Here is a 131,135-nt window from a genome sequence, read left to right on the forward strand (position 1 = left end):
ACCAGCAGTGACTGGCAATAGTGCCTGAATAAGGAGCCAAGCACAGACTGAATGTGGACTCACAGGTCTATAAAGAGCCCAGCAAAGAAGCTACTTTATGCCTGAGGGAACTTCTTGAGCAGCCCATAAAGGAAAGAAAAGAGCATTTTTTTATTTTTAGCACTTAGGAGATCCAAGTTTCTCCTTTTCATTAGATTATGAGCTTTTTGAGGGCATGGGCTGTCTTTTTCTTATTTGTATCCCCGGCACTTAGCACAGCACAGTGCTTGGTACAAAGTAGGCACTGAAGTCTGACTGACTAAAGTGATTCTCATTTGATAACAAGGCAAGAAGCATACCAAGGCAAGCCACTCATAAGCTTTGGTACTAGAAAACCCCCAACCTCTCAGGGCTACCACTAGCTACCTGACAGGACAGAGTAGCTACGATCCGGGAACCTAACTCATCAGTGTGAGTGTGAGTCAAACAGAGATGAGGAAAATGAGGACAAGAAAAGTTAACTCATTTGCCCAAGGTCAAATGGACAACAAATAATCAAGTTAGGTTTTGAACTGGGTCCTTTAACTATAAAACTACTACCCTTTAGATTGAATCAGAAAACTAAAGCACTAATCTCAGATCTGTCACTAAATCAAGCTATTTGTCAACAGAAAATCACTTCAGTTCTCCGGGCCTGTTTCCTGTACAAAATGAGGGCAGATTGAATGAGCTGGGGCCCTCTCCAGATCTAAAATGCTATGACTTGTTAAATTTACTCACCTTAACTTCCTAGCTCTATACTGGCCAGACTGTGTGCTTTGCATTTTACAGTTGAGAAAACTGAGGCAGAGGTAAAGTGACGGGTCCAAGATCACATATCTAATGAGTGCCTGAGGCCACATTTGAACTCAGGTCTTCATGATTCCAGGTTCAGCACTCTATCCACTTAGCCTCCAGGTATTCAGCTTTTAGAAACTGCAAGAATGGTTGTTTCAGACACATCTCTCAAAAACACTGGAGTTGCATTTTCCTCTTAAACACATAAGGTCCCTGGGGACAATGAGTTTAAATATGAAGAACACATCCGTCAAAGGGTAAATTTGCAGGTCCTAGTTACTGAAAATCCTTTTGTCATGGAGTCCTCGGGAAGTTCCCTTTAGGAGTGAGCTGTCTGCTGAGCTCTGAGGGCCAGTGCCTCGTACAGTTCTGAAGCTACCTTTGCTCACTGTGTATATCTTAGTGCCCATTGTAGACACTGCTGTAAGTTGCTGCTTTTCTGGGGACAGTGCTCCCAATGCCATCGGGCATTCTTTTATCTTCCAATTTTTCCAAGTTGACAGGTTTGTCATCTGGTCACAGGAGAAGGCAGGGACGGTTTGGGAAATGGGAGTAGCGTGTAATCAGCCTGGATAAATAAATCGCAGCCAGGTTGGAAAGGACTTTAAATGCCACATAGAGGAGTTTGTATTTGATGCTGGAAGCAACAGGAAGCTACTAGTGTTTACTGAGGATGAGTAACAAGGTCAGGTCTTTGGCAGGCAACTTAAAATTGCTACTGTCCTGTATACCTATGTAGTTTTAATTGTTTTTTTTTTGGGGGGGAGAAAATCATTGAGAAAGTCCTAATGATTTTTTTTTAAGTATCAATAAAACAACAAAAAAGAATGGAAATTCGGTATTAATATTAGATAGACTGAGCCAAGAACTTCTGTACCAAGTTTATTTTACATTATTTACAAAAATCTCCAGTTGATTATCAAATTGTTGAGTTTTGCAATGAAAATTATCCCTGACAACAGTATAGGGATTGGGGGGACAATTTCCCATTCATGATAATAGTGATAATCTTTCCATTTTTGAAGAAATTTCACAACAATTCTCTTGTTACCTACACTGACACACACTGGAGCAACCTTCATCATTCCTTCTACCTCACAAAAAGATCCTGGTTTTTATATTCAGCCAAATAAAGTGCTTACGAGTACTTAAAAAAACAATCCAGGGGTAACATATATACTTATATTTACCTTAAAAGAGAAACTTTTTTATTTACACAATTTCTTCCAAAAAATGGAAATAATTATTATGTAAGCATATTTGTTTTATGTGAATTCTTTTTCTTTTCATATATTTTATGAGTCCATCCTAAGTTGTTTGCTATGATATATCTTATTTCAGTCTACTGTTTTTAATGATGTCTGGTAACATTTGCACGTCAAACACATAGTGGATATAGTGATAGACCTCCTCAGCTTTCTGATGACTTACTTGTGCATTCAGAGAGATTTCTTCAAGAGAGCTGAAAAATAAATTATACAAAAAGCAATGTTTACAAAAGAACTTTTTTGGGGACAGTATTCAATATGCTTACTTCTCCCATAAAAAATAATAAAACCACAAAAGCCTCTAAAGAAATTATATGTTCTAAAGTATTTATTTGTAAATTATATACATGTAGTACTGTAGTAATATTTTTTACTTATAAAACATGCACATAAAGAAATTTTAAATGATGAGATACAAATGGAACAAGCAATGTTTTAAAAATAAGTACTAATTATTTTTAGTGAGGACAATGTGATTGAATATATACCATTTTAAAAAGAATCTCGATTTAACATTTTGTGATACAGCTTTAGTTCGGTTCAGCTTATTTTAAGACTTGGTTTTAATGGCTATCACAGCTAAACAAGCTCACAAAACTAAGTAGATCCAAATGGAGTATTTCCTTGACTGCATTTACAAAATTATGATATCTATTTTGAAATATGATCCAAATTATTCAAAGGGTTTTTTGCCGAAATTTAGCTAGTCTATTTCTGTCTTCTCTGACGATGCATTAGTGGTTGCATTTTTACATTTTTAGCAAATACATTCAAAACACACTGAATCCTTTTGTTGAGTGCATGGGACAAGTAAAAGTTTCTCATATGAAATGGAAGCTATGCCCCAAAATTTAGTTAGTGTTAGCTGGGCCTAAGTTTCGTTTTCCTGTAAGTCATGTGATCGGGTCATACACCTGTTGCCCACCCCCTCCCTTGTTTTGTAACCACCACCCCAGCCTTATCTTTACCAAATAAGGCAATCTTCTAGCTCCCAAGCTTGTTTCGGGTAAAATATATCTCTTAGTTTCTGGGTAGAATGTAAGGTCTCCTGCCTCAACCAATGAGAATAAAGAGATTGAGGTAAACAAGTGGGGGGAGGGGGTTTCTTAGAGTTGTTTGTCTAGGGGTATATAACTGCTTACTTGCTGCTTGTATCCTGCCTCCCTACTCCAGTCCACCCTAGGTAGGTGATGCCCAATTCTCGAGTGAGACTTGCTAGAATAAAACTTCTGTTTCTACTGAGAGAAACCTCTGAATTTTTATTTGGGTAGGTGGTCTCAATCCCACTCATTGAGGTTTTTAAAAACAGGTTAGAAAATTCTGTTTCCATGTTTTAAATTGAAGATATGAGAATACTTATAAATATTAGGTAGACAGACCAAAAAAAAGCTTAGTTTTTAATTGTCTTGTTAGTCACAAAGCCTTCATACTATCATTAGCTGGTACCTCAAAACATAATATGTAATTGGAACAAAGTTCATCATTAACAAAACTGAGTGTAAATATACATTTTAAATAATATTCTTGATAATTTTTAACGCTTTTGGCCAACTTTTTGTCAGATTTCATGATAACATTATTGTTTTTAACCTGACAATGTGGCTGAAAAAGAGTAAAAGTGTCAGCTCTGCCATTTTCTTATTGTTCTCTTATACCAGGGGTAGGGAACCTGCAGCCTCGAGGACACATGTGGCCCTCTAGGTCCTCAAGTGCAGCCCTTTGACTAAATCCAGACTCCACAGAATAAATCCCCTTAATAAAAGGATTTGTTCTGTAAAACTTGGACTCAGTCAAAAGGCCACACCCAAGGACCTAGAGGGCTACATGTGGCCTGGATCTTAACAGTATTATCTTCAACATTCATGGATTCTATGAAGGAAACTTTTTAAGCCAGTTGTCCATTTAATGAAGGGTTATTTTAATTAAAACTAGGTAATTTGTATACTCACTTAATTAGGAACACATAAACTACAATATGTCACAACATGCTGAAAGTAAATAGCTAGTGAAAGAGTGATTCTCAAACCCCCAAGTCTGTAAAACTCTCTCTTCACTCAGGATACCCTGTATACTCTACGTGACACATCATCTGACATACAGATGCCAGTGTTAATGCTCTGGATTTTTTAGTGGGACCTGTGATTTCAATGATATCAATAGATTGGCACCTGCTATGCAACTTACAGTCTCAGAGAGTTGCTGAGGACTAAGAGGTTAAGTGACTTGCTCTGGCTCACAAAGTCAGGAAAGTATTGCCAGAGGCAACACTAGAACCCAAGTCTTTCTGACTGCACAGTCAATTCTCTATTCACTTCACCATGCTGCTGCTTATGTACTAAATAATATTAAAAATTAATATATTTCTTGTTTTACATAAAAATATTAGTGTAATATCTTCCTGCCCCCCATAAATCATCCTGTGCACCCTGCTCTGGAGGACACTATAAACATTTTACATCATTTGATGAGTTAAGAAAAAATAGGGAGTGTGCCTCTCCATTGCCCCTTTAAATGAAATCATATCTAAGCAAATTCATTTCAACATTTTAAATGGTCTGTTTTAAATTAATCAGGCTCTGCCCCTTCCTCATTCTGTGAAGAGGGTGACAACAGGTGACAACAGCAATATCCATGCGTGATTAGTAAGTTTAGGAGGTAAAGCCATCTAACCCCAAAGAAACAGTATCACTTTAAATGTCCTTCTGACACCTATGTAATTGGTAGGCTCATAAAAGCAGAGTAATTTCTGCACCTCAGACTCTTTGTCACCATAAACAATTACTGGGCCCAGCCACCTTGCGTGTCTAGCCACTGAATCAGTCTACCATTCCAGGTTTGCCTGATTTGCTGGACTAAGGTTATGTGTGGCTTTATTTCCAAGAACAAAAACAAGTCTGAAAGCCAAGGGGGCAGCAGTGAGTTAGACTCTTATGTCTCTCTTTTTATCAGTGAGGAAGCTCACTCTACCAATACAAATACTTGTTCTGCATCTTAAAGTCTTGAAGTTCCCTTAAGTCCTAAGATACTGTCTTGCCCAGGATCAACAGTCAGGACATGAACCTAGTTCTTCCTGATTCCTAGGCCACCGCTCTAATCGATAACACGGCAAGCCGCTCCGTGTCTCCTTAGGTCTCGTGTGTGTGGCCCCGGCAAACTAGGCAGACTAGGTGCTATTAACAATCCAATATTCAGAACACAGATGGGTGTGGCTACATCCCTGCTCCCTGTAATCCCAGAATGAATTGCCAGATTGATTAATCAGAGTTAAGCATCTGAGAGCTTTACTGTTTTTCTAGTAAAAAGATAAAAAATTAATATTACCTTTAGTTTCTATTGTATGGATTTCTACTGTATTGATTCTACAATGTAACTGATTTTATGCTGTACTGATATTTGTGAATGAGTCTATATCTGCCTAAAGCTACCTTTCTACGTCCCCAAGTTGAGCTGAGGGATTTATCTTTCCCTCTGAGCTAGTTTAAAGTTATAATTAATGGGGAAAACTGGTAACTACTATTTGGTGGAAAACAGTTAACTACCTTCAACTTCTGGGAAAATACCAAGACGTTTGGTGTTCTCTTGAAGTCCTAAAGCTAGCTCTAAGAGACAGCTGTCCCCGAACTGTCCTTGCACCAGTAAAGAAAGTCGTGTCTCCCTAACAAACCCTCTTTTTTGGTGCCAGGGAGTCCGTTAACTCAGGCCTACTAACAAGATGTTCGATGTGCAGATGGGTCCCATAAATCAATTAAACCTTCTTCTGTGACAAAGAGGAGTGGTCACTAGCCCCAGAGGGCCCTAGCCTGCTCTACTTGAAATAACCAATCACGTTATCCTTACCCCCTTGACACTGCCACTCCTGTAACCAAGTGCATTGGTTTTCCCACCTAACTTGGTTCTTTGTCCTCTTGTACTTCCCCAAACAATATGAAGGCTAGAAAGCCCCACCTCAAACACAGACTAACTGTGTGACCCTGGGCAAGTCACTTAATCCTGTTTGCCTCAGTTCCTTATCTGTAAAATGAGCTAGAAAAGGAAAAGCCCTACCTTGTGGCTTTTGGCAATTGAGAGAGAGGCCACTGACCCAAATTATTGGTCACTGCTAGCCTAACAAATTGATCATGCTCAGACCACTGTCTCTCAGTTTACCTTACTTTTCAAACTTAATATTAGCAAGTACTAACAATTTGGAATCACGGACATTTTGAACTGAAAGGAAGCTTGATGATCACCTAATCCAACCCTTTCACTTTTACCAAATGATACAACGGAGAAGTAAACCAGTTGAATGATCTCAAACATGGGAGTGGTATTGCTAGAATTAAAATTGGAAGAAATCTTCCCATTCCTGGTCCAGTGTTCTTTCTACAGAATCACAGCGACTGCCAAACTATTTCATATGCCATAATTTCTGTGTTGGGAAGTAATAGGAATATTACAGTGCAAAGTAAGAGATATTTGAAACTTTTACCGACTAATAATTTCTTAGAGAACGCTTTAAATGATCACTGAACAATAAAAAGTCAAAGTAAGATAGCAAACATACCTGTTAGTCATCTTTTTCACAGATGAAAAATGGTGACACATATTTAGAGCTGTTACATAGCTTATGTTGGGAATACTCAGATAGAACTGGAACATGTCACGCTTATTTTCTTTCACAGCTATGGGAACATGAATACCAGCATTCTTTCTCTGTTCTACTAAAGTCAACTCTTTAATCAATTCTGCGGTTTCTTTCTGGCAGGAGCTGAAAAGAATTCGAATTCCAGCACCAATTAAGGCAGACAAAAGGCTATCATAGCTCTTGGTCCTTTGAAATACTTTCAAAGCAGCTCCTAATTTAAAAAAATATATATTAAAACATTAATAACAAAATAAAAGAACAATACACTATTAATATGACTAAAAGTATTAATAGAACACTAATTTATGCCTCAGCATTGAAAGTAGACTAACCTGAGAACGACTGGAAGTTTTAGAAAAATTCCACTTCTAATTTAAAGAGCAAAAAAAGGGAAGAGGTAACGAGGTAGTCATTCAAGAAAACCTAAAAAAAGGTAAGAAATCGACAAGAAGTTGAAAAGAGGGATGATGCCAACAAGGCAGAGCAAAGGCAGGGACTCACCTGAGCTCTCCAAAATTCCCCTCCAAACAACTTTAAAATAATGCCTCAAAACAAACGCTGGAGTGGCAAAACCAACAAAAGGTCGGGGTAAAACTATTTTCCAGCCCAAGAAAACTTAGAAGGTCAGCAGGAAAGTCTGTCTCACTGGGGTTAGAGTGGAGTGCAGTGCAGCACAGGCCACACCCTGATAAGTGAGCAGCTGGCACTGGGGGTATGTGTATCAGCTGCTACTTTGCTATCAGCCCAAAGATGGTAAGGGGGTCAGACAACTGGACAGAAGGAGATTACAGGGGACCTTTTTCTGGCACTGAGTGCAGGACTCTTTTGTAGGAGTCTGGAGTGCAGTTCTAGGGCAAAAAGGAGCGGGAGCAGGGAGCAGGGACCTTGTTCACATTTCCAGGGTTGAAAAGAGTGCTTGTGGTCGCTCACAAACCAGAGCGTAGGTCAGGAGAACAGTAACCACCACACTCTCCTTAGACCATATCACCTGAGAAGAACTGAAAACTTACAAATCTCCAGGACTACTTTTGAAAACAGGAGCACAAAAACCCCTGAAACTGAAGACAGTATTCCTTCCACCCCAGCAGCAGAGCCTAACTTTAATATAAAGTTAAAAGTCAAGAAATAGGCTGGGAAAATAAGAACCTGACCATAGAAAGTTACTATAGTAACAGAGAAGTTCAAGACACAAACCTACAAGAAGAAAACTAAATCAAAACACTTATATGCAAATTCTCAAAGAAAAATGTGAACTGGTCAAAGGTCCAAAAAGAATTCTTGGAAGTGCTCAAAAAGATTTTTAAAAATCAAATAAGAGAAGAAGGATAAAAATTAGAAAAAGAAGCAGAACCAGCCAAATGGAAAGAGGTATAAAAAGTACACCTAAAAGAACTCTTTAAAAAGTAAAATTGGCCAATTGAAAAAGGAGGTAAAAAAGCTCACTGAAGAAAATAATTCGGGGCAGCTAGGTGGCACAGTGGATAAAGCAATGGCCCTGAAGTCAGGAGGACCTGAGTTCAAATCCAGCCTCAGACCAAACACTTGACACTTACTAGCTGTGTGACCCTGGCCAAGTCACTTAACCCCCACTGCCTTAAAAAAAAAATCCAAAAAAAAAATAATAATTCCTTGAAAATTAGAATTGGGAAAATGGAAGCTAATGACTCCATGAGACATCAAAAAACAATAAAATCAAAAGAATGAAAAAGCCATGAAATTATCAAGGAAAATTGTTCTGATGTCTTAGAACTGGAGGGTAAAATAGAAACTGAAAGAACCTACTGATCACCTCTTAAAAGAGATCCCAAAACGAAAACTCCCAGGAATATTACAGCCATATTCTAGAGCTCTCAGGTCAAGGAGAAAATACTGCAGGCAGCCAGAAACAATTCAAGTATCATGGCATCACAATCAGGATAACACAGTGGCATACAGGTGATAGACTAGAGAGAGGTATAAAATGAGGCATAGCTATTTAGACACCACAAATGTGTGCATTTATTTTGTTTGTCTATACTTGCTATGAGAGATTTTATTTGTAATGCCAAAAAAAAAGTATTAATAAAACATTTAAATGTTTTTTGTTTTTTGGCATGGAAATTATATTTGTAAAGTTCATATAACAATTAAAAATTTTAAAAAATAAAAATAAGTAAATCCTATGACTCTTCCCTCCCTCTAAATGAGTTTAAGAGTATCAGGAAGACTGACTGAGGTTGGCAGAGGCCCAGCAAATGTACCACATCAGAGAAAAAAAAGCAAGGAACTTTTAAACTCTTGTTTCTTCATTAATCTCTCTAGACAATTTTTTCACCAGGCATTATCTATCCCAATGAAATAAAAGGTCCAGAACCAGGCAAATGAAAAGCCCCAAACTCATGCCTCTATTTTACTAGATGATGGGTTAATATAGGTCTCACAGCACCAGGACAAAAAAAGTGAACAATGGATAAAGTTAAGTGAAAAAAAATCTCCTGGAGGACAAGTAATTGTATTATTTAATTTTTCTCATCAGGAAAGGAAGACAAAGGGAAGTAGAGCTAAAACTTGTTTTGGTAGAGTTAGATGATCTACAGAAGAGATTCGCAGAAGTGAAGATACTGGGCAAATGCAGATGCAGGTCTTACCTATACCAAAATATTCAAAACACCTCTTTTTGTGGCAGTAAGGATTTGTAAGTAAAGTAGATGCCTAGGGGAATAACTAAACAGACTCTGACACATAAAAATAACGGATTACTCTGCTATAAGAAACAACATGAAGAGTATAGAACTATACTACAAGAGTTCCATGAACTGATACAGAATAAAGGATGCAGAACCAGGAAAAGAATATATACAATGATTACAAGGTAAACACAAATAACAATAAAACAAAACTAAATGCTTCCTATAGTGACCAAAAGAAGAAAAGAAAATAAATGCACCTCCCTTGCCATGTTGCAGTGGTAGGGAATTACGGAAGTAGAATATGACATATACTGTCTGATGTGAATGATTTGTTCATTCTTTTTTTTCTTTTTTAATCTTTGTTACATAGGACAGACTGATGGAGTAGGGAAGAATATATTCAGAAATGTTCATGTGATAACAACAAAAGGCTTCAATAAAAATAAAATTACTCCCCTTCCAAAAAAAAATGGGGAAAGACTTTCCCACCTATCAAGCTTGTAGATATCCTGAGCATGTCTGTATGGTAGCTAGGAAGGAGAACTGTGAGGAAGATCTAAAAGTTCTGAACATCCTCAGACTTGGGGTCAAATCATAGAGACTTTTAATGGCAATTTAGCAATCTTGGTTCATTTGCTCCTACCCAGAAAAATGGAAAGTTGGGAAATTAATTCGGGTTCACCATGCTAAGAGATTCTGGCAATTAGGTGGTACAATGGCGGAATTAGAATCAGGAAGATCTGAGCTCAAAATCTCAGATACTTACTAGCTGTGTGACCCTGGGCAATCTATTCTGTTTGCCTCAATTTCTTCATCTCAATCTTCTCGATCTCAATCATCTCAATCAATCTTCATCCAGGGTTATTGAAGATACAATGAGGTAACATTTGTAAATCATATATACTTTTAAAAAAATATACTCTATTTTTTCCTCAATTACATGTAAAAACAATTTTTAACATTTTTTAAAAGTTCTGATTTCCCAATTCTATCCCTCCCTCCCTGAGACAGTATGCAATCTGATATAGGTTATACATGTACCATAATGTAAAATATATTTACATATTAGTCATCTTGTGGAAGGAAGGAAGGAAGGAAGGAAGGAAGGAAGGAAGGAAGGAAGGAAGGAAGGAAGGAAGGAAGAGTATGCTTCAGTCTACATTCTAATGCCAACAGATCCTTCTCTGGAAGTAGGGAGCATTTTTCATCGTGAGTCCTTTGGGATTGTCTTGGATAACTGCATTGCTCAAAATAGCTTAAGTCATTCATAGCTGATCATCATACAATATTACTGTTGCTGTGTACAATGTTCTCTTGGTTCTGTTCACTTCACCTTGTATTAGTTCATGTAAGTCTTTCCAGGTTTTTATGAAATCATCCTGCTCATCATTTCTTTTTTTTAAAGGCAATTGGGATTAAGTGATTTGCCCAGGGTCACACAGCTAGTAAGTGGCAAGTGTTTGGTCTGAGGCTGGATTTGAACTCAAGTCCTCCTGACTTCAGGGCCAGTGCTCCATCCACTGCGCCACCTAGCTGCCCCGTTCATTATTTCTTATACCACAATAATATTCCATCACAACCTGTTCAGCCATTCCCCAACTGATAGTCACACCTCAATTTCTGATTCTTTGCAACCACAAAAAGAGCTGCTATAAATATTTTTGCACAAATAGGTCATCTTCCCTTGTTTTAATCTCTTTCGGATACAGACCTAGTAGTAAGTAGTGATACTGTTGGGTCAGAGGGTATGCACAGTTGTATTGCCCTTTAGACATACTTCCAAATTGCTCTCCAGAATGGCTGGATCAGTTCACAACTCCACAAACAGTGCATTAATGTCCCAGCTTTCCCACATTCTGTCCAACGTTAATTATTTTCCTTTTCTGTCATATCAGCCAATCGGATAAGCATGAGGTAGTACCTTAGAGATGTTTTAATTTGCATTTTTCTAATCAATTAAATCATATAAACCTTAAAGGTTTATGTTAGCTATCATTAAATAGCATTGAAACAATGAAATTTAGTAGAGACATAAATTAATATTAATGCAATGAAAATAACAACCACAGTCCTGAAGAAGTACAGTGTCCTTCCATTCTCTGCCTAACTATACCATCACTCCATATACATGCGCAAACACCCTCTCCACATCTCTAACACATGGGAGAAGGAGTAAAGAGGGAGTTGTGAGGAGCCACGAGCTGCGAATATGTATGGAGTTAATTTATAAGTCTGGTTAACTTGAGAACTTGATATACATATATTCACACATACAAACACACACAAAATGTGTGTATGTGTGTGTATGCATGTATATATAATCTGTATGTATATATGCATGTGTATATATATATATGTGTATGTATATATGTATGTGTATATATGTATGTGTATATAGATACAGATATGAGGGCAGGGAGGCAATTAGGTGATTTGTGATTTGCCCAGATTCACACAGCTATTAAGCGCCTGAGGCCAGATTTAAACCCAGATCCTCCTGACTCCAGGACCAGTGCCCTCTCCAGTGCACCACTTAGCAGCCCCAGACTGGCTATATTCTGAAGGCAAAGGAATGGTTTTGCCTTTTTTTTTTAAGGTAAGCATGGAAAAACATCATTTAAATACAAACCTGTTTTTTCTCTGTCTTTTTCCACAATCACACATATTCTTTCAAACATATTCTGTAAATACTGAATCTTCTCAACAAGTTTACATCTATTCATATTGTTCAACATCTCTGATTGAGACTTCCTTTCCACTGCCATTCGGTTGCTAACAATGTAATCACAGCCACTGAGTGGGCAAACTTCTACTTCTAATCCATGAATGGTTCTCAAAGAGGAAATTACTTCTGAACCAGAGGAGATTTCCCGGCTATCCACAAGAATACAGGCTCTTTGCCTTTTCTCTGGAAGTCCAAGTGAAGTAGGTGTCAGATCCAAATTTTCAGTTGAACTGGAACCACATAACACTAAAGGTTTTGAATTAACATCCTTCAGATCACAATTAAGCTGGGGGGAAAAAAAGAAAACATGCATAAAGAACATTCAGGTAGAAAAATCCACAATTCTCTTCCTACATATATAAGCTTTTTAAAGCTATCAATTAAAATGGAAAATGGTTAGAGAATAGCTACAAAGATAGAAACTCACAAAACGAAAGCAATTTAGGATTATGACTAGAAAGATACAAATGGTGTCATACAAATGTAATGGAATATTATTGTTCCATAAGAAATTATTAAATGGACAATTTCAGAGGTGATAAACTTAAAAATAAAGGAGAGTTGTTTTTTTTTAATTTTTTATCTTACAAATTTTGTAGTATACTTTATGTTCTCTTTTAGTTGCAATCACCTGTTTTTACATGATTTGGTATTAAGTTAGCAAGATTTTAATATATAATTTTTAATTCATCATGAAACTACACTTGTATTACATTGGCTATTAAGCATATATTCAGTGAATAGTCTGTTTTTTTCCTCCAAGTTTAGCCTTGAACATAGTTCATAGCATTTCAGGCACGGGTGACATATCTTGTCAAAAGCTTTTTCTGAAATCTGTTGATACAGTCATATAGTTTTTGTTGTTTTTGTTATTAATAGGTAGATGAAAAATTAATGGTTAATAATATATTGATAGTTTTCCTAATTGCATTCCTAATGTAAATCTAATCTGGTTATCATGTATAATCTTTGTTATACATGGCTGTGGTCCCCTTACTAATATTTTATCTAACTTTTTTGCATCAATGTTCATTAGGTATACAGTCTATAGTTTTCTGTTTTGCTTCTCTTTGGTTTAGGTATCAAGTAGAAATACACCGCGGGAAATTATCTCATTTAATCTGAGTGTACAAGCAGAAGACAAGTGAGGGATAAGGGAAGAGGTGATACCTGGAGCATCACTCTCATCTGAACTGTTCAAAAGAGGGAAGAATACTAAAACATACACACATGGTTGGGTACAAAAATACACGTTACTAAATGAAAAATAAAGCAGGAGAGAAAGTGGAGGAGGGAGAGGAAGGAGCAAGAAGAAAGACAGATCAAGGGAAGATCAATAGTAAGCAAAACAAACTAACTGGGAAGATGAATCTCAAAATGCTCCTCTTACCACCCACCCACCTCTCCATAGAGGGGTAAGTGGGGAAGCAAAGGCAAGGAAAAGTATGAGAGAACAGGACAGGGGAAATTACACAATTATCTATTATAACTGTGAATGTGAATGGGATGAATTCACTCAAAACAGAAGAGGATAACAGAATGGGTTAGAAAGCAGAATACACTAACATGCTGTTTACAAGAAATACCCTTGAAAAAAATAGAAAGAATTAAAGTAAGAAGTGGTGACCATACCAGGAATGCAGCGTTGTTTGATATTAGTAAAACCATAATCATAACTGACCATACTAATAACAACAAAAATAATTATACTAAAAGATGCAAAAGAGAGTCTGAACAAGATTTAATACCCATTCCTCTGAAAAAAAAACCAAACCCAGAAAGCAAAGGAATTGATTGTTCCTTAATATGACAATTAATATCCATCTAAAACTAAGAGCCAGCATTATTTATAATTAGGATTAACTAGAAGCCTTTCCAAAAAGATCAAGAATAAAGCAAAGATATCCATCATCACCACTATTATCTGAAATAGTATTGGACTGTTAGCTATAGAAATAAGACACAAAGAAATTGAGATAATAATTATAGGCAAAGAAGAGACAACATTATCACCTTTTGGAGATGCTATGATAATTTACAAAGATTCAACTTAAAAACTAATGAAATAATTAACAACTTCATCAAAGTTGCAAGATATAAAATAAATCCACACAATTCATCAGTACTTCTGTACATTAACAACAAAACAAAGCAGAAAAAAATAAAAAGACAAATTCCATTTAAAATTTAAGTCTTTTGCCACATAATAGCCTGTAAACTTTTTTGCAGTTCAAAAAATTTTCACGGCAACTCCCCATCTTATTGTAAAGTACAGTAAAGATTCTACTACTTGCACATCTTGTTTTTATAAAATTAACCACATCGAGAACATTCTATAAGAACAATCATTTTAATAAGTTTCTGTTACGTGACTGGCATTGTGATAAATATGAAAGATACAAGGAAAAGCAAAAAAACAGTACTTGCTTTCAAGGAGCTCATACAGAACTAAATATAGAGAATATAGTCTAATAGAGAATTAAATTCAATTAATATTTATTGTCTACTATGTGCAGGTTCTGTGTTAAACACTGGGGACACAAAAGAGAGAAAAACAGTTCCTCAAGGAGCTTACAATCTAATGTCTAAAGACAACATGCTAATAAATATATACAAAGAAAACTATATATGCAAGATAAATAGGAAATAATTAAAAGAGGGGAAGAACTGGAATTAAAAATATAGTTGGGATATAAAGGAAGCCAGGGAGATCAGCAGTCCCAGTGAAGGAGGGACAGCTTTCCAGGTGTGGAAGACAGGCAGAGAAAATGCCCATAGCCGAGAGATGGAGTGTACTGTTTCTGGAGAAGACAACTTGCAAACAGCTATGCAGAAACAAGTAATATACAGGACAAATTGGAGATGATATCAGAGAGAAGGCATTATACATTAAGGCAGACAAGGCAAGACTTCTTGCAGAAGTTGGGATTTTATCTGAGAACTGAAGAAAGTCAGGAAAGCAGGAACTGGAGACAAGGAGGGAGAACACTCCAAGCATAGGGGAGGGCCAGTGAAAATGCACAGTAAGAAGATGGAGTGGCTCATGTCAGGGACAGCAAAGAGACTAGTGTCACTAGAGTGTAGAATAAGGAGTACAAAGTATAACTGGAAAGGGACAGGTGAGAAAGGGGACAAGTTATGAAGGACTATAAAAGTCAGAGGAAGGAAGGAAGCCTAGGATAGAGTCTGGGGGACCAGGTATCTCAAGACCTTATTCTTCTCAGAAGCACTAAAATTGGCATAGAAATATATTAAATTCAACATGGAATCAGGAACTAGGAAACAGATTGGGGGGAGGGCTAGAAAAAAATGTAAAAGAGGCAGAGGAGAGTTATGGAGGGAACTTTCGTAACAAAACATGATTCAAATTTGGAGGAGTGACAATTAGAAGAACAGAAAGTGTTGGGGATTGGCACTGATAAAGAGAGAAGGGGCAGAGGAATAGGAACAGACCCCTTTAATTATAAATTTGATTCCTTCTCTTTCTCTTTCTTTTATACAAAGAAGGGTAGACCCCCTTTCTTGTATAAAGTATAATGGTGAATTATACACATTATATATGAGTCATACAAATATTATAAGTGTAAGAGGGGGATGGAATGCCTCACAAAACGGAGGAGGGCAACCGAAAGAAGCAAAATCCAACAATGTTGTTCACAAGGTGCACACCTGGAACATAGAGCTAAACATCCCATATTAATGACTGCTATAGTTCAATATAACACTTGCAAGTTCCACACGCATGTCTGAAGAGTTGTGTTAATTTTCACTTGGACTTAAAGAATTCCTGTGACATATAACAAAAACATGCTAAAATTTATGAGAACATGATGGATTTTTATTGGTTCATACCTTGGGCCGGGCTGTCAAATTTTTGCAGTCTTTCAGCAAACCAGCATTCAACAAAGATCTAGTTTTATAATTACACTGGGGTTTTGTGTCTAGAGCTTTAGAAACTGTGCACGGGATATTAAGTGGCTCCTTCTGTCCCTCCTTGACTGAGTTATTAACCATTTCTGGTTCAGCAAGTACTTCGTCTCTCTTGAAAGACCTAGAAAGTAATGGTTTTTGGAGACAATCATCTTGTTCTTCTGTTTTGCTATGAATGCTTATGTCACCAATTACATTATCAAATTCTGTTTTATCATTAACATTAACAATGTTTTCTTCTTCACTTGAATCATCAGGTATAATAATTCTGGATACTTTCGTTTTTTTAAATGCAAAATTATTCTGCGCCCTAATCCGCTTTAATTTTGCTGAACGTCGTGTATGGTATTTCTTCCTTCCATCAGCAAAGCCGTCTTCATTTAATAAGTTGAAATCAACACATACTTCTTCACTTGAATCACTGACAGGATGTTCTTCCTCATCACCAACACAGAAACTGTCTCCAAAATAAGTTTCATCTTGTTCAGGAATCTAAGGAAAAAAATTTCAAAATAAACAGAACAGAATTTGAAATTTCTTACTGTAGTCCAAGTATTTGCTTATCATCTACTATATTTATTGCATGACTATTATTAGACAACTCATAAAACTACACAGCTAGGTGGCACAGTGGATAGAGCACCGGCCTTGGATTCAGGAGGACCTGAGTTCAAATCTGGCCTCAGACATATAATACTGACTAGCTGTGTGACCCTGGGCAAGTCACTTAACCCTGACTGCCTCAGCCAAAAAAAAAAAAAGTATCATGCATGTACACACACACACACACACACACACACACACACAAATACATAAATGTATATATTTCTATGTAACATATAATATGTATAATACATATAACATATGTATATGTGTGTATATAAATATATATGTAAAAAATGCTCTCACATATTTACATATATGTGAAATTTGATCTAATGAAGGTATAAGGTAATTGATAAAAATTTTGAAGAGTATCACTTCATATATTGACTTAGTTAATACAGAAGAGTTAGTACCTAGACTAATTTCACCTCATTTGCATATTTAAATGATACTGTGTTTTTTTTTTAAGAAGAGAAATTTTTTACAAAGTAACCTATAAATATCAACCATAATACAGGTATTTTTTGTCATTTTAAAGGTAAGAAAAAATTAATACTTTCACAAAGTGGGTAATAAACCACAGTATTTCACAACACACCATGGAATAACATGGTCCCAAAATTATTGATGATGAATACCAAAGTATTAGTCATTTTTAATTACGAAGTGGGCTTTGGGTAAGCACTAGTATACAAGAAGTTACCTATCACCAGCTTAACACCAAGTGTCAAGAGAGTAAGCCTTACTCTTTTCATTATGAAAGAAAATTAAACTATAACTAATATAGTTATATTTTATCCTACCCTGCATATTGGATTTGGAGTTAAGGAGTGTGGTTTCTAATTCCGGCTTAGCTACTTACTACCTGTACAATTCTATTTCACTATGACACCCTGGGCCTAAGCTTTCTTAAATCTTTAAAACAAGGTGGTGAAGTAAATGATCTCTAGCATCCCTTCCAGCTGTAATCCTATAATCCTAACGACATCAGTATAGATGTAATATGGCACTTTAAGAATGCTTATTTAAGTATCTGGAAAGAAAAAGTATTGGATGATTCTTACCAATAATCACTAATTATTCCCAGGAAATAGTTTGGTCCTTCAGTAAACAAACATGTATTACAGTATGCTTAGCCCTATGAAAAATGCTACTTTTAACTTAGTGTATGGTCCTATGGAAAGGTTATATGTAAGCAAGAGATATTTTCAAAACAAAAATTCAGACAAGATAGGAAAGTCTTAAAAACCATAAGTAAAAATTATAGTTAAGTACATGTCACATGGCTATAGTCAATAACAATTTGGGGTTAAAAGGGTCCATGAAAATTCATCTAGCTAATTCCCCATCCTCTAGATATCACAGCTAAGGGGCAGCTAGGCGGTGTAGTGGATAGAGCACCGACCCTGCAGTCAGGAGGACCTGAGTTCAAATCAGGTCTCAGACACATAACACTTACTAGGTGTGGGACCCTGGGCAAGTCACTTAACCCCATTGCCTAGCCAAAAAAAAAATAGATATCACAGCTAAAATTTACCAGATTTTATTTTAAATAGCTACCAAAGAGACTGCAAAACCTTTTTCAGTAACCATTCAACCACATTAACAGGAAAATCCTTACATGTTGAAAATTCATACCTGTGAGAAAATATTCATGGAATCATATTTCTTGTGCACCATTTTATACATATTGCCTACCAATGGACTGCGAACAGATTGCAGATAAACACTTTTCATCTCAGAATCTACATGAAGAGAATTTAATTTTTAAAATATACATTAAAATAATAACCACAAAGATTAGTTAACTATAAACTAATCTAAGTTTAAATAAATCGTGTTCCTTGGGAAATGTTAACCACCTATTTTGAAGGACCAGGAAGTACCCTTGAAAAGCAATCTTTTAAAAGCTTAAAGGCTAAAATATGAATGAACTGACATCTGAGTTGATTAAATAAATATTTCTAAATGCTTACTACATGCAAGGCATTTTACAAAATCCATAAAGATATAATTAGGAGAATGATAAAAAGTAGAATGTAAGAAGATAAGGGGAACAGATATAAAAGATGAGTAAAGTAATTTAATTTCAGCTTAAAGGTGAGAGAATGATCCAAAACAATTTCAGGGAGGAGGCAGCACATCAGGAAGACCTTCTAAGAAAAAGAAGCTTTTTAAAATATACATGAAGAGGGGAATGTTTTCCAGGCATAAGAGAAAGTTTCTGAAAATTATTAATTTATGGAGAGTCAGGAAAGGATAGGAAGGATTTAAGACCCAGACAATAATTCAGTCTGTCTTTTACATGTCTGAAAAGAGTAAAGATAGGATGGAACCAGACTACAGAGGGTCTTAAATTCTAAGCTTTGTCAAGTGAAGAGAACAGATGAATTACTAGGCTGTGAATTCTGCTTCTGAGGAGTCAGACTGTCCTTAGTTCCTGATTCCTTCCTGAATTGTACTTTGGGGAAGACTATCATGGGAGGATGTTACCTTGAGGTACTGATTAAACTCCAAGGAAGTGTCAGAGATTTCCTTGGGAGATCAGGTCTAAGAAAACTAACTTTTAATTCTTTACTGAGCCCCAAGAGGTTATATAAAATCCTCTCTGCCACAGAGGGCTTTGGGTCCATTTAGCACCAGGGCACCATCCTGCATGTTGCCTTGTACTTTCGATAATGGGTAGGTTGTATAAACTACAGCAGGTCAAACGAAGCCAGGGCTATTTGTGCCACATAATTTTTAGAAGGAATAGACCACACAAGGGCTGTAGATTTCCCTCTTATCTGAGTTATTCTTCACCTCATAACTGTATCTCTCCCACTGGGTCATTTTCAGCACCCAGTAATTTGAACCCAAGGACTGATCCACTTATCCATTACATTGACACACCAAGAGAAGGAGCTTGTACTTTATCCTAATAGCAAAGGGGAGAAAGTGAAGTTTTTTGACCGGGGAAGTGATATGGTCAGATCTATGCTTTGGGAAGATTATTTTTGTGACTGGATAAAGTAAGAGATGGAGAAGGCAAAAAAAAAAAAAGGAGGCAGGGAAGCCAGTAAAGATCCTACTACAATTGACAACACAGAGGTAATTAGACTTTTATTAGAGTGGTGGCAGTTGAGAAGAAGGCATGAATGCAAGAGACAGATTAGACAAAACTGTTCATGAATTCAATGTACAATGCAGAATTCAACCCCTTTGAGTGACGTTAGTTTAATAAGAATCGAAAAAATGATTTAACACTATACTAATTTATAATAATCTTTCCATAACCGTTGCCTATATAGCATAGCTTCTAATGCAAACCAAATAAAAACTAAAGCATAAGCAAAGGCAAAAGGATTTTTAAAACAAGAAGAATAACAATGACAATGGCATTTACCATTCAGAACCTGTGAGAGTTGAGTCTCATCATTTAGGAAGCCAACTAGTAAGGAATCTTGTTCATTTTCTGATTTTTCACTTTCATCAGATGAAATACTTTCTGCATCTTGTGAAATCTCTGCCTCTTCATCTAAAAACTGCCTGCCTTCATGCTAAGAAAAATAAAGGGACAGCTTAAAATAAACATTCATTTTTGTTGAAGACCTGGAAGAAACCAGTACCAAAGCAATGACAACAGTCTACAAGAAAAAACAACAATAAAAACCCAGGAAATGACACTGAGAAATACATCTAGAATACCTAATTTAATCTGGCCTTCTTAAAGAATCACATTCAAATCATCTGAGTTGGTTCACACCAGTAAATTGTATATTTCTAATTAATCCTTGAACATCTTGAAATTTCCAATCATTTTATGGTGGGAGATAAAACAGTTCTATAAAGTGGGACAGCAAAGAATACTGATAGAGGAAACTCCCAGCTAGTAATTGGTCAGCTAAAGAGAGTTCTTTCCTGATGTTCTGAACCATACCAGTAATTATGAAATATTAATATACATTGTTTTAATGCCATGCACACAAACTATAACTTAGGAAATTTTTTATTTCCATGCAGAACGTGTCTTACTTTGACAATTTCTCATGCAGTATTACAAAACAGCACAAAACCAAAGAAGAGTATTTCAGTCCCAAGAAACAGCCATTACCATTGAAACACAAATTTAGTATCTTTAGCTTTTTATAAAATCTGAAACTTTGGCTGAAATAACTTTTTAAATGTTTTGAAGGTTTTTTTTCCTTCTAGATACAATTTAATGAGGTTGTTTCATGTTGTTTTACTAAAATAAATTTGAAAGCGGGAAAATCTTTCATGAAAATGGCAGTCTCAAAGTGAATTAATATGGATATAAATCCTATTATAGGAAAATACAGGTCTTAACTAGAAATTTACTTCATTAAAAACAGGGAAAATCCATTCCTAATTATAGTTCTACGTTTCAAGGATACATGCAGATAAAGATCATCGTGAAGAGGCAGGAGAACAAGGGCCACAACTACAGTGTATGGAACTGAGAATGTTTTCCACAATGTAAAATAAATATTTATCGTATTTCGAAATGTAAAAGCCATTCTTAGCTCCCTGGTCACTTCATGGTGGGAGGCTAGATTTTGCCTCTGGGCTGCAGTCTGCCAACCCCTGCTCTATACACTAAGTTTCCACATCTGTAAAATTGAGACAATAATATTTCCATTACCTATCTCACAATGTTCCTTATAATCTTTAGAACATTAAATAAACATGTTACTATTATTAATATCCCAACCTCTCTACAACTTTGTCTTCAAGCATTACTGTAGTTTAAAAAAATATGCAAACACACTGGAGCCACCCTAGCACCGAGCTACTCTAAAATCAATTAAATTGATTCATGAATGACAGACATATGCTTTGACTCCTCAAAGCCAGACCAGCATGGCAGAACAAAAGCCTTGCAGAACCCAGAGTCAACTAGAACCATAATGAGGCATCCGAGGAAGCCTTTAGCAGAGAAGTTGCTGATTATTTTTTTGAAGTCCATAAACAAACAAACAAAAAAGAATTATCAGGAAGGAATTAGAAAACTTACCTTTAGGGTTCTATAACTTTTGGGGGCTCTCATACTTGTTGGAGGATTCCTGTTATTGCTCTGGAAATCATCTTGAGTTAGAACTGGTTTATGAAAATCTGTACTTTCATCACTAGATGATTCTGACTAAAATAAATAGAAAAAACTGTATAAGAGAAACTAAAAGATGATGATGGTTATTATTATAGCATAAAATACCATCCTTCAAAGAAAAAATGTAAACTGGACAGAAGGCCAGCAAGAATTCCTAGACGAGTTAAAGAAGGCGCTAAAAAGGATTTAGAAAACCAAGTGAGAGCTAGAGAAGAAAGACATGAGAAGAGAATTAACAGCATGGTAAAAAAAAAAAGGTACAAAATCTAATAGAAGAAAATAACTCCTTGAAAATTAGAATTGTCCAAATGAAAGCTAATGAATCCATAAGACATCAATAAATAATAAAACAAAGTCAAAAACTGGAAAAAAAAATAGAAGAAAATGTAAAATGTCTCATAGGAAAAAAAACTGACCTGGAAAATAGATTGAGGTGAAGTAATTTGAGAATCACTGGATTTCTTGAAACTTGTAAGCAAAAAAAGAGCCTACACATTGTATTTCAAGAAATTATAAAGGAAAATTACCCAGATATTTTAGAACAAGATGGCAAGGTAGAAATGGAAAAAAAAAACCACACAGGTCACCTCCTGAAAGAAATTGTAAACTGAAACCTCTCATGAATATTATAGCAAAAATCCAGAGCTCCCAGATCAAGGACAAAATACTACAGTTAGGCTAAAAGAAAGAATTCAATGGAGCCACCACAGTCAGGATCACATTTAGCAGACACCATTATAAGGAAACCAAGGCTTTAGAAGACAATATTCTGGAAGACAAAGGATCTATTTGAATGCGATGGAATATTTTTATGCTGCAAGAATTAATGACGGGGAGTTTTGGAAAAATCCGGGAAGACTAGTATGAACAGATGCAAAGTAAAGTGAGCAGAATCAAGAGAAAAATCTATACAGTAATAGCAATGTTATAAAAAAAAAATCAACTCTGAAAGACTCAGCAACTGATCAACACAATGACCAACCAGAATACAAAACCACTCATGGTGAAACACACCATTCACCTCCATGGACTCAAGGGGGGCAGACTGAAGCATTTCTTCCATTTCTTTCTTTCTCTTGCTTTTTTTCCCCTTAGGACATGGCTACTGTGAAAATTTATTTTGTTTACATACACATATCAATAATGGTTTCTTTTTCTTTCCTTCTCAGTGGTTGGGGGAAGAAATGAGAAGAGGAATTTAGAACTAAAAATAAAATCAGACAGACAGGAAAACCAGCAGAAAGTCACGTTACAAAAACCCAGAAAGGAGAAAATATCAAGGAGAGGGTGGTCACTAGTGTCAGATTGTAGGGAGAGGAAAAAGAAGGAACAAGACCGAGAAAAAGAATCATATTTGGCAATGAAGAGATCACTGGTAACTTTGGAGAGAGCAGTTTCAGTGAAATAAGCAGAACAAGAAAAACAAAATACAGAATAACAACAATTTCAAGGGGAACAATAACAACAATAACAAAACCAAAACTGAATATGGCGTAATTATACTAACCAAGCTGCTTACAGAAAAAAGTTGAGAAAATGTACCTAACTTCACAACTCCGTGAAAGTTGGAGTAGGTGGGAATGAAATGTCACGCTGGGCAGGTTTTCTGAAATGCTTCCTTCCCTCCTTTTAAAATCTTTGTTATAGAGAATGAATTTCTAGGGGAACTTGGGAGAAGATAAGGAGTGATATAATCAGAAACAACCAGAATAATTTAGTATTAGCAAATGAAGATGATACACAAATGAAATTAATAAAAATAGATTTTTTTTTTTAGTGAGGGTTAAGTTTCTTGCCCAGAGTCACACAGCTAGTGAGTGTTATCTGTCTGAGGCTGAATTTGAACTCAGGTCTTCCTGACTTCAGAGCAGGTGCTCTATCCACTGTGCCACCTAGCTGCCCCTAAAAATAGATTTTTTAAAAAGAATTCAGGTCACCTTCAAGCCACAATGAGGCACCACAGTTCAGATTTTTGTGGAAGACAGTTTGGACAATTAGAGCAATGAAAATATGTAAAATGTTTCCTGAGGTATGATGGACGAGAAAGAGGACAGGGAAAGTGCTAGGTCTGAAAAATGAATGACTTGATTTGACTGATCAGAAATAGTAATGCTAAATAAAGTACAATACAAGGTTTTTAAAACGTTATTTAAACACTCATAAATATACTGCAAATTTATAGCATGATTTAAAAATAATCAGTTATTTTGGTATTTTATAACAATAACTTCATTAACATTATTTACATAATTATTTTATATGTTAATATACCTTATTTATATTACAAAAGACCTCACAGGGTAAGGACTAAATAAGGTAGTATATAAAAATATTATTTTGCTACTCCCAGTTAGGAGATAACATGATGAAATAAAAGTGATATGTTTATTCATCTTGGAATTATTCTGCTTTTTCTCAGTAACAAATAAAGCTATCTATTTGAAAAGGTAATATTCTTTAGTACACAACCTGCACATTACGAGAGATTTAATCAATGTTGATCTGGATTGTTGTTAAGTTATTTAAAATTTTGAGGTAACACTCCAAGCACTTTCATCGGCTGCCCGTCTCCCCTGCCTGGAAATGCTTTTCTTCCTAATCTGTGCCTGCTAGCTTCCTTCAAGTCCCAGTTAAAATCTCGCCTTCTATGGGAAGCCTTTATCCTTTTAATCATTTACTTTTTAGGCTATATAGTTTGTTTGCACATAGTTGTTTACAGGTCATGTCTTCCACAAGAGTGTAATCTCCTGGAGGGCAGACTCTCTTTTGCCTCTTTTTAAAATCCCCAACACTTCATATAGCTCCAGGCACACAGTAAGCATAGTTGGTGATTGATTGCTATTAAGATAAAAATAGGGGGCGGAGCCAAGACAGCAGAGTGAAAGCAGTGACTTGCTTGAGCTCTCCCCCAACCCCTCCAAATACTCACAAAAAATGGCTCTAAACAAATTCTGAAGCAGCAGAACCTACAAAAAGACAGAGTGAAACAAATTTCCAGCCCAAGACAACCTGGACGATTGATCAGAAAGGTGTATTGCGGCCGGGCTGGGAGCGCAGAGCAGCGCCCCATGGGCGCACAGGCTGCAGCAAACCTGGAGCAGGCCTCAGAGGACTGAATCTCGGGCAGCTGTGGTGGTTTCCAGACTCCTCAATCCACCAATGCCAAAGACAAATTAGAAGGTCAGTGAGAAAAGTCTGTTTCTGCGGTGCTCAGAGAGGAAGGTGGGGTTTCAGCTCCATTCCCCAAGAGCGTGGCCCTGGGGGAGGGGGTGCAGCTGCTTCCCGAGCTTCCAGCCCACAGACTGAGGGGGAAGCCAGTGGCTGATCAGAGAGGGATTGCAGGGATCTGTTTGCCAGTGCTGAGGCAGGAATCTTTTGCTTTGCCTGTGTTTGGATCTGGGTCACAGTTCTGGGTGGCGGTGCTGGGGTGAGGAGGAGCGCTGGTGTGGAGGAGCTCGTAGTGGCTGTAGAGAAGAATCCCTCCTCACAGTTACAGGACCAAAAGGAGTACTTGTGGTCACAGGCCAAGAAAGGAGTAACCACCTCACCCCTTATCACACCACCTTGCAAGAACTGAAAATTTACAGGTCCCAACAAGTATCTCTGAAAACAGCTGTACAAACCCCCGAAGCCTGAGACAGTACACTCTCCACATTGGAAGCAGACTCCTACATTAACAAAGAGTTTAAAACTCAAGTAATTGGCTGGGATCATGAGCAAGCAGCGCAAAAAGAGTCAGACTATATTATCTTACTTTGGTGAAAGAAGATCAAAATATACAACCAGAAGAAGACAACAAAGTCAAAGCTCCTACATCCAAAGCCTCCAAGAAAAATATGAATCAGTCCCAGGCCTTGGAAGAGCTCAAAAGGGATTTGAGAAGCAAGTAAGGAAGTAGAGGAAAAACTGGGAAGAGAAATGAGAGTGATGCAAGAAAATCATGAAAAACAAGTCAACAGCTTGCTAAAGGAGACCCAAAAAATACTGAAGAAAATAACACCTTAAAAAATAGCCTAACCCAAATGGCAAAAGAGGTCCAAAAAGCCAATGAGGAGAAAAATGCCCTAAAAAGAAAAATTGGCCAAATGGAAAAGGAAGTCCAAAAGATTACTGAAGAAAATACTTCCTTAAAAATTAGAATAGAGCAATTGGAAGACAGTGACTTTATGAGAAATCAAGACACTGTAAAACAAATCCAAAAGAATGAAAAATTAGAAAACAATGTGAAATATCTCATTGGAAAAACAACTGACCTGGAAAATAGATCCAGGAGAGAGAATTTAAAAATTATTGGACTATCTGAAAGCCATGATCAAAAAAAGAGCCTAGACATCATCTTTCAAGAAATTATCAAGGAAAACTGCCCTGATATATTAGAACCAGAGGGCAAAATAGAAATTGAAAGAATCCACAGATCTCCTCCTGAAAGAGATCCCCAAAGGAAAACTCCTAGGAATATTATAGCCAAATTCCAGAGTTCCCAGGTCAAGGAGAAAATATTACAAGCTGCCAGAAGGAAACAATTCAAGTACTGTGGAAACACAATCAGGATAACACAAGATTTAGCAGCTTCTACATTAAAGGACCACAGGGCATGGAATATAATATTCCAGAGGGCAAAGGAGATAGGATTACAACCAAGAATCACCTACCCAGCAAAACTGAGTATAATCCTTCAGGGGAAAAAATGGTCATTCAGTGAAATAGAGGACTTTCAAGCATTCCTGATGAAAAGACCAGAGCTGAATAGAAAATTTGACTTTCAAATACAGGACTCAAGTGGAACATGAAGAGGTAAACAGGAAAGAGAAATCATAAGAGACTTATTAAGATTGAACTGTTTACATTCCTGCATGGAAAGATGATATTTATAACTCATGAGACCTTTGTCAGTATTAGGGTAGTTAAGGAAAAAAATTATATGTATGTATATATAGATAGATAGATAGAGGCACAGGGTGAGTTGAAGATTAAGGGGTCATATCTGGAGAATAAAATTAAGGGATGAGAGAGGATGATACTCAGAGAAGAAGAAAGGGAGAGGTAGAATGGGGTAAATTATCTCACAAAAAAAAAACAGAAAAGAAAAGTCTCTTACAGTGGAGGGGAAACGGGAAGGTGAGAGGGAATGAGTGAATCTTATTCTCATAGGATTTGGCTTAAGGAGGGAATAACATACACATTCAATTGGGTATGGAAATCTGTCTTACCCTACAGGAAAATAGGGGGAGAAGGGGACAAGAGAGCAGGGGGATGATAGAGAGGAGGGCAGATTGGGAAAGAGGGTAATCAGAAGGAAATACTTCTGAGGAGGGACAGGGTCAAAAGAAAGAATAGAATAAATGGGAGGGCAGGATAGGATTAAGGGAAATAGAGTTAGTTTTTCACAACATGTCTACTATGGAAGTGTTTTGCATAACTGCACATGTATAACCTATATTGAGTTGTTTACCTTTTCAATGAGGGTGGATGGGGAGGAAGAGAAAATTTGAAAACTAAAGTTTTAAAAACATATGTTTAAAAAAAATGTTTTCACATGCTACTGGGAAATAAGAAATACAGGAAATGGGGTAAAGAAGTCTATCCTGCATACAGGAAAACAGAAGGGGAAGCGGATAAGAGAAGGGGGGAGAGATAGAGGAGAGGACAGACTAGAGGAAGGGATATTCAGAATGCATGCCATGTTGGGGTAGGGAGAGGGGTGAGATGGGGCAAAAATGTGGAACTCAAAAACTTGTGGAAGTGAATGTTGAAAACTAAAAATAAATTTATATTTAAAATTTTTTAAAAAGATAGAAATGAACTTCTCTTTCTTTAAAACAATATTCCTTGAAAGATACTGGAAAGAGTTAGGAGCAAATTTCATTTTAAAAGAACCTTTGTTAAGAAATTCCATTTCAAGTAACTGTACACAATATAAAATATTTGGAAGTCTACCTGCCAAGACAAACCCAGGAACTATATGAACACAGTTACAAAATACTTTTCACACAAATAAAATCAGATCTAAATAACTGGAAAAATATCAGTTGTTCATAGGTAGGCTGAGTTAATATAACAAAAATGACAATGCCACCTAGATTAATTACTTATTAATTTAACCAAACTACCAAAACATTATTCTACAGAGCTAGAAAAAAATAATAACAAAATTCATCTGGAAGAACAAAAGGTTCATAATATCAAGGGAATTAACAAAAAGAAATGCAAGGGAAAGTGTCCTAGCCACATCAGATCTAAAACTGTATTATAAAGCAGCAATCATCAAAACTACTTAGTACTGGCTAAGAAATAGAGTGGTGGGATCAGCGGAATAAGTTAGGTACACAAGGCATGGTAGTCAATGACTATAGTAATCTACTGTTTGATAAACCAAGACTCCAGCTTCTGGGATAAGGAATCACTATTTGAAAAAACCACTGGTAAAACTGGAAAAGAGTATGGCAAAAACCAGGCATCTTACACCACATATCAAGATAAGGTCAAAATGGATACACAATTGAGACATAAAGGCTGATACTATAAGCAAACTAGGAGAGCAAGGAATAGTTTACCTGTCAGATCTATAGAGAAAGGAAGAATTTATGACCAAACAAGAGATAGAGAACATTATGAAATGCAAAATGGATCATTTTGATTACATTAATTAAAAAGCTTTTTAACAGACTGAGGAGTTCCAGGAGCCAAGATGGCAGAGTAAGCAGTAAGTTGCTCTCCTCACTCTCCTGTATTGACTTTTTTTTTACTTTTTTTGGGGGGCGGGTTGGGCAATGGGGGTTAAGTGACTTGCTCAGGGTCACACAACTAGTAAGTGTTATGTGTATGAGGCCAGATTTGAACTCAGGTCTTCCTGAATCCAGGGCTGGTGCTCTATTCACTGGGCCACCTAGCTGCCCTCTGTATTGACTTCTAAGGAAAAATCCTAGAACAGCGAAGCCAACAGAAAGATAGGGTGCAGCAGTCTTTTAGCCCAGGAGTCTTGAGAGATTAAGATAGAAGGGGAACAGTATAGGATGCGAAGTGTCCCAGCAAGCCTCACTTCAGCAAACAAGTACGAGATCCTGAGAGTCAGGGTGGTGGAACAGACAAGCATCAACACCAGGAGGCCCCGCATGCCTTGGTACAGCCAGGGGAACCGACAAACTGCAGCTCGGGGAACCATAATCTCCCAAAAGAGACCCCAAAATGAAAATGCTAAGGAGTATTGTTGCCAAATTCCAGAATTATCAGGTCAAGAGAAAATACTGCAAGCAGCCAGAAAGAAACAATTCAAATATCATGAAACCACACTCAAAATTATGTAGGACCTTGCAGCTTCTCAATTAAAAGACTGGAGGGCTTGGAATATGATATTTCACAAGGCAAAGGAGCTTGGATTACAACCAAGGATCAACTACTCAGCAAAATTGAGCATAATCTTTCAGAGGAGGAGATGGATATGCAATGAAATAGGGGACTTCCAAACCTTCCTGATGAAAAGACCAGAGCTCAACAGAAAATCTGATCTTCAAATATAAGACTCAAGAGAGGCATAAAAATGTAAACAGGAAAAAAAAATATCATTCAATAAGGGGAAACTGTTTACATCCCTACCTGGGAAGATGATAGTTGTAAATCTTGAGAACTCTATTACAACATTTAGAAGGGATATACATAGACAGAGTGTGTGGGTATAAGCAGACTTTAACGTGATGATAAAAAATCGAATTAAGAAGTGAAAAGGGATTGTAATGGGAGAAGAGGAAAAGAAGAGGCAGAAAAGGGTAAATTATATCACATGAAGAGGCACAACGACTGAAAAGAATGGACAGAGATGAGCATTGTTTGAACCTTATTCACCAGATTTGACTCAAAGAGGGAATAACATACTCAGTTAGGTACAGAAATCCAACTTACCCTATAGGAAGTAGGAGGGGAGAGGGGAAAGAAAAGGGAGGGGGTTGATACAAGGGACAGAAGATTGTGCGAGGTGGCGGTCAGAAGCACAACACTAGTGGGCAGGGAAAGGGAGAAAGGAGAGAGAAAAATAAGCGGGGAAATAGGATGGAGAAAAAGATAACAGTACTCATCACAACTGTGAATGTGAATGGAATGAACTCTTCCATAAAATGGAAGTGGATGGCAGAGTGGATTAAAACCATAATTCTAAAAAAACAAAAAACAAAAACCCACAACCCTACAATATGTTGTTTACAAGAAACACCTTCGAAGCACAGGGATACACAGAGAGTAAAGGTAAAAGGCTAGAGCAGAATATATTATGCTTCAGCTGCAGTAACAAAAGCAGAAGTAGCAATCCTGATCTCAGACAAAGCTAAAGCAAAAATAGATCTCATTAAAAAAAATAAGGAAGGAAACTACATCCTGCTAAATAAAAGGCACCATAGACAGTGAAGTAATATCATTACTAAACATATATGCACCAAATGGTATCATATCCGAATTCTTACAGAAGTTCAGAGAGTTACGGGAAGAAATAGACAGCAAAACTATACTAGTGGGGGGACCTGAACCTCCCCCTCTCTGAACTAGATAAATCTAGCCACAAAATAAACAAGAAGTTAAGGAGGTGAACAGAATTTAGAAAATTTAGGTATGGTAGACCTCTGCAGAAAACTGAATGTGGTTAGAAAGGTATATACTTTTTTCTTGGTGGTACATGGCACCTACACAAAAACTGACCATGTGCTAGGGCATAAAAACCTTACAATCCAATGCAGAAAGGCAGAAATATTAAATGCATCTTTTTCAGATCATGATGCAATACAAATTATATGTAATAAAGGGCCATGGAAAGATAGACTAGAAAATAATTGGAAACTAAATAATCTAATCCTAAAAAATGATTGGGTCAAACAACTAATAGAAACAATCAATAACTTCATTCAAGAGAATGACAATAACGAGACAACATACCAAAACTTATGGAATAATGCGAAAGCAATTCTTAGGGGAAATTTTATATCTCTAAATGCTTACATGAGTAAAATAGACAAAGAAGAGATCAATGAATTGGGCATACAACTAAAAAAACTAGAAAAAGAAAAAATTAAAAATCCTCAATTAAACACCAAATCAGAAATACTGAAAACCAAAGGAGAAATTAATAAAATTGATACTAAGAAAACCATTGAACTAATAAATAAAACTAAGAGCTGGTTTTATGAAAAAAAAAACACACAATAAAATAGATAAACCTTTGGTTAATTTAATTTAAAAAAGGAAGAAGAAAACCAAATTATCAGTATTAAGTGCTACCTAAGTGCCAAACATCATGATAATGTGATACAGAAAGCAAAACAATCTATCTCATATCTTCTTTACTCACAGGAACAAAAACAAATGCCAACAGTCCATTTTGCTGACTGCCTAGAATTTGTTTTCAGTTATTCAACTGTGTCTGACTCTTCATGTCCCCATATGGGGTTTTCTTGGCAAAGATAATGGAGTGGTTTGCCGTTTCGTTTTCCAATAGACTAAGGCAGAGGTTAAGTGACTTGCCAAAGGTCACAAAACCAGTGAGTGTCTGAGGCTGGATTTGAACTCAGGTCTTCCTAACTATAGGCCCAGTGCTCTATCCACTGAGCTACGTAGCAGTCTAGAATACAACCATCAAAAAAAAAAAGTAGAACTTCAGGATTTGTAACATTTGTAATTTGTGATAAAAACCAGACTAAGGAATTAGTCTAGGAGTTAGATGGAGCTCTGTGAACAAGCATTTCAATGAGGTTCTTTCAGTCTGACAATTTTGGATGACTTTGGCACATGTTCAGCATGAAAAAGAAAGAGAGGGACCAAGCATTTATTAAGTGCCTACTATGTACGTGCCAGGCTCTGAGGTAATTACTTTAGTGCTCACACTCTAATTAGTCAGTGGGGAGTCACATGTTATTGTGTATGATATTTTAATATAGGTCTACTCTAAACCGAGAGATACAATGTCACATGAATCTCACTACACAACTGGCCTTTTCAAGGATGGTAAGAGTCAAACGCAAATAAAACTACTAACAAGGTCCAAAAGTCCTTGAGAAAATAAAAATTTCAAGAATTATATACATATTTTCCTAAGCAAAATGGTTTCCAAGGTGGTAAATCTTTGAAGGAATAAGAGGAGACAAAAGTAAAAAGGCATTTGTTCTACTCAACGTCTCAGTTATGCAAATAATTTTAAATAAGACAAATGAGATAAACCCAGAAAGAAAATAAAAGTAATTGGTAGTCACTATAACTAGATTTGGTCAATTTCGCTGAATAGCAACTTACTGTACTTAGTAGGCGTCTGCATTTCTTAACAGCACAAAGAGGAGATTCAACATCACTGCTCTTCCCAACCTATCCAAACAAATTAAAAGATAACATTCTTTAGAAAGAAATGGAACTTTCCAACTGATTACACTGTTGCTTTTGTTAAATAACTCACTTTGGGGGATTTCAGATGATCCTTTTTCACCTTTTTACTCTTTCTTTGGAAAACCACATCCTCTTCACTTCCAATGCTATTTCCTGCAGAAAAAAAAATACTAAAATGGTTAACAATCACGGGGAAAATACATACTTTTTATTTATGAAATAAGCATATAGCAGCACAAAATTTAGGGCTGGAAAAAGCCCTTGAAGACTACCTAATTAAAATCCTCTCACTGCAGAGATGAAGGTGCGCTAAGATATTACACCAAGGTCACAGAGAAAAGGAGGCGGAGCTGGAATTTAAACCCAGATCTAGTGTTCTTTCCATACATTGTATTGGGGGGCAAGGGGAGATAGCGGGGGAGACTGGGTCTTCTGATTGCCCAGGCTAGAAGTGCTAGAAGTCCAGGCTATAAAAGGCCATTTTAATAGGCACATCACTGCTTATCTTCATGGAAGCCTTGACCTACTCCTGGATCCATTAGCTCTTCCTCAATCAATATGAAGGTTCCCCAATACCAGAAACTCAATATATTGGCACCTCACTTTGTATTCAATCAACAGGCATAGGCCCTACTACAGCTTATAACTCCCTCTCAAGTGATTCCCTACCCCTCTCAGCCTCCTCAGTAGCAGGGTCTACAGGTGAGCAGTACTATGTCCAGGTACCACACACTGTATTCTTTTTTTTTTTTAAGGCAATTGGGATTAAGTGACTTGCCCAGGGTCACACAGCTAGTAAGTGTCAAGTTTTTGGTCTGAGGTCGCATTTGAACTCAGGTCCTCCTGCCTTCAGGGCTGGTGCTCTATCCATTGCACCACCTATCTGCCCCAACACACTGTATTCTTAAAAGGAAGAAATAGAAAAATAGAGTCTAGCGGCACAGAATGAGAAGTAACTTCTACAACTGTGAGAAAGAATTCCTAACCAAAAAAGAAATAGGGATAGGGAATGAATGAACATCATTTTTGACTACCTAAAAAGATCCTTTCAACTACATAACATTTAAAAATCTTTGCATGAAAAATATTAATGCAGCTAGGATAAAAAGGCAAACTGTCAATTGGGAAAAATATCGTTGCATCAAATATCTGACAAAATATAAAAGATGTATAATGACATATAAGATATATATGTATATACACACACAAAATATATAAGGAAATATATAATATGTAAGGAAACAGTAGACAAGAAGTCAAAGTATATGAATGATTTTCAAAAAAAATTTGTAAACTATGAACAACGATATAAAAGACTGCTTCAAAGCATTCAAGAAATTAAAATTTTAAAAACTCTGAGGTTTTGCCTCACATGCAACAAAATGGCAAAAAATGGCAAAATGGCACAAAAAACTGAAGGTATTGCAGGAATGCAAGCAATTACCATTCTAGTACTGGAGGTATGAAAGGTTTTTAGAAATTTTGGAAAATTTTTGGAAAAAAATTGTAATTCTATATGAAAACTCACTAAGCTGTTCATACCATTTGACTCTTCACTGCTGAGAATATACTCAAAGGAAGTTAAAAAAGGAGGGGGGAGGGAAGAAATGCCCAAAATATGACAAAAGTCATAGCAGCACTATTTACAGTAGAGCGAGACTAGAAAAAGGTGGGTACCCATTGATTGATAAATGGCTAAACACTACATTAAGAGAGTTAGCTGTGTTTCTGGTAAAGGAGGAAACATGACAGGTTGTAGCTTAGCCAAGGTTCCCCAAGAAACTCCGTGGAAAAAAGGAAAGGTGAAAGATGAAGCAGTGATCAATAACACAAAAAGGAAAAACAAGAGGCTCCTCCATTCAGTCCAGAACAGCATAAAAAGATGCCACAAGCACTTTGCTCAGGGGCAAAATAAAAAAAACTTGCAGCAATGTGATTTCTAGTAAATGAGGCCTGAAGCCAATGGGATTTTAACCATGGCCAGCTAGGGCCCTAAGAGGAAAAGAAATAAAGATCCTAGTAGGTCAGTGAACAAGGAGAGATGGAACAGAAATGGACAGTGTGTGCATGTCTCGTGGCCCTCCAGGAAGCCCCAAACCGGCAAGAAATATAGACAGCTCCCATGAAGTGTCTGCCCAGGGAAAGTACAACAGTGCAACAACTGGGCAGTCCACATCAGAGATGCTCCAAGAAGCATAAAACACACATGACCTCCAATACTGAATGGGTACACGAAGGAATCAAGGAGACAGAAGTACCCTGGGGTACTGCAGTGACCCCAAAGCTTCTAATATCTAGCCAGGGCCTGTGACAATTGCAGGAGACAAAAGTCAATTCTCTGTCAGTGACTATGCAAGAAGGAGAAGAGACTAAGGAAGGCCAGCACCTGTATTGGGATACCGTAAGATGGAAGGAGAAACCAGGAACTGAGGCAGAGGATGGGACCAACTCCCTGTCCCAGGCAAGAATCGTGGAATGGGGGGGTGGGGAACCCTAGGTCTCAGCCACCCCATCTGAGAGTGAAGGAAGGAATGTAATCTTGATGTGGGACAAAGTTCCAAACTAGAAACTGAGGCTGGTGACATGAGTCAACAGAAGAAAACTCCTAATACAATGAAAAAATACTATGGGTTAAGAGAAGCCCACAAGGCAAACTCCCAAACCCCACAAGTAAAAGCAAAATCTCAGAAAACATAGAAATAAGGAACTCAAAGAGTGGACAGAAAAAAATGAAACAAAATCTATAGAAGTACATTAGAGATTTTGAGGGGAAAATGGAAAAAAAGAGCTTAGAACAGAAGACAGAAAATATTACCTATATAGTAAACTCCCCAAAATATACAAGAAAGCCAACAAATCTCAATAATTCACTGAGAAACCAATATTAGAACAAAGTGAAGATTGCTATAGCCACCATCCAAGGTTAGGATTCAAATGAGGCCAGCCACCCTAGGCCACACACTGCTCCCCTGACCTCAACCCCAAGCATGGCCTGATGCAAGATAAGCATATTGGGCACTGGTTAAGGTCAGCTGGGTAGTAGACCAGCAGAGTGGCAAAACCATTTTCACCTACTTCATGGAGTCCAAAGACTCCAAGGATCACAGATGGTGCCTGGACTATATGCGGTATAAGCCAGTTAGCCACAAGGCCCCAAAGTATATTTGTGAGAACTCTGCTAAGTTAGGGAGAAGAAAAAGGCCTACGACTAAATATAACTTACTCTTCAAAACTGCGTATTATGCTGAAGGGGAGAAAAAAGCAATCTTAAATAATAAAGATTACTTCCAAGCATTCCTGATGAAAAGACCAGAGCTACTTAAAATTTATGAAACACAAATGTGGGAGACAAGAGAAATCTAGAAAGAGAAATAAAGATGTAAACTGGGCCTGGGTGTGATTTTCTTCTATTTTGTTGGTTTTCAAAAGGGAAAGTGAGAGAAAAAGGAATAGACTAGGGGAAAAATGAAGAAGAGAAGGAACTTAAAATATCTCCTAAGTGGTGACAAATATAGAAGAGAGGATAGGTAACGCAAGAAATGTCATGAAATTCAGTTTTATCCAAACCAGAAAAAGGGAAGTTAAAACACACTCTCTCTCTCTCTCTCTCTCTCTCTCTCTCTCTCTCACACACCACACACACACACACACACACACTCCCCCTACAAATACTATAAGAAAATAGTCTACAAATGAGGTTACAAATTCTACTGTTAAAATTTTATTACCAAACATTAGTCAATTTATTTTTCTATTTCAAACTATAAACAGATTAATACAATACTCCTAAGATCAATCCCCTTATATACTGAAGTGTACACATTTACAAATCTTACACAGAAGCTCAGTTAAACTAGTCTGTTTACTGTTCCTCAACTCACTTTTAATTTTCGTAATCTTTCCCTTCTGTGACTATGTCAACCCTCTGTTTAACTGACTGTCTATGTCCTTTTAAAGGCACACTTGACATTTCTAAACTCATTGTTTTGACCATTTATTCTACCTTTATAGTTTACTGCCTTGTACCAATAATTCACATTTTCATATGGATAACCTAATTTAGTTATTTAGATGAACTTCTTGAGAACAGGGATCCATATTTCTTTGTACTTCCACCAATACAAAGAATAATGTCCTCCTTGTACATGTTAGGCACAAAATAAATTATCTATTGATTGATATGGTTCTAGAAAATATCATTGTTTCAAAGAACCAAGTATGATGAAGCACCAAATTTATAATTAAATTTAATTTCAATACATTATTATTAAGACTCTACAATGTGAAAGGCATTATACTAGGTACTACGGACAGAAATGTAAAAGTAAAATGGTTTCTTACCACAAGGAACTGAGAGTCTACTGGTAGGCTACAGTACTTAAGGATAAAACATTAGCAACCAATAGCAATAGAGGATATAGAATGGAAGTAGAGTTTTGAAGTATAATAAAGATTCTGAAAGGTGGCAATAAGAGGAGTACATTTCAGAAATTAGAAATGGCTTGTATAAATGCATGGAGGTGGAAGATGGAATACTCAATTCAGGAAATAGTTAGTAGTTCAGTTTGGCTAAAACACAAAAAACACAAAGAAGAAAAATGTGAAGTATGTCTGGAAAAGTAAGCTGAAACCAGAGTGTAGCAGGCCACACGTGCCAGATTGAAGAGCATGTTTTCAATCCCATAAGCAACACAGAGACAATGAAATTTAGTGAGCAAGGGAATGATGTACTAAGACTATTTTGACAGTTATGGAAAATGGATTGGAGAAGACAAAGACTAGGAGACGATTATAGTCCAAAGCAGGAGGTAATGAGGGACAGCATATGTGACTCAGGTGTACAAATTTCTAAAAGTTATAAAATTTTCCTGGATTTATTATTTCTAATAAAGTACTCATTCCTTAAAGGTATAACCTTACCTTCATCAGAATAATGGCAAGATTCAAACAAGTTAATCTGTTCATTGCTTTCAGTCTTTTCTATCGTAATTCCCACTTTTTCAAAAGTGGAATTCAAGATTTTTTTAATGCCTCTTAGATTTACTTTTTTCTTGGTAGTTGATAACTCATGTATGTCTTGTGTCATAGTAGAGAATGAATTCATTGGATTTAATTTACAGAGTGGAGTGCTCATAACATTTTCTCCTACTGGTGAAGAAATTGAGGAAGCAGAAAAATTACCAGGAGACTCAAATTCTTTTTCTTTTGTCGTGCTCAGTGGAGAAAACATGCAATTTGAATACTGATTTTGTGGCATCAATGTTGTAGAAATGCTTCTTCTAATATCACTTTTATTGTAAGTCCTTGGGGTACATTCTTTCCTTGGGCCGTAATCTGTAGCTTCCTGTGTGGTATTGGTAGGGCCATTTTTGTTTACATCTTTTGCCAGCTCTGATTGCTCCTCATCAGAATCTGGACTACAAAATCCCAAATCAAAATTAATAGAGAATAACTCTTTAGAACAGTCAAAAATGCCATCATCATTCTGGGTTTTTTCCTTGCCTACTCCTTCCAAATTTTCAAGAGAAGTTCCAATCTTGGTACTGTGATCCAACGGAGTTTTGGTTTCTGAATCAGAGTCTAGCAAACACGCACCAGAAACGTGAAATGGAGATACGTGTACCACTTCACTTGTAATAGCACCATCTGATAAAGATAAACATCGAGAGGTATTTTCCACATAAAGAGGGCTCATCGGATTAAGTTCAGAATCAGTATCTTCAGAAAACTGTCTTTCCTGACCTTGCTCAATACTTAATTTTTTCATGAGTGTCTTACAAACCCCACTGTGTTTTTTCTGAACTACACACTTTTCAGGAGATGCATTGACTTGAGCATGATCGACAGCTGCTACTTTGCCATTTTTTACATGTCTGTATATTTCACTCTCATGTTCATCACAATTTGGTCCATCAAGCATCATAGCAGAATAACTGGATATATCATCTTGTAAATTTTTAAATGATGATGTCCTTAGGACTTCATCTTTCAAAGATAAAGTGCATCTAGAGGAGGAGGAGACTGAGATAAAAATCTTTCTACATTGTTAAGTGTTTCTTTAGTCAGTAAGGGACAGTTGTCACACAACTGAGCAGCTGTTTTAAGTAAATAAGGATTTTCTTCTGAAAGATAAAACGTGCCCGCTGAAATAACTTTTTTTTCATCAGTAAAATCATCATAACCAGATTCCACATGGTTTCTATCAAATGAACTTTCAGATTTATCTACTGACGCGCACTCTACTAACAGTCCACATAGTTGACCATGAACACTGTCTATATCTAATGACACTTTATCAACTGGTGGTGCTTCCTGAAAGTTACAACTAACAGTGGAATGTACTTCAGACATTAAGGAATTGCTAATGTTGTCATTATTGCTTGCTTTAAGCTGATCTTTTGTCATTTCCTTAAGGACTTTGGTTTTTAAATAAAAGTTTTTATCAGATTTAAATTCTTGGGCACATTCTTCATCAAAATCTATTAATGAAGATGAACAATTTTGTTTCATATTCCTTTTGACTGAAGGTTTTTGTAGAGTAGCAGTGTTGGCAGAGGCAGAAGAAGAATGTTTATTCCTCAGAACACTTGATGTTGAATTAGTATCTCCTATTTGTAAGTAGGGTCTAAGTTCCAATTCATAGCTGCATTCATCCTGTTAAGAAAAGACAGAAAGTCATGAGAAACCATTCTGTAACAACTTTTAAAGAATGAGGGTGGGGCAGCTAGGTGGCGCAGTGGATAGAGCTCTGGCCTTGGAGTCAGGAGTACATGAGTTCAAATCCAGTCTCAGACACATGTCACTTACTAGCTGTGACCCTGGGCAACTCACTTAACCCCGACTGCCTCACCAAAAAAAAAAAAAGAATGAGGAACAATTTTTATTGTTTTTAAACATACCCAAATGACTGTTTTTTTCCTATATTGCCAAATCCAAAGATGGCAGAGTGAGGCAGGAACTCACCTGAGCTCTCCAAAATCCCCCTTCAAACAACTCTGGAATAACACCTGGAAACAAATTTTGTTGTGGTGAAGCCAAGGACAACTTAGAAGGTCAGCAGGAAAGGTCTATCTCAGCAGGGTGGGAGGAAGCACAGTCCAGTACCAGCAATGCCCAACCAAGTCAGCAGCAGACCACCCCCAGTGGGCCAGCAGCCAGACCCAGAGCCCCGAAGAAAGACAGCAGGGAGGTCACACGCCCTCAACCCTGGTGCGAGGCAGCAGCGAGGCTCTACGCCCAGTGCCGGCCAGCAGCAAGACCATCAAGTCCCAGCATAAGATACTCGGGCCGCTGCCCTCTGCACTACCGGAGCAGAGCCCAACTTCAACATAAAGTTACAAGTCGCAAAAGAGGCTGGAAAAAGTAAGCAAACAACAACAACAAAAAGACATGACCATGGAAAGATACTATGAGGACACGGAGAATCAAGGCACAGACTTGGAAGAGGACAACATGCTACATGCTGAGCCTCAAAGAAAAACATGAACTGGTGTCAGGACCAAAAAAGAACTGAAAGGGCTCAAAAAGTATTTTTTAAAATCAAATAAGAGAAGAAGAAAAGCTATGAAAGAAATGAGAGTACTACAATAGAATCACGGAAAAAAAGTCAATGAAGGGTAAAGGAAGCACAAAAAATGAGGAAAGCTGTACAAAAATTCACTGAAGAAAACAACTCCTTAGAATTGGGAGGGCGGAGCCAAGATGGTGGGGTGAAAGCAGTGACTTGCTTGAGCTCTCCCCCAAACCCCTCCAAACGTTCATAAAAAAATGGCTCTAAACAAATTCTGAAGCAGCAGAACCCACAAAAAGACAGAGTGAAATTAATTTCCAGCCCAAAACAACCTGGATGATTGATCAGAAAGTTGTATCGTGCCGGGCTGAGCGCAGCGCGGTGTGGGTGCACAGGCCGCAGTGTGGGCACGCAGGCTGCAGCAACCCTGGAGCAGGCCTCAGAGGAATGAATCTCGGGCAGCTATAGTGGTTTCCATACTCCTCAATCCACCAATGCCAAAGACAAATTAGAAGGTCAGTGGGAAAAGTCTGTTTCTGTCAGTGCTGAGAAAGGAAGGCAGGGTCTCAGCTCCATTCCCCAAGAGCGTGGCCTGGGGCGGGGGCGGTGTGGCAGCTGCTTCCCAAGCTTCGGCCCCACAGACTGAGGAGGAATCCAGTGGCTGATCAGAGAGGGATGGCAGGGATCTCTTTGCCAGTGCTGAGCCAGGAATCTTTTGCTTTGCCCGTGTTTGGATCTGGGTCACAGTTCTGGGCGGCAGTGGTGGGGTAAGGAGGAGCACTGGCGTGGTAGAGCTTGGAGTGGCTGTGGACAGGAACCCCTCCTCACAGTTACAGGAGAGAAAGGAATACTTGTGGTCACAAGCCAGGAAAGGAGTAAACACCTTGCCCCTTATCATACCACCTTGTAAAAACTGAAAATTTACAGATCCCAACAAGTATCTCTGAAAACAGCTGTACAAACCCCCAAAGCTTGGGAAGTACACTCTCCACATTGGAAGCAGATTCGTACCATAACAAAGAGTTTAAAACTCAAGTAATTGGCTGGGATCATGAGCAAGCAGGGAAAAGAGAGTCAGACCATATTATCTTACTTTGGTGAAAAAGAAGATCAAAACATACAACCAGAAGAAGACAACAAAGTCAAAGCTCCTACATCCAAAGCCTCCAAGAAAAATATGAATCAGTCTCAGGCCTTGGAAGAGCTCAGAAGGGATCTTGAGAAGCAAGTAAGAGAAGTAGAGGAAAAACTGAGAGTGATGCAAGAAAATCATGAAAAACAAGTCAACAGCTTGCTAAAGGAGACCCAAAAAAATACTGAACAAAATAACACCTTAAAAAAGAGCCTAACCCAAATGGCAAAAGAGGTCCAAAAAGCCAATGAGGAGAAAAATGTCCTAAAAAGCAAAATTGGCCAAATGGAAAAGGAAGTCCAAAAGATTACTGAAGAAAATACTTCCTTAAAAATTAGAATAGAGCAATTGGAAGAGAGTGACTTTATGAGAAATCACGACACAGTAGAACATATCCAAAAGAATGAAAAATTAGAAAACGATGTGAAATACCTCATTGGAAAAACAACTAACCTGGAAAATAGATCCAGGAGAGAGAATTTTAAAATTATTGGACTATCTGAAAGCCTGGATCAAAAAAAAGAGCCTAGACATCATCTTTCAAGAAATTATCAAGGTAGGGGCAGCTAGGTGGCACAGTGGATAGAGCACCGGCCCTGAAGTCAGGAGTACCTGAGTTCAAATCCGGCCTCAGACCAAAAACTTGACACTTACTAGCTGTGTGACCCTGGGCAAGTCACTTAACCCCAACTGCCTAAAAAAAAAAAAGAAATTATCAAGGAAAACTGCCCTGATATAGTAGAACCAGAGGGCAAAATAGAAATGGAAAGAATCCACAGATCTCCTCCTGAAAGAGATCCCCAAAGGAAAACTCCTGGGAATATTATAGTCAAATTCCAGAGTTCCCAGGTCAAGGAGAAAATATTACAAGCTGCCAGAAGGAAACAGTTCAAGTACTGTGGAAACACAATCAGGATAACACAAGATTTAGCAGCTTCTACATTAAAGGACCACAGGACATGGAATATAATATTCTGGAGGGCAAAGGAGACAGGATTACAACCAAGAGTCACCTACCCAGCAAAACTGAGTGTAATCTTTCAGGGGAAAAAATGGTCATTCAGTGAAATAGAGGACTTTCAAGCATTCCTGATGAAAAGACCAGAGCTGAATAGAAAATTTGACTTTCAAATACAGGACTCAAGTGGAACATGAAGAGGTAAACAGGAAAGAGAAATCATAAGAGACTTATTAAGGTTGAACTGTTTACATTCCTGCATGGAAAGATGATATTTATAACTCATGAGAACTTTGTCAGTATTAGGGTAGTTGGAGGAAAAAAAATTGTACGTATGTGTATGTAGATACACAGATAGAGGGCACAGGGTGAGTTGAAGATTAAGGGGTCATATCTGGAGAATAAAATTAAGGGATGAGAAAGGATGATACTCAGAGAAGAAGAAAGGGAGAGGTAGAATGGGGTAAATTATCTCACAAAAAAAAAACAGAAAAGAAAAGTCTCTTAGAGTGGAGGGGAAACAGGGGAAGGTGAGAGGGAATGAGTGAATCTTATCCTCAGAGGATTTGGCTTAAGGAGGGAATAACATAGACATTCAATTGGGTATGGAAATCTGTCTTAGCCTACAGGAAAATAGGGGGAGAAGGGGACAAGAGAGCAGGGGGATGATAGAGAGGAGGGCAGATTGGGAAAGAGGGTAATCAGAAGGAAATACTTCTGAGGAGGGACAGGGTCAAAAGAAAGAATAGAATAAATGGGAGGGCAGGATAGGATTAAGGGAAATAGAGTTAGTTTTTTACAACATGTCTACTATGGAAATGTTTTGCATAACTGCACATGTATAACCTATATTTAGTTGCTTGCCTTTTCAATGAGGGTGGGTGGGGAGGGAGGAAGAGAGAAAATTTGAAACCTAAAGTTTTAAAAACATGTTTAAAAAAATGTTTTCACATGCTACTGAGAAATAAGAAATACAGGAAATGGGGCACAGAAGTCTATCCTGCCCTACAGGAAAATAGAAGGGGAAGGGGGATAAGAGAAGGGTGGAAGAGATAGAAGAGAGGACAGACTAGGGGAAGGGATATTCAGAATGCATGCCATCTTGGGGTGGGGGGAGGGGGTAGATGGGGGTGAAAATTTGGAACTCAAAAACTTGTGGAAGTGAAAACTAAAAATAAATAAATTTATATTAAAAAAAAAAGTAGAATTGGCCAGATGGAAAAAGAGGTACAAAAGTGCAATGAAGAAAATAATTCCTTAAAAATTAGAACTAGGCAAGTGGGAAGCTAATGATTCTATGAGACATCAAGAATATGTCAAACAAAACCAGAAGAATGAAAAAATAGAAGAAAACCCTCACTGGAAAAACAACTGATCTGGAAAATAGATCCAGGAGAGATAATTTAAGAATTATTGGATTAGCTGAGAATCTCAGGCCCAAAAGGCTGAGAACCTCTCATGCCCACCTGTCCTTACGGGCATCACCTGGCCTCTGTGATTTATCACTAATAAACTTTTCCTCTGGCTGAAGAAGATTTGAGTTGAATTCATTCATCAGGGCCCAGTACTGCAATCTTGGGCACCCCAAAACCACTAGAGCTCTTCATATGGTTCCCTGACCGGGAAGCACTGCTAAATCTCAAACTCTTCTTCAGCCACGACTGACCTCTACTTTCGACGGGGCCCCTCCTCAGGCTCCAGACAAGGGTATCGCAGTAGCATCTTCTCCCCTGATCCCTCCCCCTCCTCCGGTGTCAGGTAATCTTCCCCCTTGCCAGCCAGATTCCTCGGCCTTACCAGTCCAGCCGGCACTTTCCAGTCCCTCACTCATGAGAAGTAGCACTTCCTACCTCCCTTCCCCACAAGCCCTTGCTCCCGCAGGGCCTTCAGGGCTTTTTCCTTTAAGGGAAGTACCTGCCTCTTCTAATGGGACACTTAGGGTACATGTTCCATTCTCCATTTCAGACCTCACCCAGATTAAGGAAAGACTGGGTCAATACTCTGAAGATCCCACTAAATTTACTGAGGGCTTCAGGGATGTGTCCCTACAATTCGAACTTTCTTGGGGTGATTTGCATGTCCTCTTCTCTACCTGTTGTACCCCTGAGGAGAGGAAGAGAATCTAGGAAAAGCCCAAAATTTGGGGGATCGTTTGGCTAGCAATGACCCCGCAAAATACTCCCCAGGAATAGCTGCTGTTCCTGCTAGTGATCCGGAGTGGGATTATCAGAAGAGGGAGGATAGGGGAAAGAGAGACTACATGATAATTTGCCTGTTAGAAGGCATGAAAACAGCATTTCAAAAGCAGGTAAATTTTCAAAAGATTAAGGGAATTACTCAGGAAGAAAAGGAAAACCCTGCCCTTTTCCAAGATAGGCTAGTAGAAGGCATTAAAAAGTATACGAAATTAGATCCTGACTCTACAGAAGGGGCAGCAATCCTTAGCATGTATTTCATTAACCAATCTGCCCCAGATATTAGGAGGAAAGTACAGAAATTGGCAATGGGACCCCAAATGCCTCAGACTCAGTTATTGGAGATTGCCTTTGGAGTCTTTAACAACAGGGACCTAGTTGCAGCAGAGGAGAAAGAACGCAGGCAGAGGGCTAGAGACAGAGAACATGCTCGATTCCTGGCTGCTGCCATGGTCAGGGAAAGACCCAAGGGTGTTCCTGGCAACTTGGGCAGTGGGAAAACTTGCCTTCGATGCCACCATGAGGGTCACTGATCCAAGGAGTTTAACTCCAGGGCACCCTCTCGGAGGAAGCCCAGCAATTTGGGCAGAGGAGGCCACTGGGAGGTTCACTGGTCCAAGGAGTGCCCCTCCAGAGCACCCTCTTGGAGGAAGCCCCCAAGATGGACACCTCCAGGACCTTGCCCAAGATGTGACCAGGAGGGACATTGGTAGAAGAACTGTCCCTGAGGTAGGAGAAGTGATAGAGCAGCCCCCCAGTACCCTGTCTCCTCCAGTCTTCTCAAGACTGAGGAGGACAAAGGAACCTGGATCCGGGCAACACTCCCACTTTCTCTATCTCCCTCGCCAAGCCCTGGGCAGAAACTGAGGCTGAAGGTAAGGTTACCCACTTTTTCATGGCTATGTTCTTTGCTTTAACCAATTACTCTGGCCCTATTCGCTCCTTGACCCATCCGGTCATGGGCATTCCAGAGGCAACTGAGGGATGTCTCCACACATACCCCTCCCCCTGCCTATTTGAGAATCTGTTGTTTAAACACTCCTCCCTTATGCTCTACCTAATGGTGAAGTTGGGGAGCCAATTTTCTCTAGTTAAGGCTCCCATCTCCCTTTTCCCTCTGTGTGCCAGACCTCCCCACGTTCCTCTGGAAGTGTGGGAGACAATTTGGGATACTTTTGCCACCCCAGCCATTGTTCACCTCCAAGACCCTAAAGTATTTTCCTATCGCTGTATTTGTAGCCCCACCCAGGAGGTTTCTTTGCCCATTGCCTCAGGAGTGCTTAATTTCTTGGGAACTCAAGGCTATAGGGTCTCTTTGAACAAAGTTCAGATAGCATCTGTAAAGTTTCTGGGCCAGGAATTCGCTGTCCCAGCCACTAAGAAACAATTTCAAACTTTTCTAGGCATGGATAGATTTTGTAGACTCTGGATCTCTGATAATAGTTTGATTGTTAAGCCCCTTTATGACTGTCCTCTGGGCCCTGACTCGTGCCCTCAAGAGTGTGGCCCAGACCAGACTAAATCTTTTTGTGATTTTAAAATCTAAATTGACCTCCACGCCCCTAACTCGGTCCTTAGGAGCTGCTGGAAGGCTTGCAAGCTTCCTGGCAGTGGCTGCTCATCTCCACAAAGCCCCCCCTTCCCAATATGACTTTCTCAGAAGTTTATGCCACTCCATTTATGCTTGCCATTTCTCTATGGGCCACTCTGTCTGTATCAACACCTTGCTTTTCAACAGGGGAATATTCCCATACTTGGGAGACAAGCTGCAAGACCACTAGACAAGTTAACACCCCTGTGGAGAAGGGCTTGAAAGAGTTTCTGCTAATCTTTTGACCTGCACCACAGTCTGTGCAGATACCACTAGTGACAAGAATTTTGGGGAAAAGGTGAAACGAAGTGCCAACACATGGCAAGACCCCAGAACTACTGTTTTGGTCACTCAATGTTTGACATCCTACAAGGACTTTGGGGTGTGTATCCTCGGATTTTCAGCACTGCCCTTCTCCATTTTCAATGCCAAACAGCCCACAGTCTCTAACTTAAAGGTAAAACATCGATTTTGGGGAAATGTCCTCTGGTCTCTTAAAAAGGGAGCACACTGTCTTATGTCCTGGTATAACTTACAGCATGAACATACTTCTCTTTAACCTTTCAGAGACTATTCACCAGTTGGCAAATGTGACAGCTTATGGTCTCCAGGAAATCCAGCAATCTTTGGATTCCTTAGCAAAAGTAGTTCTAGATAACAGAATAGCCCTAGACTACTTGCTTGCCTCCAGTGGAGCCACAGCTAAGCTTGCACAGGATTTAGCAGCTTCTACATTAAAGGATCAGAGGGCTTAGAATGATATTCTGGAAGGCAAGGGACCTAGGATTACAACAAAGAATAACCTACCCAGCAAAACTGAGTAAAATTCTTCAGGGGGAAAAATGGGCATTTAATGAAATAAAGGCCTTTCAAGCATTATGAAAAGAACAGAGCTGAGCAGAAAATTTGATCTTCAAATACAAGACTGAAGTGAAGCATAAAAAGGTAGACATGAAAGAGAAAATATAAGGAATTCAATAAAGTAAAACTTTATATTCCAACACAAAAATATTGTACTTGTAATTCTAAACAACTTTATCACTGTTGACTTTGACTGGATGATATAAAAAAAATTAAGGGGTAAGAAAGAAAATTGCACTGAGAGAAGAGGGAAGGGATACACAGAATGGGGTAAACAAACTCACAGAAAAGGGGAATGCTACTTACATACAGCTATTACAGTAGAGGGGAAGATGGAGGTGGTGGGCAAGGCTTGAACCTTACTTTCATCAGAATTGGCTCAAAGAGGGAATAAGATGCACACAAAGTTGAGTATAGAAATCTCTGTTATCTTATAGAGAAGTAGGAAGTGATGGGGATAAAAGAAGGGAGGGAGGGACACTGCTATGAGGGAGAGAGGATTGGAGGAGGCAATGGTCAAAAGTAAAAATACCTCTAAGGAGGGACAGGGTGAAAGGTGAGAGAGAGACAGAAGGAAAAATAGGATGGAGGGAAATACTTAGCTATTATAATTATAAATATGAATGGGATGAACTTCGATAAAATGAAAGCTGATTGCAGAGAGGATTAAAAACCAGAATCCTACAATATGCTGTTTACAAGAAACATATCTGAAGCACAGAGACACACACAGATTAAAGGTAAGGGACTCAATCACAATCTACTTATGCTTCAGCTGGAGTAAAAAAAAAGCAGGGGCAGCAATCATGATCTCAGACAAAGCAAAGGAGATCTAATTAGAAGAGAGAAGGAAGGAAATTATATCTCGACAAAAGGCACCACAGACAATGAAGTAATATCAATACAGTGCACCAAATGGCATAGTTTCCAAATTTTTAAGGGAGAAGTTAAATGACTTACAGGAGGAAATAGCCAGTAAAACTGTACTTGTTGGAAACCTCAACTTTCTCCTCTCAGAACCAGATAAATCTAACCAAAAAATGAATAAGAAAGAAGCTAAGGAGGTGAACAGAATTTTAGAAAAGTTGGATAAGATAGCTCTCTGGAGAAAACTGAATGGGAACAGAAAGCAATACACCATTTTTTCAGTGGTACATGGCACCTATACAAAAACTGACGATGTATTAGGGCATAAAAGCTTTACAACCAAATGCAGAAGAGATATTAAATGCATCCTTTCCAGATCATAATGCAATAAAAGTTACATTCAATGTGGAATGACAGATTAAAAATTAATTGGAAACTAAATAATCTAATCTAAAGAGTGAGTCAAATAACAAATCACAGAAAATAATAATTTCATTAAAGAGTATGACAATAATGAGACAACATAACCAAAAATACCAGTACTTAGGGCAAAATTTACATCTCTAAACACATATCAATAAAATATAGAAAGAGTAGATCAATGAATTGGATATGCAACTAAAAAATACTAAAAAAAAAAATTTTAAATCCCCAATTGAGAACCAAATTAGAAATCTTGAAAATCAAAGGAGAAATTAATAAAATTTAAAGTAAGAAAACCATTGAACTAGTAAATAAAACACTGTTTTACAGGGGGAAAAAACAGATAAACCTTTGGTTAATCTGATTTTAAAAAGTAAAGAAGAAAATCAAATTACAGTTATCCCTTCCATATTGCAAAGGTTAGGGGCTCAGTGCCCCTACAATCTGAGAAAATCGCATAAAATTTTTTGACCCTCCTTTCATACCAGAGAGTAAGCCTGAATTTTTTCTTTTTCTTTCATGGGATGTTTATAATACTTTACTGTAAGATTTGTGTTGATATTATACATGCTTTATGCATTTCTGAGTTTCCAAACTTTTTCTGTTTTGTCTGCTGATCTCTGCATGTCACCTTCAGCTTCCACAAAACTCTAGTCTAATTTCTTATACTGAGCCACGAAACTGCGATGGGAAAAGTCATGATGTGGAAGAGATAACCATATTAGTATCAAAAATGAAAAAAGTGAATTCACCACCAATGAAAAGGAAATTAAAGGAATTATCAGGAGATATTTTGCCCAATTATATGCCAATAAATCTGACAATCCAAGCAAAATGGATATTTACAAAAATATAAATTGCCTGAATTAACAAAAGATGAAATAGAATACTTAAATAACCTCATCTTAGAAAAAACAAATTGAACAAGCCATCAATGAACTCTCTAAGAAAAAAATCTTCAGGGCCGGATGGATTCACAAGTGAATTCCACCAAACATTTAAAGAACAACTAATCTCAATACAGTATAAACTATTTGGAAAAATAGTCAAAGAAAGAGTCCTACCAAATTCCTTTTACAACACAAATATGGTGCTGATACCTAAACAAGGAAAAGCAAAAGCAGAGAAAGAAACTATAGATCAATTTCCCTAATGAAGACTCATGCAAAAATTCTAAATAAAATACTAGCAAACTACAATACAAAATTGTACATACAGCAATACATCACAAAGATCAAACACTACAACCGGAGGGGATTTATACCAAGAATACAGGGCTGGTTCAATATTAGGAAAACCAACAGAAATATGATTATCTCAACAGATACAGAAAAGGCTTTTGTCAAAATACAACACCCATTCCTAGTAAAAACACTAGAAAGCACAGGAATAAATGGAGCTTTCCTTAAAATGATACATAATATCTATCTAAAACCATCAGCAAACACTATCTGCAATAAGGATAAGCTAGGAGCCTTCCCAATAAGATCACAGGTGAAGCAAAGATGCCCTTTATTACCATTATTATTTAATATTGTACTGGAAATGTTAGCTAACGCAATAGGAGAAGAAAAAGAAATGGAATTACAATAGGCAATGAGGAGATAAAGCATCACTTTTTGCACATGATATGATGGTATAATTAGAATCCTAGAGAATCAACTCAAAAAAACTACCTGAAATAATTAAAAACTTCAGCAAAGTTATAGGATATTTAAAAAAAAATCAGCATTTCTATACACTGCCAACAAAGCCCTCAAGCAAGAGAAATTCTGTTTAAAGTAAGTAGGCAAGGGGTAGCTAGGTGGCACAATGGATAGAGCACCAGCCCTGGAGTCAGGAGGACCTGAGTTCAAATCTGGCCTCAAGACACATGAAACTCACTAGCTGTGTGACCCTGGGCAAGTCACTTAACCCTGACTGCCTCATAAATCAATAAATCAATAAATAGGTGATATAAAATACCTGGGACTCTAGTTGCCAGGACAACCCCAGGAATTATATGAATATAATTACAAAACATTTTTCACACAAAGTCAGATCTCAATTAGAAATACTAATTGCTCATGGCTAAGCCAAACCAATATAATAAAAAAGACACTTCTACATAAGTTAATTAACTTATTCAGTGCCATACCAAATAAACTACCAAAAAATTATTTTATAGAGCTAGAAAAATTAATAGCAAAATCACCTAAGAGAACAAACGGTCAAGAATATCAAGGGAATCAACAAAAAAAAAAAATGAAGGAAAGTGGCCGTGCCATTCTAGATCTCAAACTGTATTATAAAGTGGTAATCATCAAAACAGTCTGGTACTGGCTAAGAAATAGAGTGGTGGATGAGTGGAATAGAATAGGTATACAATACATTGTGGTAAATGATCACAGTAATTCAATGTTTGATAAATCCAAAAATCTAAGCTTTTGGGACAAGAACTCACTATTTGACAAAAATTGCTGGGAAATCTGGAAAACAATTTGGCAGAAACTAGATATAGACCAACATCTCACACTATATACCAAGATAAGGTCAAAACAAGTTCATGATTTAGGTATAAAGATTAAAACCATAAATACATTATGAGAGCAAGGAATAGTTTACTTGTCAGATCTATGGATAATGGAAGAATTTAGGACCAAATAAGAGATAAAGAATATTAAGGAAGATAAAATGGATTATTTTCATTACATCAAATTAAAAAAGATTTTGCACAAGTAAAACCAATGCAACCAAGATTTCAAAGAAAGCAGAAAGCTGGAGAAAAAATTTTATAGCAAATTATCTCCTGATAAAAGGACACATTTCTCAAATACATAAAGAATGGAATCAAATTTATAAGACTACAAGTCATTTCCCAATTGATAAATGGTCAAAGGATATGAAAGGGTATGAAGTTTTCAGACAAAGAAATCAAAGCTATCTATAGTCACATGAAAAAATGCTCTAAATCACTATTTCTTAAAGAAATGCAAATTAAAACAAACCTGAAGTACTTACTCACACCTATCAAATTGGCTAATATGACAGAAAAGGAAAATGATAAATGTTGGAGGGGATGTGGGAAAATTGGAACACTAATGCATCATTAGTGGAGTTGTGAACTGATCCAACCATTCTAGAGAACAATCTGGAACTATGCCCAAAGGGCTATAAAACTGTACATACCTTTTGATCCTGCAATACCAGTACTAGGTCTTTATCCTACCGAAATTAAAAAGGGGAGTGGGTGGAGAAGTACCTATTTGTACAAAAGTATTTATATCATCTCCTTCCATGGTGGCAAAAAATTAGAAATTGAGTGGATGCCCATCAGTTGGGGAATGGCTGAACAAGTTGTGGTATGTGATTGGAATGGAATACTACTGTTCCATAAGAAATGACGAGCAGGCAGATTTCAGAAAAACCTGGAATGGCTTACATGAACTGACACAAAGTGAAGGAAGCAGAATCAGGAGAACGTTGTCCACAGTAATAGCAATACTGTACAATGAATAGCTGTGAAAGTCTCAGCTATTCTCAGCAATACAATGATCCAAGAGAATCCCAAAGGACTTATGATAAAAAATGCTATCCCTCTCCAGAGAAAGAACTGATGGAGTCTGAATGCAGACTAAAGCATACTATTTATCACTTGCTTAATTTTTTTTGGCTCAAGTTTTCTTCCACTAATATGGAAATACATTCTACATGATTGCACAAGTATAACCTATATCAGACTGCTTGCCATCTCACAGGTAGCAGGGAAGAGCAGGGAGAGAGAGAATTTGGAATTCAAAAAATTTTTTAAAAACAAATGTCAAAATACTTTTTTTACACGTAATTAAGGAAAAAATAAAGCATTATTAAAAAAACAAATAAATTGCCAAACATAATGGCCTTTTCTGCATTCTTATCCTTCTTGACCTCTCTGCAGCAGTTAACACTGCTGACCAACCTCTTCTCTGGCATGCTCTCTCCTCTCTGAGTTTCCAAGACACTGATCTCTCTTGGTTCTTCTCCTATCTCAGGGTCATTCTTTGACTATTCCTCAGTATCCTCTGCTGTGACTGTATCCCAAAGTTCCATCCTGGTAACTGTTCTTTACTTTCCGTTTAGTAAACACAACCACTTCTACGAATTTACCATCTCTATACTGAAGATTCCCATAAGTATATATTCCAGCCTTACTCTCTCTACTGAATTCCAGTTCTACATCTTTACCCAGTATCAGTGGGACGTTGCCGGGCTGCTAGATGCATAGTGGATAAAGTGCTAGGCCTAGAGTCAAGAAGATTCATCTTCATGAGTTCAAATATGACTTCACACACATACTACCTATGTGACCCTGGGCAAGTCACTTAACTGCCTCAGTTTCTTCATCTGTAAAATGAGCTTAAGAAGGAAATGGTGAAACCACTCCAGTATCTTTGCCAAGAAAACCCCAAATGGGACCATGAAGAGTCAGACACAAGTGAAAAACAACTGAACAACAACACGGGACATTTAAACTGGATGTCCCATAGATATCTAAAAATCAACATGTCCCAACAGAACTTTCTATCTCTGCCCATCTCCCTCACCCTTAAATCCATCCTTCTTCCAAACCTATTATTGCCAAGAGCATAAACATCCTCCTTGTCACTCAGATCTGCAATTTCAAATTCATCTTTGATTCATTACTCTCATTCACCCTGCATAGCCAATCAGTTGCCAAAACCTATCATTGCTACCAACATACCAACTCTCATAGTCATCCTCTTCTCTACCCTTACACAGCCACCATTCTAATTCAAGCCCTCATTATCTCTTCCCTGGACTACTGAAAGAGCCTTGAGGTTTGTCTTCTTGCTTCCAGTCTTTCCCTGTACCAATCCATTCTCTACACAGCTGCCAAAATGATTTTCCTTCAACATAGGTCTCAACATGTCATTCCCCTACTCAGCAAACCTAGAGACTGACGACAGCATCTAGAATCAAATATAAAAGTCTATTTAATGCTTTTCACACCCTGCCCTTGTGCTACCTTTCCAGTCTTATTACACAATATTTCCTTCTTTATGCATACCACAGTCCAACCAAACCATTCTTCTGACAATTCTTTTTTTTTAATTGGGTGGGTGGGGGGCAGGGCAAGGCAATTGGGGTTAAGTGACTTGCCCAGGGTCATACAGCTAGGAAGTATTATGTGTCTGAGGCCAGATTTGAACTCAGGTTCTCATGACTCCAGGGTTAGTGCTCTATCCACTGTGCCACCTAGCTGTCCCGACAATTTTTTATATGGGATACAGCATCTTCTATTTCCTTGCCTTTGCTCTCCCTTGGGCTTGAAATGTACTCTCCCATCACTTCTGTCAGAATCCCTAGTTTCCTTCAAGGTTCAACTCAAGTTCATAAAGCCTATCCTAATGTCATCTGCTATTGCCATCCCCTCAAATTATCTTGGTACTATTTTGTGTATGTCTATATATGTATATACAGTGTTTGCTGGCTAGACTATATGTTCCTAAAGGGCAAGTAATGTTTCACTTTTGTCTTTGTATCCAACACCTACTATTTGGGGGCGGGGGGGCGGTGGTTAGGCAATGGAGTTCAGTGACTTGCTAGTAAGTGTTATGTGTCTGAGGCTGGATTTGAATTCAGGTCCTTCTGAATCCAGGGCCAGTGCTCTATCCACTGAGCTACCTAGTTGCCCCCTCCAATACCTACTATTGTCCCTGGCGTATAATGAGTGATTGTTAAATAACCATTGATTGATTTTAAACTATTTAAATTTTAATCATTTTTAATGATCCTCAAGGACAAGAAAATTACAAAGAACACTTTTTGTTATTTAATGAATACATAAAAGTATGATTAAATTCCACACAACCAACATTTATTACATTTTTACTATAAAATCGAGATTTATTGCACTGTTTAAGTTTGAAGTGACCCTTAAGCGACTGTCCTTGACTCGGCAACTATTTCTTCTTTTCTCTTTATTAGTGCAACCACAAGACTTCTGCAGTCAAGTAGCCTGACTCTTAGACATCTTGAGATGCCTCTTCCCCATTTGGCTGGTGTGCAAAAATATACAAAGTATTAACGCTCTTTGCACAGATCAAGTCTGAACAAGTCATCGTCTAATTAAAAGCTCTAAGCAATACCAGAGAGTGCTATTCATTTTATATTTCTAATGTTTACCAGCTCTGTGTTCTAAATAACAGGTGATCAGCCTTCTTAACATCCCCATCCCCACAATGGCTGGTTTTGAAGGTAAGGAGACGCTTAAAAAAAAAAAACAGTTCTCAAATGAGGCCTGAGAAAGCAGAGAAATTGCTTTTCTAAGGAATATTTCTCTGAGCTACAAGATTACACAAGATCAATAAAATTGAATATATCCATGATCTCATAAGCACACTAGGGAAAATAAAGTGTCCTACCTTTATTAAGCTGTTGAAAGGTATTTTAGATATATTTTTATCTTTCTGAAATTTGGTTTCATTTGGGAGCCTTGATTTCTCCATTATAAAATACTCACACTATTTGTATTCCTTACAAGTTATGTTGATTCCACAATGCTGTCTTCTCCCCACAAGAAAAAAAAATGAGGCACCTGATTTTTTAAGTTTTAAAACACATTACCATTATTTTAACTCTATACCATCTGTAACATTCTTAACATTAAAAATACCCATTTAGAGACTCTAGATGATTGTCTGAGAAATACAATCAGTCTCCTATTTGCTCATGCCTAACTTAACCATGTGACCAAACAGTAGATAAGTGAATCTTTGGAAAATAGCTAGGTAATAAGTGAGTATTTATTTCTGATTAGTGGAGACTTAGATTTTATTCTCCTTATGATACAACATAAATGGTAGACTGATTACTGTACTCCAGAGTGCCTTGCCTTCCCCAACTTACTCATATAAATAAGGTAAAATAATGAAACAATAGATATTTATACATTTTTGTAAACATTTTTTTTCTTGCCTGATTACTATAGGGCACTGATGTGTGTTAAAAAAACAAAGTTTACTCCAGACCATGAAAGAGAAAGACCACTCAGAAACTCGTAGGGAAAAAGACTCCACCAGCTACCACAGACCACCAACACTGCCGTTAAATGTCAGGACCTTTAACCTCGAATCTATAGATCCCACTTTAAAGTCTCTTTTCCCTCTAGGGTTTAACATAACAAAAAGGCAGTGAGCTTATTCTGACAACCACTTTGCTATCCAAGAACGGAGGGAAAACTGCAGGTCTTATAACCTTAAAGACATTCAACTTTTCTTATCTTAACCAGTGCTTTTCTGGTTTTACCTAAGACCTATCTGTGAAAAATCTCACATTTCCAGTTTAGTCATTTAAGTAAGGTTTACTCTGAATTTTGAATGTTATATTGCATATACTATTATTACAAAGTAGTGCTAGTAGCACTGAAGGAAGTCATAATTATTTAAGTAACTTTATAGGAGCCCAGTGGACAACAAAGGATGTTTTCAGTGTTTTATTAAAACATTACAATTGCAATACAGTCCCAATACCTCACGTCATCAATGCTAACAAATGTAATAACTACTACCATCACTCTAAATTTTAAGCAGAGAACACTGCTATATGAAGTAACATTTCTTCAACTATAAATCTGGCCTTTGTCAGGGTTTACTTTGATCCAAGTTAAAGTGTTCCTTCTGCTTGTGGCCAAGGATCCAGTGTACTGGAGGCCTTCCTTGGGGCTTCCTGAGAGCGCCAGAGGAACACTCTGGTGGTCTGTCAACCTAGGGCCCATGACCACGCCATCTTCTCTTCCTAGCACAAACTTCCTTAATAACGCCTTACATTCTTGTTCTCCTCTGAAGTTCTTCATTGGTTATACATGGCAGCCTGCTTCACACGTACCGTGTACTTCTCCACTGCCTTCTTTGTGACATTGTTTTTAAAATTCTTTGAAAAGTGCTGTATATTCCATGTCTCATTGATAAATAGAAACAGTAGTAGAATACTGGTATTAAAAAATGAAACTTTACTTCTGTAATACAAATTTACTCATTCCCAAAGAGTATCTACTGACCAAAATCTTTATTAGGAAGAATCTGCTTGGGTTAATGAATTAAAATTAAAACATTTGTTCAGCCAATACAAAATCAGAGAACAGTATCTGAAAGAGTCACAAAGACTCTCTCCCTCAAATTATGTTAAAACTTTATGAATCACTCATAAAAAACATAAAAGATATAGACAGACAAATACGTGTCTTTCTATCTATCTATTCATACACACACACACACACACACACACACACACACACACACAGGCAACAGAAGCAGCAGCATAAACTAAGACAGAACAGACCATGGAAATCAGATTATTGGGAGAGAGAGAGGGTAACCTGATTTTCTTTCAGAATTCAGAAACAACAGCTGTGAGGAGCTTAAGTTTCCAATGGTGCCTTGGTCAGAACCTGCTTAATTTTCATCAAAGGCAACTACACAACCTGGGTCTGCCAACAAAATGGAAATGGTGAGAAGACCACAATAAATAAATACTGTCTTCCTCAAGAACTGAAAGAAGAGGAATGCCAAACAGGAAGCCAATATGGCAGTTATGAGAAATACCACCAAGAGAAACAGATTCCAGGAAACATGGAGGGCAAAAGCAATTGTGCAGCAAATGCCCTGAAGAGACTGTCAAATGTTTTATTGGTGGGGTTTTTTTTCCTGCCATTGCCAAGTAATAGCTAAATTTGCACCAATACAGGGTGGTCTCTTTCCTTAAGGAGGTGAAAGGGGGAAGGACACCTCTACACCCTACAGAGGATTCAGAACTCTTTTCCTTTATGGAAGTAAAGAATCAATTAAGTATTTATTAAGCACCTATTATGTTCTAGGCACTGTTTGGCATGAGAAGACAAACACAAAAACAGAAGAGCTGTTGCTTTCAAGGAGCTTATACTCTTAAAGGGGTAGAAAAATATGTATGTACATAGGTATATACAAAAGTCACATAAGATAACCTGATAGGTATATAGGTATATACAAAACATATACAACGTAAGCTCAAAGGAGAAGGCACCAGTAGCCAGAGGGACTAGGAAAGTCTTCGTGCAGAATGTGAGTCATGGGCTGAGTCTGAAGAAAACTGGAGATTTCAAGAGATAAAAATGAAAAGGGAAAACATATCAGGGATGGTGGACAGCTAATGCAAAAGCAAGAAGACGAGATGGAGCACTGTTAGTAAGGAATGGCAAAAAATTGGACTATACAGTACACGGAAGGTAGTAAAGTGTAAGAAGGTTGGAAAGGTAGGAAAGAAACAGCTTCTGAAAAGCTTTAATGCCAACAAAGATTTTATATTTGATCCTAGAGGTAATGAGGAGCCCCTAGACTTAACTGAGTGGGGGTGGGAGTGGGGGCAGAGGAAAGGATATAACACGGCCAGACCTGTGCTCAGGAAAATCACGGATTAAGTGGGGAGAGAGTGAAAGGGAGACTAATTAGGAGGTTACTCCAATAGTGTAGGAGAGTGGTGATAAGGTCCTGAACTAGGGTAGTGGTTGTATGAGTCAGCTTCCCTATGTGTAAAATGAAGGGGTTGGAAGAGATGTCCTATGAGATACATTCTAGGGCTCTCTGAAACCCAAGAGTTGGGGATGGAGCCAAGATGGAGGAGTGAAAGCAGCAACTTGCTTGAGCTCTCCCCCAAACCACTCCAAATACCTATAAAAAATGGCTCTAAACAAATTCTAAGGCAGCAGAACCCACAAAAAGACAGAGTGAAGCAAACTTCCAGCCCAAGACAACCTGGATGATTGATCAGAAAGGCATATCGCACCAGGCTAGGAGTGCAGTGCAGGGCAGTGTGGGCACATAGGAGCAGGTTTCAGAGGACTGAATCGGGGGCAGCTGTGGCAGTTTCCAGACTCCTCAATCCAGGAATGCCAAAGACAACTTAGAAGGTCACAGTTGTGGCTGGGGATCCTGGGGTGAGGAGAAGCACTGGCACAGTGGAGTTGGTAGTGGCTGTGGACAGGAAACCTTCTTCACAGTTCCAGGACAGAAAGGGGTGCTTGTGGTCACTTATAAACCACAACACAGGCCAGGAAAGGAGTAAACACCTCACCCCTTATCATACCACCTTGCAAGAACTGAAAATTTACAGGTCCCTACAAGTATCTCTGAAAACAGCTACATAAACCCCTGAAGCTTGGGATAGTACATTCTCCACATTGGAAGCAGATTCGTACCTTAACAAAGAGTTTAAAACTCAAGTAACTGGCCAGGATATTGAGCAAGCAGCGCAAAAAGAGTCAGACTATATTATCTTACTTTGGTGAAAAAGAAGATCAAAACATACAACCAGAAGAAGACAACAAAGTCAAAGCTCCTACATCCAAAGCCTCCAAGAAAAATATGAATCAGTCCCAGGCCCTGGAAGAGCTCAAAAGGGATTTTGAGAAGCAAGTAAGGGAAGCAGAGGAAAAACTGGGAAGAGAAATGAGAGTGATGCAAGAAAATCATGAAAAACAAGTCAACAGCTTGCTAAAGGAGACCCCCAAAAATACTGAAGAATATAACACCTTAAAAAAGAGCCTAACCCAAATGGCAAAAGAGGTCCAAAAAGCCAATGAGGAGAAAATGCCCTAAAAAGAAAAATTGGAAAAGGAAGTCCAAAAGATTACTGAAGAAAATACTTCCTTAAAAATTAGAATAGAGCAATTGGAAGATAGTGACTTTACGAGAAATCAAGATACTGTAAAACAAATCCAAAAGAATGAAAAATTAGAAAACAATGTGAATATCTCACTGGAAAAACAACTGACCTGGAAAATAGATCCAGGAGAGAGAATTTAAAAATTATTGGACTATCTGAAAGCCTGGATCAAAAAAAGAGCCTAGACATCATCTTTCAAGAAATTATCAAGGAAAACTGCCCTGATATAGTAGAACCAGAGGGCAAAACAGAAATTGAAAGAATCCACAGATCTCCTCCTGAAAGAGATCCCCAAAGGAAAACTCCTAGGAATATTGTAGCCAAATTCCAGAGTTCCCAGGTCAAGGAGAAAATATTACAAGCTGCCAGAAAGAAACAATTCAAGTACTGTGGAAACACAATCAGGATAACACAAGATTTAGCAGCTTCTATATTAAAGGACTACAGGGCATGGAACATAATATTCCGGAGGTCAAAGGAGATAGGATTACAAGAATCACCTACCCAGCAAAACTGAGTATAATCCTTATGGGGGAAAAATGGTCATTCAGTGAAATAGAGGACTTTCAAGCATTCTTGATGAAAAGACCAGAGCTGAATAGAAAATTTGACTTTCAAATACAAGACTCAAGTGGAACATGAAGAGGGAAACAGGAAAGAGAAATTATAAGAGACTTATTAAGGTTGAACTGTTTACACATTCCTGCATAGAAAGATAATATTTATAACTCATGAGACCTTTGTCAGTATTAGGGTTGTTGGAGGAAAAAAATTATATGCATGTATAGGTAGATAGACTGATAGATTGATAGAAAGACAGATAGATAGATAGATAGATAGATAGATAGATAGATAGATAGACAGACAGACAGACAGACAGACAGACAGACAGACAGATAGATAGATAGATAGATAGATAGATAGATAGATAGTAGAGGGTACAGGGCGAGTTGAAGATTAAGGGGTCATATGTGGAGAATAAAATTAAGGGATGAGAGAGGATTATATTCAGAGAAGAAGAAAGGGAGAGGTAGAATGGGGTAAATTATCTCACAAAAAAAAACAGAAAAGAAAATGAATGCTCTTACAGTGGAGGGGAAATGGGGGAAGGTGAGAGGGAATGAGTGAATCTTATTCTCATAGGATTTGGCTTAAGGAGGGAATAACATACACATTCAATTGGGTATGGAAATCTGTCTTACCCTACAGGAAAATAGGGGGAGAAGGGGACAAGAGAGCAGGGGGGTGATACAGAGGAGGGCAGATTGGGAAAGGGGGTAATCAGAAGGAAATACTTCTGAGGAGGGACAGGGTCAAAAGAAAGAATAGAATAAATGGGAGGGCAGGATAGGATTAAGGGAAATAGAGTTAGTTTTTTACAACATGTCTACTATGGAAATGTTTTGCATAACTGCACATGTATAACCTATATTTAGTTGCTTGCCTTTTCAATGAGAGTGGTTGGGGAGGGAGGAAGGGAGAAGAATTGAAACCTAAAGTTTTAAAAACATATGCATAAAAAAAATGTTTTCACATGCTACTGGGAAATAAGAAATACAGGAAATGGGGTACAGAAGTCTGTCCTGCCCTACAGGAAAATAGAAGGGGAAGGGGATAAGAGAAGGGGGGAAAAGATAGAAGAGAGGACAGACTAGGAGAAGGGATATTCAGAATGCATGCCATCTTGGGGTGGGGGAAGGGGGGAGATGGGGTGAAAATTTGGAACTCAAAATCTGGTGGAAGTAAATATTGAAAACTGAAAATAAATATATATCAAATATTTTTTAAAAAGATACATTCTAGGGCAAAACAAAATAAAGAAAAGAAGATTTAAGTTTACATTTTAAAAGATTTCAAAAGACTAAAATACAAGCCTCTAACCAGACAGATTAAAAACAATTAATAAAATCAATAAAATAAAAAATGAACAAAGGGATATTACCTTAGGATTGTAAGTTGGAACTATGTTCAAAAAGCTACTGAACAATGTATACCTTTTGATCACTATCACTACTATGCCTATAGCCAAAGAAATCAAAAAAAGAAGAAAAGGACCAATATATACAATACTATTTGTAGCAGGTTTTTTTGTGGTGGCAAAGGACTAGAAACTAAGGGGATACCAATCTGTTGAGTAATATCTAAATAAATTAGTCTGTGAATTTAAAGGAATACTAGAGAGGTATAAGAAATCTGGGAAGATTTAATTTTTACATTATAAAAATGTTAAAAAAAAACTTTGGGACCTACATGTACAAAAATATTTATAGCAGCACTTTCTGTGGTGACAAAAAATTGGAAATTGAGGGGATGCCCATCAACTGGGGAATAGCTGAACAAGTTGTGGTATGTAATTGTGATGGAATACTATGGTTCCACAAGAAATGATGAGGAGACTACTTTAGAAAAACCTGGAAAGACTTGTATGGACTTATGCTGAGTGAAGTAAGCAGAGCCACAACAGCGTACACAGTAACAGTCATATTATAAGATGACTGACTTTGATAGACTTGGCTCTTCTCAGCAATACAAGGATCTAAGACAACTCCAAAAGCCTCATGAAGGAAAATGCTATCCACATCCAGAGAAAGAACTATGGAGCGTGAACGCCGATCGAAGCATACTGTTTGCTCTTTTTTCTTCTTCTGTTTTGTTTTGTTTCTTCTTTCTTGTGGTTCCTCCTATTGGTTCTAACTCTTCTTTACAACATTACTAATGTGAAAATATGTTTAACAGAAATGTATATGTAAAGCCTATATCAGATTACATGCTGTCTTGGGGAGGGAGAGAAAATTTAAAACTCAAAAGCTTATGGAAGTGATTGCTGAAAACTAAAAATAAATAAATTAATTTTTTAAAAAATCAAGACATTTTTAAAGGATTTCCCAAAAGTCTTAGTGCAGTTTTAAACCTTAGCATTAAATTAAAACTTAAACTGTACCCCTAAAAAACATATAAAACAAACAAACAAACAAACAAACTTTGAAAGCCTTAATTAAAAAGTCTACCCAAAGGGCAGCTAGGTGGAGCAGTGGACAGAACACTGGCCCTGAAGTCAGAAGGACCTGAGTTCAAATCTTGCCTCAGACCAAACACCTGATACTTACTGGCTGTGTGACCCTGGGCAAGTCATTTAACCCCAGTTGCCTTAAAAAAAAAAAGTCTAGCCAATAACCAATCATGACTCCAGAAAACTGATGATAAAGAATGATATCCAACTCTTGACAGAGAGGTGATGGACTAACTAAGCAGTAATAGCTATACATTGTTATTTTAACATGTCCAATTTGGACATTTGTTTGACTATGGACATTTGTTATAACAGTTTTATTTTTATTTTCTTCTCCAATATGCAGAGAATATGAAGAGAAAAAAAAATTCTTGCTAATCTAAAAAATAAAATAAAATTTAATTTTAAAAATTTAATGCATAAAAATGTAAATCAAAACACTAAGCAACAGAAGGTAACATTTGCTTTACACAGTGAACATGTTCTAGAGAAGATGAATGTAAATAAATTTTTTGTAAACAAACTATTTTAAATGCATAAGGGGGATTTATTTGTTCTAAAGAAAGTTAAGGCTTTATAAAAGAAGAATCAGGAAATCAAACTTATATGCTATATTTGCTTAAAATATATTAATTTGAAAAGTAAAAGATATCCTAGGTAAGACAAAATGGCAAGGGACTATGAAAGACAATACATAGAATACGCAAAAACTACAGCTCAATCATGAAACTGAACAAGGAGGCAAAAATTCTGAAGACTGATATTACAAGATGTTAGTATATTTAAGTGAATTCTAAACTGCTTCAGAGTTCAATTAGCCTTGTAAATTTAATAACTTAATACACTAAAATCAGTGTTACTAGCAAATATAGCGTTGTGCTGTATATTCTGTGCTGTACGTATATATGTATGTATGTATATATCTACCCACATTTTCAAATAACTATCTTTATTTCCCCTCCTACCCACACCTACCTTTCTCTACACTTTATCTAGTATAGAGGCCACAGGGTAGAAAGAAAAAAAATCTAATTCTATAATCCATAAATTATCTATTTACTGCAGCTTAAAATGTATGAAGATTAATTATATCCATTTTAACATGCCCTAAGGTATGAGGAAGAGGAAGAAGAAAAAAAATTATATTCAAACCCATACCTCTTCATTTCTCATCCTATCTATCATTTTCATAATGCTTATAAAGTGGTAGCAGCGATCAGAATGGTCAACTTGATAGGTAGGAAAAGGACGATTTTGCCAAATTCTCCACTCAGACAAAGACAGTTGATGACTTCCAGGTCTTGATTCACAATTCTAGATTAAGAATGAAACACACAAAGATTGCAGATTAGATCTTGGGTTTTTTAGGTCATTGACAAAATCTCAAAGCAAAGCTACCCAAGCATATAGACTACAATGAATCCTTTATTAACTTTTTCTTTTGGAGGTCGCAAAAGTAGAGAGAATCAGGTTTCAAGTTTAACTATCACATTTTCTGAAAAATGGCAAAAACTTTAGGTGCATATTTAGTTGCTCTTTGTACCATCTACTACTTTATGGATAGAAGTTATCACATTAGCCAAGTGATAAAGTGGGAATTCGGGAAGAATACCAAAAAAAACCCACCAAACATTAGGAGACATCCTGATTAACTAAGAATGACCTTCGGATTATAAGTAAATGGTAATTTTGAGTCCAGATTTTTGGTCTAGAACCACAATATGGAATTCAAGGGTCTTCACTTATATTTGGGGGCCATAAAGGAACAGCATAATGGACTTCCTGGCCAAGAGAACCACAGGCCAAGTTTAATGAATTTCAGCTAACAGTTAGAAGAATGGACTTAGGTACCATTCAATCTATACTGACTCTATTCTCTTTTAAATGTACTTTCAATTACCATCAATCTTATTTTAATAATTCTGTAACTCTTATATCCCTTGTTTAAACAAAAAACCAGGAACATGAAGTACCCTTGCGTAGTGCATGGGATTTATGACAAAAGGAATAAATGGTAAAGAGAGGAAGTGCATTCTTGCTCCAAATAAATATATCAAGGCAGCAACAGAAAAGAAAAACCAGCACAGTCCATCTCTGAATACAGGGAGCCAAAAAGAATCAGAGACCCAGAGGATCAGAAGGTTTTGTAAGTTAAGATGTGGCTTAATCTCAGGAAAGGTTAGAAAATAGTAAGAGCCAATTTTAATTCAAAAAGAAAGTACCTCCTGGAAGGATTCTCAGTCAGACCTAATGTATTAGAACACTACCTCAGCAAAGCTGACAGACATGAACAGACATTTTTATACAGCCTAAAATAGGGCAGGGAATGGACCTCGGATTTCACTGGAATACGGAACTCCTGGTTGAGAAAATTCTGTCTACCAATGTAGATTGAAATCCCTCCAACTTAAGTGTGAGTAGCCTAGAGTAATGAGAGGTTAAGTGACTTGCCAAGGTCACACAAATGAAACAACAATTTCACAAAAACATAAACACAAGTAAGTTTCTTTATACAGTTCAGAATTTCACAAAAACCTGACCAGAAACCACTGATGCTAGGAGACAGAATATATCAGGGAACCTAGAAAAAGCATCAATAAGTGGGCCTGAACACTAAAGGAGCCATCCCAGGGAGAATATGAATACAAAGAAAACAGCAAACTCGATGAAGAAATACTATGGATTAAGAAAAAGCTCAAGGCAGCGAAGTGGCGCAGTGGATAGAGCACTGGCCCTGGAATCAGGAGGACCTGAGTTCAAATCCGGCCTCAGACACATAACACTCACTAGCTGTGTGACTCTGGGCAAGTCACTTAACCCCAATTGTCTCACCCCCCCAAAAAAAAAGTTCAAGAGGTAAATAAAGAAGAAAAGTGCATCTCCTCGAAGCATACTATTTCCTCTCCTTTTTTTGTTTGTTTCTTCTTTCTTGTGGTTCCTCCCATTGGTTCTAATTCTTCTTTACAACATGACTAATGTGAAAAGAAAAAAAGAAAAGTGCATCTCCACAACAAACAGAAGCAGAACCTCAGAGAAAAAAAAATGGACTGCGGCGGCAGCTAGGTGGCGCAGTGGATGGAGCTCCAGCCTTGGAGTCAGAAGGACTTGAGTTCAAATTTGGCCTCAGACACTTGACACTTAACTAGCTGTGTGACCCTGGGCAAATCACTGAAACCCCATTGCCTCGTGCAAAAAAAAAGAAAGAGAGAGAGAGAGAGAGAGAGAGAGAGAGAGAGAAAATGCCCACAAAAATGAGAGAGAGAGAGAGAGAGAGAGAGAGAGAGAAAGAGAGAGACTGAGAAAGAAAATGCCCACAAAAATGACCAGAATGATTAATAGCGAAGCAAGAATTTTTAAAAAAGAAACTAGAACTGAAATAAAAGCTCTGGAGGAAAAAACCGGAAGGAAAATAAATAGCTTAGAACACAAGGTGGAAAATTTGACCCAAGCACCAGACACCCTGAAAACAGAATAGAGCAACCAAAACTCAATGACATTAGACAACAAAAAATACTAGAAGAAAACTGAAAGATTGAAAAAGAAGAAAATATTAGTTATCTATTTATCAGAAACAGACCTGGAAAACAAGTCAAAAGGAAATAATTTAAGAACCACTGAACTCTGAAAATGATGAGCAAACAAAAAACCTGGACACCAAAGAAATCATAAAAACTGCCCAGTCCACTTACCTCACTACTTGAAAGAAATCCCAAACTAAAAATTCCAAGGATTTTTTAGCCAATATCACAGAGCTTCCAAGTGAAAAAAATATGACAATCAGACAGAAAGGAAGAATATAAGCATCAAAGAATTCCAGTAAGGAGCATACAAGGCTCCACCAAAACTAATATTAAGGAAAGGAAATCACTGGGCACGATACTCCAAATGGTACAAGACAAAGGTTTATAACCGAAAATAACTTGTGTGTGTCCCATACACAATCAAAAGACCAGATATGAGTTAAAGCTTACTAGCTGTGTGACCCTAGAACAGCAATTACTTTGAGCAACTGGAAGGGGCAGTCTGTGGGACAACTGAAAGTTTGTAATGTGAAATGGAAGCTATGCCCCAAAATTTAGTTAAGGCTTTATCATTAGCCGGCCTAAGTTTCGTTTTCCTGTAAATCATGTGATCAGGTCATACATCTGTTGCCCACCCCCTCCCTTGTTTTGTAACCTCCACCCCAGCCTTATCTTTGTCAAATAAGGCAATCTTCTAGCTCCCAAGCTTGTTTTGGGTAAAAAGTATCTCTTAGTTTCTGGGTAGAATGTAAGGTCTCTTACCTCAACCAATGAGTATAAAGAGATTGAGGTAAACAAGTGTGTGTGGGGGGTGGGTTTCTTAGAGTTGTTTGTCTAAGGGTATATAACTGCTTGTTTGCTGCCTGTATGTGGCCTCCCTACACCAGTCCACCCTGGGTAGGTGATGCCCAATTCTCAAGTGAGACTTGCTAGAATAAAACTTCTGTTTTCTACCTGGAGAAATCTCTGAATTTTTATTTGGGTAAGTGGTCTTAAATTCCACTCAGTGGGAGCTCGTCTAGGATTTTCTTTGATTAGGGAAGGGGCTTCCCTGCCAAGGTCAAGACCGAGCACACATCCGAGATTTCTCGGAGGTCTTGAGCTCCTAAGGGAGGTTGCTACCCAGTCATTGAAATAAACCCGAAGAGAGGGACTCGGAGAAACAGAAGGCTTGTTAGGGCTCCGACAATTAGAGACAAAACTGAAAAATTCCGGCCAGCCAGTGAGTGAGAGCAGTCACATAAGTTGTATGCCTGCAACTCAGAGGTAAGCACTCAGGGGTCTGGAGGTAATTGGCATAGGGTGAGGGCCCTTTAGGGCGGACTCTAGTTTAGGCAGAGTCCGGGCCTAACCAAATTGTGGAATAGATACCTCATCGAAAGGACGCCGCTGAGAAAGCTTCATGGGTGACTGGTGAGGATGGGCGACCTCCCTCGGTGACTCGACTGAGCCTTTAGACTTGGGGAGTTCGGTGACAGCTCCCGTAAATTCCCTAGGTGAGGGCCTAGGAATGGGAAAGGTACAATCTAAATCTGCACAGTTGGAGCGCAAAAATGTGACGTACCTATAGACAGTCCTTTAGGCAATCGATTGCAGAATTGGAATGAACTACCAAAATACAGAGGAAAGGATAGGAAGAAAATGATTAAATATGATTTGATGATTTGAGGATTCTACAGGGCGGAGGGTTGTTGTATATCTATTTTTTTTGTGTTTGTGTCTGTGCGTGGTATGAGTGAGTGTCAGTGTGTGTATCTTTTGCAGCCAGAGAGCAAAAGGCTGCAGCTGGACTCTGGAAAGTCTCTTTCTTTCTCTCCCCTTCTTTCTCCCTGGTAACAGCAGCCTCAGAAGAACGGGTGGATGAAAGAGAGAAAGAGAGAAAAATACTTTATTATTTAGGTTATATGACTGATAAAAACAAGTTGAGAAGGATTTTCAAAGTGTCAGGTCAGAATTAGAAAGATATAAGTTATGTGCAATTTTAAAGGGACTTTAACCAAAGTCCATTAGAAAGAAAGGCAAGAAAGTTTAAGCATGTAGGAGAGAGGAGTATGTGGAGAAAGCTTAAGGAAGGTATAATTTATTTGCACAATGTGAATAGAGGTTTTGAAAGTAAGACAGTTTTGAAACTTTTGGAAAAAAAAATAATTTCTCTCTCTCTCTGCATTCTAGTTCTGGCCAAATTTGAGTGTGGAGACAAAGAAAGAAAAAGGGAACCTTTTCCCCTCAGATCAAAAAGAGAGGTAGCATTTAATCTTTTCTGCCTCTCATAAAAAAGAAAAGTTTTTGTGTACCGGAACACAACCAAAAGGTAATTTAATTCATACTGGTAATATTTCAATGAAATGTGATGCTCTTAATTTAATGCTTAAGTCAGAATTTATTATACCGTTTGGTACTAAAGTAAATTGAAAGAAACTAAAGAACAATGGAAAAATAGCGTAAGATGAGTGAATTGTTTAGAGTGCATAGTAAAGTTGTAAAGGCAATTTGGGAAGAAAGAAGGGGAGGGAGAGCAATTATCTCCCTTCAGAAATGCAAAAAGAAAGCTGTGTAGTACTCTTGGTGAGTGTAATTTGGATGGGGAGTCTTAAGTTCCCCACCCTTGGACCAGGATATCCTCTGAATAGCTTTAGACAGTTTAAGTAAGTTGAGAAGGTGTGAAGAAGTGGTACGTTTTAAAGTAGAAGGATGGAAAAATAAAATTCTTTTTTTTGCCTAATTTAAAAACCAATAGATAAAGTTATGGAGAGATGGAAGGAATTATGTCCACCCACCTTTCAGGCTATATCCGTGGGTGGGTTCTATTAAATCTAATATGGATACTGGCTATGATAAAGATATTGGTTATTGTGAGTTATGATTATTACTGTTCAATTCATTAGGCTCCAGAGGTGCCTACCTGAAGGGGAAGCAAAAAGAAGTAGTTAGAATACTGGCCCAGTACATTTTAAACTGACCTAATTACAACAAGTGATTCGAAATGTTAAACTTTCGCAAGAAAATGTGGACATGAATGGGGAACTGAAATATTAAAGAAATATATGAATTTGTGGATAATATCCCTTTATAAAGGGGCAAGGGTATTGAACTTAGAAATGTGTATTTGTATAATTTTAAGAGCACATATTGTTATTTGGCAGTAAGAAATTTATTCACTATGTGGCCGCAGGAGACTGTTGAATCTGGTGAAAGGGTCTAGAAAGAAAGAAATTTTTTTATTGAGTCTGTTTTCAATTGTATTAGTTATGTTGCTGGAAGGGCAGTTTCTTTTATAATCTGGAATGTTAAATTAATTGTGCCTTCAGAGAAAAGAGAAAAAGGAATGAATTTGGCTGCTGGGGCACTCTACATGATCCTGTTTTGTATCATTTCCCTCTAAGTATTGTAATTTAAGAAAGCATAGAATTTCCAAATTTTGTCTATATTTAAAGGGAATTTTCAGTTAAAATTCTTTTGTTATCATTTATGAAATTTCTGAGATTTTTTAATTAAGTTGTTTGGGATTACTGTTTTAATACTAAAACCTAAAAAGTATAATTAATTACTGTATGTGGAAAGAAAGGGATTGTGTAAGCTTGCCAAGATCCCTGGAAACCATTTGTGTGAACAAGGTCATCTGCCCTGGGAAAAGGACTTGTTAGGATAATGCAGTTCCTAGACAATGAATTTAGTTTGCTGAGAAGTTGAAAGTTTATGTTCAGTAGATAGAAATAATTTCTGATGATTGGCTTTTACACCAGGGCAAGTTTAAATTTGAGAAGGAAAGATGTAAAGTGAGATCTCCTATGTATGTGAGTCCTGGTAAATCTATATTGCTTATTGCAACTCCATGAGAGTAAAAGTAACTATATCTGGCTTTAAGCTGTGATTAGTGAGACTTGCTGTTTGAGGTAAAAGGCTCTTGGGACTATACCTATTTTTGTTTTGAGTCTGAATTTGGGTACTGTCTGCATTAAATTAGTATCTGAGAGAAATGCCACAAGAACAGGTGGAGGTCTATTAGAGGAAATGTGATTTATTTGGGAAAAAGGCCGAGGGGACAATCTTAGCCTCAGTCTAGGATGGGATCCTTCTGGCTCAGTTTCCCCATTGTGTTCCTCTGGAAAGGAATGTTTCCACCTGACTATTACTGCGTTTGGCTGTGAGGAGAAACAGATACTGCACGATTGGAGAACTGCAACTCTAGGAATTTAAACAAATCTAAGGATCTTTTATCTTGTCATTATTTGATACATCACCTGTCCCTGCTCCTTTTGCCTTCTATACTAAGTTTCTATGATCAGAGCAAGTAGTCAGCATGAGACATAAGAAAAGGATTGGATTACAGTCATATCTTAAACTGATTGTTGGAACTTGCTGGGACTAATGACTGAGTGTTTCTGAGTTTAACTCTAGGTGTCCTTAACTGAAACCTGGCGCACTTTAAGTCTGGCTCAATGCAGTTTGCAGTTTGATATAACACTCTGTCTGGAGGTGACAGGAAGCTGAGGGAAATATTGTTCCCTTATTCTAATCTCTTAGTGGCTAGTTTCTATCATCAGAAGGTTTTATAAGTACAGTAACAGATTTACTAAAATAATTGATTATGGAACATCTTGGGTTATTATAGAGCTGGGACTAGTGTTCCTGTAAGAGTTAGGATCCTTTAGTTCTTGATAATGGTATGGAGACAATCAGGGGCTTGTGAGAATGGCATTTTGGTTATTTGGATAATATCACACTCATCTAAAGTTTTGTTACCATTGATTAATAATGTTAAAAGAAGAATGGCTTGTGGTTTATGTTGTAAATTTCATCAAAGAAACAAGGCATGACTAAACTTTTAAGATTCTATATGTACTGTGTTAAAAACTGATATGTATATACTGAAGCCTGTGATTAATCCCTTAGTGAAATCTCATCCCTCTGGTGAGGAAATTAATAATGGATTAATGTAAAGTATAAGACACTGGGTTCTGATGTGAATTTCTTAAACATGACAATTGACCATGATTCCAATTTCGAGTTCGTAAAAATGATCACGGTCATAAGACTAGAAATAGTGATTTATTCAACTGGGTATGGAAATCTGTCTTACCCTACAGGAAAATAGGAGGAAGGGGGACAAGAGAGCCAGGGGATGATAGAGAGAAGAGCAGACTGGGAAAGGGGTAATCAGAAGGAGGTACTTCTGAGGAGGACAGGGTCAAAAGAAAGAATAGAATAAATGGGGGGGCAGGATAGGATTAAGGAAAATAGAGTTAGTTTTTCACAACATGTCTGCTATGGAAGTGTTTTGCATAACTGCACGTGTATGGCCTGTATTGAGTTGCTTGCCTTTTCAATGAGGGTGGGTGGGGTGGGAGGAAGGGAGAAAGTTTGGAACCCCAGAGTTTTAGAAACACATGTTTAAAAAAACAATGTTTCCACATGCAGCTGGGAAATAAGAAATACAGGAAATGAGGTACAGAAATCTAGCCTGCCCTGCAGGAAAGGGGAAGGGGATAAGAGATGGGGCGCGGGGCGGGGAGAGATAGAAGGGAGCGCAGACTGGGGAAAGGGGTATTCAGAATACATGCCATCTTGGGGTGGGGGAGGGGCAAGATGGGGTGAAAATTTGGAATTCAAAGTAACCGTTGAAAACTAAAAATGAATTTATACATGAGTAGGAAAAAAATTAAAAAAAAAAAGAATATGAACTGACACACCCAAAGGACGGAGACAGCAGCCTTTTTTTTAAACACAGGACCCATGAAGTGGGCGGAGTTAAAAAAAAAACATGGACAAACATGCAATGGGCTGTCCAGGAAGGGTGTAACTCAGATGAAGTAAATCAATAGTAGCCCTGATGGGTGGAGTATGGATCTTCCTAATGGTTTAAAAGTAGTTTCTACCACTGAACCAGCGCCCACGTGCTACTAAATACATTGTGCCAGCTTCTCTCCAGAGAAGTTTAATAAACAATTCTTCACTCAAAAAAAAAAAGAAATAGTGATTTGAGGTTGTGCCAAGATCACTTCTGTAGGAGACTGGACAGAAAGCTGGTTCCTACAAGAAGAAGAAGATGCTGAGATGCTGCGCTGGAGATGGCTGGAGCAAATACCAAGGACCAGAGGACTTCATCGATGACGTTCCCTGCCAGACAGCTGTAGAAGAAAAGACTCTTTGATTCTTAAAGGGATGATTACACTATTGTTTTCTTTTGGGTCTCTGTATCTGCATTTATGAAGGGGCTGCCCCTTTGATTTGTCAGTGCTTAGATTAATCCTTCCTACATTTACTTACAGGAGCAGTCCTGGTTTGGGGGGAACTTGGTGGAAGCAGGTTTTATGGTTCTTATTAATAGCAGTGAGTGGAGTCATACTACTCCCAGTGTGTGTCCACTGCATGGTGCAGTTAATTACTACTACTGTACAAAGGACACTCTCTAGGATGATTACATTAAAAAGCCTGTTAGTGAGTCCATAAGACTAATGACATCGGGGAATCAAGGATGGATGCCAGTCAGTCAGGAAGAAGAGGGAAGGTCAAACCCTGATGAAATAGCAAACAGGGAGGCTGAAGAAACTTACCAGTTTTGGCGTGAGAAACTTTCAACTATGTTTTTGGTTTTGGTTTTTTGGTGGGTTTTTTTGGCTAGGCAATGGGGTTAAGTGACTTGCCCAGGGTCACACAGTTAGTAAGTGTTATGTGGCTGGATTTGAACTCAGGTCCTCCTGAATCCAGGGCCGGTGCTCCTAGCTGCCCCGAAATTTTCAACCATGAAATGAGAGGGGGGAATGTGTGGGACAACTGAAAGTTTCTCATGTGAAATGGAAGCTGTACTCCAAAATTTAGTTAAGGCTTCAGCATTAGCTGGGCCTAAGTTTCATTTTCCTGTAAATCATGTGATCAGGTCATACATCTGTTGCCCACCCCCTCCCTTGTTTTGTAACCTCCACCCCAGCCTTATCTTTGTCAAATAAGGCAATCTTCTAGCTCCCAAGCTTGTTTTGGGTAAAATATATCTCTTAGTTTCTGGGTAGAATGTAAGGTTTCCTGCCTCAACCAATGAGGATAAAGAGATTGAGGTAAACAAGTGTGTGTGGGGGGGTGGGTTTCTTAGAGTTGTTTGTCTAAGGGTATATAACTGCTTGCTTGCTGCCTGTATGTGGCCTCCCTACTCCACTCCGCCCAGGGTAGATGATGCCCAATTCTGGAGTGAGACTTGCTAAATAAAACTTCTGTTCCTACCTAGAGAAGCCTCTGAATTTTATTTTGGGTAAGTGGTCTCTATCCCACTCAGTAGCAATGATGATGTGCTTTTTTTTTTTTTAATGCTAGGCAATGGGGTTAAGTGACCTGCCCAGGGGCACACAGCTAGTAAGTGTCAAGTGTCTGAGGCTGGATTTGAATTCAGGTCCTCCTGACTCCAGGGCCAGTGCTCCATCCACTGCATAACCTAGCTGCCCCTGTGCTTAACATTCTAATGGAAGAGGAGAGACAACATCCCTTTAGAATCACAATTTTCCAGATTACAAAGGAAATTATGTAACACACCAGCCTGCGGTTAAGTATGTTTTTATTCTATTTTATTGGTTTTAAGATGAGAAAAGAATGAAAAGAGGAATACACTAAAGAAGAATGAGAAGAAACATTTCTTGTAACTAGGGCATACAAAAAGAAGCACATAAAAATATGGAAAAAGGGGAAAGTGGAGTAGTCATCACATTATAGTGACTATTTTCTGAACCAGACAATGGAATGTTGAAAACATACATATTCACACAGTTTGTTGTAGACACACATTAAACTAAAAACAACAAACGAACAAAAAAACCAGGAAGGAAGAAGGAGAGTTGGGAGAGGGATTAAGAGAGAGAGCAGATGTGGTGAAGGAAGAGTCAGTTACTAGGAAAACAAACCTCATATTCAGAAGGTGGGTCATAAAGGGAATTGAAAAGAGAAAAAGGAACTTTAAGAACCACTGGAATTTTAAGAACCAGAGATCAGGATCTAGGTTGGTAAAGAAAGAAAGGGGCTCAGGCATAGGATCAGACCATTTCAATTATATGTTGTTAATGTCAATCAGATTCTTTTTCTTTCAATCATTCAACAAGCATTTATGAATTGCACCCCAAATCACAACAGTAGCTGTATGAATGGAGAGAAGTGGTCAGATATGAAGATATCATAGAGGAAGAAATGCTAAGATTAGGAAACTAATTAGATGCGTGCAACAAGAGAGAGCAAATAGTCCAAGATAATGCTGAGGAGTGTTAGAAATGTGGGAGAATGAAAGGATGCTGTTACCTTTCACAGAAATGAGGGAGTTTGGAAGAGGGGAGGATTTGAGGGGAAAGATAACGAATGCCGGTTTTGCACATGTTAAGATCTCCTGGACACATGCAAATGTCATCTCCGAAGAAGTGATAGTTAAACCCACTGACGAGTTTGCCAAAAGAAAAAAATGCCAAGAACAAAACCTTGGCAATTGTGAGCTGTTAGGAGGTATGATAAGAATGATGAGCCAAAAAAGGACACTGAGAAGCAGTTAGACATGTAAGAAAACCAGGAGAGAGCACTGTCATGAAACCCTGGAAAAGAGAAAGTATCCAGGAGGAGACAGTGATCAACAGTACCACATGCAACAGATAGGTTAAGAAGTAAGAGGAGTTAGAAAATATCATCAGATTGGACATTACTGATATTTATGGAGAAATCAATTTTAGTTGAGTAATGAGGTCAGAAGCCAAACTACAAAGGGATGAGAAGAAAATCAAGAGGACAAGAAATAAAGGCAACAAATATAGACAGCTTTTTCAAGAAGTTTGGATGATATATCAGATTTCAGGCTGTCTTGGGAAGGGAGGAGGAAAAAATTTTAAACTCAAAAGCTTATGGAAGTAACTGTTAATAAATCAAAATAAATTAATAAAAAATTTTTTTTAAAGTTTGGATGAGAAAGGGAGGAGAAATATAGGACAACAAGTAGGAAGGTCCAATGAAGGATTTTTAAGGATAAGGGTAACAGCATTTCTCCTATTCTTTCTCTAAGAAAATGTTCATGTTTATAAAGTTCATAAAGAGAAAAAAAATTTAAATTCCACAATGTGTAAAAATTTCTAAGTTAATACTAGAACAAAAGCACATGCAAGAGGATCAAGCCACAGCATACTTCTATTTTCAAAGTCCCATTTGCACAAATATTTGAAACCAAATTGTGGTAGAAAAAAAGTCTGTGCTTAGTAAATACTTGTTGAATAAACCAACCTGCAAAAAACCTACTTGAGGCTATTCTTGATCTCTCCAATTGAGGGTGCCCTTCCCACCCACTACCTTGTATTTATTTTGTATACCTTTTGTGTGTGTGTGTATGTGTGTATATGTGTGCACATGTGTATACGTATGCATCTATGTGTGTATATGTATTTATATATACGCATGCACGCATACACACGCACACACACAAGCACACACAGGGTCTCCCTGAACAGAATGTTAAGTTCCTTAGAAGTAGCAATTGTTCATTCTGGAGAACAATATGGAACTATGCTCAAAGGGCTATAAAACGGTGTATGCCCTTTGACCCAGCAATACCACTTCTAGAGCTGTATCCCAAAGAGATCATACAAATGGGAAAAGGATCCACATGTACAAAAATATTCATAGCAGCTCTTTTTGTGGTGGCCAAGAATTGGAAATTAAGAGGATGCCCATCAACTGAGGAATGGCTGAAGAAGGTGTGGCATATGAATGTAATGGAATATTATTATGCTATAAGAAATGATGAGCAGGAGGACTTCAGAAAAACCTGGAAAGACTTACATGAACTGATGCCGAGTGAAGTGAGCAGAACCAGGAGAACACTGTACACAGTAACAGCAACACTGTCTGATGACCAACCTTGACAGACTTAGCTCTTCTCAGACATCTCCAAAAGTCTCAGGATGGAAAATGCTGTCCACATCCACAGAAAGAACTATGCAGAGTGCATACTGAATGCAGATCTAAGCGTACTATTTTCTCTTTTTTTCCCCTTTCATTCTAATTCTTCTTTACAACATGACTAATGTGGAAATCTGTTTAATATGACTGTACATGTATAGCCGATATCAGACTGCACACCAGCTTGGGGAGGGGAAGGGGGAAGGAGAGGGAGAAAATTTAAAACTCAAAATCTTATAAAAGTGAATGCTGAAAACTAAAACTAAATATTTTTTTAAAAAGAAGAAATAGGGGTTCTTTCATTTGTTTCCATTGAAAAAAAGACAAATTTACCAATAGATGAGCTGTCAAAGGAAAGAAACAGTTTCCAAAAGAATAACTGCAAACTATCAGCAACCGCGCGGATGATTGCTCCAGATCATTAAGGCCAGTAAGAAAACTAAATCAAAACAAAGCCAAGGTTTTATCAATTTCATGGCCTTTGCCGACAAGCAGACAAAGATGAAAAAGACAGAATATGTTGGCACTGCAGAGAGACGGGTGCCTTCCTCACGGAGCAGTGAGAAGTTTCAACCCTTCTGGAAAAAACTCAGGATTATGAGAGAAAAGTCATACTTTTTGACCCAGAGTGTACAGTCCAAAGAGATCAAAGGTGGAAAGAAAGGTCCTACACGCACCGAAATATTCATGGCAATATTTTTTGGTGTTAGGAAAGAATGGGAAATAAAGAATTCCAGGTTCATAGATTTAGAACTGGAAGGGCATCTCAAAGACCATCTAGGACAACTCTCTCATCCACAGATTAAGAAACTGAGGCTTAGGGAAGTTAAGTGACTTGCCCAAGGTAATAAAATTCAAGACTCCTATCAACTGAGGAATGGCTAACCAGATTACAGTACACGAACTTAACAAAATACTAGTGCACTGTCGGAAACAATGAATATGAAGAATTCAGAAAAACACGAGAAGCTTTATATGAACTGAAACAAAGTGAAATAAGCAGAAGCAGAAAAATATTATATACAATGGGTACAATTTAAAGGGAACAAAAAAAAATGAAATTTAATGACCAAGCCTGACCCAGGCAGAGAAGGAGTTAAGAAAACATATTTCCCCCTTTTCCTCTGTGAAAAACATTACCTACGCTATCATCAGATACAGCTGCTATGTTGGTTAGTTTTGCTTTGACTGTTTTTTCTTGTTACAAGCGAAGTTTCCCTGGGTCGTGAAGTAGGGTACTATATATTTGGAAATGATTGTGATGTTAAAAAAAAAAACTGCTTCCAAAGAGTTAAGAATTATTATAGTTCACAGGGAAATGTAAAGTTGCATGGTGAATGGGAGGAAGCTCTAACATGTAACCAATGCGGAAGTCCAAAGAAGAACAGAAATAAAAGATGGTCATCAAAAAACACAAGGAATGACAGGTTGACCACCAGAGTGCTCCAGTGGTACTTTCACCATTTCCAGAGAAAGTGAACAATACCAACAGAACAATGGATGGACTACCAGGGGCAAATTTATGAGAGGACATAGGCAAGAGTCAGAAAAGGCAAGCAAACATGGATGGTGATGTGGTGGTGGTGGTGTGCATCACTGGAAGAACACCCAAATCAACGAGATCATAATTCCATTTCAGTATAAAAATAAACAGCATCAGCAAAAGGTTAGTTTTTTAAAATGAAAATGAACTAATTATTTTAGGGTTTTTCTCATTTTTTAAAAGTTTAACAGGCCACAAGAGAAATAAAAGCTAATCTTTACAAAGACATTCACAAGAGCAGAATCTACAACGTTAAAAAACTAAACCGAACACCCACTAGTACAAAACAACTGGACAACCCATGGAATGCTAGTACCATATAATACAATATAGGTGTTTAAAACAACTAATATGAAAACCTTATGAATAATATTGAAATATTTGTATGACAGAATTCCAACCTACAGCCTGCAGACCCCTGAGAGGTCAAGAGAGACGTTTTGTTAAAAAAACAAATCATCAAATAAGCAAATATACCTTCTGCAGATCAAAAAATAATATTCCCACATATGCACATTTTTTTAATGTATGCAGATTTTTCTTTTAACAGACCAGTGATTTCATCAATATATATAGGGAATTCTTGGGGAAAATCCCTCTACCAATAGCCTGGCAGCTTCTCTGGCACTTAACAGTTTGAGAAAGATGTCTGGCACACTGAGATAGTGAGCGATCAGACAGGCAGCATGTTGGAGGCTGTATACAGGCACAGGTTTACATGACTCTGAGGCCAGCTCTCTAACCATTATAACACACTGCTGTATGAGTAAAACACAATAAAACATAAATTCATTCTAAAAGGATGAACTACTCCTTGCACTTTTTCATCATTATGTATTTTCTCAATAAATTCTAACAAGTACAAAAATCACTATGTGAGAGGCAGGAAAATTGTTGTTTAAAGAGTTTCCTCATATTTTAAAAAGCTGAGGGTGCAGCTAGGTGGCACAGTGGGTACAGCATTGGCCCTGGATTCAGGAGGACCTGAGTTCAAATCCGGCCTCAAACACATAACACTTACTAGCTGTGTGACCCTGGGCAAGTCACTTAACTCCATTGCCTAGCCAAAAAAAAAAAAGCAAAAGCAAAAGCTGAGAATCATTTATAGGAAATAATGTTAACCAAATACAACAGAGTAAAACATGCACACACACTGTTACTGAAGATCAAAAAAGAACCTGGCACAATATAAACATGCAAAGATTTTGTAGTATGATTGATGACTTCTTTTCACATCAGTCAATTCGCAATATGCCTTCTATTCAGTACCCTCCCTCATAACAAAGGAAAACAATGAAACAAAACTTAACCAAAAACAAAAATAAACCAAACAATACAGTCTCGGCCTCCATCAGACCAGGCAGCATTCGTCATCCACATTCACCCTTCCAACTCCCAAGGAAATAAGGAAGGTGCACTTGATCATTGCATGGAATGCAAACTGAGCTGACTTCTAGTGCTTTTGAACTTACAACAATAATGATGATAATACCGAGCATTTCTATAGTACTTTAAGGTTGGCAAAGCACTTCACAAACACTATCACATTTGATCCTCACAAAGCTCTAGGAAGTAGGTGATATTGTTATCCCCATTTTACAGATGAAGAAATTGAAGCAGACAGAGGTTAAGTGACTTGCCCAGGGTCACACAGCTGGTATATGTCTGAGGCCAGATTTAAATTCAGGTCTTCCTGATTCCAGGTCCAGCACTCTATTCATCATGCCACCTAGCAGCCTCTTAATGATTAAGTTATTTTTTGTTTCTGTTTTAGTTAGGTATTAATCATGTGATTTTCTATTCATTTGCAAAGAATCAGTGAAAAAGTACAAAATCACCAAATTTCAGAACTGGAAGCAACCTTGAAAGTTCCTTAATATAAACTCTTCATTTTACAGGAGTGATTACAGGTTGACAAAGTATTCATTTGGATGCTGGCAGAGTTGGGGCTTCAATCCACAGCTCCTGCCTTCTAGTTAAGTGCACCTTCCACATACAGGATTACATGTGAAAGTTCTACTTACTGATACATCTTCCCCATCTTGTAAAGATTCAAACTTAGCTTTGGGCAGTATTACTTCTTTAACTTCATCACTTTCTCTTAATCTGTATAGTCTGTTCCATAACCTAAATTCTTCTTCTGTTAAGGACCAAGGTTCTCTTGAGTTGCGTTGTTTCATTCCTACAAGTTGAAAAAATAATAAAAACATAAAATTATAGACAAATAGAAATTATCAAGTAAATACAAAAAAGTATAACGCTGTATCGAAAAAGAAATCAAGAAACTCAGATATCCCACTACAAGATATATAACCCAAGGAGGGAGTCCCATATACACCAAAATCTTTAGAGCAGAGCATTTTGTGGTTATAAGGAACTAAAAACTAAAACTAAAAAAGCCAGTGACTGGGGATGTGGTAAATAAATTATGGCAGAAGAATGCAATGGAATATTAATGTGGCATAAGAAACAGATATGGAAAGGGAAGGAGCCAAGATGGTAGCATGATAGGAAACAATAAGTGAACTCTCCTCTACAAATTCTTCCTAATATATCTAGAAAATGAACCAGAGAGAATCCTAATGGAAAAACCCAGAAAAAAAAGTCAGTGAGCCCTTGTCACAGACCAGCTCACTATATGGAGACAGAGAGGTCTTTGGACACTAGAGATGGGATCAAGTTAGCACTATGCTGCCCATCGGGCACTCCAGCACCCACAGAGAGAGGCTAAGCACTAGGGCAAAAGGAGATCCATACCAAGGCACGGCCACACCCATAACAGGACGCTACAATGGAGATAGGTGCCAACTAGTAGCTTTGTTGCCCACTACTCAGTCCCAGGTCACAGGTGCAGGGCTAAGTGAGAAAGGACCTGCTCATGTTCCCTAGTAAGGAAGCCCTGAATGGTGTACAAAAAAGGGAGTAAGTTCAGAAGCCAGCATCAGTGGTGTGGCTCAAGTGGTGGGGCACAAAGCAGGGTCTCACTTCCAACATCTAGCCCAGCTTGCAAAGGAATAGCCGGGGCAAGAATGCCAGACCAAAGTGGAAACTACAATTCTGCAGCTCTGAGCTAACAGAGCTGGGGGTGAGGGGGACTAGCAATTAAACTTAGCCCTGGATCAGACCACTCTGAGAGCACTAAAAAGCCTGCAGGTCCCCAGCCTGAGATCCATGCAATACCCCAAGAAATCAGCAACAGGACCAGCCCAGGTCTTCCTTCCAGAAGTGCCATAGAACCCAGCTGTAACATCAACTCTGAAGTTGAAGAATCAGTAAACAAAAAAAAAAGAACTCCATCATAGTAAGCTATTATGATGACAGGGAATCTCAAGACACAAATGTAGAAGAGAATGACTCTAAAACATCTACAATTGTGAAGCACCTAGGTGGTGCAATAGATAGAGCACCAGGCCTGGAATCAGGAAGAACTGAATTCAAATCCAGCCTTAGACACTTACTAGCTGTGTGACCCTGGACAAGTCATTTAACCTGTTTGCCTTAGTTTTCCTCTCTCTGTAAAATGGGGATAGTAATAGGATCTACCTCCCAGGCTTATTATGAGGATTAAATGAGATAACTTTAAAATGCTTAGCACAATGCATGGCACCTAGTGGACACTACATAAATGTTAGCTATTGCTATTGCTGTTATTATTGCTATTATTATCACAAGCATTGCCTCAGAGAAAAACAGCTTAGGTACAAACTCAACTCGAATTCCTGGAAGAGATGAAGTAAGATGTTTTTGTAAATGAAATTACAGTGCTTGACATAAAAACTGGAAAATGCAATGGAAGACGGAATTGAAAAGGGAATTAAAAGCTTGGCACAAGAAGTACAAAACCTTGCCTGAGTAACAAACTCCCTGAAAATTCAAATGGAACAAATAAAAGCCAACTGACTCCATGTCACAACAAGAAATGTTAAAATGAAGTCCAAAAAAAAGGCTGAAAAAGTAGAAGAAAATATAAGGGATCTCATAGCAAAAACAACTGACCTGGGAAACAGATCAAAGAGAAAAAAAAATAAAAATCATTGGACTATCTGAACTCCATGAAAAAAAGAAAAAAAAGAGCCTAGACATCATTTTCAAAAATCCTTTAGAGAAAAAAAAAAGTGCCCAGATCTCTTTAGAACCAGAGGGTAAAGTAGAAGCAGAAAGAATCTACTAGTCACCTCCTGAAATAAACCACAGAAAGTAAACTCCCAAAAATCTAACAGCCAAAATCCTGGTCAAAGCAAAACTACCTCTTCCAGGTCAAAGAAAAAATACTGCAAACAACCAGAAAGAAAGCATTGAAGTACTGAGGAGCCACGGTCAAGACAATACACAATTTAGCAGCCACTATTATAAAGAACAGAGAACTGGAATACGATATTCCAGAAGGCAAAGGATATATAGGCTTACAGCCAAGAACAACTTACTCAGCAAAACTGAACATAATGGGTAAAAAGGGTAAAAAGTAGACTTTAATAAAGAGGACCTCCAGCATTCCTGATGAGCACACCAGAGGTGCAGAGAAGTACAAACACAGGAGTAGAGAGAAACATAAAAAAAGTAAACTCCTATGAACAATGAATGATAAAAGGACTAAAGAAGGATAAAGTGCTTACATCCAAATATGGACACGTATCCATTCAGAACCTCAACGTCATCAAGGTTCACACAGGGAGTCCAACTAGAGATGGCCTGGGAGTGGTTCTGTTACGTCTTGAAGATCTTGAGAAAAGAATGGAAAAGAGAGGGGAAGAGGAATGCTCTGAGAGGGTGGGGGTAAGGAAAGGAAGACTAGGAAATTACCTCACATAACCAAGGTATATACACAAGTCAACATCTATGAAAATAAGGAGGTAGGAGTGAGGGGGGAGAAGCTGATAACCTGAACCTCACTCTCATCTGAACTGGTTTTCAAAAGAAGTATATGTACACACACACACACACACACACACACACACACACACATACACACACAGAGCACTGAATACAGAAATACTTTCACTCAACAGGAAGAAGAGAGGAGGAATTAAAGAGGATTGATTAAGGAAGAGATTCCTCCTATGCAAAACAAAATCTAAGGATGTATAAAAATATCTATAGCTCTTTTGGGAATGGCAAAGAATGAGAATCTGAGGGGGTACCCACAAATTGGGGAGTGGACAAGCAAGTTATGGTATATAAATGTGACAAGATACTATTGTGCCAAACTCTTATCAGTGTAATGACCAACCAGAATTCCAGAGGAATAATGATGAAACAAGCTATTCACCTCCTGATAAAGAGAGGAAAGACTCAGAATGCAGAATGCAACAAGTATTTTTAGAATATGGTCAATGTAGAAATTTGTTTTGATTACATGGTAATGGGTTTTATTTTTCCTATGTTCTCAATGGGAAGGAGGGGGAGGGGAAGGAGGGGGAGAGGCGGGAGTGGGGAGGTATAGAGTGGGAGAGTGAGAAAGGTTGGCTGCTTAATATCAATCCTTGAGGGGAATGATCCAGGAAGGAACTGAGTAGTGCTATTCTGGAATGTTAACTCCAAACTGTGTTGACATATCATTTCCTTATTCAAGATCCCTAAAAATATTACCTCACTTGGTAGAGAGATACATCTGAGAGCATGGCCACCTTGCTGGTTTGGACAGCTCTCTCTCTACCCTAGAAATGGCTTGAAGCCCTTCATAATCTGACCCCCACCTGCCTCTCCAGCCTTCTTACACTTCATTCCCCTCTACATAATCTTTGATCTAGTGACACTGGCCTCATCTACATTCCTCAAGGAAGAAAACACTCCGTCTCCAACTTTATACACTTTCATTGGCTGTCTCCTCCATGCCTGGAATGTTTTCTCTCCACATCTCCTCCTGAATTCCTTGGCTTCCTTTGAGTCTTAGCTCAAATGCTAGCTTCTATACGAAGTCTTTTCCAGTGCCCCAAAATACTAATGTGTTCCCAATCCCCTACATATCTCCAGAATATAGTGGTTAACATTAGAATGTGCTCTCCTCAAGGGCTTTGCCTTTCTTTGTAACGTAGTGCCCGGAGCATCACAGGTGCTAAATGAGTGCTAGTGGAGGTGTTCTTTGGCTTAGCTACAGAACAATGTGAAAAGTAATAAAACATTTTCTGGCTAGAAGAAAAAAAAAGCCATGAATAACTGAAAGAAGCATGGGGAGAGTCACAGGAACTAATGCAAAGTGAAGTAAACAGAATCAAGAAAACAACATACACAATGACAATGATGTAAATGGAGGTAGAGGGCAGCTGAATGATCTGAAATTACAATGGCCAAACTGGTCCCTAAGAAACAAAAAAATGCACCTTCCTCCCTTATTTGCAAAGGGTGGAGGTGCCCCGAGGGTAGGGAATCATGAATATACAGTCAAACTCAGGGGACAAGGTTATTAGTTTTACTTAACTGTTTTTTTTTCCTCTTTAGTCTTTATTCTTTACAACAAAGGTATGGGTCTGGGGAGGGACACTTTTGAGAATGAAAGTAATGTAAAAACAAAGGCCATACATAGTGTGATGACTGACTTTGATGGACTCAGCTCTTCTCAGCAATACGAGGATCTAAGACAACTCCAAAAGACCCATGATGGAGAGCGCTCTCCACATCCAGAGAAAGAACTGGGGCGTCTGAATGCAGATGGAAGCAGACTGTTTGCTCTGTCACTTTTTTGTTTTGTTTTGTTTCTCCTTTCTCGTGATTCCTCCCATTCATTCTAATTCTTCTTTATAACATCACTAATGTGAGAATATGTTTAATAAGAATGTACATGTAGAGCCTGTATCAGATTGCACACTGTCTTGGGGAGGGGAGAGGAGAGGGAGGCAGAGAAAATTTAAAACTCAAAAGCTCGTAGAAGTGAATGTTGAAAACTAAAAGTAAATTCATTTAAAAAAATGTTTTAAAGGCAGTAACAAAAAAAAACTTTTTAAAAATTCTGTATCTGTAGTATCAGGGCTTAGCAGAGGCAGAAAACAATGTACAGATAATGAACTACAAAAACTAGGTAAGCCAGATTTCAATGTCTACAAGTTCATATGCATTAAAGTGAAATAGCAAAAGAAGCAAGTAATTAAAATTTTTAAAATAATTTATTTTTTGGAGGCAGTTAGGTGGCACAGTGGATACAGCACTGGCCTTAGAGTCGGGAGGACCTGAGTTCAAGTCCAGTCTCAGACCAGACACTTAACACTTACTACCTGTGTGACCCTGGGCAAATTACTTAACCCCAATTGCCTCACCCCAACCCCCCCAAAAAATATTATTTTTTGCTTCATCTCTTTAAAAAAAATTATCTTTTGTTTTTATATCACCTTCGTGTTCAAGTATCTTTCCTCCCTTACCCAGCAACTAATCCCTTGTATCCAAGAGTTATTTTTTAAAGGGAAATATAAATATAAAATAGTTTCGCAAAACGAACCGTCACCTGTCATGACAGTTTACACATAGTTCCAAGATCACAGCCCTCTATCCCTTTAGAGAAGAGAGGAAAGTATAATTTTTTAATCTCTTCTTCAGGGCCAAGCTTGGCTACTATAATTACATAGCATTCAGTTTCAGGGGTTTGGGGTTCTTTCCATTTACATTCTTGAAGTCAATATGCATACTGATTTCTTGATTCTCCTTACTTCATTCTGTATGCATTCATATAAATCTTCATATGCTTCTCTGGATTCTTCACATGCAACTTTTCTTATGAGACCTCTGGGTCAAAGGGCATCAACCACTTCTGTCACTGTCTTTCCATAATACAAATTGTTTTCAAAATGGCTGAACCAGGGAACAGCTGTATTAATGTATTTGTTTATGTGCACCACTGATGTCCCACTGCAACACTGACTATTCCCATCTTAAATTACCTTTATCAATTCCAAAAAAGCAGAATTGAGTCTAACTCATTAGAAACTATTCTTATCTATCTGCTCAAGTGTAGGATTTCCTGGAATTCATGCTGCTCTCTATCTGAATATTAGTCTCCTACACTACTCCCTAGCTAAAATCTATTAACCATAAAGACACTCAAAATTAGCAAGATTTCTCCTCTTCAGACAGATTGGTGGTTCTTTGCTATTCTGATGCCAGTCCATGACCCAAAATGATTGCAAGGTACAAAAATAATTACATATTTTCAAACATCCTAACCATGAACCTATGTACTGATAAGTATCAGAAAAGCACAAAACCAGGTGAGGCTTGAAATAAAAAGTCAAAAGCAATTAAAAAGTGCTTATTAAGCTATAACTAAAAGAGGAAAACCAATCATGAAGAAAGTGACCAACTGCCTGGAGAAGACAGTAGAATATTAAGATGTCACTGAGGGGGAAAAAAGCAATCACTCAGGTATTATTTCACTTCCGTTTTCTTAGAACAAATGCCAATTTATTTATTGACGAACAACGTAAAACGAAAAATGAGACACAAGAGGAGATATGATAACTAGCCACAAGACCACATGAAATGCATCCCAGGATTTACCTTGCAAAGGTAATCTTAAAGCTACTGTTGGTAAATTTTTAGAAATTATGGAGAATGGGGAAAGTATCAGAAGGCTAGAAATGAGCAATTACCAAAATATTCAAAAAGAGAAAAATGGGATTTTTTTGAAATATAGTGAGTAAGGTCAATATCAAGACCCTGTAAAATTCCAGAAGTGTTTATTAAACAGATACTTTGTAAACATTTAGAAAAGAAGGTAATGTCTTCAGCTGAGAACACTGCCTTGGTTGGTATGTTAGAGGAAAGACGAGGTTTGGAAGAGTGGAAAAGAATTAATTAAGGAGGAATAAAAGAACTGCCTTGCTACAATGAGGGCCCACTTGAGATTAGACAACATAAATCTGTAGGAGACCCAGTAAGGGCAATTTCATGATTTCTTCTAAATCCACCCAGTAGCACACTAAGCAGGAAAGTAGGAGAATAGTGACGGTAATCCACAGGCAGAGTTTGGGAAGCTGTGCTCAGCAACAGGCCGAAAGAACTAAGAGCTGAGCGCAGAGAACAATGTTGGGTTGGCCTGGTTCATCAAAGGGTTGAGACTGCGGAGGAGAGAGAGCGCAGCCAGAACAAGTAAAGTTCTGAAGGGTAGAAGGGAGGAGGTTACCGTAAAGATGAAGAGCACATTCAGACACAGTACGACACCGGAAGAAACAGAACTGTAAAAGATAAAGACTGGATAAAGGAACTTAATGTTCCTAAACATGGAAACAGAAAAACTTAAGGGTGACAACAGAATGAAGGATAGGACCATCCCAGGGTACAGCTAAGGAGAAGTGGAAGAGTTTAAAAAAAAAAAAGAATGCAGTGATCACAAACAAGTTATATCCTTTTCTGATAAGATTACTACATTCAAGAGAAGACCAAAGACACACAGTATCTTTGTGAATGACATGGTGTACTAAGTTAATATAAAATAGACCTCATTCCACTTTTGCAGTATGGGGGCAGAATGGCAAAAAAAGGGAGGCCCAAGAAGGGTGTAAGACTCAGGGGTGGGCAACCTGGGGCCAGGTTGCCCACCCCTGTTATAAGTATTAAGCCTCACAAAAGGCTTTAGATTTATAAATATTAACATAATTACTGACATTCTAAATATAAGATCATTGTTCAATAATCTAATTACTACTAGAGGAAATGAATAATATCAATATTGACATTCTCACTATAAATGAAACCACAAGATACACAGAAACTTTATCTAAATAGAACAATGGCTAATTGGTTAACCCCGAAGAAGCCAATAATGGAACGCCTGGAGTCACTTCCATCGCGTGCCTAAAGGCAACAAGAATCATTTGCATAAGGCACCTGCTCCTTTTACCCTACAGTGCTCATGAAGACCACTATGAAAAAATGAATCCTTACATGCCAACATCTGTTATAGAGGATTGGGAAATAAAGAAATTCTAGTAAGAACTTAATAAGATTCTTCAAACCATAGTAAGTAAATGAATACAAAAGGAGACGGGTCCAGAACTGATTCAGTTGTCAAGGAAAAATGTTTCAGAAACAGAATATGTCCACAGATTTGTTTCTCAACCTCATATTTTACCAATGAAATTGCATCCATCTCTCTGCCCATTGTCCCTATTATCCTTGTCCTGCCTGTCCCTGCTGAAAGTACACTTATCCCATCATGACACTACAAGCAAATCGTGCTTCAGTAACTATCAACACAGATATCTTGGATACTATAACATATGTCAACGGCACAGATGCAGATTATGAAGAAATCAGGTTTCAAAGGGGGAAATTCAGAGCTCAGGTTTAGTATTTCAAAGGGCACAGTTAACCCATACAGTGCAGATGACTCAAGTATTTTCATTACAAAAATAACTGCAAAAAAAAGAAGCTACACAGGATGGAAAGACTATGGTATGTTTACTCTCCATGAAGTCCTGAATCCAGCTCTACTTTTGTAATGCAAGAAACCACATCTAATTTTATGTTCCCATTTTTCTTAAAGCAAATCTGGTAAGGTGCAATTAGGAAAAAACTTAAAATTAAGAAGGGCTATTAACACAAAAAGTTGGCTCTTTTTCTCTTTCTTTGTAGTGAATATAATTTAAATTGTAACTAGGTTCTAAGTCAGTGAGCCTATGAATCACACAGGACAAAACAAGAAGATGAAGAATAACCACTATACAAATGGACACATGAAGTCAGAAGCCTTTCCTTTGCACACTGCTGGTATCTGTAGGCCTTTCACTTTCTTGACAGCAGTAATATCTTTGTACCATTTTTTTCTCAATATTAAAACCAGTATTTATGTCTAGCTATCAAATAACTTTTATTTTGTTATGCTGTAGTTAAGGTCTCTGTCAGTATCTTTACAGGATCAATCAGTATCACCTTTCCTTTAGCAATGGATAACATCCCTCAAGGGAAAAATGTTATTGTACCTTAAAATATGTGATGAGTTTTTCAAACTATAGTTGTTTTAATTACAAGTTGTAATTTAGTTACAATAGAGAGGGGGGCAGAGCCAAGATGGCAGAGTGAAAGTAGTGACTTGCTTGCGCTCTCCCCCAAACACCTCTAAATACTCATAAAAAATGGCTCTAAACAAATTCTGAAGCAGCAGAACCCACAAAAAGACACAGTGAAACAAATTTCCAGCCCAAGACAACCTAGATGATTGGTCAGATAGGTGTATCATGCAGGGCTGGGAATGCAGCGAGGCGTGGGCGCTCAGGCCACAGAGAACCTGGAGCAGGCCTCAGAGGACCGAATCGCAGGCAGCTGTGGAGGTTTTCAGACTCCTCAATCCACCAATGCCAAAGACAACTTAGAAGGTCAGTGAGAAAAGTCTGTTTCTGTCGGTGCTGAGAAAGGAAGGTGGGGTCTCAGCTCCATTTCCCAAGCGCGTGGCCCTGGAGGGGGGCAGCTGCTTCCTGAGCTTCCGCCCCACAGACTGAGGCAGAATCCAATGGCTGATCAGAGAGGGATTGCATGGATCTCTTTGCCAGTGCTAAGGCAGGAATCTCTTGCTTTGCCCGTATTTCGATCTGGGCCACAGTTCTGGGTGGCAGTGCTGGGGTGAGGAGAAGCACTGGTGTGGAGGAGTTTGCAGTGGCTGTGGACAGGAACCCCTCCTCACAGTTACAGGACAGAAAGGAGTACCTGTAGTCACAGGCCAGGAAAGGAGTAACCACCTCACCCCTTATCATACCGCCTTGCAAGAACTGAAAATTTACAGGTCCTTACAAGGATCTCTGAAAACAGATGTACAAACCCCCCAAAGCTTGGGACAGTACATTCTCCACATGGGAAGCAGATTCATACCTTAACAAAGAGTTTAAAACTCAAGTAATTGGCTGGGATCATGAGCAAGCAGCGCAAAAAGAGTCAGACTATATTATCTTACTTTGGTGAAAAAGATCAAAATGTACAACCAGAAGAAGACAACAAAGTCAGAGCTCCTACATCCAAAGCCTCCAAGAAAAATATGAATCAGTCCCAGGCCCTGGAAGAACTCAAAAGGGATTCTGAGAAGCAAGTAAGAGAAGTAGAGGAAAAACTGGGAAGAGAAATGAGAGTGATGCAAGAAAATCATGAAAAACAAGTCAACAGCTTGCTAAAGGAGACCCAAAAAAATACTGAAGAAAATAACACCTTAAAAAAAAGCCTAACCCAAATGGCAAAAGAGGTCCAAAAAGCCAATGAGGAGAAAAATGCCCTAAAAAGAAAAATTGGCCAAATGGAAAAGGAAGTCCAAAAGATTACTGAAGAAAATACTTCCTTAAAAATTAGAATAGAGCAATTGGAAGATAGTGACTTTATAAGAAATCAAGACACTGTAAAACAAATCCAAAAGAATGAAAAATTAGAAAACAATGTGAAATATCTCATTGGAAAAACAACTGACCTGGAAAATAGATCCAGGAGAGAGAATTTAAAAATTATTGGACTATCTGAAAGCCATGATCAAAAAAAGAGCCTAGACATCATCTTTCAAGAAATTATCAAGGAAAACTGCCCTGATATAGTAGAACCAGAGGGCAAAATAGAAATTGAAAGAATCCACAGATCTCCTCCTGAAAGAGATCCCCAAAGGAAAACTCCTAGGAATATTGTAGCCAAATTCCAGAGTTCCCAGGTCAAGGAGAAAATATTACAAGCTGCCAGAAGGAAACAGTTCAAGTACTGTGGAAACACAATCAGGATAACACAAGATTTAGCAGCTTCTACATTAAAGGAGAGCAGGGCATGGAATATAATATTCCGGAGGGCAAAGGAGATAGGATTACAACCAAGAATCACCTACCCAGCAAAACTGAGTATAATCCTTCAGGGAAAAAATGGTCATTCAGTGAAATAGAGGACTTTCAAGCATTCTTGATGAAAAGACCAGAGCTGAATAGAAAATTTGACTTTCAAATACAGGACTCAAGTGGAACATGAAGAGGTAAACAGGAAAGAGAAATCATAAGAGACTTATTAAGATTGAACTGTTTACATTCCTGCATGGAAAGATGATATTTATAACTCATGAGACTTTGTCAGTATTAGGGTAGTTGAAGGAAAAAAATTATGTATGTATATATAGATAGATAGATAGAGGGCACAGGGTGAGTTGAAGATTAAGGGGTCATATCTGGAGAATAAAATTAAGGGATGAGAGAGGATTATACTCAGAGAAGAAGAAAGGGAGAGGTAGAATGGGGTAAATTATCTCACAAAAAAAAACAGAAAAGAAAAGTCTCTTACAGTGGAGGGGAAACAGGGGAAGGTGAGAGGGAATGATGAATCTTATTCTCATAGGATTTGGCTTAAGGAGGGAATAACATAGACATTCAATTGGGTATGGAAATCTGTCTTAGCCTACAGAAAAATAGGGGGAGAAGGGGACAAGAGAGCAGGGGGATGACAGAGAGGAGGGCAGATTGGGAAAGGGGTAATCAGAAGGAAATACTTCTGAGGAGGGACAGGGTCAAAAGAAAGAATAGAATAAATGGGAGGGCAGGATAGGATTAAGGGAAATAGAGTTAGTTTTTCACAGCATGTCTACTATGGACGTGTTTTGCATAACTGCACATGTACAACCTATATTGAGTTGCTTGCCTTTTCAATGAGGGTGGGTGGGGAGGAAGAGAGAAAATTTGAAACCTAAAGTTTTAAAAACATATGTTTAAAAAAAATGTTTTCACATGCTACTGGGAAATAAGAAATGGGGTACAGAAGTCTATCCTGCCCTACAGGAAAATAGAAGGGGAAGGGAATAAGAGAAGCGGGGAGAGATAGAAGAGAGGACAGACTAGAGGAAGGGATATTCAGAATGCATGCCATCTTGGGGTGGGGGGAGGGGTGAGATGGGGAGAAAATTTGGAACTCAAAAACTTGTGGAAGTGAATGTTGAAAACTAAAAATAAATTTATATTTAAAAAAATTACAATAGATACAGTTAATAATGGAAAATATTCAATTATTGAAAAATTACAACTTACCATCCCCAAATGAAAAGATTGATGATTTTTTATGTATTTTAGATTGCTTTGCTCGTTCATAAACTTCCTCAGCAATGAACATTTTGTGTAATTTTGGATGAATTCCATCAGGAATCATACGTGGACTTCCTTGGTAAAAATGAAAGGTCCTCCTGTTACCAGAAATAGCTTTATAAATACTTCTTTTGCAAGACTGACTTCGATTATAAGCCTGTTTTTAAAAAAAAGTTAATCTTAGAAATTATTTTGTAATTACCATTTTGTAATAATTGAAGTTGTTATTCTTACTAGTAAGGCTTTATTCTAGATAAAATAATAAAAAAATACAATCTTAACAACTGTTCTGGTCAAGCAAATTTATTCATTAGCTAAAGAGCAACAAGAAAATAATGATGATAGATGACATTTATATAAACCATTAAGACCTACAAAGGTCACTATCACACCTGATCCCCTTTTCAATTACCATCAAAAATATTTAACATATGAATACATTTCTCTATCTCAGTATATCAACTATACTGCATATAATTTAATCTATCTTTAATTCATAAGATTTTTGTGATAGCCTCATCCTTATTAACATAAATAATCAGTATACAGTACTGCAGATTTCGTGTAGAAATAAGAGAACCTGAACAACTTGGGGTTCTGGTTGTTTAATTTTCATTATGAAAAATTTAACAGCACAGTGGATTACTTTATAGCATGAATGCTGAAAGACAGATGAATACCTATCTGACACACTGTGGTATCAGATTTTTATTCTATATGGTTATACTTCAAGGAAAACAATATGAATTACAGTACAGCTGCATCTACCTAACAACAATCTAGAATGAGTACTATATCTCTTTTGAAGTTGATTTAATATAGTTAATGAAACAAAGCAGTATAACAGAAAGAGTGCTGGTCTTTTGACCTGGGCTCTCATCTCAGATCTATCACTTACTATAAGACTTTCAGCAAATCACTTCCCTTTGTTGGATTTCAGTTGCCTCATTTGTTTGATGGCAGGGGGCCTCTTGTAACACATGGGCTAAGGCCCCTTTGCAGTTCTTAATCTATGATTTAGAACAATTCATAAATCACTACAACTACCTGTTCTATTAGAGCAGTAAAATTCCTTTCAGATGAATGAACAGGCAATCTCTTTTCCATAATCAAAAATAATGAATACTGATTAAAAGAACTTTAGCAATATCTCCACTATTAATCTAATTGAGCTAATAGCAATAATAAACATAGTAAAAATATTTTACATTTATACTGAGTTATATTTTTCAAAGTACGAGCCTATCTTTCTCAGACCAACCCAGATTTATTATCCCCATTTTACAGAGAGAGAAAGTAACAGAATTACAGACTAGTTAGGCACACAGTCAAGAATAGAGCCCAGGTATTCCAACCCCTAATCTAATACTTTCCTGCTACATCAGGATAAATGACTTATTGTGGCTACTAAGAGCACCCTATGACTAAATTTGAGCTAACAATAAAATGTGCTAGAACTTTATAAATAGTTGTGAAGGAAATAAAAGTTTTACAAAAAGTATTACAAAGACTACATTATTATCCATAAAGAACAACTGATCCCATTACCCAAATGAAAAATTAAAGAGTCCAAGCAGAGAAAGTGACTAATTTTAAAATTCTTAACAAAAGTAAAAAAAAATTTGCTATCTCAAATACAATTTATGTTCACCTTTATGCTTATGAAGGAAAAATAAGAAAATGGATTTATAGCTCAGGTTTACAAAAAATTATGAATATTGTTCTTTACTTAGTATTTAGGCTTCTTTCAATTAACATCAAATGGGGATACTAAGATATCATTGTAAGTATATAAAAGAGAAATATTTTATGTGAATTTGGCTTAAAACTCCTTGAAAAGCAAAGGGAAACTGTTAGAAATTAATCAATGCTCTCCCAGATTTCTTAAACTTTGTCAAAGTTTCATTTTGTCTACTGCATATAACTTTCAAACTTCAAACATTAAATTACACATCTATGGATATACATACACATTCTTCTTTTCCTTCTGTAAGAATAACAACTATCCGGCCTTGACGTTTGCGGCCAGTTCTACCCATTCGTTGTACAAGACGAACTGGACTCTTCTGAGCATCAAAACAGATTATTAGATCAACTTCTCCTATATCTAAACCTTCTTCACCAACGCATGTAGAGACCAATGTGTTATAACCACCATCACGAAATCGTTTCACCACCTAAAATAAAGATCATTAAAATGAAAATCAAAATAATGATAAAATAATAGCAGAATTCCTACAGTACTTTATCTAGATCTCTCCTTTGTCCCTAACACATTCAACCCCACAACATACTTCTTAGTATACACGTCATGACCCTCTCCTCTACAGAATGGAAGCTTCTTGAGGCAAGAACTGCATCATTTTTTTTTATCTATCACCAGTATCTATAGGAGGCACTTCATGTTTATTGAATTAGATCTTTTTTTTCCCTTTATATCCATAGACATTCCTAGACAAGGTTCCTAGGTGGGGAAAAAAATCACTCCCTGTTAGTAGAATCAGGCCAAAATGAATACAAAATAAGAGAAATAACAAAAGGCAAACATAGGCAGGAGAAAGGGAAGAAATGGCTAAGAAGGGCATTCTCTTTTTGATTTGCCTTGGTGAAAGGAGAACTACAAGCTGATTTTATGTCCACCCCAGATGAGGCTCCTGCTCTTTTAAAACTTTCTCAGTCACTGCTCAGATTTAAGGGTGGGATGTCCCAAAGAACAAGACTCAAGACAACCAATTCATTTTGACTTGAGAAACAGTATGAATGGATTATTGAAAATATATCTTCATTCTGAAAACGTAATCCCTATACTATGTTTAATAATCAGGGTAATTTGGATTTCCATTCTCAGTATGTCTCAGAGCAGGCATAACTGCTGGAGAAAACACCGAGAGGTGGAAGGATTGGAGGTCTTGATGAGGGTGAAGAACAAGGACGGGAGAAATAAAATTTAGCGAGAGGTGGAATCATGGGAGGTTGCAGCTGGACAGTGGAATGTTAGTTTCTAATTAGAAAAGTGGCATGCTTGTTGGGTAACAGCAAGATCTAGTGTGCGATCATCCCTCTATATGTATGAAGTGGAATAAAGGAATAGGGCATATTAGGACTTTAGGAGGCTAAGGAATTTGGAAGAGTGTGAGGAAGCATCGACATCCATATTAAAGCACTAGAGCAAAAGAGAGGAAGATGGGGAGCCAAGTGCTGAACCCTTTAGAGAGGTGGAAGAAGGACCTGGGGGCTCAGTCTACCATAATTTTGATGGGACAGAAAATTTTAAGTGTATAGACTTCAACAGAGGAAAGGTTACTGAGTGAAGGATGCAAAGGATGAATGTGGAAGTGACAATGGGGAGCAAAGAGTATTCTGACTCTCCCTCAAGGACCAGTAAGGGTGATGGGCTGAGCAAAGGAACAGCCAGTTCTGGAGAGGATAGCCAGGCCTGCTGTATTGTTAGAAGACTTAGGTCTCAGTGAGGGCCAATAGACAGAAAGAGTATGAGAGAAAGAGGTCCAGGATGAAGGGGAGTTTGTTCACTACAGAAGAGGAATTCCAGAAGGTACAGTAGAAGGGATGGGAAGATATGGAGTAGGATATGGTTGGGGTCAGATGGAGTGGGACAGGGACAAGAAAACATGAGGATGAGAAAAGGATTAGCTTCCTCCTAAATGTTCACTGTTTATTTATTATAGGCATAAGGAAAAAAACAGGAGAAACCACAGGGGCAATAGTGGGAGAACTCACAAACTCCAAAGAGTACTACAGAGAGAGCTGGGCTGGTTCTATGTCTGTTCCATCACCTGGAAAGCTGGTAGAAGGAGGCCTACCACTGGTGGGGAAGCGATAAGAAGCTGGTAGTGGTTCTATTTTCAGCATCCCTCTACCCCTTCCCACAGTCAACAGAGAGTGCTGATAGGAGGCCAGATCCAAGTCCAGGTTCAGACTGGGACCTGCATGGTATAAGTGGTCTTGCTCTACTCCTTAGTGTGGTTGGCAGATGGGAAAGATGGAGAGCGAAATGCAGATATCTTTGTGGATTACAAAGAATAGTTGTTTTAGGTCTCATTCTTTACGCATTATATATTGTATGGAAAAGAGACATAAGTTATACAGCATTTCTCCCAGAAACAAACAGGCATGTTAAATTTGGGAACCATTCCGATCTGCCAGCATTTGATATGGGTCAGTATCTGTCCAGATCCTAGCTGCGATATTCTCCTTCTTCTCTATGGGAGGGGCACTATATTAACAACTTCTAATTTCAGAGTACAAGACTGCTTAGAAATTACCAAGAGAAATATAACTTTTATCAGAATTGCTTCTTACTGTACTTTTTAGATATAAGTTAATTTAATTAAATAAAAAAACCTTTAAAACATTTTCTATTTCTTAAAAGTACATTTTTGTAAAATTTCACTTGGAAAAATAATAAAATAATTTTAAAGACACTTCAAAACCCACATTTCAAATACAGTTCTAGCTTTACTTACATGTCTAATATCAAAGAAAATTCCTCTAAGATTTAAAAAGGCATTAATATGAAATTTGCTAACGATTTTTAAAGGGCATAAATGAAAAATATTCAAAATACTCCTACTTCTGTCACATCAGAAACTCCCAGTTACCTCAAGTTGTTCCTTCTGTGTTAAACCTTTTGTGCTCTTCCCTGAAGCATGGCCAACAAAAGTCATAACTCTAACAGTTGGCTGATATTGGAGCATTTCTGCAATTTCTTGAACACTGTCTCGAAATGATGAAAAAATCATAACCCTGGTATCACTTTTTTTTTCAGATGTATTTTGATCTATTTAACAGAAAATATGTTTTAAAGTTAGACCACAAAAAAAAAACCACACGCAACTAAATATGTTGGTTAGTTCAAAAGGCAAAAAGGTATGGCATTAATCCAAAATATTTCTTTCAAAAACACAATTATGGGGCAGCTAGGTGGCACAGTGGATAGAGCACCAGCCCTGAAGTCAGGAGGACTTAAATTCAAGTCCAGCTTCAGACACTTGATACTTACTAGCTGTGTGACCCTGGGCAAGTCACTTAACCCCAACTGCTTTGAAAGAAAAAAAAAAGCAACAATTGATATTGCCTAAACCTTTGTTGTTAGGCCTCCTCTCTTCTTGAAATATCACTGGAGATTCAGCTTCTTCATCATATGCCAACCTCTCTAGCTGCAAGGTTTCCCTTTATCTTCTTACTAGCTAAAAAAAAAATTAGACCATACAATCTCTTCTCTGCTTCTTCTCAAATAAAAATGCCCACATCTTCCCAATCTGGAAATTAAAAAAAAAAACCTTCCCTTTATCCTTTTATCTCACACACTCTATCTCCTCCCTTTCACCAAACTTCTTGAAAAAAATGTTTAAGCCCAAAGCCTCCACCTATTTACCATCACATATTCATTCACTCATTGCCTTTCATTGCAGCTTCCATCCCCATCACTACACTGAAACTGCATTCTCAAAAGTAGTATCCTAACCACTAATCCAATGGCCTTTTTTCATTTCTAATACTCCTTGACCTAGCTTACAGTATCTAGTACAACAATGACCATGTCCTTTCTTCTGAATATTCACTTCTCTCTTAGCTTCTGAGTTAACCTTTTACTTTTCCTCTTTAGACCTTTATGACCATTTCATTTCTGTACTTCCACTGAAAGAAGGCATGATATGTCTTTCTTATACGGTTTAGAAGCTAGAAAGAATTTTGGAAGGGACCTTTGCATATCATATGAAATGTTGGTCTATAACTAGTTTCTGCCAGACTGTTTTCCGGTTTTGGTCAAACAGAATTCTTACCTCAATAGCTGGGATCTTTGGGTATATAAAAAATTAGGTCACTGTGCTCATTTGCTTATGTATACTAAATCCATTCTACTGATCAATGTGCTTCTTAACCAGGACCAAATTATTTTGAAAATTACAGCTTTGAAATATAGTTTGAGATCAGGTAGATCAGGTACTGATAGCATTCTATTTATTTAGTCCCTTACCTTCTTTTCTTTTTTTTAATTCAGATTTAACCAGGTCTGAGAGGAGTAAATTGAGGTCCTTCACTTATAATTTTATTGTCTATTTCCTCCTGTAATTCTTTCAACTTTTCCTTTGAGAATTTAGATGTTATATTTCTTGGTGTACATGTTTAGCCCTGATATTGTCTAAGGCACTTTTAGGAAAATGCAGTTTTTCTATTGATCTCTTAATTAGATCTATTTGTACTGCTGCTTTGTCTGAGATCATGACTGCTACCTTTGCCTTTTTTACTTCAACTGAAGCATAACAGATTCTGCTTCAGCCCTTGTTTTAACTCTGCGTCTATCATTCTGTTTCAAGTATGTTTCTTGTATTTGGTGGATTCTGGTTTCTAATCAATTCTACCATTCTCTTCCTTTTTATGGAGAGTTCATCCCGTTCAGATTCAAAGTTATGACTATATTTCTCTCCATCCTATTCTCATTACTCTTCCTTCTCTTTTTCCCCCTTTTTCCTCTTTAAGAGTGTGTCTGGGGGGCAGCTAGGTGGCGCGGTGGACAGAGCACCGGCCCTGGATTCAGGAGGACCTGAGTTCAAATTCGACCTCAGACACATAACACTTACTAGCTGTGTGACCTTGGGCAAGTCACTTAACCCCATTGCCTGGCCAAAAACCAAAAAAAAATAAAAATTAAAAAAAAGTCTGTTTGGCTCCTGACTACTGCCTCTCTTAATTTGTCCTTCCACTTATCCATCCCTAACCCATTTCTCTTAACAACTTTCTCTTTTTATCCCTGTTGGATAAGATGCATTTCTGTATCCAATTGTGTATGTGTATTCTTTCTTTTAACCAGTTCAGATTTACTGAGGTTCAAGTGCAAGTGGGGGAGAGAAAGAGAAGGAGGGAGAGAATTTGGAACTCAAATTTTTTAAAAATGAATGTTAAAAATAGTTTTTACATGTTATTGAGAAAATAAAATATTCAAAAAATTAAATATTTATTAAATTAGATTGAATGCTGCCCTACTTACCTTGTGAGAATCAAATGAGATTTTACATGAACAAGTGTGGAAACAGTAGAGTACTATACAAATGCAAGGAGGTATTATTTCTATCATAAGTTTATCTTATTTTGAAGATAATTAATATAACATACCTTTCCAGGTTCTGAAGTGTTCAACTACAACTTCTTCTAATTTTTTTAACTTCGGATGGCTATAAATAAATTTTTTAGCATTGTGTCCTGAAAATTTAAAAAAAAATTTGTCATGTCAAAATCACAATATGTATGCTTTTAAGTTCTTAAGACTTTGATCCTGTTCAGAACTAATGTGTTGAGACCTGCAGTTATTTAATTTTAAACACAATTTTAATATAGTCATGTCATGCTGCATGCTTTTAGAAACAAAAGAAAAAAACTGAGGCTTAAGTTTTGTTTTAAAAACCTAAAAATTTTGAGAAAATAAAATGTTTCAGGAAAAAGGTTAGACCAGAAGACCTTAAAGGTGCTTTATGATGCACTGAAATTATCAAACTCGAGTAAAAGATATGTAACACAAAATAAAGAGAAAAAGCAAACACAAATAATTTTTACTTATCCTAAACCTGAGCAACTGGAGTTTTAAAAACCACCTTTGTTTTAAAAATTACTAACCGCAAACAGGAAAAGTGTAAGCATTTAAGAAGTCTATCACAGGATAAAAACATGTAAATAAATACTAAGATTAATAGTAAAATATACTAAGATTGATTAAAAACTCAATATGATGTAAAGAACATGTTAAATGAAGTCAGAAGACTTAGTTTTGAAACTGGTTCCATCATTTATTAACTATATTTCTCCTCACTTTACTCATCTGTCATCTGTAAAATGGAGTTAACTCCTACCCTACTTACCTACTTACAGAGTCGTTTAGGAGATTCAAACAACATAATGAAAAAAAAAAGTTTTGTAAAGCACAAAAGAGTAATAGGCAATGCAATGAACTGTAAATGTTATTATTTTGAGACAAAAGAAAAACTGAAAATATTAAAGAAAGAGTCTACAAACCTCTTTGGTTGGGATTCCCATCAACAATTCCTGAAGCTGTATTACAATTGGAAAACATGTTTCCTAGTTGCTCAAAGAGTTTCATGAACTGTTCATTCCTGCTAAGTTCATTTTTGGTTCGAGTCATACCTTCAAAAATAAGGAAAAATGTTTTCCATACAATTAGAAACTTAGCAACTTTTAACTAATTTTAAAACAAGTATAAATTGTTGATTGATCTAGACCTGTAATTTCATTGGTTTAAAGAGTCCCAATGAGGAAACATCTCTACCAATGCAGACCTACAACTGCTACGTACCTAACAGTCTTTGAGAGTTGCCTGGGGCATTAAGAGGTTATGCAAGACTTGCCCAGGATGACGCAGCCAGTCTGTGTCAGAGGTGGCACTGGAATCTGGGAAGACCCTGACTCCAAGGCTGACTTTATGCACTGTGCCATGCTAATTCTCAACAAGTATGAATTGTTAATTCACTCAAATTTGGCACAGGAGACATATGAAAATTATCAACAATGAAAATGCTGCAGCAGTCAGGTGAAGCAGTGGATAGAGCACTGGCCCTGGAGTCAGGAGGACCTGAGTTCAAATGCAGCCTCAGACACTTGACACCTACTAGGTGTGTGACCCTGAGCAAGTTACTTAACCCCATTGCCTGGCCAAAAAAACAAAACGTTTATGGCTTTTCAGGTCTGCACGCTCATTTTTCATTAATGAACAACTTTTCTTTTTTCCTAGTAGACTTTATCATAATTATCCATCATTGCATATTATTCCATTATTTTGCTACTATTATAAAGTACTTTAGAATATTTGTTTTTCATATCTAAATAGCAAAAAGTTTATATGTAAAATATTTTATTTAACTTACCTTTAGTTCCATCCATAATCCCACAAAGGAAGATATATAAGGATCTCATTCCCATTTGCTGCAGTAACTCATAACCATGATATAAACTAATGCATATAGCAAAATCTCCTTCAATGATACCTTGTTGTCCACCCTAAAAAAGCAATCATATATTGGGTTAAACGTAAGAAAGCAAATTTGATCAATACTCCATAATGAAGCTGTCATGGCAACAGACAGAATAATATCAAAATCAAATGACTGATCAATAAAAATCTGGCAAATGAATGAGCATATTTCCATTATATATGGTGATTAGAGATCACTGGTGACTCTGGAGAGAGACATTTCAGTTGGATGAGGTCAGAAGTCAGACTGTAGAAACTTAAAAAGGGAGTGAGAGGAAATGAAAAGCAAGCACCAATTACAGACAGTCCCTCTACTCAATCCTTATCCTTCTTGACGTCTCTGCACTGTCAATCTGCACTCTGCACTCTGACACTGTCAATCATCCTCTCCTTGATACTCTCTTTTCTTAAGGTTTTCGTAATAATGCTCTCTTGGTTTTCTTCCTACCTATCTAACCACTCCCTCTTAGTCTCCTTTTCTGCATCTTCATCTACATCACTCCTGATACACACATGTGTGCCCCCAAAGCTCCATCCTGGACCCTCTTCTCTTCTCTCTCCATTTTATTTCTCTTGATTTCATCAGCTCCCATGGTTTCAATTATCATCTCTAATCAGATCTATTTGTCTAGCCCTAACCTCTCTCCCAACCTCCAATCTCATATGTACAACTGCCTATCTAGAATTAGATGTCCCAAAGACCCCTTAAATTCAATATGACCAAAACAGAACTCATTATCTTTCCTTTCAAATATACCCCTCTTCCAAACTTCTCTATTCCTGCCAAGAGCACCACCATCCTCCCAGTCACCAAGGCTCACAAACAGTGTCATCATCAACCCCTCACTCACATCATTACACGTACCTAATCTGCTGCAGTCTGGTAACATCTGTTGTATATGTTTCCTTGTCTCCTCGGACGCTGCCACAATCCTAGTACAAGCCCTCATCATCTCACATCTGGACTACTGAAATAACCTAACTGGTCTCTTTGCCTGAAGTCTTTCCCCATACCAGCACATCTTCCACTGAGCTATGAAAATGATCTTCCTAATGCACAAATCTGACTATTTCACTCCCCTACTGAATGAACTACAGTGGATTAAATATAAAATGCTCTGTTTGGAATTTTAAACCCTTCACTATCTTGCCCCTTCATATATTTCTTGTCTTCTTACACTTTACTATCCTCCATGTACTTTATGATCCAGCAACATGCACCTCCTTCTGCTCTCTGTCTTGTCACTAGCTATCCCCCACACACCTAAAATGCCTTCCCTCCTAAGCTCTGCCTACTGCCTCTCTTATATACTTCAAGACTCAGCTCGAATCCCACCTTTTGTAGACCTTTCCTAATCTTCCCCCTCCCCCCAATCACCTCACCCATTTCTTTTCACCTCCTCCCATATCAAATCAGTCATCAAGTCCTGTCATTTCCACCTTCTATGACATCTCTCGCATACCACCCCGCTTCTCTTCTCTGACATGGCCACCACCCTGTTGCAAGCCTTCATCACCTCAAACTTGGACTACTGCAATAGTCTCCTGGCTGGTTTTGCTGACTCAAATTTTTCTTCACTCCAGTCCATCTTCCATTTAGTTGTCAAACTGAACTTCTTAAAGGTCTGAACCATGTTGCCACCCCCTATTCAATCAAGTCCAATGATATCTCATCACCTTTAGGAACAAATATAAAATCCTCTTTGGATTTCAAAGCCCTTCATTACATTGCCACTTCCTACCTTTCCAGTCTTCTTATACCTGACTTCCCCTCCCATACTCTGTGATCAGTGACATTGGCTCGTTTCTCACACTAGACATTCCATCTCTTGATCTGGAGCATTTTTCACTAGCTGGTCCTCAAGCCCAAAGCACTCCTCCCCTCTCAAGTCTCAGCTAAAGTCCTACCTTCCGCAAGAAGCCTTGTCTAGTTCTTCTCAATCTTTGTGCCTTCCCTCTGAGACCACCTGAACGTACGCTGTATGATGCTTCTTGCTTATACATAGCAGCTTCCATGTTGTCTGCCCCATAAGACTGTAAGATTCTTGAGAATGGGGACTGTTTATTGCCTTCCTTTGCATCCAGTGTGTGGCACATACTAGGGCTTCACAAATACTAGCTGACTGTACATATGGAAAATCCCTCTTCAATCTGAATTCTGCACTGGATCTTCCTATACAGTGTCTGCCCACAAGTACCATTAAGGTACTAATATTGCTCTATTAAATGAAGAGTTTTGTTATGGTCAATAAACGACAATTACAGTAAATCTTTTAAGCCTTCTTCTTTTACCCTGTGTGCCAGTTCCTTTTCCATATTTTCATCAAGAATTCCCTTGCATAAATTATTCCCATCAAAATTTTGGAGAGACAACAAAGTAGGATACAGGTTCAACAATTATTGAGTGTTTTCTCAGTAACACCAATATATTATAATGTCCTTTCAGAGGAAGTCAGGTGGCACAGTGGATAAAGAGTCCTGGACTGAAGTCATAAAGACATGAGTCTGAATCTTGCCTCAGACACTTATTAATTATGTGAACCCAGACAAGTCACTTAACCTCTAAGCCTAAGTTTCTTCATCTGTTAAATGGAGATGATAATAATAGCACCTAATTCACAAGGTTATTGTGCACATCAAATGAGATAATGTATATAAGATGCTATGTAAATGCTAGCTATTTTAGGTCCATTACTTTTTCCAGCCATTCAAAAGCTTTCCTTCTTCGATATGCTGAAAAGCAATACATATTTCTCTAATATAGGTCTCATTTATGAGATACACAGGAAACTGAGTCACATTTTTAAGAATATGAGCTATTCCCCAACTGATAGATGGTCAGTTTTCAGAGGAAGAAATCAAAGCTATCAATAGCCATGTGAAAAAATATTCTAACGCACTAATCATTTGGTAAAAGCAAATTAAAATAACTCTTAAAGTACCACGTCACAACAAAAAGATTGGCTAAGCTGACAAAAAAAAAAAAGAAAATTACCAATGCTGTGTCAAAATGGTGTGGGAAAACAGGGATTTTTTTTTAAGGCAACTGGGGTTAAGTGACTTGCCCAGGGTCACACAGCTAGTAAGTGTCAAGTGTTTGGTCTGAGGCTGGATTTGAACTCAGGTACTCCTGACTTCAGGGCTGGCGCTCTAACCACTGCACCACCTAGCTGCCCCTGAAAACAGGGACTTTAATGCAGTGATGTAGGAGCCCCAAACTGATTTAACCATTCCAGAAAGCAATCTGGAATTATACCCAAAAAACTATAAAACTGTGCATATCCTTTGACCTAGCAATACTACAAAGGTACATACCCCAAAACAAAAAAAAATGAAAAGGATCCATATATACAAAAATAGTTATAGAATATAATTTTGTAGGTGCAAAAAAACTGGAAACTAAGGCGATACCCATCAATTTGGAAATGGCTAACCATATTATAAGAATGTGATAGAATACTATTGTGCTGTAAGAAATGATGAAAGCGATAGTTTCAGAAAAATATAGGAGACTTGTATGAACTGATGCAAAGTAAAGTGAGCAGAACAAGAAGAACAATTTCTTCTTGACACAATAACAATATTATAAAGATAATCAACTTCAAAAGACTTAGTAACTCTAATCAGCAAAGTGACCAACCACAATTTCAAAGCCCTGCTATCCACCTCCAGATACAGAGCTGACGGCCTCAGAATGCAGACTAAAGCCTATCTCCTTTCCTTTCTTTTGGATATAACTAATGTGGGAATTTGTTTTGCATGACTACACATTTGTAATTGGCTTCATTTTTCTTGCCTTCTCACTGGGTGAGGAAGAGAGAGGAGGGAGAAAGAAAATCCAGAACTTAAAACTGAATTTTAAAACAAAGAAAATCAAGATAAATAAATTGCAGGGATTCTTACACTCAGGTCCGTGAACTTGTTCTTATAATGTTTTGATAACTGTATTTCAATATAATTGGTTTCCTTTCAAAACCATTATTCTAAGAATGGTTTCATAGGCCTCACCAGACTGTCAGAGGGGTCAATGACACCAAAAAGATTAAGGACCCCTTATACAGGAGTTCATTCAACACTTACTACATGCCAGGCACTGTGCTAAGTGCTAGGGATACAAATATAAGCAAGCAAGACAGTTCCCACCCTCAAAGATCTTATATTTTAATGGAGAAATCACATGAGGGAAAGGGGACCACCCCCATACACAAACTATAGAGTAAAGATGGCTGATCACAGCTGTGGAGGCCTGGACCTGAGCAAGAGAAGATCAAAGCAGGCTTATGAAAGCTCACAGTGGTATTCCAATTTTCTGTAGGAGGCAGGGAAGAGTCCGCTTCTGGTTGCTGGGCCTGAGGTGGATGATGATCCAGAAAGGAGCAGAGAAGGAATAGGCAGACAGGCGAGAAGAGAATAAATTATTCTTATCATGATCTTGAAAGGGGTGAGGGGTGGGAGCATCAAAATTACACGATCTCTAGTACAGACTTCCTCTACGTATATTTGATCAGTACTAGCAGCTCTTCTCATCTTTTTTACTTCTTATGTTTTGTTGTTTGAATTTTTATTTTTCTTCATTGTCATTTCTGTATAATCCCCAACTGCACAGAACTCTGTGCAACAGTAAAGCAAAATAAACCAGTATGCAGCAATGCATATCTGTAGCCTGTTGGTAGGGAGTTACACATGCTCCATCATCAGTCCTCTGAAATCAAGATTACTGCATCATCATTTAATTTTGTTTTCCTTTATGCGGTCACCATGTTTCCCTGGGTTTGGCTTTCTTCCTACTGCATCACTTCATACATGTCTTCCCACGTTTCTCTAGAATGTGCTTATTCATAGTATCTTATGTTGCAATAATATTCCATTAAATTCATGTCACATTATTTGTTCAGTTGTTTCAGGATGAATGAGCAACCACTCCCCCACCCCCAGTCCCACCAATGTTTTGCTTCCCTGCACAACAAAAACGCTGCTATTAACATTTTGGGATTTAGGAAGCTTTTCCCTCCTTTGTTTGACCTCCTTGTTTGTTTTCCCTCCTGCATCTGATTTCAAATCATGATTTAAGAAGACGCTGATAAATCTGAGAATGTTCGATGAAGGCAACCAGGATGGCGGAAAAACTTTAAGTTCATTACATGTGAAGATCAGCTGAAGGCACTGGGACCGTCTAACCTGGAGAAGAGAAGACTCAGGACACATGACAGATCTGCTCGATATCTGAAGGACCGCCACAAGGAGGAAGCATCAAATGTACTCTATTTGACCTCAATGAGCTGAACTAGGAGACATGGCCAGATGCCGACAAGAGACACATTTAGGCCGGCTATGAGGAAAAACTTCCTAGAAATGAGAGCCTCCCAAAAACCGAACAGCCTGCCGCGGGCTCTTGCTCCTTTCACTGGATTCCCCCACCCATCAGTGCTCACTGCATTACAGCCCCTTACATTATAAACCACAAGGGATGGGCGTGTACACATGCCCATATGACACCACAAAAAGGTGCTGCCGTGAATACTGTGGCGCTTACTGGGCTAAAGCATGCTTGGGTAGTGAAAGGTTCTCTCCACAGGGCCTGTTAGCTCACTGCCAGGGGCATTCTTTCCCCTGATGCAGACTGCAGCTCACACACGCCCTCCTATTCTACGGGACGTTTATCAGTGTCATCACGTAAGTTTGCAACACGGGCTTCCTCACCACGTCCTCACGAGGATCCCAGTAAAATACAGTGGCTGTCAGCTGGTGATTTCTCAGTCTTGCATGTCATCTTTTTCAATCACACATTTCTTAAATGAAATTCTCACTACTGCTTCTCTGTTTCAATGTGGTATAGCTTGACACACCAACCAGGCACCTATGCATTGTAATTTCTCCAAAAACTTCAATTTCTTTAACATTTAGGAATTTTCAGAGACTGTGGTGTTACATGACACAGCTATATGGTATCATCAGAAGAACACTGGTGTTAAAAAGATGGGCCTTTGTTTCAGGGAGAAACTAGGAGTCACTAAAACAACGTTGCAGTTTCCCAAATGCAGTCCTTCCTGTTCTCCCTCTGCTTGTTCAATTTTGGGACCTAAACAGTGTCCATTTGGAGCATTTTCTTATATAGCATAAGTATACTTCCAACTCTGTCCATCGGAACATCTCCCTCTACATACATATACATACACACACATAAACACATATATACCTACACACAGACACATAGAGAGACATGCTCTCACATACAGACTATATATTTACTAGCATCAAATTGCCTAAAAGATATAAAATCCAAGATCTCACTGTACTTAGTTTATTGACTATACAAAAGCACTGATTTGGTAAAGGAAGATAAAAGTTTAAATTTAAAACTGAACTGAGAACATTAAACCATTTTAGTTGTCTTCATATATCTTCAGCATCTATTTAAATCCTAATTCATTTCCTGATGATATGATTTTTAATTCCTTTTTTTTCTTTTCCAAGGCAATTGGGGTTAAGTGACTGGCCCAGGTCACACAGCTAGTATCATGTGTCAGAGGTCACATTTGAAGTCAGGTCCTCCTGACTCCAGGGCCCGTGCTCTATCCACTGCGCCACCTACCTGCCCCCTGGTGACATGATTTTTAAAGCAAAAATCACTATGTTTATACATTACCCTGGCACCAAGAGGAAAAATCAGTTCATCATTTTATAAATTATTTTAAAAACACTTACCAGAATATGAGGAGATGAGTTTTTCCTAAATAGATCTCTTGCCAAAATTATCTGATATTTTGTAAGGTTGGGTATATCCTGTCGCATCAGAACCTTAACTCTAATCAAGCGATTAGCAAATACTTCTAAAACCTGTAGATTAAAAAAAATTTATATAAAGATGTATTTGCTAAATATAACTTAGACATATTATAACCTCATTTTCATATATGCTCACCAATTTTCTTACTCTAAGGCTGGTTCAATTTAAGTGTGAGATACAATTAAAACAAACATTTAATATTTTCAAGTAAACACAGAAAACAATTAAAGTAGCCATAGAAGTTAAGTACAATAGAAAAGCAGGACAATATTGGTACTAGCATGTTAAACTTATTATATACTAAGAAAAAAAATAACCTCCCACCCTTTGAAGGATGTCCATATGAAGGACATCCCCATCCCTCAATCACCCAGGCTTGCCACCTAGGTGTCATCCTCAACTCCTAACTTTCTCTCACCCCACCCCCTCACATCTAATCATTTGTCAAGTCTTGACATTTCTACCTTTGTAACATCTCCCATATATGTCCCCTTCTCTCCTCTGACTGCCATCACCTTAGTGCAGGCCCTCATCACCTTGACTATCTATTACTTTTGTTTTGTTTTTTTGGCAAGGCATCGGGGTTAAGTGACTTGCCCAGGGTCACACAGCTAGTAAAATGTTAAGTGTCTGAGGCCAGCTTTTAACTCAGATCCTCCCGATGCCAAGGCCAGAGCTCTATCCACTGCACCACCTAGCTGCCCCTTTTGACTATCTATTACAATTCAAGTCTCTTTCCACTCCAATCCACCCTGCACTCAGCTATCAAATTAATCTACCTAAAATGTAGGTCTGACCATGTCAGTCAGCTCCACTGGCTCCCTATCAGCTCCAGGAACAATTATAAAATCTACTACTTGGTGCCCTCCGACCTATCCAGCCTTCTTAAACCTTGCTCCTCCCCACGTACTCGGTAAGCCAGGGACACCGGCCTTCTGGCTCTTCTTGCACAAGACACTCCATCACCAGTCTCCAGTCATTTTCAATAGCTGTCCTCCATGACCAAAACAGCAACTCTCCTCATTTCCACCTATCTTCCCTGGCTTCAAGTACCAGCTAAAATTCCCTATTCTATGGGAAGCCTTTCCTGATTCCTCTTTAATGTGACCTCCTCTGTTGATTATCTCTGAATTATCACACACATAGAGATGTATCTATAATGTGTGCATACACACACATGTGCAATGTGTGTGTATCTTATTCACGCATATTGTTTTCATGCCATGTCCTCATCAGACTGGGCTCTTTAAGAGCATGAACTCTCTCCTGCCTTTCTTCCTGTCCCTGGCATTTAGTACAGTGCGTGGCAGCACAGCAGGAGATCGATAAATGCTTAGTAAGAGATACAATGTCTTCATACCCATTTTCTTTTGTGCTCTTCTTTACCTACGGAAAAGCTGTCATCGAGGCACCTGTACCCCAGAGGCCATAGGCCTTGCACAGGCCCAGGCTCCGTCACACTCTGCCCGTAATGCAGAACGAACGAGGCTTAAAGCCAAGATTCTTTGTGAGCCACATCGATGTCCTCATTCCCTCTCCCATCTTTCACCTCTCCCAGCTCACTCTAAGGATAGAGGAAGACCATCTGCACTGTCTGCTAGCCAGAGTGAGAGGTGGAAGGACGTCGGAAATGGAACCACCACCAACTTCTCTTCCCCTCCCCACCAATGCTCGGCTTCCCTCTACCAGCTTCCAGGTGAAGGAACAAATAGAACCAGCCCAACTCTTTCCATTTGGAAATTGTGAGCCTCTTTCTCCATCAGTAACCCATGACTGCCCCTATGATTTCTCCTGCTTCTCTCCCTATGCCTGTGATAAGTAATCAGTGAACATCTAGGAGGAAACGAATCCCTTCCCCCTCCTCATATTCTCTCATCCCTGTGCCCCTCCAGCCAGCCCCACCCACATCCCACTCCAAATCTTCCCAACCCTTTCACAGTACTTTCTGAAATTCCTGGTTGTGAACACATTTCCCTTTATCCTGGACCTCCTTCTCTCACATTCTTTCCAACTACTGGCCTTTGGTGAGACTTAACTCTCCTAACAATACAGCAGGCCTGGCTTTTCCTTTTCTCAGCTCATCACTCTTACTGGTTCTTTAGGGAGAGTTGGAATATTCTTTGCTCCCCATTGTCACTTCCACATTCATCCTTTGCTTCCTTCACTCAGTAACCTTTCCTCTGTTGAAGACCACACCATTAAAATTTTCTATCCAATCCAATTATCTATGGTAGCTGTAGAATACTGAGACCCCAGGTCCTTCTCCCTCCTTTCTAAAGGGTTCAGTACTTGGCTCAACACCTTCCTCTCCTCCCCAATCTACATAAAAACTCCCTCAAAACCCAATGGAGTTGGGGCAGCTAGGTGGCACAGTGGATAGAGCTCCAGCCTTGGAGTCAGGAGGACCTGAGTTTAAAGCTGGCCTCAGACACTTAATCCTGATTGCCTCACCAAAAAAAAAAATCCAATGAAGTTAAAATCAGAAAGATGACAAAGAAGGAAAATAGGAAAACAACAATTGTTGGAGGGGTTGCAACAGTGCAGGCACATTAATGTACGGATGGGCTAAGAAATTCCAGCCTCTCTAGAAGTTTGACCTCTACCCCAAAAAGTCCCTAAAATACACATACATACATACACACACACATACCAGTACTAATCAAAGACAGGGGAAAAGGACAAAAATATGCTACAGCGACATTTTTTTGTCTTAGCAAAGTACTGGAGACAAAGTGGATGCCCACCAGTTTGGAAATGGCTAAATAAATCATGGTATCTGAGCATAATGGAATATTATTATGTTATGAGAAATAACAAATATGAATTCAGAGAAACCCAGGAAGATTTATATGAACTGATGCTGAGTGCAGTAAGTAGCAGGACAACAATTTCCATGACAACAATAAATATATTTCAAAAGTGTTTTCATTTACACTAGAAATCTGATCAATATAATGACCAGTCATGACTTTAGAAGACTGAAGCACACCTCTCACATTTTGGCAAGAGAGAGAACAATGAGAATTAGAGGACTAAGGTATAAATACAGTCGACATAGTTAATATGTTGATTTTCTTTTTTTGCTTGATCATGCTTATCTTTTACAAGGTAGGGCCTCTATGAGGGAATAGGGAAGTGAATTAGTGAAAAGTGACAGAGATTAGACAGAAGGAAACAAAAAGTTCAGAAAGACAAAAAATAAGCAATGTTATTTTGTTAAATTTAATAAGCACTTAAAAAAACAAAGTACACAATGAGAAGCTCATGATTTCATATATAATCCTTTTTACGTTCTTTGTATATTGGGATGTGTTTGTTAATCATTTTTAAATCCTTAACAAAAAAAAAATTTTCAAAGCTCAACAGTGAACGAAAAGCCAGTGAAGATGCCACATAACAGAAATTTAGGAGTTTCACAGCCACAAAGAAACCACTTACCTGTATATATGTGTTCTGGATTGTTACAAGTTCTTCTCCAAGGGGAACAAGCAGTTTTTCAATTTGTCTTTCATGAGTGAAGGGCAAAATATCTGACGAGTCTTCAGAACGAAGCTCTATCTGCCCAATTAGTAGATTTGAAACAACCTGCTGTACAGCCTATACAGTGTTAACAAAAAAAATCAAAAGTCATGAGACGTGCACTGAAACTGGATCTACAATAAAAGAGATGAACACGCATGTGGAACAACTACACCAAGTATAAAAGAGTTCACAATGCAGGCAGAAGCTCACATACTAATGAGCTGCAACAAAGTGGGGAGAAGTGAAGGACAACCCCCTCCCAAATAGGTGTGACAAAAGAGGAGGAAGGGTAGGGGTAGGGAAAAGATTAATTCCTCTGCTGAAGGGGAGAAGAAAGGTGGAAAAAAAGGAGAGGGAACATAAGTAAGGAGGATGGCAAAAGCAGCAATCTTTTCCCTTGGGAACTGCCACACTATGAAGACATGATGATCTGCTTATCTACAAGGGTCCCAGCTGCACAGTTTACCAGTCGGGTGCAGACTGACTGGTACCTTTCTTATAGCTGGTTAGACCCTCAAGGTCACACTGTAAGAGTCCAGCTACAGGTGCAAATAACAAATTATGTCAACTGGGTGGGATGGGGGAGGTCATCCTTGACCTTGGCCCTCCACACAGTCCCATCCAATGTCTCTGGAAAATATGGCAACTCAAGAAGACAGGTTCAGGTTGGCTTCAGGGCAACAACAAAAAGTCAAAAAGTAGCCAATTTAAATTATAGCCAGATTTAAAATGCTCTTAAAAGCCTGACACCACCATCAGAAGCCAAAAGTGGTTTTGCAAAACACTGAAATTTCTCACTTTTAGAATGCTAAGGACCACCTACCAAATCCATAAAAGTGTACCAGACAGACGAGCTGATTGGTTTTGAGAAGCTACTCTTTCATTCATCTCTCTTTTTACATCTTTGTAAACAGAAAGGGGAAGAGGGAAGGATCACAGAATCACAGATTTACATCTGGTCAGGAAGGGATCTCAAGAGTCTTCTAGACTAATCCCTTCATTTTACTGATAAGGAAACAAGCCCATACAGGTTAAGTGACTTTCAAGCTCACAGACCCAGGAAAGCACCAGAACTGGGATTCAAATCCACGTCTTTTGACTACAGAGTCAGAGTTCTTTCAACTATAGAATGCTGCCTCCCTGGACACAGTAGAAAACAAAAGTGATTTCAAACCAATATATATCAATAAACACGTGATTTAAAAATCAGTATACCAGAAATGGCATATTATAGTGGCAGAAGAGGTTTTCAAAGAATCTTTTCCCCTTCCCCCCACTCTCAGGATGCCCCACATCCTGTGGCATAGCCTTCCCAACTGTGAGGTATGCCTCTGGTTGGTTGGTTGTTTTTGGTGAGGAGATAGGGGACGGGGAAAAATGGAAAGCAATGATAAAAAGTATCAGATATTTTTTGGATGCAGTTCCCATATCTCCAACTGACAGGGAATGTAGCATGTAAGTCATTTAATATAGTACGTACTACAGGTACAGGTACAAATCTGACATTGTCAACATCAGTCAGCACAGGCTTACTTGAAAGTCAGCTACTATAATGAGTTGTGACAATATACCACTCGCTGCATTTAAAAGTGAAATGTGAAATCTCTTATTATTCTTTGTCACTGAGTTAAAATACTATAATATTGGTTATGTTTCTAATATCACTCATTTCGGAATGCCTGTTCCCTAATCCTGCAGCCTCTAAAAAAGTGAAGTAGTTCTCTAGTAACTGAGGAGCAGTTACAATCATTTGAAATTATTAATAAGTAAATATTAATATAACTACTTGAAACTTTGTTGCCTCTAATTTTAAACAGTTGAATAATATCCCTTCCTGGTATATAAATGCATAACCTTTATGAAGAGACAAAGCCCCCAAAAGGGGAGGAATTAAAAAACTATTATCCTGGGTAAAAAGAAACCAGCTCAAGGAGACTGGGGAAAGCTTCATGGAGTAGGTTATATCTGAGTTATTTTTAAAAGCAAAGGTAGAACCTTCAAGGCAGGAGCTACGTCATCAATAAAATAGTTTAAATATTAACGTTTTAAAATAGCGGTGGCACAGGCAAAAAATAAATTGGCTAAGGTACACTATAGATTAATTCATAATTGTGGCAACAAATTATTTAGGTAAATTAGGGATGTATGGGGATATTTCCATAATCTTTGTACACGTGCAATATAAGGGAGATGATCATGTCTATTCATATGTTCCCTGATGCCACCATTATGGGCTGGATGAATCGCGGATGGCAGTTCTTATGCATTTCTGTTTTTATTAAATGGAAAAATCATCAAACTTACCTTTGTGTCACTGCCAGGTGTGGCACTGAGAGCCAATATTCTAAAGTGCTTCGTGTATTTAACTAGTTCCCTTACCACCTGGAAAAAATATTTTGAGTATATGTAATTAAACAAACATTTATTTAAAAAAAAAAACACAGTGGATACAGCCGGCCCTGGGGTCAGGAGGACCTGAGTTCAAATCTGGTCTCAGACCAGACACCTGACACTTACTAGCTGCGTGACCCTGGGCAAGTCACTTAACCCCAATTTCCTTGCTCCCCACCCCCAAAAAAACTTTGTAAATAGCATCTTAAGTATATGTAGTCTTTTACTTAAATGTAATGATGACAGATAGTAGGCTAATGTCTTATATTAATAATCAAACCCATGCCTAATACTCAAACCCTGTACTTGGCACTCATTGGCACATTCATGCTTTTCTACATATCTGGCACAAGTACTGCTGCTAGTTTTCCAAAGACCACATTTCTTTCGGGACACTAAATGGAGAAAGTTACACTGAATTACTTGAGCTTTTAAAGGAAAAAAGTGAACACTAATGTCAGTCTTGCCTTTCATTTACAAGTACTAATTTTTGAAAAATAACAAATATTAACACCCTAGATTTAGGTCTACTGTCATGGAAGTCAAAACACTATCAATTCCAGAATATAATCAAAGAATTTATATATAAAGTTCTGTTCTCAATGTTTCACTTGGGGTGTGGAGGGTAGTGTAGTGACTCTAGGTTCTTGTAGGTTACTATACCTGCAGAACACAAACTCTGATATATCCTACCAAACTGGAAACATTGGGTATGGATGGGCCCAGCATCTGAGGACCAACTTCACTAAATTTAGAAGTTCATTATCAGATTGGCAGACCAGCAATGAAGTTTTCAACCATAACTCTCAAATACCATATACTAAGTGAGAAAGGTTGTTACCTGTCAGAAAGGGTGATGATGGAATCACAGGTCCTTATAAGTATTTAAGTAAGAAGTAAAATATGAAAATGTCAGCTTATCAAATAAATATATATACATTCTTTCAAGATGATGTCTGAAGAACAAACTGAGCTCAGTTTTTTGGGGGGTTTTGGGTTTTTTTTGGTGAGGCACTTGGGGTTAAGTGACTTGCCCAGAGTCACACAGCTAGTGAGTGTTATGTGTCTGAGGCCGGATTTGAATCAGGTCCTCCTGAGTCCAAGGCCAGAGCTTATCCACTGCACCACTGATCTGCCCCATGAGCTCAGTTTTAAGTATGAATGCCCAAGTCTGAATATTCAATACAATTATTTCTTGATAAAGATATATTTCCAAATAAATGGTCTGATTTATCTCAGCAGTTACACAGAACATATGCTTTCATAACTTAAAATTCTTTGAAAAGAAAGTACTTATAAGCATAAAGCAGAAATGAACACACAGCTATCAAACTTCAGAGCCCTTCAAGACAAACCTTCAGATATTGTGGGCCTCAAGCAAGGGGCTAAAATGTATAGGAACTGTGAATTTAAAAAGTAAGGTAAACTCTCTTTGTCTTCCATTCATTTTCTTTTCCAAGGACTTTTCCAAGTCCTTTAAAACTCTTTTTACTTTTTAGGCTCATCAGTACTTTGGCATGGTTGCGTTAGTCGTTTTTGGAGAGCTATATCAGAAAGTATGGAGCTCAGAATACACATCATAAAATGATTATTTTAAATGCAACTGAAAAATGTCAACTTTTAATTATCAATTTTTACTCAAAATTAAGTAAACTGATTTCAAAATTGTTGTTTGATTTTCAAAAGTAGGTTACATAGGACAGAAAGTACAAATTCTGCTTTTACATCCAAACATTCCTTTTAATTCCCACCACAATCAATCACATACTCTTCTATACAGTACATATATTTTGCTAACAGATCTCCCTTTCTTCATTCTGTCCATCTATCCAATTCATCCTAAATTATTGCCAGATTATGCCACAAACAATTGGTAGCCTCAGAAGGTTATTGGGTTATGAGAAAAGCTATTTTAAGATTATAGTCCGGGGAGCAGCTAGGTGGCGCAGTGGATAGAGCACTGGTCCTAAAGTCAGGATGACCTGAGTTCAAAGCCGACCTGGGACCAAACACTTGACATTAGCTGTGTGACCCTAGGCAAGTCATTTAACCCCAACTGCCTAAAAATTAAAAAATTAAAAATAAGATTATAGTCCAAACTCAAGAGACAATATAGGGCTTCAGCAATTATTCCTAATTACCAATTAGTCCTAATTAGGAATCCTATTAGGAACTCCATGGATTAGCATATGCCAAGTGTAGTGCTGTCGAAAATAAAAATCTGTAATGAAGAGAGACTGAGGCACAAAGTTTCTAAACATGATCATTTATTAGCAAGGCTTGCAGTTACCAATAAGTGAGATCCCAAAGTCCCTCAGTGGCCAGGGGTATACCGAGACAACAGTGGCTATCTCTGCTCTCAGTGAGTTTATAGTATAATGGTAGAGACACCACATTGGACCAGTGGCTAGAAAAAGGAATTTTGGACTCGGATGTCACAAAGACTGAGTCAGAACAACCGAGCAGTCAATTGACACATGCTTTCCAGATTAGTTAGTAATGATTATAGTCCCAGAAGAGGGGGAAGGCAGGGATAAGGGTAAGTAAGGCAAGGTAGCAGGGTAGAAAATGGCTGAGACTGGTCCAGTGACATACAGCCAAAATGTGTCCATATTAGAGTATTTTTATCCACTATGCAATCTGGTGATCATGACCCCAAAATACTAACAGAATCATTACCTGACAATAAGCATAGTTTCCAAGAGCTTTATGAGCTTCATCAATAACTAGACACTTAATTTTAACAGCAGGACAGGCTCCACGAGAAAGGTCATTTATCATAACTTGAGGAGTAAGAAAAAGTACTCTCTTATTGTGCCATATTTCCTTCCTGATGAAAGCCTGGGTATGACCTGCAAAAATAAGAACAAGTAAGATTTCTAAATTGTTACACTTCATAAAATATGGAAAAAATTGGCCCAATTTTTGATAGTGAATTTTTTTCTTTGTTAACTGGCTTTCAACTTAACTTGATCTCAAAGCTCCACATCAGAGCCTAAATGTCAAAGTAGTTGTTACATAAGAGGAATAAAGACCTGATAAGAATAAGACATTAAAAAGGGTCAAAATCACTAAAAAAAAATGTTGACAAAGGAAAAGGCCTAAAAGTTCATTTTCATTTATACATACGGTAAATGGAAATCTAAACTCACAACATACATACATTGAGCTGACCAAGGTAAATCTAAGCTGAAGTCATCATCTCTTCTAGGTGTCTTAGGCATTCAAAGGCTAGGATTTGGGTATGTTTTTTTGAGGCAGAAATAAGGCATCACCATTCCCACTCACCACCATCACCACTACCTATTTCTGATCAGGTTAGCTACAGATTTGATAGCTTTCTTGGGGATCTGGAGGCAGACTCTTCAACTACTTTAACTACTGTGTGGACCTGAGCAAGGAACTTCACCTCCTAGCCTATTTCCAAATCTGTGAAACTGAGGTACTACTACCTGGTTACCTACATCACAACAAGGACGCGGCGAGAAGCTGGTGAAACAACCTAAAAGGTACTATATATAGTCAGCTATTATTACAAGTCATGGATCTTTCCTGTTCCTCCTTCACGCTAGTGCCTTCCCTAAGAGATTAATCCTGTATATACGAACACAGTTGTCTGCTTGCTGTCTCCCCACTTGGAAAGATGGGGCTGTTTTTTTACTTTCTTTGCATCCCCAGAGCTTGGCACAGTGCTTGGTACTTAGGGACTTAATAAATGTTGACTGAATGAATACAGTAGGCGCTTAATAAATATTTGCTGTGGGGCAGCTAGGTGGCACAGTGGATAGAGCACCGGCCCTGAGTTCAAATCAGGCCTCAGACCAAACACTTGACACTAGTTGTGTGACCCTGGACAAGTCACTTAACCCCAATCGCCAATCAATCAATAAATACTTGCTGAGTGTATCTGGTGCCCCGGGAAGGGCTAGCCTCAGTGAAGGGATGGGGGTAAGGAGAGCAGTATCCTGATAGGAACACGACACTGTGTCAGTGAGGACCTGCCCTCCCAGCCCCCTGACGCCCCCATTCCCCCTGGAATACCTGTCATCTCGGCCATGTGGCGCTGCGGGATGCCCATCACCCGGGAGCAGGCCTCGATCTGCTGCGCGACCAAGGGTTTCGTGGGGGCCATGAAGACCACCTTGCCAGAGGGGAACCAGCGGTAGAAGTTGTACATGACGACGGCGGCGATGAAGGTCTTCCCCAGCCCGGTGGGCAGGCAGACCAGGGTGTTGCAGAACAGGGCTGCCTCCGAGATGCGCAGCTGGTACTCCCTCACCGGGAAGTTGGTGGGATAGATCCACACGGCCCCCGTCGCGGGGCAGAAGCCGCAGGGCTCCAGGGGCCCAGGAGAGGCCGGGTCCTCGCCGCCGCTCGAACGCCGCTCGGCCTCGTAGGCCGCCACCAGCAGCACTTCATCGTCCTCCTCCGGCGGCTCCGGCTCCAGCTCCGGCTCCTGCACCGCTGCCGGGGCGCAGGCCCCGAAGCCAGCGAGGCCCTGAGGCCGCACAGCTCCGCAGCCGCCCCCGGAGGAGGAACGAACAGAACGAGTGACCCTGGAGCCCCATGTTTGGAAGAGGGTCCTAGGCCTGCCGCTCATGTCGATAAAAAGGGCCTCCGCGGCCGGAACAACGGAGCCACGGACCGCAGTTCCATTGATAACGCAAGCGCAGCACGGAGGAAAAGGGAAAACGCCGGCCTCGGGCCTGCCCGACCACTCAAAAATACCGCGGCGCACATGTGATTGGTCTGCACCCCGAAACCCCGCCTCCGAGCGACGCACGGTAACGCAGGCGCGCAGCCGTCACGCAGCCATCGCTCCGCCCCCGTCCTGGCCCAGGAGGTTCCCAGTTTAGAGCGGGCTCTTCAAAGCCGCTAGGTACCTCGGCTTGTGAAGCCTCTCGAGGGCTGTATCAGCGTACGTAACTTTGCGGATCATTTGCCTTCTGAGTGCATTTACAATAAGGAGGTTTTCTGAAAATCGAAGAGTTTTGATAAAAAGGATGAATTCACACACACACACACACACACACACACGCTGCTTCCACTGGAAAATCTTCAATGGCTCTTTATTTCCTCTAGGATAATAACAATAGCTAGCAATTATAAATCGCTTTAATGTTTACAAAGCGTTTTATGTCGGTTAATTCTTTTAAATCTCACAACAACCCTCTGAGGTAAGTACTATTATTGTGCCCATTTTACAGATAAAGAAACCGAGGCTGAGAGAAATTAAGTGACTTGCCCTAGCTCACCAGGCTCACACAGCTAACAAATAATTGTTCTGTGTTCACAAATAAACTTGATAGGCTGAGACTTATAGCCCTCAGGAACCTGCCTCTCCACCTTTCCTATTGAATGTCGTTCCCCATTCCTAAACTGTTCCAGTGACACTGGCGGGGCTAGCAATACAGGATATTTCATCTCCTGCATTTATGCCTATGAATGATGGAGAGGTGGTTTCCAAAATTTATGTAGCAAAGCCTTCCTCTTTTTTAGCAAAAGGAAAAAAATTGTACACCATTCACTCACTTTTCACAAAATAATCTATGCAAATGTCTTAGCTCATATTTAAATAAAATTAAGAAATTATTACAAAGTTATAATAAAACATTTTAAACATAGGACAAAAATGCTTCCCTAGCTACCCTTTCCAGTATTGGAATCCTCCTTGCTCCTCACTCAGCAACTAATTGTTTTTGAGATTTACAATATCCAAATTTATCACCCAGTTCAAATCCTGGTGGTCCTTATGTATTGATCCCCACAAACTTCTCCCTCCTTTCTCAATACACATAATTTCTGGCTCACACAGTCTCCCCAGTTCCTGCCCTCATAGTAGGGGACTTCAATATATACTGATTTTCCCTCAAATACCCAAACTTCCCAGTTCCTCAATCTATTCAGTTTCTCACATTTTGCTTCTCCACTCCATCTCAGTTACACCCAAGGAAGGTCTTACCCTTGATTTTATCATCACCCACAAGAGTTACATTTCTGTTCCTAAACTCCAAAATTCCTTTATCTATTCACAATCTTTTATCATCGCATCTCTCCCTATGCCTTATGTCTCCTAACCCCAAGACCACCATTCTTTCTATCTCTCAGTACTTTCCCAGGCCATCACCTCTGCACTAGCTTCATTCTCCCTTCTCAATCTCTAGCACTTGGTGACCCAGTTCATTACTATACTATCTTCTCTCAAATCTTTTCCCTCCTTGGCCTATTATCCAATTAAACTTTCACAAATGAAACCCTGGATTACTCCCATTGTCAGCTTCTTTCAGCCAGCCTAACTCACATTCTACTGATAGAGCTGCAAAAAATCAAGAAATTTTGTTGCCTGAATCACTACAAAGTTAGGCTACCTAATCTCAACTGGGCTTTCTTTTCAGTTAACAGTGAGGTTGAGAACAAGTGGATGGTGGTAATCTTGACAGTAAAGAAGTTCTGATCTGATAGTCCACATTCAGACACACTTGAAACTTGACTCTAGAATAGTGATGTCATTATGGTCCTCTTCAAGAACGAAGGACAACCAAGCAACCAACCATTGGTGAGTTTTACATAAAGACCTAGCCTCATATTTTTATTTATTTCATTCAATGTTTCCCAATTACATGTTTAAAATTTTTTAACAATCATTTTTCTAAATTTTGATTTCCAAAATCTCTCCCCTGTCCTTGAGGAGGCAAGCAACTTGATACCAATTATACATACAAAGTCATACAAATCATATAGTCACATTAGCCATGTTGTTAAAAAAAAAAGAAAGAAAAAGAAAGTTTTTAAAAGTATACTTCAATCTGCATTCAGAGTTCATCATTTCTTTCTCTCTAGCTTCATATTTCACCAAATAAAATTCAAGCCATTTCCAAGAGCTCCCCTTTCTCCTCATCTCATATATTTCACTTATCTCCCCTCCACCAACTTTCTCCTCATTCACTCCAGACTCAGAGAAGAGATGTCCCCTCTCTTTGCTGAGGCCAACCTCTCTATATGGACCCTTGATTCCATCCCCTCCTGTCTTCTCTGCCAGATTGCCTTCACTATCAATAATCCTCACCTTCTCTCTTATCTGCTAATTCCCTATCTACTATTTCCTTCCCTGCTTCATACAAACACACCAAATGTCCCTCATTGTCTAAAGAAGCTCTCAATTAATCCTGCCATTCCCATTATCTATCTTTCATTATCTAGCCTCTCCTTCTCAGCTAAACTCCTGGAAAAGGGCACTACCATTGGTAGCTCCACTACCTCTCTTCATACCCTCTTCTAAACTCCCAGCAGTCTGGCCTCCCACCCCATTACTCAACTGAAACTGCTTACACCAAAGTTACCAGTGATCTCTTCATTGCTAAATCGAATGGATTTTTTTTTCTTCATTTTTTGCCCTTCTTGACCTCTGCAGCCTTTAACATTAATGATCACCTCCTCCTAGATATTCTCTACTTTCTGATGGCTCTCTGTCGGTTCTTCCCTTCCTTGTCTAACCAATCTTCTTCAGGCTCCTTTGCTAAATCTTCATCCATGTCAAGCCTACTAAATGTCTCCCAAGGCTGTGTCCTGGGCCCTCTTCTCTTTTCCCTTTATATTATCTCACTTGATGATCTCATCAGTCCCATGGATTTAAGTATCAGCTCTACGAGCTGAAGATAATTCGAAAATCTATATATCCAGCCCTAGTCTTGCATCTCCAACTGTCTATGGAACATCTTGAACTGGATATCTTGTAGTTATGTCAGACTCCATATGTCCAAGTCAGAACTCATCATCGCCCCCCCAAATCCATCTTTCTTCTGAACTCTCCTCTTTACTGTCAAAGGCACCACCATCTACTTAGTCACCCAGATTCTCAACCTCAGTGTTTTCTTTGACTCCTCATTCTTTCCACCTTATATATTAGTCAGTTGCCAAATCTCATCATTTCTCCCTTCATGACATCTCCCATGCCTTCTTTCAACTCACACAGTCATCACTCTAATTCAGGCCCTCATTACCTACCACCATCCTAGAATATTGGACTTAATTACTCTGCTTGCCTCAAGTCTCTCCACCATAATCAACCTTCCATATAGTTGTGAAAGTGATTTTTCTGAAGTGTAAGCCTGACCATATCCCTCTCCTACTCAATAAACTGCATCCTCTCCCTATTGCCTTTAGGATCTAATGTAAAGTCCTTTGGAATGTAAAGTCCTTCACAACATGGCCCCATCCTCCTTTTCCAGTCTTCTTATACATTACTCCTTTCCATGCCCTCTGTGATCTAGATATGTTACAATATTTATATCTCACACAAGATACTCCGTCTTTTATCTCCAAGTTTTTGTATTGGCTGGCTTTCCTTCATGCCTGAAATGCTTTCCTTCCTCATCTCTGCCTCTTAGAATTTCTGGCATCATATAAGACTAAGCTCAAATGCCCCCTTTCTGCAGGAAGCCTTTCTCAGTCCCTCATGTCCCTGCTGATGCTGTACCTTCCCCTCTATGGAACAGATAATATAAACTGAAAGGAAGTCAGGACTGATGAAGAAGCATGCTACCCACTTCATGAAAGAGTGATGTCCATGATGATGGACAATATTGGACACACATATTTGGATTTAGCAAATGTGTAGATTTGTTTTCTCTCAACAACGCCATTTCAGGGACTGTGCTTTTCCTTTTCTGGGGGGGTCATGGGGTAGGGACTCAATAGGAAGAGGGGAGGAACTAGAGACAGAGTTGGCAAAAAATAGAAGAAGAAAGTCATTGAAACATTTTTCAAACTGCACAGCATTTTACTCTATTTCACCACATCATTGTTGTAGATTTTATGCCAATTTTTTTGCAAAAAAAAAATTGTGTGTGACCATTATGTGAAGCTTTTTAAAAATTGTGTCAATATTACTTAAAATCATTTATTACTAAATTGTCTTTGGTGCAAGATTAGGATGCATGGAATACTCAAAAATATATGGTAAAATTGGGAAGATGTAAGTCTTACTGTATTAAGTGACTTATGGCAACTTTACCTGCCTGCCTGCTCCCCTTGCATCTATGGATCTTCATTGGGTTCAGTGGCACCAGAACTTTAACCTGCCCTGTTTCCAACCTGGACTAGGTCACCCTTCCTTAGGAAGCCTGACTTCCCTACCCCACCTCAACTACTTCCCCTTAACCCTCAACAGCAACCACACCCCCCCCTCCCCACCCATTTATACACACTCATTGATGCCAGACTTAGTGCAAACTCGGGATCTACTTTAGCCAGACTACAGATAATAACTCCAGAGCTTAATGGAGGCACCACCCTCAGTTTCCCACAACAGCAGTGATTACAGGCTTGTACTTAATAAATATTTGTCAAACTGACCAAGGGTAAAAAATAAATGGCTTGCTAAATTGTCCTTTGATTATATTAGATTGATAACACATTATGATCTTTTTTCTTATATCAGATAAATCAGTTTTGAACTCAACATGACTATGGTGCGGATTTAGTACTTCAAGGATGAGTGATTCTATACCCCCTCAATCATTGTAGTCTGCAACCCTCTCTCACTTCAATATAGTACAGTGGAAAGAACACTGGATTTGGAGTCCAAGGTCCTGGGCTCAAAAACCAGTTCTGAGACTTCTATTTCCTTAGGTGACCTGGTGAGATGGAAGGTTCCAGTGGTTTGCAAATGAAGGACCAACAGGAACAATTTTAGGGGCAAGAGGGGCTAGTGTATTGAAGAAGGTAGTCCATAGAAAGATTGACCAACCTTGGATGTTTTATTTGACAGTGCCCAAGCAAAACAAAATATGATTTTCCTTATCAGCAGTACTGTGAAACTGCTTTGTGTTCTGAATAGGCTTTAATTATCCTACCAACCCTTATAAGTATAAATTGTTACTGCATTCTGTTCTAATCTTTCTGTTAACTGACTTCTCTAGCTCTCTTCAAGTCCCAACTAAAACACTACCTTTACAGGAAACCTTTCCTAATACCTCTCAATGCCAGTGCTTTCTCTTTTTTAATTATTTCCTATTTATTCTGTATATAGCTTGCTTTGTATATATTTGTTTGCATGTTATTTCCCCCACTATATTGTAAGCTTCTGGAAGGCAGGAACTGTCTTACCTTTCTGTCCAGCACTTAGGACAATGCCTGGCACATGATAGGAGCATAAAATGTTTATTTCATTGCAATATTGTATTATGTTAATGAACAGCTATTCTTTGATGCTTATCATTTTTCTTTGTGACTAGTAATAAATTACCTATCCCATAAAGGATTCAGATTGCAACTATGGTTATTTTCCTTCTTTGGGGGAATCCCTGGATTTAATGGGTTATAATTAGCAATGTTCCCAAGACTCTAGGGAGACAGATCCAGCCAATGTGTGTGAGGAAATTAAGTGCCCCCTTTCACTAGAGGCAGGTTTCTATTGAAACTGGTTTACAAACTGTGTGGGACAAGTGAAAGTTTCTCATGTGAAATGTAAGCTATGCTCCAAAAATGTAGTGAGGCTTCAGCATGAGCTGGGCCTAAGTTTCACTTTTCGTTTCTGGGGAAGGGGGGCTGTGCACCAGCTGCCCACCTCCTCCCTTGTTTTGTAACCACCCCCTCTTTTGTTTTGTACCTTAACTTTACCAAATAAGGCAATCCTCTAGCTCCCAATCATATTTTGAGTAAAATGTATCTCTTGGGTTCTAAATACAGGCTGTGAGGTCTCCTGCTTCAGCCAATGAGGATAAAGAGATTGAGACAGATGGGTGGGGAAGGGGGCTTTTTGGAATAATTTGTGTAAGAGTATATACCTGTTTGCTGCTGTTTCTGCTAGGCCTCACTACTCCAGTCTTCCCTGGGTAGGTGAGGCCCAACTCTCCAGGGAGACTTGCTAGAATAAAACTTCTGTTTTCCACCTGGAGAAATCTCTGAATTTTTATTTGAGTAAGTGGTCTTAAATCCCACTCAGTGGGAGCTCGTCCAGGATTTTCTTTGATTAGGGCGGGGGCTTCCCTGCCAAGGTCAAGACCAAGCTCACATCCGAGATTTCTCAGAGGTCTTGAGCTCCTGAGGGAGCTCAAGTACAGTCTTTGAAATAAACCCGAAGAGAGGGACTTGGAGAAACAGAAGGCTTGTTAGGGCTCCGACAACTAGAGAGAAAACTGAAAAATTCTGGCCAGCCAGTGAGTGAGAGCAGTCATGTAAGTTGTACGCCTGCCACCCAGAGGTAAGCACTCAGGGGTCTGGAGGTAATTGGCATAGGGTGAGGGCCCTTTAGGACGGACTCTAGCTTAGGTGGAGTCCGGGCCTAGTCAAATTTCAGAATAGATACCTCATCGGAAGGACACCACTGAGAAAGCTTCATGGGTGACTGGTGAGGAGTGGGCGACCCTCCTCGGTGATTCGGCTGAGTCTGTCTTTAGACTCAGGGAGTTCGGTGACGGCTCCCATAAATTCCCTAGGTGAGGGCCTTGGGGTTCCCTAAGAATGGGAAAGAGGCAATCTAAATCTGCGCAATCGGAGCACAAATGTAAGGGACAATCTAAATCTGCGCAGTCGGAGCGCAAATGTGAGGTACTTATAGACAGTCCTTTAGGCAATCAATTGCAGAATTGGAATGAACTGCGAAGATATAGAGGAAAAGATAAAAAGACAATGATTAAATATGATTTGATGATTTGAGGATTCTACAGGGTGGAGGGTTGTTGTATGTCTATTTTCTTTTTTGTGTTTGTGTCTGTGCGTGATGTGAATGAGTGTTAACAATGTTTGACAGCAAAAGATTTGGCAAGAAAAGCATTCTGAGTGCTGCAGCTGGACTCTGGAGTGGGGCTTTCTTTCTCTCCCCATTCACTCACTGATAACAGCAGCCTCAGAGGGGTGGGGCTGGATGGAAGAGAGAAAGAGAGAAAAATACTTTATTATTTAGGTTATGTAATTGGTAAAAAGCAAGTTGACAGGGATTTTCGAAGTGTCAGGTCAGAATTAGAAAGAAATAAGGTAGGTACAGTTTTAAAGGGTACTTTAACCAAAGTCCATTAGAAAGAAAGGCAAGAAAGTTTAAGCATGTAGGAGAGAGGAGTATGTGTAGAAAGCTTAAGGAAGGTATAATTTATTTGCACAGTGTGAATAGAGGGTTGTGAAAGTAAGAAGGTTTTGAAACTTTTGGAAAAAAAAATTTCTCTCTCTCTCTGCATTCTTATTCTGGCCAAATTTGAGTGTGGAGACAAAGAGAGAAAAAGGGAACCTTTTCCCCTCAGATCAAAAAGAGAGGTAGCATTTAATCTTTTCTGCCTCTCACAAAAGAGAAAAGTTTTTGTGTACCGAACACAACCAAAAGGTAATTTATGGGCAGCTGGAGGGGGGAAGGGAGGGAGCTGTACTGAGGGCTGCGGCTTGTTGGGGATGACTGGGTTTGACTGTTGCTGAGACCATGATATTTCCCCACGAGCCCCAACTCATTCAAATTGGTTAAAATATGATGTTTTTAATTTCAGAACTTATTATACTGTTAGGCACTAAAGTAAAGTGAAAGAACTAAAGAACAGTGGAAAAATTGTGTAAGGCGAGTGAATGGTTTAGAATGCATACTAAAATTGTAAAAGCAGTTTGGGAAGAGAGAAGGGGAGGGAGAGCAATTATCTCCCTTCAGAAATGCAAAAAGAAAGCTGTGTAGTACTCTTGGTGAGTGTAATTTGGGTGGGGGGGTCTTAAGTTCCCCACCCTTGGACCAGGATATCCTCTGAATAGCTTTAGACAGTTTAAGTAAGTTGAGAAGCTGTGAAGAAGTGGTATGTTTTAAAGTAGAAGGATGGAAAAATAAAATTCTTTTTTTTTTTTTGCCTAATTTAAAAACCAACAGATAAAGTTATGGAGAGATAGAAGGAATTATGTTCACCCATCTTTCAGGCTAGATCCGTGGGTGGATTCTATTAAATCTAATGTGGATACTGGCTATGATAAAGATATTGGTTATTGTGAGTTATGATTATTACTGTTCAATTAATTATTAAGCTCCAGAGGTGCCTACCTGGAGGGAAAGCAAAAAGAAGTAGTTAGAATACTGGCCCAGTATTTTTTTTTTTTGCTTTTAGGCAATTGGGGTTAAAGTGACTTGCCCAGGGTCACACAGCTAGTACGTGTCAAGTGTTTGGTCTGAGGCTGGATTTGAACTGAGGTCCTCCTGATTTCAGGGCCGGTGCTCTATCCACTGCGCCACATAGCTGCCCAAGGCCCAGTATATTTTCAAGTGACCTGATTGCAATAGGTGATTCTAAACTGTAAAACTTTTGTAAGAAAATGTGGACATGAATGTGGATGATATCCCTTTATAAAAGGCCAAGGGTATTGAATTTAGAACTGTGTATTTGTGTAATTTTAAGAGCCCATATTGTTATTTGGCAGTAAGAAATTTATTAACTATGTAGCCTCAGGAGACTGTTGAATCTGGTGAAGGGGTCTAGAAAGAAAGAAAGATTTTTTTATTGAGTCTGTTTTCAACTGTATTAGTTATGTTGCTGGAAGGGCAATTTCTTTTATAATCTGGAATGTTAAATTAATTGTGCCTTCATGGAAAAGAGAAAAAGGAATGAATCTGGCTGTTGGGGTATTCTATATGATCCTGTTTTTTTAACATTTCCTTTTTAAGTACTGTAATTTAAGAAAGCATAAAATTTCCAAATTTTGTCTTGATTTAAGGGGCATTTTCAGCTAAAATTGTTTTGCGACATTTGTGAGATTGTTGACTATATTGTTTGGGGTTACTGTTTTGATGTTAAAACCTAGAATTGTTAATTTATTATTTGTGTGTGAAAAGAAGGGGCACAAGGCAATTACTCCTTATGTTGAAAACTTGCCAATGTCCCTGGAAAGCAACATGGGTAAGGTTAACATAACCCCTCTTAAGATCAAATTGAGGGAACCCACTACAGTGGTGAGAGTAAAACAATATCCTAGATCACTAGAACGGAGTTGAGGACTCAGACCAGTGATTCAGGGGCTATTGGAAGGAGGACTTCTGGAACCCTGTATTTCCCCCTTCAATACCCCCCATTTTGCCAGTCCAGAAAGGGGATTGAACATTTAAGGGAAATTAACAAGGTTGTACTACCATCCCACCCAGTGGTCCCTGACCCCTACACAATCTTGGGAAGGGTAAATGAAGGCAGTAGGCAGTTCAGTGTAATTGATTTAAAAGATGCATTCTGGGCCTGTCCCTTAGACCCTAATAGTAGAGATATCTTTGCCTTCCAGTGGGAGGATCCTGAGACTGGGAGGAAACAGCAGTATAGGTGGTGTGTCCTGCCTTCAGGGGTATACCGAATCACCAAATTTGTTTGGACAAGTCCTTGAGAGAATCCTGGAAGGGTTTAGAGCCCACCCTGGGACACAGGTATTACAATATGTAGATGATTTGCTGGTGACAGGTAACAAGAGAATAGAAACTAGTGAGGCCTCAATCAAATTGATAAACTATTTGGGATCAGAAGGTTTGAGGATTTCCAAACATAAATTACAATTTGTGGAACGAGAGGTGAAATATCTGGGACATTTAATAAGTGAGGGGCCGAAGAAGCTGGACCCAGAGTGGGTGGCAGGAATCCTTCAAACTCCCCTCCCAAAAACTAAGAGGGAACTCAGAAAGTTCTTGGGGCTAGTAGGATACTGTAGAAATTGGATTGATTCATATTCGTCCCTCACAAAACCCTTGTACCAATACTTATTGGAAGAAGAACCAGAGCAAATTAGATGGGGCCCTGAAGGGGAGGAGGGATTTAAGAACTTAGAGGAGGTCCTTACCTCCCCTCCTGTTTTGACAATCCCCTCACTGGAGAAGCCCTTTCACTTATTTGTGAATGTGGACAGAGGGATAGCACTGGGGGTCTTGACCCAAATGGGGGGGGCAGAAGAGACCTGTGGCTTTCTTATCAAAAATCTTGGATTCTGTGGCTAGAGGATGGCCGACCTGTATTCAAGCAGTGGTGGCTACTGCTGGAAGACAGTAGAAAACTACTAGTGGAAGAGAGTAGAAAACTGACCTGTGGGGATAGCTTGATGTACCCATGAGGTACGAGCCATCCTGAATTAAAGAGCAGGGAGGTGGCTTACAGATTCCAGCATTCTCAAATATGAAGCCTTATTACTGGAGAAAGATGATTTAATATTATCACAAGATAAGAACTTAAGTCCTGCCTCTTTTCTGACTTCAGGGGGCAGAGATGCATCTGAATTAGAGCATTATTGTATTGACTTTATTGACCTTCAAACTCGGTTTCCGGAGGATTTACAAGAATCCCCGATTGCTGGAGGAATCAATTTGTTTACTGATGGTTCCTCTAGGGTGGTGGGAGGGAAAAGAAGGAACAGATATGCTGTCATTAATGGGGATCAAGGATCCCTGGTTGAGGTGGGAAGTTTACTGAAAAAATGGTCTGCCCAAATATGTGAACTATATGCCCTAAATCGGGCATTAAAATCATTAAAAGGGAAAGAGGGCAACGTTTACACTGATTTAAAGTATGCCTGGGGAGTAGTACATATTTTTGAGAGAATCTGGGAGGAAAGGGGGCAAGGTTATCTGCCCTGAGAAGAGAACTTGTTAGGATTATGCAGTTCCTAGACAATGAATTTAGTTTGCTGAGAAGTTGAAAGTTTATGTTCAGTAGACAGAAATGATTTCTGATGATTGGCTTTTACACCAGGGCAAGTTTAAATTTGAGAAGGAAAGATGTAAAGTGAGATCTCCTATGTATGTGAGTCCTGGTAAATCTATATTGCTTATTGCAACTCCATGAGAGTAAAAGTAACTATATCTGGCTTTAAGCTGTGATTAGTGAGACTTGCTGTTTGAGGTAAAAGGCTCTTGGGACTATACCTATTTTTGTTTTGAGTCTGAATTTGGGTACTGTCTGCATTAAATTAGTATCTGAGCGAAATGCCACAAGAACAGGTGGAGGTCTATTAGAGGAAATGTGATTTATTTGGGAAAAAGGCCGAGGGGACAATCTTAGCCTCAGTCTAGGATGGGATCCTTCTGGCTCAGTTTCCCCATTGTGTTCCTCTGGAAAGGAATGTTTCCACCTGACTATTACTGAGTTTGGCTGTGAGGAGAAACAGATACTGCACGATTGGAGAACTGCAACTCTAGGAATTTAAACAAATCTAAGGATCTTTTATCTTGTCATTATTTGATACATCACCTGTCCCTGCTCCTTTTGCCTTCTATACTAAGTTTCTATGATCAGAGCAAGTAGTCAGCATGAGACATAAGAAAAGGATTGGATTACAGTCATATCTTAAACTGATTGTTGGAACTTGCTGGGACTAATGACTGAGTGTTTCTGAGTTTAACTCTAGGTGTCCTTAACTGAAACCTGGCGCACTTTAAGTCTGGCTCAATGCAGTTTGCAGTTTGACAAAACACTCTGTCTGGAGATGACAGGAAGTTGAGGGAAATATTGTTCCCTTATTCTAATCTCTTAGTGGCTAGTTTCTATCATCAGAAGGATTTATAAGGACAGTAACAGATTTACTAAAATAATTGATTATGGAACATCGGGTTATTATAGAGCTGGGACTAGTGTTCCTGTAAGAGTTAGGATCCTTTAGTTCTTGATAATGGTATGGAGACAATCAGGGGCTTGTGAGAATGGCATTTTGGTTATTTGGATAATATCACACTCATCTAAAGTTTTGTTACCATTGATTAATAATGTTAAAAGAAGAATGGCTTGTGGTTTATGTTGTAAATTTCATCAAAGAAACAAAGCATGACTAAACTTTTAAGATTCTATATGTACTGTGTTAAAAACTGATATGTATATACTGAAGCCTGTGATTAATCCCTTAGTGAAATCTCATCCCTCTGGTGAGGAAATTAATAATGGATTAATGTAAAGTATAAGACACTGGGTTCTGATGTGAATTTCTTAAACATGACAATTGACCATGATTCCAATTTCGAGTTCGTAAAAATGATCACGGTCATAAGGACTAGAAATAGTGATTTATTCAACTGGGTATGGAAATCTGTCTTACCCTACAGGAAAATAGGGGAGGAAGGGGACAAGAGAGCCAGGGGGATGATAGAGAGAAGGGCAGATTGGGAAAGGGGTAATCAGAAGGAAGTACTTCTGAGGAGGGACAGGATCAAAAGAAAGAATAGAATAAATGGGGGGGGCAGGATAGGATTAAGGAAAATAGAGTTAGTTTTTCACAACATGTCTGCTATGGAAGTGTTTTGCATAACTGCACGTGTATGGCCTGTATTGAGTTGCTTGCCTTTTCAATGAGGGTGGGTGGGGTGGGAGGAAGGGAGAAAGTTTGGAACCCCAGAGTTTTAGAAACACATGTTTAAAAAAACAATGTTTCCACATGCAGCTGGGAAATAAGAAATACAGGAAATGAGGTACAGAAATCTAGCCTGCCCTGCAGGAAAGGGGAAGGGGATAAGAGATGGGGTGCGGGGCAGGGAGAGGTAGAAGGGAGCGCAGACTGGGGAAAGGGGTATTCAGAATACATGCCATCTTGGGGTGGGAGGAGGGGCAAGATGGGGTGAAAATTTGGAATTCAAAGTAACCGTTGAAAACTAAAAATGAATTTATACATGAGTAGGAAAAAAAATTTAAAAAAAAAGAATATGAACTGACACACCCAAAGGACGGAGACAGCAGCCTTTTTTTTAAACACAGGACCCATGAAGTGGGCGGAGTTAAAAAAAAAACATGGACAAACATGCAATGGGCTGTCCAGGAAGGGTGTAACTCAGATGAAGTAAATCAATAGTAGCCCTGATGGGTGGAGTATGGATCTTCCTAATGGTTTAAAAGTAGTTTCTACCACTGAACCAGCGCCCACGTGCTACTAAATACATTGTGCCAGCTTCTCTCCAGAGAAGTTTAATAAACAATTCTTCACTCAAAAAAAAAAAGAAATAGTGATTTGAAGTTGTGCCAAGATCACTTCTGTAGGAGACTGGACAGAAAGCTGGTTCCTACAAGAAGAAGAAGATGCTGAGATGCTGTGCTGGAGATGGCTGGAGCAAACACCAAGGACCAGAGGACTTCATCGATGATGTTCCCTGCCAGACAGCTGTATAAGAAAAGACTCTTAGTTCTTAAAGGGATGATTACACTATTGTTTTCTTTTGGGTCTCTGTATCTGCATTTATGAAGGGGCTGCCCCTTTGATTTGTCAGTGCTTAGATTAATGCCTATATTTACTTAAAGGGGTGATGGTTAGAGAGAAAGAAGAAAAAGAGTGGAAAAGAATTTGAATTATTTAATGTGATTGTGAAAGGTACCAAGAGTGCCAAGTGTTAAAGATATCATAAGAATAATTTCTATATGAAGATGCAATTGATGTTATCTGAAGTTTATAGTTTATATTACAAAAGTTATTATTGTTTCTAAATTGTATTGTGTTTCTAAAATTCTTAGATTGTAAAATTTGAGAATTATTGTCCTACTCCTGGTATGTCTCCCCACAATGCAACTAATTCAACCCAAATTCTTCTTCCTCTCAGGACAAGGAGGCAAACATTTGGGGGTATAAGTATATGATGATTTAGAAAGGAACAAGCGAGCCATTGAAACCTCTATTGCTGCCATGGGAAATGCAAATGGGTGGGTAGATACTTGGCCCCCTGAAAGGATCATAAAGGAATATGGACCTGCTACCTGGGCACAAGATGGGAACTGGGGATATCAGACCCTGATTATATATACTTAATAGAATAATTAGACTCCAAGCGGTGGTGGAAATTATAACTAATCAAACCGCTATGATTACTGACCTCTTGTCTGTTTTTGTAGACCAAAGCAGGGAAGCTATCTTACAACACAGGTTGGTTTTGAATTATCTCTTAGCTGAGGAGGGGGATGTCTTCGGGAAACTGAACCTGTCCACTTGTTGTATGAAAATAGATGATGTGGGAAAACCATTAGACATATTAATAAGGAAATTCGAAAGATGGCCTATGTTCCAGTTCAGACCTGGTCCTCTTCATTTAATACTCCCTGGTGGTCCTGGTTTGGGGAATCTTGATGGAAGCAGGTATTATGGTTTTTGTTAATGGCAGTAAGTGGAGTCATACTACTCCCAGTGTGTGTCCACTGCATGGTGCAGTTAATTACTACTACTGTGCAAAAGACCCTTTCTAG

At 38.4% G+C, this 131,135-nt stretch overlaps 1 protein-coding gene and 1 long non-coding RNA gene across 2 annotated transcripts; one reads left to right on the plus strand and one right to left on the minus strand.

The window, feature by feature from the left end:
* Nucleotides 1-1,685: 1,685 nt before the first annotated feature.
* On the minus strand, nucleotides 1,686-116,733 carry FANCM (FA complementation group M). The gene is given in 24 exon segments (XM_020986412.2): nucleotides 1,686-2,278; nucleotides 6,628-6,919; nucleotides 12,007-12,388; nucleotides 15,955-16,524; nucleotides 18,277-18,383; nucleotides 20,024-20,177; nucleotides 21,653-21,778; nucleotides 32,012-32,080; nucleotides 32,169-32,251; nucleotides 37,019-38,092; nucleotides 38,095-38,752; nucleotides 62,481-62,636; nucleotides 78,320-78,477; nucleotides 90,245-90,455; nucleotides 92,269-92,475; nucleotides 94,918-95,096; nucleotides 97,433-97,519; nucleotides 98,327-98,455; nucleotides 99,193-99,325; nucleotides 106,005-106,136; nucleotides 109,525-109,683; nucleotides 111,913-111,990; nucleotides 114,679-114,851; nucleotides 116,041-116,733. Coding segments are annotated over 24 exon segments (6,006 nt in total). The 5' UTR covers nucleotides 116,600-116,733; the 3' UTR covers nucleotides 1,686-2,148.
* LOC110208390 (uncharacterized) lies at nucleotides 65,543-72,054 on the plus strand. The gene is made up of 3 exons (XR_013485450.1): nucleotides 65,543-65,825; nucleotides 67,016-67,154; nucleotides 70,572-72,054. It is a non-coding gene; the product is annotated as an uncharacterized LOC110208390 (long non-coding RNA).
* Nucleotides 116,734-131,135: the final 14,402 nt, after the last annotated feature.

This window comes from Phascolarctos cinereus, unplaced genomic scaffold (genome assembly GCF_003287225.1).
Source record: "Phascolarctos cinereus isolate Bilbo 61053 unplaced genomic scaffold, phaCin_HiC Scaffold_3;HRSCAF=262, whole genome shotgun sequence".
NCBI lineage: Eukaryota > Metazoa > Chordata > Mammalia > Diprotodontia > Phascolarctidae > Phascolarctos > Phascolarctos cinereus.